Source organism: Chiloscyllium punctatum, chromosome 44 (genome assembly GCF_047496795.1).
Source record: "Chiloscyllium punctatum isolate Juve2018m chromosome 44, sChiPun1.3, whole genome shotgun sequence".
In the NCBI taxonomy this organism is placed as follows: domain Eukaryota; kingdom Metazoa; phylum Chordata; class Chondrichthyes; order Orectolobiformes; family Hemiscylliidae; genus Chiloscyllium; species Chiloscyllium punctatum.
This window is the reverse complement of record NC_092782.1, coordinates 7,312,448-7,431,411: the sequence shown is the minus strand read 5'-3', so window position 1 is coordinate 7,431,411 and position 118,964 is coordinate 7,312,448. Positions and strand designations below refer to the sequence as shown.

The window sequence follows — 118,964 nt, the reverse complement described above, 5'->3', positions numbered from 1 at the left end:
ATTTTGTGGAGTAGACCACCACAATGATTACAGAATTAGTAGAGCAATTAAATGAAATGCTTGGATTCAGATTTGGGGAGGATGCAAAGGAATGGGTTATTGCTAATGAGTGAGACTGACGATAAATTGGCTACATACTCAATACATGTGAAGTAGTGAAGTGAAGTAGCCTATTTTTAATGGCTTTGCTTTTCCATTTTTGTTACTAGTACTATCCATCAAATGTGAGAAGTGCAGATTGATTTGAATAGAGACATGCAGGCACCTATAATTCATTCTTTGATGTGCTCTGGGCTTTTACTTTAAAAGCAACAGGTGTTAATCCTACCCTTCCAATGTTCATCCAGAAAACTCTGAGAATGCCAACTGGAAGAATAATGAGCACGCATGCATTTGTCTTTCAGCTCATGCGGCGTCTTTCAAGGTTATGTACCCTTGACCTGTGTGTTTATATTAGGAGCAACAGTTGTAAGCACTACTATTCATGACAGCTGCACACAAGTGGCTTTAAAACAATATTTAGTACCTCTACACTGAGATAGGTGCCATGACAATAAACTATTTCTTTTCCTAACTCAGTGTATTTTAGTATTGATTCAATGTGAGTATACTGCATGACAGGTTTGAAACAGGCAGAATATAAAGTGTGAGGGGTGTAACGTGTGAGGGCAAACTTTTCTCCTCAGCTAGTACATCTTTATCCGAGTGATCAATGTTTTCTCAACATTTAAGAGAAGTTCCAATATGTTCATACATGTTTTGTTGCTTAATAACTGAGAGTGAATGCAATAAGCTAGGATGAAATGATTAATAAGGGATCTCGTGTAAGTCCTGACAGATTCTCTGAAGAAATCTGTTGGCAGACCACATGTGAATATTTATTCATACTTAGATCTATTTTATGTTATATTGTATTGTGTTCTGAGTTGTGTGCGAACTGACTTACAAATGTACTCAAGAACAGAACCCATGCAGAACCTGGAGATTGCCTATACAGTATTGCACTTCATTCAATGTTTTTCACATGAGCATTTTAGACCAAAATCTGACATTGAGGCACATAAGGGGTTTGATTTTCGATCCAGGGTCCAACACCAATGACCAAATTATTTCTTATCCCAAGTCTAAGCCATATCTGCAACACTGACACATTATTTTATTATGCAAAGTCTGTAACTGGGCCATTGGCATGTTTATCTCAGATTTAATAGCGCCAGGTGCTGCCTGATAGCAAAATTTAAAGGCCATGACTGTCCTGCTCGCTCCAGATTGGAGCTAGCAGGACAGCAGAGAAGCTATAGCCTCATTGTGTAGAAACTTGATCAATCACAAGCTTCTGAACCTATTCCATTCAAGTGATGGTAACTTTGTGCCACACATTGCTACTCAGTTTGAATGACCTTTTATTTCAACTTTCTAATTTAGCAGCAACATCACATTGTAGCTCATATTACATTGCTCCTCCTGGTTCTCTCTCGCCTGTTAACATTTTCAACAAACTTAATGGCTAGTTTATCAGAGGTGAGTGAGCTGCCATATCCATCCCTCCCTCTACTAACCTTTTGAAAATTGTGTTTCATTTCAATTTTCAGAACAAGTGCAGAACAACCCAACCTACTCCTTAGTCTTTTGAAAATTCTGCCCAAGGAGAGAATTCATATGAAGATCGAAAGTTTGCTCAAAGGTAGGTTTTAAGAAGTGTTTTAAAGAAGGAAAGAGAGATGGAGAGGAGGAGAGGATATAGTCAGTAAATTTCACATTTCAAGATCTTGGCAGTTGAAGGGATGACTATATCGATTGTAGCAGATCACGTAAAAGCAGTAATGTTCAATAGGTCAGGATTTAGGAAGTGCTGGGAGAGATGCTATGGAGTTACAGGTTTGGAGTGGGTAACAGAGACCAGCAGGGGAGAGGTCGTGAAGTGATTTGAGAATAAAGTGAATTCTTAAATCAAAGTGTCGCTTGACTGGAGGCTAATGTTGATTAGCTAGCAAAGGAAAGAAGGGTGAGTGAGTGGAACTCATTGTAAATAAGAACAAGGGAAAAAGTTTTGAACGACCACAAGTTTGCAAAGAGTATAATATAAACAACATAATAATACAGTTCTAAATAATAATACTTTGTAACAGTTCATCAGAGTCTGAGACATTTGGGTAGATAGCGCAGAAAGAATAGAAACAGTATGATTAGATTACTTACAGTGTGGAAACAGGCCCTTCGGCCCAACAAGTCCACACCAACCCGCCAAAGCGCAACACATCCATACCCCTACTTCTAACACTATGGGAAATTTAGCGTGGCCAATTCACCTGAGCTGCATATCTTTGGATTGTGGGAGGAAACCAGAGCACCTGGAGGAAACCCACGCAGACATGGGGAGAACGTGCAAACTCCACACAGTCAGTTGCTTGAGGCGGGAATTGAACCCAGGTCTCTGGCGCTGTGAGGCAGCAGTACTAACCACTGTGCCACGGTGCCGCCCATAGTGCTAACTACTGAGCCACCGTGCCACCCAGTATACTGGATGAAAAGTCTACTTCTTCTAATTGCAAAGACATTAGCAGCAAAGGGACACTATCTTAGACAAGAGGGATCAAGTTCATGTGAAAGTTGAGAATGAAAGGAAATTGTACCAGAACAATCATATCCATAGGTGAGAAAGATTGTAAAGGAAAAGAGTTTATGTCTAGGCATGGAGTGCCACTGCAAATCCTTCACAGGAAACTTCATTTGGTATAGTTCCTGGGACAAAAGTAATTACTTTGCTCTGTTGATGAGCTGGACCCAGAGTGGGAATGTGAGGTAGTGACATCTCACTATCAAAGTTCTGTGCTTCATTTGATGGGGGGTGCAGAAAGAAAGTCAGTCATCCAATAGCCATAACAAACTGCAAGGAGATGCAAATCCAATCTGATTTGACCAGCAACTAGAGCAGTCCTGGATGCACCAGAGCTCAGTAATGAATGCCAGTGGGACTCCAAGAATAAGCATAAGAAAATGACTGGCTGCAACAAAAAGCAACATCTTGTGCATTTTGGACAGAGAAGGATCCAAGTGTTGAGGGTCAGGGCTGTGGCAGATTTTTAGGGCATGAAAGGAAGGGGGGAGGGTTTGTCATATTGTTCAGGAGGGGGTTACCCCTGAACAATATAGGTCACCCCTCTAATGTGATGCCTCCCTTCCTTCTTACCATTTGTCATCTAAGCCATGATAAACCAGACTACCTACTCCCAGATATTTGCCTAAGGCAGCCATATTATAATATTAGCAGGGCATTATTCTAGTCAACATTGGAGTGCTGGTTCGCCCAGCTGGCTGGACGGCTGGTTTGCAACACAGGGTGATGCCAACAATGTGAGTTCAATTCCTACATTGCCTGAGGTTACCACGAAGGACTCTCTATCTCAATCTCTCCCTTTGCCTGAGGTATGGTCACTCTCAGTTTAAACTATCACCAGTTGTCTTTCTGTCTCTCCAAAAGAGAGCAGACCAATGGTCAGGTAAGACCATGGCTACTTCACCTTTATGCTAGTCAACAAACTTGGTAGATATTAAATTACTCATGGCGGGTGAAATAGATGCAACACAGTGGCTCAGTGATTTGCACTGCTGTCCCTAAGAGCCAGGGACCCCGGGTTCAATTCCAGTCTTGTCTGTGTTGAGTTTGTATATTCTCCTGTGTCAATGTGGGATTGCTCTGGTTTCCTCCCACGGTCCAAAGATGTGCAGGTTAGGTAGATTGAACATGGGGTAATGGGGATAGGATGGTAAGCTCTTTGGAGGGTCAGTACAGATTTGATGGGCTGAATAGCATCTTTCCGCACTGTAGGAATTCTATGAACTGCCAATTTGCAATCACCCACTGATTGAATTATGGGGGTTAGCTCAATAATGGGTGGGAGGTGATAGGTTAGCCAACTGATATATTCCATATTCATTATCCCTCCCCCACCGCCATATACATTCTCAAAGAGGCATGCATAATGCAGACATATTCACCTGTAATGTGTCTTCAAAATTAAATACACACAATGTGTATTCAAGCCTGATTTGACAGGCCTTAACACAAATTATATTTCGATATCTGATGAATCACTTGACTCACAATGTCCAGGACATCTAACATACCACTCACAATTTTAATTCCAGATTTAAATTGCTATAACTTAGAAAACAAAGACATGTACTCTATGGAGAGAAGGCAGAGTTAATGTTTCAAGTCCAGTGATCCTTTGAAGCACACATGCCTCCAGACCTGCTGAGATTCTCCAGCAACTTCTTTTCTTTTAAATTTACAGAATCCACAGTTCTTTTGTTAGTGGTCCCTAGACTTTTCCAGAATATTCTATGCTTCACTGCGATAATGAATACTACCCTCAAATGAGTAGTTAAATAACAGAGACAAAATACTATAAACAAGTGCCAAATGATAAACATTTGGGATATATGAAGTGTTGGCACATCTATGTTTTTGGATCAATTCCTAAATCTCTGAATCAAATGGTCGTATTTTCATAATTTGTAACTGCGTCCATGTGAGTGATTCCATTCACAGTAAATCTTTCTTTGTGGCTATAAATAATGAACAACGTGGCAAAATTATCAGTTTTTGACGTAATTGCAGTTATGAAACTGGCAGCAGTTTCTAACATCAACACATGCACAGCTAAATGTAGAAACCCAGAAACTGCTGCCAATGATTCCACACACGTCCACTGGAAGCACTGTTGAAAATCTTGTGGACGGTAATTGTTAGAAATCACTGAACGGATGAGTTTCATAGCGGTTAAGTTCAGAACTCGAGTATTGCTGAAGCAAGAGACATGCTACTGAAACTTTCCATCTTACACTTATGGGGGCAGAATCACAAGATTGTCAACTTACAAAGGGAATGACAATTTTCCTGTATATGCTCTGAGAAACAAAATGCTGATTAGTTGACAAGTGGACACTGATTAGTACTATGGTTGCTATCAAGAAAGCACAAGAGAACAATGTACCCAAATGTTTGCTTCGGTGAAAAGTTTCGATGCCTAGACAAATTCACTTTGTCTGCAGAGAATCAAACCCTGTGCAGTGCACAAATTTCAGTGCTAGGTTTGGAGGCCATATATACTGACATAGAAACATAGAAAATAGGAGCAGGAAGAGGCCATTCAGCCCTTTGATCCTGCTCAGCCATTCAATATGATCATGACAACTACTTTATCCTCTTTGGTCCCTTTAGCTCTAAGAACTATGTTTAACTTCTTCTTGAAAACCTTCAATGTTTTGACCTCAACCACTTTCTGTGGAAGAGAATTTCACAGACTCACCATCTTCTGGTTGAAGAAAGTTTTTCTCATCTCAGTGAAAAATTGTCTCTCTCATATCCTTGAACTCTGACCTCTGGTTCTGAACTTCACAATCATCAGGAACATCCTTCCCGTGTTTACCCTATCTAGTCCTGTTAGAATTTTATGGGGTTCTATCAGATTGTCCCTCATTCTTTTAAACTCCAGAGAATACAGTCCTGACTCTAGTCCTCTCTTCGTGCATCAATCCTGCCTTCCCAGGAATTAGGCTGGTAAACCTTTGCTGCAAAAATCTTTGCTCAGATAAGGAGATTAAAACTGCACACAATGCTTCAGATGTGGTCTCACCAAGGCTCTGTACAATTGCGACAAGACATCCCTGCTCCCCTACTCAAATTCTCTTGCTGTGAAGACCAATGTGCCATTTGCTTTCTTCACTACTTGTTGCCCCTGTATGGTTTCTTTCAACAATTGATGTACTAGCTCACCCAGGTCTCAGTGCACCTCCCTCTTTTCCAATCCATCACCATGCAGAAAGTAATCTGACTTCCTTTGTTTGCTACCGAAGTGGATAACCTCACATATACTTCATCCATAATAGTGACCATAATACCATGAGTTTTAAGATACTCTTGGATTGGGATAACAGCAGTCCTCGGGTGATGGTGTTAAATTGGTAGAAGGTAAACTATTATAATATTAGGCAGGAACTGGAGAATGTTGATTGGAGGCAGCTGTTTGAGGGTAAATCTACATCAGACATGGAGTATTTCAAATGGCAGTTGATAAGAGTTAAGGAGTGGTATGTTCTTGCGAGAAAAAAGGATAGGTATGGCAAATTACGCAAACCTTGGATGATTGGGGATGTTATGACCTTGGTCAAAAAGGGAAGCATATATAAAAGGGAAGATGGAAACTGACAAAGCCCTTGAAGTATATAAGGAAAGTAGGAAAACATTTAAGCAAGGAATTAGATGAGCTAAATGAGGTCATGAAAAGTCATTCACATACAGGAGCAATGAGAATCCCAAGGCTTTTTGTACACATAAAAAGCAAGAGGGTAGCCAGGGAAAGGGTTGGCCCACTCAAGGACAAAGGAGGGAATTTATGTGTGGAGCCAGAAGAGGTGGGTAAGGTCCTAAACAAATACTTTGTGTCAGTATTCACCAAAAAATTGGAATTGGTGGAGGATGATGGTGGAGGGAGTGTCAAATTTCTAGGTCAAGTTGCTATTAAAAAGGAAAGGTTTTCTGCATCTTAAAGTATTAAGATAGATAACTCCCTGGGTCCTGATGGGATCTATCTCAGAATACTGAGGTAGGCAAGAAACAAATTGCTAGAGCATTGACAAACATCTTTGTATCTTCTTTTGTCACAGGTGACGTCCCAGAGGAATGAGAATGGGCAATGTTGTCCCATTGTTTAACAAGGATAACAGGGATAATCCTGGAATTACAGGCCTGTGAGCCTTATGTCGTCAGTAGGGAAATTATTGGAAAAGATTCTCGGGGAAAATCATTGCGTTTTGTAGCAAATGAACTTACTAGTGATAGACAGCATGGTTTTGTGTGTGGGGAGGTCATTCCTCACTAACTTTATCAAGTTTTTTGAGGAGGTGATGAAGATGATTAAAGGAAAAGCAGTTGACATTGTCTACATGGATTTCAGTAAAGACTTTCACAGGATCCCTCATGGCAGACTGGTACAAAAGGTGAAGTCACATAGTATCAGGGGTGAGCTGGCAAGATGGATACAGAACTGGATTAGCCATAGGACACAGAGGGTAGCAGTGGATGGATGCTTTTTGGAGTGGATGGCTGTGACTAGTGGTGTTCCACAGAGATCAGTGCTGGGGCCTCTTTTGATTGTGGTCTACATAAATGATTTGGAGGAAAGTACAGCTGGTCTAATTAGTAAATTTGCGAATGATACAAAGATTGGTGGAATTGCGGATAATGAGGAGGATTGTCAGATGATATAGCAGGATATGAATCCATTGAAGGCATGGGCAGAAAAATGGCAGATGGAGTTTTATCTAGACAAATGTGAGATTATGCATTTTTGGAAGGTAGTAAAATAGAACATCATTGGAAGTGGCATTGAGTGTAAGGATAGGCAAATTATGCTGCAGTTTTATAGAAGTTTAGTTAGGCCACACTTGGAATACTGCATACAGTTCTGGTCACCAGGAGAAGGTGAGGACTGCAGATGCTGGAGATCAGAGTTGAAAAGGGTGGCGCTGGAAGGGCACAGTAGGTCAGGCAGCATCCAAGGAGCAGGAGAATTGATGGCTTGGGCATTAGCCCTTCATCAGGCATGTGTGGTCACCACACTATAAGAAGTATGTAAATACTTTGGAAAGGGTACAGAAAAGGTTTACCAGGATGTTGCCTGATATCAGGATTTTATTCATGAAGAATAGCCTGGATTTGTTTTCACTGGAAGACAGGAGGTTGAGGAGCAACCTGATAGAAGTTTATAAGTTTGTGAATGGCATGGATAGAGTGAAAAGTATGAGTCTTTTTACCAGATTGGAGGGGTCAATTATTAAGGGACACAAGTTCAAGGTGCAGGGGGAGGTTTAAAAGAGATTTGTGATGCAAATTTCTCACACAAAGGGTGGTGAGTACCTGGAATGCATTGCCAGAGGAGGTGATGGAAGCAGCATTCAAGAAAGACCTGGATGCATACATGAATAGGAAGGGAATAGAGAAATACAGATCATGTAAGTGAAGAGTTTTAGTCAGAAAGGGCAAAATTTGTCAGTGCAAGCTTGGAGGGCCGAAGGGCCTGTTCCTGTGCTGTATTGTTCTTTGTTTATCCATTATTTCTCGGGCAACTTCCTTCAGAAATCTAGAATATAGATTATCAGATCTTGGAGATTTATTGGCCTTATCAATTTCCCCAATACCATTTCCATACAAATACTTTTATGCTTCTATTACTCTCACTCATTAGACCATCTATCTCCCTAAATTTTTGGATTATTATTTGTGTCCTCCTTTGTGTAGATAGAGCCAAAGTATGTATTTAATTGATCTGTCATCTCTTTGTTCCCATTATAACTTTCACTGTTTCTGACTGTAGGAGACCTACATTTGTCTTCACTAATCCTTTTCTATTCACATACCTATGGGGGCTGTTATAATCAGTATGATCCCTGCAAGCTTATTCTATGTCTCCTCTCTTCATCCAATCCCTTTTTCCTTCTTTGCTTAAATCTAAGTTGCTCCCAATCTTCAGGTCTGTTGCCTCTTTTGTCTAATTTTTATGCCTCTTCCTTGGATCTAATTCTGCCCCTCATCTCCCTCATTAGCTACAGCTGCTAACATTTTCTATTTTACTTTTGTGCCAGACAGGAATAAACAATTCTTGCAGATAGTCCCTGCCCTTTTTAAATATTTGCCATTTCCCCATACACCATCATCCTTTTAAGCAACGTTCCCAATTTATCATAGCCAGTTCATGTCTCATACCATCATAATTTTCTTTATTTAGTTTTTAGACTCTAGGCTCACAATCAACTGTCACTCTTCATCTTAATGAAGAATTCTGAAGATTACTGAACAATCTGAAGTGTGCCAAGAATTAAACTAATATTCAACTTACATTTATCAGTTGGGTTTACAATGTAGCTCACTTAAGCTTGCTAAAAGCCACAAATACTTTTTTTTATTTCAAAAATATACTTTATTCATAAAATGATTTGATGGTCTGTACATTTGGTCATGCCATACATATGTCAACATTTACAAACACAGATCAGAATTTATCATTGCTATATACAGGTCTGTGCATTTCTCAATCTTATGCACATATATTTGGCTGAGGCATCAGCAGAGCCCAAAAAACGTCCGCTTGGGCCCCCTGTTCTTCTTTAGGCAGGCCGATCTTACACGGTGGTCTTTCCCCACCGCGCCTTGGCGGCAGCTGCCCCAAGCTTCAGCGCGTCCCTCAACATGTAGTCTTGGACCTTGGAATGTGCCGGTCTGCAACACTCAGTCGGGCTCAACTCCTTCAGCTGGAAGATCAACAGGTTTCGGACCGCCCAGAGAGCATCCTTCACCGAGTTGATGATCCTCCAGGCGCAGTTAATGTTTGTCTCGGTGTGAGTCCCGGGGAACAGGCCGTAGAGCACGGAGTCCCGCGTCACGGCGCTACTCGGGACGAACCTCGACAAGCACCACTGCATTCCTCTCCAGACTTCCTCTGCATAGGCACATTCCAGAAGGAGGTGTGTGACAGTCTCGTCCCCACCGCAGCCACTTCGAGGGCAGCATGCGGTGCGGGAGAGAGTCCGGGCGTGCATGAAGGATCTCACAGGCAGAGCCCTTCTCACCACCCAGCCAAGCCATGTCTTGGTGCTTGTTGGAAAGTTCTGGCGATGAGGCATTCTGCCAAATGGCTTTGACAGTCTGCTCAGGGAACCGCTCAACCGCTCGACAGGATCTGGCCTCTCCTTTTCCCGAAGGGTCTCAAGGACACTACGTGCTGACCACTTCCTGATGGACTTGTGGTCAAAGGTGTTTTTCCTCATAAATTTCTCCACGAAGGACAGGTGGTATGGAACGGTCCAACTACTTGGAGCGTTCCGCGGCAGTGAGGCCAGGTCCATCCTTCGCAACACCGGGGACAGGTAGAACCTCAGTATGTAGTGACACTTGGTGTTTGCGTACCGGGGATCCACGCACAGCTTGATGCAGCCACACACAAAGGTGGCCATCAGGGTGAGGGTGGCATTGGGCGTGTTTTTTCCCCCATTGCACCGGTCTTTGTACATTGTGTCTCTTCGGACCCGGTCCATCTTTGATCTCCAAATGAATTGAAAGATGGCCCGGGTGAGTGCGGCAGCACAGGTCCTGGGGATAGGCCAGACCTGTGCCACAAATAGCAATACTGAGAGTACCTCACACCTGATGACCAGGTTTTTTCCCGCGATGGAGAGTGACTGTTGCCCCCATCTGCCTAGTTTCTGTCTCATCTTCCTGATCCGCTCCGCCCAGGTCTTGGCACACGCCCCAGCCCCCCCGAACCAAATACCCAGCACCTTCAGGTGGTCAGTCCTGACGGTGAAGGGGATAGAGGATTGGTCGGCCCAGTTCCCGAAGAGCATGGCCTCGCTCTTGCCTCGGTTTACCTTGGCCCCCGAGGCCCGTTCGAACTGGTCACAGATGCACACGAGTCTGTGCACGGACAGCGGATCCGAGCAGAAAACAGCGACATCATCCATGTATAGGGAGGCCTTAACCTGCAGGCCCCTGCTGCCAGGAATAGTCACCCCTCTCAGGCTCGCATCCTTCCTGATGGATTCGGCAAATGGCTCTATGCAACACACAAACAAGGCAGGAGAGAGAGGGCAGCCCTGCCTGACTCCAGATCTGACTGGGAAGCTATCTGATTCCCACCCATTGATTGAGACTGCACTGACAATGTTGGTGTAGAGCAGTCTGATCCAATTTCCGATTCCCTCCCCAAAGCCCATTTTGGAGAGGACATCCTTCATATATGTATGCGATATCCTGTCAAAGGCTTTCTCCTGGTCCAGGCTGATGAGGCAGGTGTCCACCCCCCTATCCTGCACGTAGGCGATCGTATCCCTGAGGAGTGCAAGACTCTCAGAGATCTTCCTGCCCGGTACAGCACAGGTTTGGTCAGGGTGAATCACCGATCCCAGAGCAGACCTGACCCGGTTGGCGATGACCTTTGACAAGATTTTGTAGTCTGTATTTAACAGTGAGATCGGTCTCCAATTTCTAATTTCTTCCCTCTCCCCCTTCTGCTTGTAGATGAGGGTGATGATGCCTTTCCTCATGGATTCACTCATGGTACCTGCCCGAAGCATACCGACATACACCTCCAGCAGGTCCTGGCCGATCAAGTCCCAAAGAGCGGAATAAATCTCGACCGGTAAGCCATCGCTTCCGGGAGTTTTATTCTTTTCGAAGGACTCGAGGGCCTTGGTCAGCTCATCCAGAGATAGCGGCTGGTCCAGCCTCTCTCATGTTCCGTCATCTAGGACCTCCGTGATAGAGGACAGGAACGACTGGGAGGCCGCGCTGTCGGTTGGCTTCGAGTCATACAGGCTGGCATAGAAGGATTTGCTGATCCTCATGACGTCAGCCTGAGATGACGTTACCAAGCCATCTTCTTTCTTCAGGCTGCTGAGCATGGAGCTCTCTTTGTGCACCTTCTGGAAGAAGAAATGTGAGCACGTCTTGTCCTGCTCCACCAAGCAGACCCTGGACCGGAAGATTATCCTGGAGGCCTCCGAGGCAAAGAGCGAGGCTTGCTGGCCCTTCACCTCCTTGAGGTCCTCCGTGACATCGACCCCCATCGTCTGCAGCAGGAGCAGGTTCTGCATACTTTCCTGGAGCTGGGACAGTTTTCCCCGCCTCTCTCTTGCCTCCTGGACACCTTTGAGGATAAAGAACCTCTTGATGTTCCCTTTTACCGTTTCCCACCAGTCTGCTGGAGACTCAAAGAGGGGCTTCACGGTTCTCCAACCTGCGTAATCCCTCTTGAGCTCTTTGATGTTTCCTGGGGTCAACAGCTTAGTGTTCAGTTTCCACGTTCCGTTACCAGCCCGCTGCTCGTCCTGTAGGTGACAGTCGGCCAGCAGGAGGCAGTGGTCAGAGAAGAACACCGGCTTGACGTCGGTGGATCTGACCGAGAGCGTTCGGGACACAAACAGGTAATCTTTTTTTATTTCAAAATATACTTTATTCATGTAAATAAATCTCTGGTACTTGTACAATTTTCCATGTCGTTCATAGTTATATACATTGCATGTCTTAACATTACAAAGAACAAATTGAATTAATCAAATTCACAGTTATCCTATTAACAGTTACCTTTATTAACTATCCTGAAACTGTTGCGTATCTCCCTAACTGACAAGGTGAACAAATACAATACTGCTCATGCTTTGACCAGGACTGTGGTGGAGCAGGCAATAGAGCTGCTTTGACCATATAAGGAAGGGGAAGGCCATCAGTAATAGTCTGAACAGTATGTACATCCTCAAGTGATGTGCTGTGCTTTGCATAATTGAAGCAGGCAAATGGGAGATGTGCTGGATGAGAAGAAACAGGGGGAGTGGGAGGCGGTGTATTAACAGGAGGATGAGGACAGTGGGGAGGATTAAGCTCTCCTTGTCCATGACCGCTCAACTTTTTGTTTACATTCATCATGGCATATGGGCGTTGCTGGCTAGGGTAATATTTGTTGTCAATCCCTAGTTCCCCTTGAGGGGATAGTTGTGAGCGGCCTTGCAGAACTGTGTTGGGTGCTATAAACTTGAGAGAAACTGACTGACACCATGTTCCAGTAGATGGGAGCTGGGTGCAGCAAAGAAAAGTGATTGGTCATGGTGCCAGAATTTGGTTTGTGTTATAGAGTAAACTGAAGCTTGTATTAGCTTTATTTGCATTTGTTTTTGGTGCCTGTAAATAAAATCCCTCATTTGTAACAATTATTTGCCTGTTTGTGATGTTTACCCACTGAACAATGACAAGAAGTGGGTTTCCACTGGGCACTGGAAACAAAGAAGCAGTGGCCTAGAGGGTGTTTAGATGGGATGTAGCTAAGGACCATCAAACTGTGCGGTCTAATGGTTAAATAGCACAAGGGCAAGAGAATGCAGACCACAGGTGAGAGAGTGTCAGACACACCAGTAAGGTATCTGGAACAGTGTGGCTTTATGGTTGTTGTGTTAATACACTGCTAGTGAGGGCCAATACCCAAATTGTCTGTCAGGGTGTACAGTGGCCTTTGGTATAAGAGTACAAGCACAAGTAAATGCCAGATATCCAGTGAATGGTAATTTCTTCTGGGAATGGCACATAGTAAGGTTGTTAGGGTAGCATACTGCAAGTTTGGTGTTAATGAGCCACATTTGGTAAGTTACATCAAGAAAACTTTCTAGGCTTTGTGGTGAGAATTGCTCCAAAAAACTCGACACAACTCACATTTCACCAAAAAATGTAAGACTCAGCCTTACGTCTCTTTTCCAACAATACTCACGTTTTTGCGATTAACAATCTCTTAACAGCTTACCAAAGTGAAACAAAGAACCACGGTTGCTGGAAATCTGAAACTAAAGCAGAACTTGCTAGAGAAACTCAGCTGGTCTGGCAGCATCTGTAGAGAGAAGACAGAGTTAATGTGTCAAGTCCACTGATTCTTGTTCAGAACTGAACTCTGGACTCAAAGCATTATCTCCATGTTCCACAAATGTTGCCAAACCTGCTGAGTTTCTCCAGCAATTTGTTTTTCTTTCTGAAATCTTACACCTAGTTATGAAGGTAGCATTAAATGGTGTATGAGGTCATAACTACGTTGAATAAAATTATTTTATATTAATAGAATGTCTGATCTCTAAGTTATGATAAAAGCTATAAGATTTTCATTTAATAAGTTTTTTTTAATGTTACTTCTATTTCTACTGCTAATATGGATGTCTCAATTTCCATAAAATTTATCATAAGTGAATGTTAATCAGTGCAATTACTTCCTGGTTTGGTCTTTAAAATTTCTTCAATGCAGGTGCAGGCTTTACCTTACTTGATGTCTTCACTGTTCCTGGATGTCTAGAGATTTTATTGGTTTAGCATTAGGGAATCTATGCTATCATGATTGCTACACCCTGGAGGCAGCTTTCCTTGAGATGAATAGCAAGAGCTTGTTGTTTATCTGCTGGCTTCAAAATATGTGAATTTGACATTCTGTATTGGACAATAATCCTAGCACTCACTTCACCACACTACACTGCTCTCTGGCCATTATCCCTGTCTCAGGCTTGCTGCAGTACTCCAACAAGCTCAGCATAAACTGGAAGAACAACACCTAATTTTCTACTTGGGGACCCTGCAGCCTTCTGGACTCTATATAGAGTTCAATAACCTTACAGCTTAAACTGTCCTATGTCCGAGCCCTCACACCCACACACTAAGCCTTGTTATCAAACAATGTGCTTTTACACACAACCTATTGTTAGCCACTAACAGTCACCAGTTACAGCAATTCAGCCTCCTAGCCAGATTGTGATCCACTCCTTTGTCTGTCTAACTGGGTTCTCTCTGGGCTCTATCCACAACTATTGTTTACTCTTTACCCACTTCCCCCACCCTATTGCACGCATAAAAAGTGACATTTTCCTAGCTACCATCAGTTCTGAGGAAAGGTCACCAGACCCGAAACGTTAACTCTGATTTCTCTTCACAAATGCTGCCAGACAGAGCTTTTCCAGCAATGTTTGTTTTTTTTTCTGATTTACAGCATCCGCAATTCTTTCAGTTTTTAGTAATCTTAGCCCTATTTTGGAACAATATCCGGTAAGGTTTTGTGTAGATTCTTTAGGTTGAGAAAACAGATCCAAAAGATGCTAAATGGATCTGAAATAAGGAAAAGTGTCCTGTCTCTGGTAGAGACAGGTGTTAACTCCACAGAAGTGTCAAATTTTGGGCAGACATTGATGGTATGGGCCCCCTCTCTGAGGCAGTCCATATCTGAATATATAAGTGCTCAGATCTGCTTCTAACAGTCATGGTATCATTCAAACTTGTAAACAAAATAGTGATTGAGGCAGGCCTGATCTGGGTCCATTCTGCCTGGGGTTTGCCAGAATCTTCTGAAGAAGTGAAGTAGAATTGAGATTTGGTTCTACCTTTAAGGCTGAGATTTGAACAACTTACATTTTGGAATGTGAGGAGAGAGAGAGAAAACTGCTACCTGAGGATTGGGATGTTATAGCAATAAAATCTGAGACCTTTGATGGGTCAGATGTAACCGGTTAGCAGTCTCTCTCTCTCTCTTTTCTCCTGTACTTATTCCAAAAGGTTGAGCCATGGACTTCCAATGGATTGGTCCACGTTTATGGGCAAAGTACTGCAATGGTTTGCCACTGCCATCTACAGGATGCCTGACCAGAAATTTCTCCCAATTTTACTGCCTGCCACAGGGTGTGATAAAAAGATTAATGCACTGATAAGCAACATGTCTGGACACATTATGAATGCACCTTCTCTCGCCAACAACTCGTGATATGGAACTCAAACTTGGAGCTTCTGGCCCAGAAGTACAGATGCTACCACTGAAGCACAAAATCTCTCTTCTCACTGTAAAATAATGCACTATGCATTTCCTAAGAAATGCTTCTACCTTTATAAAACGTTATATCTAACTATCAATAAATTAGAGAGACCTGTATGCTAAAAAAACTGCAAAGTCAGATGAAGAACATGACCCATAAATTATTTGGTTTGGAGATCAACCAGAAAGACTGTGTGCCAAAAGTTGTGAGTAGATTTATTACACAGTTAAACAATTGTCACAGTGCAAGGAGTTTTAGATTCTGATTTTTCTACAAATCTAAACTGAAAACATATCCACCAACATTTATGAATTCCTAATTGATACAAACCCAGAAATATGCTGGAGGTGAACAGAATGGAAAAAGTTGGTTGTTAATTTAACAAGACTAAATCAAAAGTTAAACAAATATTGATAATTGTCAACAATTCATATTTCAGTTTGTTGCAGTCTTGCCTTTGAGTTGAAGACAAATTGCAGAACTGAGCCACATATGTCAAGCAGCAGTACTGAGGAATTCTTGTGTTGTCAGAATTGTTGGCAGACATTGGCATTGCCTCAGGTCAGTCATAGCAAATTTTGCCAATCAAAACTAGGTCTTAGACTTCACCTTTGGGGTGAACTGACAGCATCAGTGACAGCAGAACTGGTAGCTTACACCATTAACACAGGAAACATTGAAACACAAAATATGGGCAAGAATAAGCCATTCAGCACTTTGAGCCTGCTCCACCATTCAATATAATTATGGCTGATCATCCAATTCAGTACCGTTTCCTGCTTTTTCATCATATACCTTGATCCCTTTAGCTCTCAGAATGACATTTACCTCTTGAAAACATTCAATGTTTTGGCCTCAATCAGTTTCTGTGGCAGAGAATTCCACAGATTCACTACTTCTCATCTCAGACTTAAATGGCCTACCCCACATCCTTAAATGGTGATCCTTGGTTCTAGTCTTCAAGAACTTCCTTCTTATGTTTATGCTGTATAGTCCTGTTAGAATTATATATTAGACATTCAAATTTTGATTGCCTGCAGTTGTAGAATATGGCATTTATTCCATTCATTGGGAACATGTGTTATAGAGCGATCATGCAATATTCATCAGGCCCTTCACTAATATATTTCAGAGGTCTAACATCTGTTTCAGGCATCTGCCCAAGTTGATCCTCACACATTCAACAGAAAGATCAAGCCTATATAGGCTGGGGACATACTGTACCACTGCTAAACAGTTATGTCCTATACTTATTATGTACTTGGAAACAAATATATCTTCGTTGTCTTTCAAAACATGATATTGCAATAAGGTTCTGTCTACTTGCTTAAGCAGATATGGCACTATTGGAAGACTGGAGAGTTCTCCTGTTAAACATTCCTGGATCAAATTATGCCACAAGAAATAGGTTATCTGTTTGTTAATTCAGTTATTATTATATACAGATTGGATGTGGTATTTGCCTACATAATACCACTGATTGAATTTCAAAAATAATGAATTGATTCACTGTCGAACAGGATAACATCTATATGATGCACATGAAATGCAAAAGTCGTGCATAGTTCAACATTTGAAACAATTTTCTGGATTACTGGTGCTGGAAGAGCACAGCAGTTCAGGCAGCATCCAAGTAGCTTCGAAATCGACGTTTCGGGCAAAAGCCCTTCATCAGGAATAACTCACTTAACCATTTTCCTGGTTTACAAAGGATTTATTTTGACCTTTGTATTCCATGCCAGGATAATTGTACAGGAATTTTTAGTTTTTGCACTTGTAGGTCAAAATGTCTGCAGGATTGCCATATATGGAAGGCAGTCTGTCAAGGCTGCTTCATGAGGATGTGAAGATGACTGAATATTGTGCATTTTTTATTTTTCGATGTTTGAATACTGAGAGTAATATCATTAAAACCTTCTTCAGGACTCTAATAGGCAGATTACAGTTCATGAGAGGTGACCGGTACAGCATGTGGCCAGGTGTGACTTCCACACTTTACAATATATCCAGGGAACTTCTGGAAATGGTAGAGACTCAGTGTCAACTTTCTAGAAGTCCTGCATATCTTCCATTAGAGTTCCGATGGATGACCCTCTAGAGCAGCAGGACCCTTGCTTTTTACTGAATTTTAGTTTTGGAGCTCCAAATGACCTCCAAACGGTATAAGACTGTCATTAAATGGCTCCTACACGATAACAATTATTTCTTTATGCACCTGGTGTAAGTCAATTAACAAACTCTTCATGGTCCATTTTGCATTCCTCTCAAGAGTTTCAGACTGATATATCCAAACACATTGCATATGTTCCTGCCATGTATAGCTGAATGTAAAACACCTGCTATGACTAAAATAAACCAAATGCATGAGATATAAACAGGACACTTCCAGTTGCTACCTAAAATGGTAAAATTATATTTAGAACATTCCAAATCTATTCCGAAGTAACAAGAGGAGAAATGGGAGATTGAGCATCAAAAGCACTTTGTATATTCTCATCTATTAATGATGGGAAACCATATACCTGTTCAAAGACTTGAGATGGGGAATTGAGAATCTGCCTGGTTCTTGCAACAATTGAATTCCCAGGTTTGAAAGGAGAAAACAGGTTGAATACACCTCTATGTTACATCCATGTTTGGAAGTTAATTTCAGCATTGTTTTGAAGCAATTGTTTATAAAAGCTGATACTTTGAAGGAAACAAAATAAAAGATGGCACAAATAAATCATAAAAGTTATGCTCTTGAACTGACGTTCACAGATAATATAATCATTTGATTTATATGATAGATAATTATCGAATCAGATCTTGTCAAATACCCCACCTATATGTCCTGAGGCATATGCATGAGCAGTGGCCTCCATGGTCCTTGAAGACTCTTGGTATTCATCGCGCTACAGCACAGCTTGAATCACTGACTTCAGGAGAGAAAACCAGATGGAGAACAAACACACTGCAATTGAATTACTTCCCCAAAACAAAGGTCTCCAATGAGGGTTCATGCTGCTCCTACACTGAGCCTAGATACAAATAGATAATGTGGGAATATTGTGTCTATTCTCCCTATCAGAATGGAAAGCTGTGCTGGGAATTGCGTTATCAGTAAGATATCTATGAGCAAAGACTGGTAGATCAGGTAGGATCCAATCTGGGATGTTGATCAAAGTCAGGAAAATTCAGTAATTAATGTACTAAAACACTGAATATCTCCTGACAGGAAATCTGTGTTTCCTTTCCAAAGTAATGTTGGCCTCTAACTTTAGCAATATTAATGTGTCTGACCAAAATTATTTTGTTGTTTTGAAATTTATTGCAATGGATAATATTCTTTCATATTGCTGGAAGTTTGTTATGCTGTCCACCAATTCACTTAATGATCAGTATATAATGGGAGATTTCTCCAACCTTGTACACAGTAGTAAGATATTGCCCAGAGTCTCGTTGTTGTTTTGAGTGTCTCAATGGTGGGACTGTATAAGTGTAGGACTTCTGTTTGAGGCAGAGCATCTGGCTACATGCAATTATGGGGTGACTAGTCAATTTGATATTTGCAGACGAGGTATGCAGCCAATTAACTGGCAGAGGCAGGCAGAAAGTTGAAGACCTTTGTTGTTCCTCTGTGGGGCTGAATGGCTAGGTGCCATCTTATAGAGCAACTGAACAGGTATTCATGTCCTTGAGCCCACAGCTCCTGATAGAAACTTCTGATCAGTCTATCACTCCTCTGCCTTCTGAATATCATCAACTGTTCTCAACAAGCATTCTAGACTGATATCTTAGAGAAAACAATAAATGGCCCCATGGTTTAGTGATTTAGTGATGCAGGTTGCTTCTCCAATAGAAAATGGACATCTTATTTCCATGTAATAGCAGTGAAGGGGTCACCTCTGACCTGAGAATATTTGTCCAATGGAGAACTCTATTCTCTGCACTGGCTACACCCATGTCTGTACCAACTCCACTGTGGAAATGTCCATCTTCAACCTGTGCCCTTAAGACCTCTTTGATTCATCACTGGTATTTCCCTGAAGTGTCCCACATTGACTCCATGCATTTGGAACTTCGGTGTAAGCATGTTGATTCTGGGATAGTTCACCTTTGAAAGACTCCAAAATGTTTTAGAAAATTCAATCACACAGATGGCAAAGAAAAGATAGGCTCACTATTAGCATCGGATACAGGAGAGAAACAGCCTGTGATAGAAGAAGCAGCAAATAATGCAAAGGACAGTACAGGCAGCAAAATAGGCTGCCAGGCTGGAAGGAATGAGGCTGGTGAAGCTGGTACGGTTGGGTGGAATGAAGCTGCTGGGACAAGGAAAGGGAAAATGATAATAGTTAATTGGAACAAATAACTGACATCTGAATGGCTGATGCTTAATAAATAAAAATGAAAGTGCCAATAGCCATTTATGAGTAAATATTTTACTGTGCAATCTTGGATACAAGACAGGAAATTATTTTTAACATACCTTATTGAAGTTTATAATTCAGCGCTTTTAGTTACCAAAAGTTCAAGACAACTAATAGCTGGATGTAAAATTCAGGAGACGATTGTAACATTAAACAATTTATTAAAATATTTTATAATGCAAGAATGTGGCATGCTAAACACTGCAGAGTTGAAAGCGCTCAGCAAACATATTCACTCTCTATTTTCAAAGCAGTGGAAATAGCCCACCTGGATTACCTGCTGAAACACACAAATGAACATCCAAAAATCAATAATTATTCTCAGGTCTGAATGAAAGTAAAATTACATTTTTGATATTGAATCCAAAACATCTAATGTATCTCAAACCTGGCAATATTCACTGGGTAGTGGCAGCATCAAACATCTTCTTTCTGCCCTCCATGCCAGACTTGGCTTCCACATTCTTACGCCAGTCACTCACCTCAACATTACGCTCCTGTTGTGAGTTTGAAAATGGAACAGATTCAAAATAGATATTTACAATCAAGCTAACATGTAATGTTTAATCTGAATAAAAAAACCTTATAGGCAGAAATTCATCCCATATGATGTTGTGTTCTGCCTTACAGTTAGGATGACAGTATTACCTTAAGAGACATGGCCATACACGACAGGTTTATTCATCTTACAACTGGTGGACATGTCGGCAGTTAGTGTGGAAATACAACTTCTCAAGCTGCCCTTTTATCATAACTGGTCACATTTCTTCTGGCCATTGGAGTTATCCTGCTACCTTTTAAAAGTAATGAAGAAGGACTTCACATTGTTCTCTTCAAATTTAGGAATGTATCTAGCATAGTTAAGGGCTTTAAAGCTTGGTTCTGGAGTATCAAAATTTGGATTTTGCTTGGTGCACAGGCATCTTCCTGAGAAGCTTTCACCTGTCTAAGTTCATTTTCATTCTGTAACACTCCATTCCTGATTCTTGGAGGAGCAAAGCCCTTTCCTTACTCTCTTTCTCTTTCATAACTGAGTGTAGATATTGTGAAGTAGAAGAATCCAAGAGCCATTGCAACGGACTATTATGTACAAACATTATATCGCCTGGACACGTAAATATCAGGGCTAATATTAAGCTACTATACTGCAACATGTTTCCAAAAGAATTTCGTACTTTGAGCGATCTGAGGTAAGATGGAGGATGAGATCTTTATAGTCTCAGGTCATGTGATTTGATACATTGATGATATTAAGATCACGTCTCTTAAAAGGTATACTGATGAACACATCATGAAAGATAACAGTATGATGGTGTTAGTCAGCATGATGGTGACCACCCGGTATGTTTGTCACTTGATATAAGACTGAATTCTAATACCAAAACAGCTCAGATAAAATAGGGCGTCTAAAACTTTTGACTAAAGTACTGCAAGAATGAAGTTATTTTTTCCAAAAAGCAAATCAATAATTAACTGAATCCAGTCTATTGGTTTGATGCTTTGGAAATCTGGCAAAGAAAACCTGTTAAAACTTGTTTAAGGCTTTCTCTATTCAGAGACGACAAAACTGCAATAGGAGTTAATCCTATAACTAATCATTCTTCTGTTTATATGTCTATCTCCTTCAGAAAGACCATGACAGTACCTTGCCAATATAAGTATGACATTATTTAACAACGCATAAAATTTAACAACTTTTTGTCTAATGATTAACTAAGAATTAGGAATTTATTTTTAAACATCTCTATTTACATCACAAACGTGAACAAAACAGTTGAAGCAGATCTCAAATATAATTAAATCCTAAGAAATAGCTGAGTTGGAATGACAGAAAAGAATATGTTAATGTTACCTTTTCTGTATCATCCTTTTTGACTGACTTCAAGTTGGCTCTCAAATCCATAGAGACTTTATGTTTAGATCCCAATAAGGCACGCAACATAGCATCAGCAGAAACACGGACCCTACGCAAAGTGGGTCGCTTAAACTTCCCTCTCAGGTCAAGAATTTTCAAGGAAAGATCATGAATCTGTGGGCACAAAAATGTGTTAACTATTAAAGCTGATGTTTCCGTATTGTAATTGCTGAAGAATGCAGAGATTGAATTATGCCAATTTTGTCAATTACCTCATAGTTGTTCTTCCCAGCTTTAAACTCAAAGTCATACCTTTCTTCATCAACAATCTCAATTTTTTGGTGAAGCTCTTTGCACAAATTCTGCAACAAGAACAGTTTAGTCCTGGTCAGTATTTGTACACGTGTCAGCTAGTCTAATTCCACTTTTGTTGTCACATCCTGTACCCTTATTAAGAAATTGTCCAATTCCCTTTTAAAATATTCACTAATAATGCATAACTCAGAATGGACTTGCCTCAGGCAAAAATCAATATTAAAGTAAATAATTCGACTTTCTAACCATTCCTGCTGTTAAGGACCATTTGTCCCTTTCATGGACTCACCTCTGTCAAAAAATACCATAGAATGAATTTAATTTTCTCCACGTAGGGGAATTGAAATTAAAATTATCTGCCCATTTCCCAATGCCTACAGCCATTTTAACATAGCTATCTTGAATGGTTAAGGAGTTCAATCAATTTGGGCAAGAATCTCATCAACATTCATAAATTAAGGCCATTTGACATCTTTAGGAAGCTGATATAATTTTGATTGTTCAAGCGAAGAGTCCAACATATATTCTCTATTCACTAAAAAGTCTCTTAAAAGGTATACTGATGAACACATCATGAAAGATAACAGTATGATGGTGTTAGTCAGCATGATGGTGACCACCCGGTATGTTCGTCACTTGATATAAGACTGAATTCTAATACCAAAACAGCTCAGATAAAATAGGGCGTCTAAAAGTTTTGACTAAAGTACTGCAAGAATGAAGTTATTTTTTCCAAAAAAAATAAATCAATAATTAACTGAATCCAGTCTATTGCATTCAATTAGCATAGTTTACAACCTCTCTAAGTTCAGTACGGAGGTACAGAATCCCACAAAGAAAGCTTTGGCTGTTTCTGCCCAGACACTCCCTGCCCTCTATAAACCCTCCAAAATCTACCCATCTGCTGATTTAGGAACTGTTGCACCAATTAATTATTAAAGACACCAAGCTGTCTTTGGGCTCCCAATTTGATTAGACAGCTTATCAGTAGCATGTTAATAAGTCCTAGTTGTTAAAATGACTGGGGTGTCCAACTGCTACTCCCAAGGAGACAATCTGAATGTCCCACTGCTTTCTGACTGGTAATCAAAACTCTTCTTATAGCATCCAAGCTGAGATGATTGCACTGTTGATGGTCCAGGCTAAACGCACAGGGTCTACCAATATTAAGAAAAATTAAATAATGCTGCAAATAAGTTTCTGCTATAAATGAAAACACAAAATAAATTAGTCTTACTTGCAAGTCGGTAAGTGAAAGGCCACTGAAGTTGAGTGGAGGTACACGCTCTGCAAGGAATTTTTCCTTCTCTATATTTCGTTCAGCTATTTCTCGTTCTAGGTCTTCTTTGGCTTTGCCCAGCATTAGAATCTGCACAAATATTATTATTATTCATTCAAAGTGTTATAATAGCATAACAACAAAACTTTTAAAAATATTGTCTGAATAGTAGACTGGGAAACACAAATTTATCGTACCTTGAGATGGAGCTTGCGTGATGCTGAGATCTTACAACTTCTCTGTTATTGACAACAAAAGCAAGTAAGCCTTGGTTATTTATCAGTAATGTGCTATGTCTTTACAATATTAAAGACATGTAATGATACATTTTCAACAATGAGCTATACTTGAAGAAATTACAATTAAAAATAAAGACTACAAAACTTTAGAACCGATCTTTCAAACATACACTCCTTGCATATCCCACCACCATATCCTCTAAGCCCCCACCTCCTCCAAATCCTTAACCTTCACAGTTTAGGGCTGAGACCTATCTGGTCCTCTAGACTGATTTTTCTTCTACTTCATGGGATGTGGGTATCTCTTGCAAACCCAGCATTCCTTTTCCATTCCTAATTGTGTTTGAGAAAACAGTGGTGAATGATCAACATTTCTCTCCTGTCTGGAAACCAAGCCTGTCATCAGACTTATGTACGACTGGAGAACCTGTGAGTACATCACACACCTGCAATGGAGTGAAGACCCAACACCATGTCAGGGAACACTCTTGCAATTTAACATGTTCCCCAAATTTTGTTGCCTGGAAGTCAGCTTGCTTTGGAGAAAGGCAGACAGGCATTGTGTAAGCCAAAGCCATTATAAATAAAGAAAAATATTTTTTAAAAATGTAGGTCCTTTCTAACCCAAAATCTAGTCTGGTGTGACAATTCCACATGGGTTGAATCCTGGAGAACAAATTTCATTCAGTGTATTGTGGTCCTGTACCATTGGATAGTAGGAAAACTACAGCACATTTCTAACAAGACTGACTAGAGCAGGGTGATTTCTTCAATCAAGTGGGAAAATGTTCAGTTTATGCCATCTTAATGTTCTAAGTAGAACTTTTCTGAATAAATATGAAACATAGGCTCCTACATAACAAGTACATGTATTCATTGATTCCTTTCAACACTGCATAATAAAAATTGGGTTAAAATAGAATGTGATTGGAAATAATATAGTTAACTTAGCAAGGGAAAGCATATGGAAGCTGACAGCATACTTTAGCATTTTGAGTCGTTTGGATTCTTGAAGTTGGAGTAACTCGAGGAGGAGGTGCAGGTTTTGGTGGTTCTGGTTCAGGCTCAGGCTCAGGCTCAGGCTCAATTACTTCTTCAGTCTCTTCAGTTTCCTCAATAACTTCTTCTTCATACTGTTAAAGTATTATAGAATGAATTATAGTGTCATAGATTCATACAGCATGGAAACAGACCCCTTGGTTCAATTCATCAATACTGACCATGTTCCAAGCTAAACTAGTCCCATCTCTCTGCATTTGGCCCATATCCTTCTAAGCCTTTCCTACTCACGTACTTATCCAAATTAAACTTTGTAACTGTATCTGCATTCACCACTTCCCCTGCAGTTCATTCCACACATGAACCCACTCTGTGTAAAAATGTTGCACCTCATGTCCTTTTCAAATTTTTCTCCTCTCAACTTAAAGGTATGCCCTCTAGTTTTTAACTCTCCCACCCCAGGGAAAGGTCATTTGCTATTCACATTATCTATGCCCCTCATGATTTTATAAATCTCTATAAGATCACTCCTGAACCTCCTGTTCTCCAGTGAAAAGAGTCCCAGCCTATCCAGCTGATTTTTATAACCCAAATCCTCCATTCCTAGTAACATCCTGATAAATCTTTTCTGAACTCTCTCCAGTTTAATAACATCCTTCCTATAACATGGTGACCAGAAATGCACACAGTACTGCAGAATAGGCCTCACCAATTTCCTAAACAATCTCAACATGATGTCCTAACTCTTATACTCAAAGTTCTGAGCAATGAAAGTAAGCATGCTAAATGTGTTCTTAATCACCCGCGACACTAATTTCAAAGAATTATGTACCCGAACGCCTAGGTCTCTCTGTTCTACAATACTACCCACAGCCCTACCATCAACAATAAATTCTGTCCTTGTTTGTTTTATCAAAATGCAATACCTCACATTTATCCAAATTAAATTCCATCTGCAGCTCCTCAGCCCATTGACACAATTGATCAAGATCTCTTTGTAATCTTCTTCACTGTCCATTATATAACCAATTTTGGTGTCAACTGCAAACGTGTTAACCATGCATCCTATATTCTCATCCAAATCACTTATGTAAATGACAAACAAAAGTGGACCCAGTTTTGATTACTATCCAATACTGCTGGTCATAGGCCTCCAGTCCGAAAAACAACCCTCCACCACCACACTCTGTTTCCTACCGTAAAGCTAATTTTGTATCCAATCGGCAAGCTCACCCTGAATCCCATGTAATACTTTATGTATTACTCTACCATGTAGAACCTTATCAAAGATTTTATTAAAGTCCAAGTAAACATCTACTGCTCTGCCCGCATCAAACATTTTGATTGTTAGTGAACTTGTTCAAACAGATACAAATTTTAAATCAATAGCAACAAAATATGAACAATCAGAAATACAACTGTTTTAGAGACATATCACCAGGTCTATTAAAATGCTTACCTCTTCCCTAAAAGAGAAAGAGAAAAAGACAAATAGTATTAGATAAATAATCATAACAATTAGAAAATAGTGGCATTCCATAGATATTTTAAATTTAAAAGCAATCATATTCTCCTATATTTCTGTCGATAACTATTTATTGCTTGTCCGCATTGTAATTTGGACATTGATGGAGTAATCAATTGCTACACAGTTTTAAATGTAACTTTTTAAGGTAAGAGAAATCAATGCATTTATAGTAGGTTGGAATAACCTAGTAATATTCACTTATTGTCTTGACTCTTTTAAAAAAAAGTTGTGAATTTCTTATCTTTGTTCAAATACAGACCCATGTTGGCTACTTGAGTTCATTTTTTCTTATATTAAGCCAAAGGCTTAAAATGGCACCACTCTCAAGAAACAGTAGATTGTGGTGCTTCAGACAAAGTCACCAATATGTCTCATATATTCTGTACATGACCCATGTGCTTAGGGGGCATATAATGCACCAAAAGAACAAGGGAATTGAGGCCCAGTTTCAATAGACAGTACAATAGGAAAACAATATTCATTTGGAATGACCTTGAGTAATGGCTGAGTTAAAAGAAGAGATTTTTCTTTGTGTCAACTGTGTCTTGTAATAGTTGATACACCTCTTGCTTTTGGCCTTTAAAGAACAACTTGTGAACATTGTTCTGCCCAAAGACATTTACTTTTTAAAAAGAAAGTGCCAGTGAACAAAGTGCAATGTGCAACTCTTAAGCAGTTGCTGTTTTCTGACAACTTGACCTTGACTCTCAACACATTAAAAGGGGTGGTGGTGGGCAAGGTTGGAAGTGGGGGGAGGAGTGTGAACCACAGAAATATTTTAATATTCTTTCCATAAATTATCTGATATAATCAGTTCAGTCAAATGCATGAACACTAAGTTCTGGGGCTATATTGACTGCCAAGTTTGACAGCTTATTTTTAAACTTTAAGATAAAGAAGCAGCAGAGGAACCATAAGATATTTAGACATAAAAACAATATACACGTGATGTAATTTTTCATATTACCATTTTTGTATTTAAGGATAAAATGAACAAATATCAGCAAACATTTCACCCACAGATGCAGTGTCCCATTCATGAAAGGCAAAGCACAGAAACTAGCTTTGAATTTATAGTTTTTAAATGTATAATTTCTAGGTAACAATCTTAGAAATAAATAGAACTTCAATGTAAGAAAAAGACAAAACTTACTGATCAGACATTTTGGAATGATATGGCTTTGGATCTGTAACAGGAATGAGAGGTGCTGTTGATTAATTTTTTTTAGCAATTGATAGAAAGGTAAAAGTAAGTCATACAGTAATTCTTAAAATATATGTTTCACTTTTCAATTTCATGAGTTGGGTAAAAAAAATACTAAACATATTTGAGTAACGACCAATCTCCTGTATAAGTAGATCCTTGCTTTTTGGCAAAATATCCAAAATCTTTCCATTTAGCAGTCACTTGTCACCAAAATCAAACTTGCCCTGGTGCACACCTACTTATTCATAGAATCATAAATTACATACCATTGAAGTTTACTTGTCAGCTCTTCCTGTTTGCACATATCAATACATGCTATCGAGGTCACTGATGCATCAATCCCACCCTCCAATATGACAATATGGCATCAAGAAAAAATTGTAGAGACACAGCCCAGTTCAAACTTAAATTCAATGAGATTGCAGAGCAGACAAATAATTGTGCAATAGCTGTAGAATTGAAGATATCAGAGAAGAATGTTGGAGATGGGGGGAAACTCTAGGAAACTAAAGGAGATTCCTAAGAATAAATGTGTAAACAGAAGAAAGCCAAGTTTGTGACCATAGCTAGAATTTGCAAAATACGTCAATGAAATTTGCCAGAATGGACTCCCCATTTCTCACAAATCTATCTGAATCTTTGTCCAGAAAAAGCAAGAATGTTAGACATTGTATATTTCAAAGCCAGCCCTAGATGGTGTACCAGGTTTATGAAGAAAAATAATTTTGTATTGTGGCAGTCGATCAAGATTTCATGTTAAAGGCAAATTCAATAATAATGGAACAATAATAATAATGGAAATAATCTCTGAATAAGCAACTCTGCAACTGACAGGAGTGAGTGGATTTCAATCCCTGAAAATTTTTATTTGCAGAGAAATTGCTTCTCTACTTTTTAGCCAAAGATTTAGTTTTAGAAACTTCTTATGAATAAGTGTACATTAGTATATGCAGTAGCAAAAAGATTAAATTTTTAAACTTCAAAGATAACAACAAAGTTTCCAGTTAAGAATTCCGTGATTTTTGTGCTCATTGTTTTTCTACATCTCTCTGGTTACTGTGCTGATGCAGTTCTTCTCCCCACTTGTGTAATTGTGAAAACTACAGTCAGCATCTTTTTCCCATTCTTCTCATCTCAGAATTTTTCTGGTTATTATCTTTGTCACATTTTCCTATACTTAACTATCATGATAGATTTTGTGACAGTGCATCACTCTAAGATCGATTCACCTTTCTGACAGTCGAATGTTGTTATTTTCTCTTGCTTAAATGCATATTTTGTTTAGTTCTCATTCCTGCTCGTACCACTTTTGATTTTCCCGCCTCTCCTTAGTTTTGTTTGCATTCAACTCTGGCAGTTTTAAGGTGCTTTAATGTTACATTGATTGTTCCAGCCACCAAATCCCAACAGCTTTACTCTGAGCTGCATAACTCCTGAACTTCATAAACTTAGTAGCATTAGAGTAAATTTAATGCTGTCTAAAAGCACCTTAGATTATGACTTGTGTCTTTATGACCTTTGAGAAAGTGAGGACTGCAGATGCTGGAGATCAGAGCTGAAAAATGTGTTGCTGGAAAAGCGCAGCAGGTCGGGCAGCATCCAAGGAGCAGGAGAATCGACGTTTCGGGCATAAGCCCTTCTTCAGGAATGAGGAGGGTGTGCCAAGCAGGCTAAGATAAAAGGTAGGGAGGAGGGACTTGGGGGAGGGGCGTTGGGAATGCAATAGGTGGAAGGAGGCAACACGACGCCTGGAGGAAGAGTGCCTCATCTTCCGCCTAGGAACCCTCCAACCACAAGGGATGAATGCAGATTTCTCCAGCTTCCTCATTTCCCCTCCCCCCACCTTATCTCAGTTCCAACCCTCGGACTCAGCACCGCCTTCTTGACCTGAAATCTTCTTCCCGACCTCTCCACCCCCACCCCCTATCCGGCCTATCACCCTCATCTTAACCTCCTTCCACCTATCACATTGCCAACACCCCTCCCCTAAGTCCCTCCTCCTTACCTTTTATCTTAGCCTGCTTGGCACACCCTCCTCATTCCTGAAGAAGGGCTTATGCCCGAAACATTGATTCTCCCAGTCCTTGGATGCTGCCTGACCTGCTGCGCTTTTCCAGCAACACATTTTTCAGCTCTTTATGATCTTTGTCTAGTTACATGTTAAATCTGACCAGACTGCAATGTTGTGTGATATCCTTGCTGACATTGTCAGATTCTCCAAGTATGGGATTCATGCACATTACTCATTCTTGGGAACTTGTAACTAGGAGTATAAAAGGCATGATAAATAACTACTTTCTCTTGTTTCCTATACATGTGCAGTGGTATGTACATTAAAAGTTAAAATGTTCTAATTGTCACTAAATCCAAATATATGGTTCATTCGTGGTCGCTGAGTTCATGAAGATGCTTGAACAGTACCTTGGATGAGCATAACCATTTCCAGTCAAACCCAGGCTTTTAAAAAATTATTTTATGGGATAGCTAGCATTTGTTGCCCACCTCTAAAATGCAGACACAACTGAATTAAATGTTGATATTCAACACACTATCTGTATTTGCTCTTTAAAATACAGACAATGGAGCGAATTTATCCAATCTGATGTCTAAGTGATAATGGCATAAATTGTATAAGCTGTGAGGGAATTCATCCTCATATGCTATTATCTTGTTATTGTTCATTAGTGGGAATTATCTCAGTACTTGCTGTATCTATGTAATGCTTTTTTTAAAATCAAAACTTGAAATTCTAAGACAATAGTCACATTTTTATTTTTGGACTACAACAGCCCATATTCCTGGAACAAAATTCCCAATATCCATAGTTTTTTTTAACAAACAACACTTCCAGAAACCATTCTGCACAATTTGGAACTGCTTCAAACAATGGCATGAATGAAAAACTAAGGTTGTACCATTATTGAGTTGGAGAATGTTTTTCATGAATACTTTGGCATATTCATATTGTTCATCGGCTTTGATAGTGGAAAACTGATGGTTGTTTTTTTTTCCTTTTATGGAGATGTAACGGTTGTACTGTAGATTTTTGTCTTTGATCTCTGTTTTATTTCTTTTATGTATCCCCTCTACTGAAGACTACCGTCCAATGAACCAATGATCGATCCTGTCAGTGAAGTTCAGTGATATTTTTATGAAAATTTGTAACTCATCCTACAATGACTTCAAATGGACTTTTCCCCATTCAAAACTAATCTCCATGGCAGCATGAACCACAAGGGCCTTGCATCCAGTTAAAATATTTATTGTTTATCCTTTCCTCCCTCTGCCATCACTCCACATTCCATTTTAGCTTGGAAAACAAATGGAGAGTTTTATGCAAAGTTGAAAACACCAACACCTCCTTAGTACATAGAGACTAACAATCTAGCTACCATGAGCACAGCCTCTCTCTAAACATCTTGCAACTCCCTCCCAGTAAAATAACTTGCGTACCCCTTGAATCTTTAACAATAAAATCACACAGACTTGTTGTCAAGAGAATTTGCAACCAGTCACATTGGCTCTTTCATTCCTACATCTTACCTTAAAGACACGTGCCCCAAACATAACTACATTATAAAACCTTGCATTTGTCAAAATTTAGATTGAAAATAGCTGAGGTCCAAGCATTAAACCTGTAGTTTCCCAGCAGTTAAATCCTGCACAATCCAAGAAGCTTTTTATTTTAATATTTAAGCTTGTATCAATTTTATTCATTGATTTCATTCCTTTCCCCAAGGTCCAGAATGTGCTGACTTTTTATGCCCAGCTAAAATTACCATTCTTTACTTATGAGTCTCGATAAGAATGGCCTATCAGGCTATTGATGACATGGACATTACAGACAAGCCTAATCTTATCATTACTTGACATTAACATGCATTCCAATGAAGGTAACTGAATGGCAACTGGAAGGGAAACATTGCTATTTTTTCCCTCCTGAACCAAGAGACACCAAAGTTAACTTTTAAGGCTATTTGATGTCCTCAAAAGTGATTTGTTTAGTCAGTACTAAGCACTGAGTGAACCTGGCTGTTTGATTCAACTGAATACTAGACAGTTAAGTTGAAAGTTAAGAGCGTAAGAAATAGGAGCAGGACTAATATTTCAAAATGTTGGATCAGCATTGATGGCAAAGATACTATGGCTGTCACTGAGGGGGGGCAATTTTAACCTAAATCTGCCCATTTTGAAATAAACAGGATTGGGTGCAAAAAAAGTCCCCAAAGTACTGTGGGTGTAGGAAATTAGAAACAAAGACAGAAATTGTTGGAAAAAAACCCAGCAGGTCTGGCACCTTCTGTGGAGAGAAAGCAGAGTTAACATTTTGGGTCCAGTGACTCTTCTTCAGTACTGGATTGGGTGCAAGGTTGTTTTAATACCCTTCTTCTTTTTATCCTCTTTTGAAGTCAATGAAGAATAGTATTGACTGATGTGTAAAATAAACATTCACGATGACTGCGAGGGCTTTCTGTCTAGTAGTTAAGTTAAAATTACACTTGTCATGTCAAAAATCCAAGATTATCTTCTACCACCATCCATTAGCATTGTAATGTGATTGCTGTTTTTGCAATGTGAGAGACTGTGAAATGTCAATGTCACACATGGATCAAAACAGCGACATACATTAGATTCTACAACTGTTTTCAAAGATATGATCTTAGCTGAATGTGGCACCAAGTGTCTTAAGCTTATTATACTCAACAGAACCTCAGTCCTATCAAGCAGAAACCCCATTCATTGATTAAAAAAGTAGAGTGAAGCAAATTCAATTCATGAGGAAGAAAATACTTGGAGAAAAGTATGTTGATTCAATAATAGTAAACATTTTAACTCAAAAATGTAGTTATGCCTCTCCTCTAATTTAGATGTCTCCAGTCTTTGTGTTCTATGCAGTCTCCATGCCAGAAACAAAGTTGAAAGTTATGTTCCCATTGTTGCTGTTAACATACCTTAGTTCAGATTTAGGATTTATGCACAATTGTTGTAGTAGTGCTAAAAACTACTCTTCATTAAAAAAAACTTTTCATAAGAAACCATAAAATGAGCAATGTAAGTGTAAATGGAGTTGAGCTGCTTGGGTTAACAGGGCAGATTATAAAGATGCAGGAAGTACAGTGAATATGCTATCTTAACTGATAGCTCAGAGACAATTTGCTCACTGCCTCCAACTTTGCAGACACTTCAAAGAATTTTTAAACCTTATAAAACAAGCTGCAGTTAAAAAATGATTATAATGGTTATTTCGTAGTGAAACAATTTTAATACAGATTAGTCACTATTAAATTCTGGATTTGACATTAATTTCTGCTTTCTCTGAACTTTTTTTTCTTTTTGCTAAAATTCAATTCTCATTAGAAATGTGTGTAATTTATATTAATGTTTGAGGGATAGGTGGGTAATGTTGTACAACATTCGCTATTCTAACATGAAAAGCTTTCATTCCTAATAGCCATTGAGAACATATTATTTTTACTGTCTAATTTGAATTTGAGTGAAGTAATAAGCCAGTTGTACTTCAACAGTGCAAAACTGTAGGATGTAGAACTTTAATTTACCAAAACTTTCTCTTTTTTAGTCCATAAATTGGTATGTTATTAACATTCATATGCATTTGTAATAAATGTTTGAACTATTCTTACCTTCCTTATGACAATCAGACTTCTTTCTTAGCTGAGAAACAAAGCTAGGAATGAAAGGGGCAGATGCAGGTATTTATTATAGAACACTACATGGAACTATTCTCTGACTGGACAATAAATTTAGCTGTGACACTTGAAAACATGTCATAGTTTATTTTTAGTGACTATTCAACATCTGACACAGGCCTCAGTTAAAATCAGGAAACACTTGGTCAATTTTGTGCCCACATTCTAAATATTTTGTACTGGCAAAAAGTAAGTTTTTTTTCATTAAGAAGAATATTTGAGCTGGAAAGTTTAAACAAAGAGAAAACTGTATACATTACTATTTAAGGACTGAATGCTATCTGTTTTTGTTATAATAATTATGAAACAATATTATTAATTCCTTAGAACTAGACAGGTCAAGCCATGTATTTCTGTTGACCACTTTAGTTTTCTAATCTTTGTTCATTACTTCACTGTTTTCTGCATCAACATATTTAAGTATCTTTCAATTGATACAAGAAAAATGATCGACAACATACAATTTAGAAAACCACTTTCAGTATTGTGACAGAATATAATTTTGCCACATGAAGTGCTACATGAAGAGAGATAATAAATCCCTAAATTAAATAAGTTCATTCAGTGTTTGTAACTCGCAGCAGAATAATTGTTTATCCTACTTAGCCTGTATTTTGCTGGAATCAGGTTACAATCTGTGAAACTTTTGGTTTTTTCATATGATTCAACAAGCAACACATGTAATGAAAATATTTTTAAAAACTAGAATAATCAGTTCGCATAGGAATAAGGTAAAGCGTTCCACTTTAGAGTAAGATAAAGCTGCCATGATATCTCAAAATCAATGAAAAGCTATCATCATGGTAAATCCATTTGGGTCTATTTCCATTTATGTTATTACTGTTGAGATAAAATTACAAAAAATGATTAGTATTGTTAACATAGTGGCTGATGCTATGATTATGAACTATTTTAAGCTTTGAAATGACCATGATCTAGTCAATCAGTACAACATTTTCAATGACTTCAGATTCAAATTTTAACAAAATATCTGAAGAAATTGTAGTTTTTACAGAAAGTTTATAAGTGAGGTTTTCAAAATTTATTATTCAGAAATTCAGACTTTATGATGCTACTTTAAAAATATCTCCAACTTCACTGGTTATTTCACTTAGTCTCAAATTTGACTTTCAAAAGGTTTCAAATTAATCTAAACAAACAATTGTTTCATATGCCGAGACAATTGTTAATAAAATTCAGAATGTTTTACAAAGGATAGGATATCTTGTTTAACCATCTGATAGCCCAAGAATGCAAGGCACGCTGTAATCAGACTAGGGAATGTGAGCTTTGAATTCCTGTACATGTGACTTTTCATATTGCAACCGTCCATCCAGTAAAACTGTTTTCAACTTAACTTCTTTACTATGTAGAGAGATAATTTTGTGCACTGAATGTATAATATGAATCTTATGTGTACAGAAAATAACCTAGATTTTGCTGTGTAAAATAATTGTATGACCCAACAGTACTGATGGCCTCTTTATTATTCATATACAAATCAAGTGAGTGGGTTAAATGAAAAAGTGCAAACTGAAATGTACTGCATTTCCACAAACTACACAATATTGGCATCTTGTCATTTGGTTCCCCATTTAAGCGTATAGAACAGAAAATTAGAACTGTACATGATAAAAGTTAATTTCACAGCATGGTCAGACTTAGACGCTGCTAAACGACCTTCCTGACACTTAGTAAATTCACTTTTATAATTGAGGAGTCTCACTTCTTCAGCTTTTAATTAACATTCAAGATTTTAAAAGTAATTTATTTCATCATTTTTGTTTCCACCTCTTTTTATCTCTTCTTTAATCCAATCTTTCTTTTCCTTTTTATTTTGCCTTCAATGCTCGATTTGTATTAAGTTCATCGCTCCAACTCATGATTCATATTCTGCATTGCTTATAAAAGATTTCATCAATCTTATTGATGACACAGATATAAAATGCTTTTTTGTTCACATGGGTTCTAAACACCCTCATCAATTTCTGGCAAACAACTGGGAGCACAAAACTCCTTAAAATGTCAATGAGCAAGTTCAAGTCTACCAAACAGGTAAACTGCTGATCACTTACTGCTCATAATATGTGCCCATATAAAACGAGTAACTAACTAAAGAATAAAGATAAAAGTTAATTTTTTTCTGAGGATTATTAGAAAGTGAAATGTTTCACAACAAATGACTATTGAAGGAAAATAAAGGACGGCATTATTTAGGTAAAAATCACAATACCAGGTTATAGTCCAACAGGTTTAATTGGAAGCACTAGCTTTCAGGCCACTGCTACTTCATCAGGTAGTTGTGGAGTACATAGCTGTAAGACAGAATTTATAGCCTATAGGCTATAAATTTTATATGTTATATTATAGCCCAACACCGGCATTTCCAAATCATGGCATTTATTTAGTATTTTTTACACCCACAGAATGTTGTAATGTTCTTCACAGCCAGTCAATCACTTATGAGTTTTAGAAACTGTTGTCGTTTGGAGCCAAGCTAAGATCCTCATAACAGGAAATTAGACAAATGATCAGATAATTCATTTTGATAGTTGATCCATGATACTAGATCTACTTGGGTGGTGATTCTGGCTTAGAAATTCCTGAACTCCTCCTGCTCTACTTCTGTGAATTCATGTTACAATGAAATATAATGATAAAATACATTACTAGTCATAATTACATTCATTATTTGCTGATAAATAGTCATTGTCCACAAAAGACCATATGCATCTGTCTCCAAAAGAAAGATAATTGTTTTCTTTTAGCTTGAAGGACACCACTCTGCACTTCTGGGGCAAGGTGAGAAAATAGGTCTTCATGAATTACTACAGCTGGTATGAGGACTGAACCTGCATTGTTGGTTAAAAATCACACAACACCAGGTTATAGTCCAACAGGTTTAATTGGAAGCACACTAGCTTTCGGAGCGACGCTCCTTCATCTGGTGATAGTGGAGGGCTCGATCGTAACACGGAATTTATAGCAAAAATTTACAGTGTGATCTAACTGAAATTATACATTGAAAAATTGATTGTCTGTTAAGCCTTTCATCTGTTAGAATACAGTGATAGTTTCACTTCTTTCATGTGTAAATCACAAAACCTTTTTTTCAAAAGTTGCATTCTCGGGTTAGCTGTTAACAATGGTGATAGCTAGACAATATGTTGAAGGTGTTAGCCCCCTGTGTTCTCTGTCTATGACCTGATGTTTAGACCTGATGCTCAGAGTCTCTGAGCTCAAAAACTGCATGAATTTATGTAAAACTCTTGTTATCTCACTTTTTAGATTAGAATCAATCTAAACATCAGGTCACAGACAGAGAACACAGGGGGCTAACACCTTCAACATATTGTCTAGCTATCACCATTGTTAACAGCTAACCCGAGAATGCAACTTTTAAAAAAAAGGTTTTGTGATTTACACATGAAAGAAGTGAAACTATCACTGTATTCTGACAGATGAAAGGCTTAACAGACAATCAATTTTTCAATGTATAATTTCAGTTACATCACACTGTAAATTTTTGCTATAAATTCCGTGTTACGATCGAGCCCTCCACTATCACCTGATGAAGGAGCGTCGCTCCAAAAGCTAGTGTGCTACCAATTAAACCTGTTGGACTATAACCTGGTGTTGTGTGATTTTTAACTTTGTACACCCCAGTCCAACACCGGCATCTCCAAATCATGCATTGTTAGTGACATTTCGTATCACATTGTAGCCAACTGAACTAACTTACAACACCTCCTGTCATGTATCACACCCCCACCCCCAAAAGGAAAACAGCCAAAAAGTTTTTATTAAAGTGCTGAAAAGAGAATTGATGGGGATTCAGACAGTGATGGAATCCAATTTGCAGAGACTGGAAGTTAAATTTTAGATTGTAAGAAACTTGTTTAAATCTGCTAATTCTTCACACATCTGCATTAGTGTTGTGAGCTGGCTGTTTAAGATTTTTAAAATTGTTAGCATATTGCCAGCCATCATTTCTCTTTATATTGGGCTGAAGGCCCAGAACTAGAACAGAAGGCTCGATTTAGCTTTAGCATGGCAGAATTTCAAAGTTAGCAACAATGTTGACACATTGCAATGTGTCCTGCCCTCACCAGAACATAGTTACCATGAGACGTTTCTAGAAGGTAGGTAAAGGTCATATCTGGAACAGCTGGTGTAGTTCAGGCATTTCAGATAATACCGAATGTTATTTCGCTGATGACCTTCATTTTTTTTTATTTTATTAATCTGTGAGGTGTATTAGGACACGAGATGAGTTCTTATACGCCTTTCATATATCTATTCAATTTTATAGGGGATGGGTAGATGTTGCATTAAAACAAGTTTATTTCACAGCATATAAACATGTTGTGACCATGGAATGAAATCATGCAAATTGTATCTCATAGAAACATAGTACTGAGAGGACAGAGGAAACTCAGTTGCTGCATTCCATCTGTACTAGCTTGTCAGCTGGAACTACCTACGTCAATCTCATTTTTCTGTCTGCTCCCTATATTGAATTGATTTCAATGAATTATACAATTGCATTTTTTAAAAATTGATAATACAACCGGGAAAATTCCAGAGCTGCTTCCTTTATAAAAGCATTACTTTAACCAGAAGATTAGGACAAGACTTTTTTTAAAATTCACTTGAGGTTTGTGGGATGTGGGAGTCACTGGCTGACCCACATTTATTGCCAGTCCTTAGTTGCCCTTGGGAAGGTGGTGATGTTTACAGGAACAATGTAACTGGGGATGTAGGCGGGATGTTGTTAGTTAGCTCAGTTGGCTACAATATGATACAGAAAGTCAATAACAATGCAGGTTCAATCCTTATGCTAGCTGTGGTAGTTCATAGAGAAATGTCTCTTCGCCATGTACTATATTTGCAGAGTGGTGTCCTTCAAGGTATTAAAGAAAATTGTCTCTTTGTATTGGAGATAGCTGTCTATGGTCCATTGTAGACTCTAGCTAATTATAAGATAAACAATAAATGTAATTATAACTAGTTTGAGATGGTTTTGTCATTAAATATAATCAAAAAAAGGAGGTACCAATATTAACTGTAAACGTGTCTCAGAGTATTCTTTTGCAGTTTTTCCATTTTTGTTTCTAACTGTATGAATGTGCAAAAATTAAATATATTTATGAATTCTTATTTCCTTACCAAATAGTTATTTTATCGAAAATATAAATGGAAAATGATTTAAATATACAACACGTTTGACGATATCCATGGAGAAAGAAACAAGTTAATGTATTACAACAAGGATATTTTCTGTCATAGACAATAAGCTGATTATCTCACCACTGTCTACTGCTGATCTGATGCCTATCCTGCCACATTGGACATTGCAAATCTTGTTAACACCTCTTTTAAATACTCTCGGATGAACAGTGATCATTTGAGGGGATCCTATTACTGTACACAATTTAACAGGATTGACACACGGTATTCTGGTGAGGTGCTTCTTCTTCTGCTGAACTATTAGCTAAACGAATGTGAACTGTGTTATTGAGGAGTAATCAAAAGGTGTTGGATTTAGATGGAATGATGCTGGATTTTCCAAGAGATAGATTGGAATTTGTTGGTTTGCCAGAAGACAGTCTGCTGTCACTCATGATTGTTTTTGTTGCAGTTACCCGATCATGCAGGTCACAGTCACAGAAACTTGCATACACAAAGATAAAAGCCTTTGTTCTCCTTAAACAGAGAGAAGCAATAGAAACAAGCACTTGGTTTTGATAGTAGGATTTACAACAATGCGCACAGCCATTGAATACAGACATGTGGCTGTTTGGGTGCAATTTCTCTACAGGGAGATATACTGCAAAGCTCCTCTCCTTTAGCATGCAATTGGTATGCAATCTAACATGATTCCAGCATATACACACTGATCTAAGAGTAGAAATAATACATTCACCCCAATCAATTTGGTTTTTCTGTCACATATGAAGCATCACGATTGAAAAGATCTTGGTTGCTTAGTGATGAGGGAAACCTGTTCAGTATAACTACTCTCTGTCCCCAAAAACATCGTGCCTCTACAATGAGAGCCATTGTGCCATCAGGAAAACTACATATGTTCTAAAATGAAGGAATGCCGACCCGATCACTCAGGGGGTTACTGGATGATATTTAATGAAGCGTGTCTTTAAATTCCCGAAGTAATTTGTTTTGTACTGCGTAACCTGGTTCTCATGAGAGCTAATAGGCCTTTCATGTGTATTTCTGGAGAATGGAGAGTAAGGTAAAGAAAGCAGGAGGCTTTGTGGATACCATCCTCTGGACAGACCTTCTAAAAGTGGCTAATCACATAACATTCCTCTTGTAACACCACTATATCACAATTGCTCCACAATTCCTCACCTTTTTATCCATTTGCTATGGATCATACACCATTTTCTTGGATGAAATTGTGAAATAGAACAAAGCACAAAATTCATTCCATTATATTTATCCAGCAACACAGTGCATATTCAATATGTAAGTAATATAAAATTAAACTGTTCAGTTACTTTTCCCTCTTGAGCCTTTGCCTGACATGGGAAGCCCACACAATGCTACCCCAACGGTTGCAGTTTAGCTGATGGCAGGATTCTGCCTTTCATTAAGAAGGACTATGGATTGCCTTGAAGGATAAGCTTAAGCAGTTCTGAGCCTTCTGCCAGACCTTTGGACTCCACCACCTCAACCTAGGCAAAAGCAGTCTGAGCAGACTGGAAAGTGAAAGGGACTCTAGTGAAATGACAGTGATGGAACATAAATGTTGTCCTTCTGCAGGTTTGTGCACCGGAGAGGCACTGTCACTTTTGTGGAGAAGCACTTCTTTTACAGTGGGTCGTAAAGTAGGAATTTGAAAGGCAGAGATGTCTAGAGAGGAGAATACCGAGCTTAGTTCTGAGGCAGCTAAAACCATGGCCACCCATTGTAGAGCTACTGAAAGTAAAGATGTGCAAAATTTGAGGATTACAAAGATCCCAAATGGTTGCAACAATAAAGATATGACAGAAATAGGAAGAGGTTGAATGGGGGAAATAAGGTAATCAAGCAATTTGAAAACAAGGGAAAGAATTTCTAATTGTAGCACTGACATACCGGTTTGTGAGCCAATATAGGAGTGATGGGTGAACTGGACATCATCCATGTCAACATATAGGCACCAGGGTTTTGGATCCTTATGAAGATTGCATGTGAGGCAACTACCCTGAATGTAATTGAAACAGTTAAAAACAAAGGTAACCAACATATTCAGAAAAGGCATCAAGCTGAAGCAATAACTGTACTTTTTGCACATATGCTGCATGACCTTCTGAGTATTTCCTTATGCCTGATGTAAGACCATGTTCAAGTACACTGTTAGTACTAGGTGTTTTTACATATGGAGTGTTCTTTATTGTTTTCACAGGCATATCTCTGAATGAATACAAGATTTTCTCTGGGCCATATGTGCAACTAGTATGAATTTTTCATACTCATTATTGATAGTAGCCAAATTTTCTGTTGGCTGTGTAAAGGGGAGTCACAGGTGGATAGGATAGTGAAGAAGGCGTCTGGTATGCTCTCCTTTATTGGTCAGAGTATTAAGTACAGGGGTTGGGAGGTCATGTTGCGGCTGTACAGTACATTGGTTAGGCCACTGTTGCAATATTGTGTGCAATTCTGGTCTCCTTCCTATCAGAAAGATATTGTGAAACTTGAAAGGGTTCCGAAAATATGTACAAGGATGCTGCCAGGGTTGGAAGATTTGAGCTATAGGGGGAGGTTGAATAGCCTGTTTTCCCTGGAGCGTCGGAGGCTGAGGAGTGTCATAGAGGTTTATAAAATCATGAGGGGCATGAATAGGATAAATAGACAAAGTCTTTTCCCTGGGGTGGGGGAGTCCAGAACCAGTCCATATGTTTAGGGTGAGAGGTGAAAGATAGAAAGAAGACCTAAGGAGCAACTTTTTCATGCAGAGGATGGTATGTGTATGGAATGAGCTGCCAGAGGAAGTGGTGGAGGCTGGTACAACTCCAACATTTGAAAGGCATCTGGATGGATATATAAATAGGAAGGGTTTGGAGGGGTATGGGCTGGGTGCTGGCAGATCGGACTAAATTGGGTTGGGATATCTAGTCGGCAAGGACGAGTTGGACTGAAGGGTCTGTTTCAATGCTGTACATCTCTATGACTATATGACTCTAAAGCATGCAATTTCGACACTTTATGACTGCATACACAGTCCATATAAAAATGCAATCAGATTTATCTATTTCTGTGCATTCCAAGCAGAAATGCATCAAATACCATACTCAATGACAATCACATGACTATGTAACAAATTATCACTGAATTTTCTTTGCAGTGAAGGTGAAGCTGCAGTAAAATTCAGTCACACACGACAAAATAATTCTGAAGAAATATACCGCAGAAATGAATGGAGATGATTTGTGGTGCAGTGATTTGTATCTCTGTCTCTGAGCCCAGAGTTTTGTATTCAAGTTTTACTGCAGGGCTCATTGGCCATACTAGGTGTGTTCATAACATAGGTGAAACTGAGTACTGCAGGTGCTGGAGATTAGAGCTAAGATTGTGATGCTGGAAAAGCACAGCCAGTCAGGCAGCATCCGAGAAACAGGAAAATCGAGGTTTCGGGCAAAAGCCTGATGAAGGGCTTTTGCCAAAAACGTCAATTTTCCATGTCCATAACAAGTTGGTTATCAACCTGTAAATTCTTCTAATGGGCCAATGGTAGGTAAAATGAATGAGGGAATCTCCTGGCAGTTAAGTATTATTCATATGTAACATATATGTAATCTTTACAAGAGCAGGCAAAGTCTTTCCATTACAAAATCAGCAATTGCTAGAAAAGTTCAGCAAGTCAGGCAGCATCTGTGAGAGAAATTAGAGTTAATGTTTTGGAACAAGTGACGCTTCCTCAGAACTGGGATGTCAGAACTCCTCAGAAAAGTCTTTCCATTGGTGAGTGGAATCTTCCCAGTCCCCGAAAGATGTAGGCCTTAGAGAGAAAGTTGGGAAAACAGGGTGAGGTTGGTAGTAGGAGGTTCCCAACATGGATATCAATAAGTCCCATTAGTGAGACTAGTGTCACTAGTGAGCAGTGAGAGCTTTATTTGCACCCATTAGCAAGTATTAACACGTCATTATTTGTTAATCTTGCATCATTTATATGCATTTTCCAATTTTTCCATTTGCTAGATAGAACCTACAGGACAACAATGCCCAACAAAAGTGAATGGTTATCTCTTGACTCCTAGGAGAAAGTGAGGACTGCAGATGCTGGAGATCAGAGTCGAGAGTGTGGTGCTGGAAAAGCACAGCAGGTCAGGCAGCATCCAAGGAGCAGGAGAATTGGAGGTGGGAAGTAATTCACAAACCTGATTTTCCCAGTCGACCCATTGTCTCAACCTACTCCTGTCCCAACAAACTCATCTCTGCATACCTTGACACCATCCTGTCCCCTTAATCCAGGAACTCCCCACCGACATTCGGGATTCCACCCATGCCCTTCACCTCCTCCAAGATTTTTGTTTCCTTGGCCCCCAACGTCTCATTTTCACAATGGACATCCAGTCCCTGTACACATCGATCCGCCACGACAAAGGTCTCCAAGCCCTCCGTTCCTTTCTCTCACGCCATCCCAACCAGTTTCCTTCCACCGAGATCCTCATCCACCTTGCTGAACTGCTCCTCACCCTTAAAAAACTTCTCCTTCCAATCCTCCCACTTCCTCCAAACCACAGGGGTAGCCATGGGTGCCTGCATGGGACCAGCTATGCCTGCCTCTTTGTCGGGTGCATGGAATAGTCCATCTTCCGCAGTTACACCAGCACCACCCTCCACCTGTTCCTCTACTACATCGATATCTGTATCGACATTGCCTCGTGCTCCCGTGAGGAGGTTGAACAGTTCATCAACTTCACCAACACCTTTCACCCAACCTCAAATTCACCTGGACCATCTCTGATACTTCCCTCCCCTCTTGGACATCTTCATCTCCATCTCCGGCGACCGACTGACCATGGGCATCTACTACAAGCCCACCAACTCCCACAGCTATTGAGACTACAACTCCTTCTACCCTACCTCCTGTAAAAACGCCCAACCGCCGCATACAATGCATCATCATCCATCACTTCCGCCACCTACAAATGGATCCCACCACCAGATATATTTTTCCCTCTCCACCACAATCAGCATTCCAGAGAGACCATTCTCTCTGTGTCTCCATTGTCAGGTCCACGCCCCACCAGCCCACAACCCACTCCAGGCACCTTCCCCTGCTACTGCAGGAAATGCAAAACCTGTGCCCACACCACTCCCCTCACCTCCATCAAAGGCACCAAAGGATCCTTCCACATTCGACAAAAATGTACCTGTACCTCCACCAATGTCATCCAGTGCACCCAATGTGGTCTCCTCTACATCAGGGAGACAGAACACCTACTTGCAGATTGTTTCAGAGAACATTGCTGGGACACCCATGCCAACTCCACCACCTCCTAGCTGTACACTTCACAAATCCTTACCAACCGACACCTGGAGGAAGAATGCCTCATATTCCACCTTAGAACCTTGCAACCACACGGGATCAATGTGGATTTCAACAGTTTCCTCATTTCTCCTCCCCCCCACATTATTCCAGTCCCAAGCCTCCAAATCAGCATCACCCTCCTGACATGTCCATCAACTTGTGAAGGGCAGAAATTCAATATTTAAAGAGGAGGTATGATGAGATGATAATGCATTGGAAGACATCGGTTACTTCAGGGGGCTGGAGTGTCATCGATGGCCACCACCACCACCACCCTGACCTAAACAGGCGACAGTGCAACATAATGGTTTCCATTACTGGATTAGTGGTGCTGGAAGAGCACAGCAGTTCAGGCAGCATCCAATGAGCAGCGAAATCAACGTTTCGGGCAGAAGCCCTTCATCAGGAATCCTTTTTACCTTGTTTTTACCTATAATGGTTTCCATGCCTAGAATGAGGTGTGGCATTCAGGGTGTAAAGCTGTGAGACGAAGTTGTAAATTAGACTGATGTGTGGTAGCTCATTTAGAAACTCAGTACTGCTGGGCTCACGAATGAGTGCCAGAAAGAAAGGAATATGTAGGTTTGAGGGTTGATGACCAAGCGGAATCTGTGACTCACCATGCCAAGTGTGTTGCTTTTCATAACTCGTAAATGTGCACTGGAAATGGAAAATTATTATGACTACACCTAGAATGGGTGAAGTAAGTGTATTTCTGTCTAGTGAGCAGCATATGGTTCTAAGGGAGTGAGGGGGACGGAATTACAGTACACACTGAAGTCATCTGGGTGTAAAATGCACACACTGTACACGTAATGTACACTGTACAAGTTTGTGCAGAGGTGCAAACCCTGGACACAAGGAATCTTAATAATGTCACGGGTCATTGCAGATAGTGATCTCCTTGAAGCAGAAGCAATCACATGCAACTTTAAATGTGGCACCTGCGGCCCACAAAGTGCACAGACGATCCGAGAACTCCCAAGTCTGCACTAATACAGGCAACAGCTTCTGTTGGATGATGAAGGGCGGTGGGAGAACAAGGAATCCGTAATCCTACCACACTTAGTATGTCCTACTGGGTATTTGCGATGACATGGTTTGCGCGGCATTCTCCGGAATAACGATTTTTGCTTTATCTCCTTGATCCTGACGGAGGCCAGCCTTGGCCCTCCTTGCTGGAGTACTCCGGGTCTGGTGGAATGAGGCCACCGGCCATTCTTCTGTGATGTGAATGCCCATCGCTCACACGGCGAGGGAAAGAAAACGCTTTTACACCGACACAGGAGGTGTAGGAGCAGGTGTGTTTGTGAGAGAGAGAGAGATGTGGAGCTAACATTCCCGCCGAGAGAGGAGTCTTGGCTGTGAGTTTTAAATCTCTGTTTCCGTTGGTTGCCCTCGCGCTGTCTCTCCCGCCCTCCCCCACAATGCCGCGCGCGCCCGCCCGCCCGCTGACGGTTGTTTGAATCTCGGCGGCGCCATGACCGCCAGGCCGCTGAGGATGTGAGTGCGGCCCAGAGCCGGGGCTCGGGCCTGGGGAGGGAGAGACCGCGTGGCTAGGGACCCTGGGGGGCACCGAGGCCCGGAGAAGTGTGCGACTGGGCATGGGGCTGTATCGGAACGGGGGGGGGGGGGGGGGGGGTGCGCGAACCTGGGGACGAGGCCTGCGTTGATATCGGGGAAGCGGGAGAGCTGATTCCACACCACCCGACATTGTTTACGGTGAAGCTTGCGCCGCCTCCTCCTCCTCCTCCTCACCTCTTCTCGTCTTTGGAGCGGCTCCACCTCCCCTACCCTTTCCCTTCCCAGCCCTCCCGGACTGATGGTCGTCATCTCACCCTCTGTCCGGGTTGGAGTTCCTCCCTCTGCTCCCCACCCCCACAACAAGGCCCGAATGGGCACCTTCTCCCCGGGCAATTGGATATCGGGCAACCCAGTGAAAGCCCGGTTAAATGTCTTCTCCGGACTTGACCCGGGCAGCAGTGAGTTTGGACTGTTTGTGTCCAAACGCCTCATGGTAATTGCCATCTCTCCACCATTGCCCTGGAGTCTGAGATTCTACATTCATTTTTGCTACCTTTTTGAGAGACCCCCAAAAAAGCACGTGTTTAAAAGTTATTGTCTTGCGATATAGAATCCATTCGACATCGTATGAAAAATTGCATGGGATAAAAATATTGTTAAACAGATGGATGGTGGTCTGGTGATAAGATCCAGGAGTGCTACTTAATAATACGGCTTTTACAGATGAGGTGAAACAGTTCAGTGACAGAAGGAACTGAGCAGGGGATGTAAAATTATCGAAGGAATGAGTACACGTATGTAATTGATGCCCATCTCATTCATCCAATTTCTGGAAGCTGCTATGGCAATGGATATATTGATGTTGCTTTTGGAAACTATCAATAAAAGAAGCAAGGTTGGAGATGAAAATTAAGTGAAGTAACTTGGTCAGATATGAGAAAGAAACATCGCCAATGTACGATGAAATTAACCTTTTGCAGCCTACAAGAGAAATGGAGACTATTCAATATTGTGTAGCCTGGTGCGTACAGAGCATATGTTCTATGTTGCTATTATGTGAACTAGTGAAAATAAGTGGTATTTTCTTTCCCTCTTTTGTAGAAAGTAAAACAGGTATTTTATAATCAACCTATTCAGAGATGTTATTACACATCTTTGGAGCAGGTGGGACTTGAAACCAAGCTTTGTGGCCCAGAGGTAGGGGACACTTAGCATAGATTTTTTAAAAACCGTCTGTTCACTTACGTAATAGCGCAGATCTGGAGCAGGTGGGACTTGAACCTGGACCTTCCAGATTAGAGGTTGGAATACTAAATGACTCCATTGAATTTATTTTATCTGTGTTGCTATTTTACTTTGCTGAGCTGGAAAAAATCAGTTCTGAGTTTGACTTGAGCTCTTGTTGTTGGTTTTCTTATCGGCTGTAGTTTCAGATTATTAGGTAAGTAATCAATGAATGTAAATTTCTCCTATATAAATGAATTGCACAAATGTTCCTTGTTAGTTGAGTAGTGGAGTTGTAGCTAATACAACCCATTGATTCAGAAAGAGACCAACAGTATAATTAGTTTGGTACCTCTTTTTTGAATAAACTTCCTCACATTGAGCATTGGTATAATGTTAATTCGGGTCGGATTCAGAAATATGTTTTCATTTGTATATCTTTTGACATTGGCACATCTGTAAGAAAGTGTAAAAATGTTGAAGCTGAATTTTGCAACTTAAGGTGGTGTACAATGAGACTCGAGAGAAAGGACAGGAATAATTGCAAACTGACATGCTTATAACAGTTGCTACCATAACTTGGCAGCTAATATTTGATTTTGCAGTAGTTGGAATATTTTAGTAGATGAAAGCAGTGACTTAGTGAGAAAATTGATCTGTTTGAAGTCGTTATTCAGGATTTGGCACCTGCAACTTCTAAGGTTCATTGAATTTATGCGATCGGTTTAATAATCGTTTAACAGTGATAACCTCAAGCATAGTGTATATGGTTACTGATCCTTCATTGTCTTATCATGTATGTGGGTTAGTCAACAAGGATATTTGTTGAAAAGAGTTGTGGAAAAACTAAGATGCAGTTCAAAACTCTTAAAAATTTTCAACTTTTTGAAGCAAATGCTCTTGTTTGGCTTTTTATTCATACTAACACTTTCTATACTGCTTTCTTTTCATGTTTTCAACATAGCTTTAATATCTTGAGTGCATTTAATAGAAACACTGCCCATTTTAATCTCCTGTACTATTTGACTGCACTGGCTCTATTCAACAAAAATAATTTCAAATTATTTTACTTTTTAGATTGGCTTGTGGAGATGTTGAAGGAAAACTGGATGCATTATACAACAGAGTGCGATCAATTCAGAAGAAAAGTGGAGATTTTGATGTGAGTTTTTTGTTTATAAATGGACCTTATAAAGTGCCTTATAAATGCTACTTTTAAAAAAAACAAATGTCTGATTTTGGTGTAGGTTGAATATAAAACAACAGTGTTAAGAGCAGTTGATGGGAACTGAGAACTTTATTTTTTTTTGATCTAGAGATATATTACGATTTTTAAACTAATATATGGTTGCTTTATGCAAATGAATTTGTAATTTTATTTTGGGGACTGTACATTGACATTTTGAATCTAACAGTTAGCACCTTTTGTCCAATTTGCATCAAAATGTAATTATGGTAAAATTCAGTTCACTTTTTTGAAGGATGACAAAATTATTACTAGATTATATTTACTGCAGACAAAATTGAATTTAAAACAATATTCTTGACTTTAGTCAAGTGTTTTGATTAAGAACTTGACAAAAATGGTTCACTAATTCACTAAGCTGTTAAAATTATTAACTATTAGCCAACATTTATGGGGGCAGAGGACCAGATATATTGATTTGATATATAATTTATTCGTTTATAGTTGCTGTTGTGTGTGGGGAATTTCTTTGGAACTACAGCAGAGGCAGAGTCAGAATGGGCAGAATACAAATCTGGAGCCAAGAAGGGTAAATCATTGAGCAAAATTTCTCTTAAAACCTTGAAAATGCTTGAATGTTGCAAAGAATTTTCACGATCTGTGATGAACATCAGCATCACTATAGAATTACTAATGTGCCATTTTAGTGTTTGGATACGTCTGGTAAAGCTCAGTTGTTTGAGCTGCAGCTGTTTTATCGAATCAATTACCAGTTGCTGAGTTTGATTAATAACTATTTTAAAAGATAAATTTTGAAGTGTGCAGTATGATGGTAGGATCCCTACCTCTGGACCAGGAGGCACAGATTCAACTCCCATCTGCTCCATCCATGTGTAATAACATCTTACCAACAAGGTTGATTAGAATACATTTCCCTACCTCTGGGCAAGAAAGTCCAGTTTCAAGTCCATCAGTTCTGAAGGTCTGTCATTATCTCTTCAAACTGATCTGAAAAATTAAAAGATCCATTAGGGGTTCCTGTGAAACTGTGCTTGAGTCCCTATCTACATTTAAAAAGTATTTAAAAGCTTAATTGATTTCAGCAGACTGAGTTGCCCAGTATCTGCTCAGTAAGTTCTTTGCTGGATGCTGTATGCAAATTTGAGTTTTGTGTTGATCAATGTGAGCATTGTTTGTAATTACTAGTCGTGGTTAATTCCTAGTTACCTCATTCAATGTACTCCTCTCCTAGTTAATGCATTCTTTTACATCAAGTATAATGAATTTGAGCAAATTGTATGAATATTACAGAGTATTTTAAATTCTTGCTCATCACTATGTCTTCACTTTGGAGCTGAAACAAAAATGGAGTACTGACATCTAAATAAAGTGGAAAGGATAGATCTGAAATGGTGTGAATTGTAATGATTGAGTGTTGGAAAGATTTTCAGGCATCCTAACTAAACAGCATAAGCAATACCAGCAGAAATTTCTGAAAATATTGCATTCAAGTAAGCATGCACATTCATGCATTCTGGTCTTTTCAGTTGATCATTGCATAATATAACATGTTTATTTTGCTTTTTGAAAGTTTTTTTTGTAATAGTTCATCAAAATCATAAACTTGTTCTGTGATGAACAAAATATGGGAATAACAAAATGCAGACGCTCAGTAGATGTGAATTGTTTCTTGTGGGATTAATCAAAAATATATTATTTGGGTCATGCTTTTTTACTTTTTTTTTCAGCTCCCATACAGACATATACATTGGGAGCTAACAATCAGGAAACCACAAAATATTTCACAGATAAAGATGGATGTGAATTGGCAGAAAACATTACTCATTTAGGTATGTGTCATACTTTGTAAATTGAATTTGTCTAAATTAAGAGTATGCATTCTTTATGTTGTATTGTTTTAATTGACTTGTTTAACTGTTTTTGGTCCTTGTAGGCTTTTTCTTAAATTTTTATCTATTATATTCCTTTAGGTCGTAAAGGTGTTTTTACAGGTGCGTCAGGTTTGCAGATTGCTTACTTGAGTGGTACAGAGGCTCATCATGAACCTGCTCCTGCTTATTGCTATACATCAAAAGACATAATTGCGCTCAAGAGCTTACTAACCGCCAGTTCCAAATTCAAGGGTGTGGACATCCTGCTGACATCACAGTGGCCAAAAGGAGTGTGGCAATATGGGAATAATCTGGTCAGTTTTTGTTTAATTTTTTTTCATTTTAATTTTAATGTACAACAGCAGCTGAACAGTTTTAAATAACATTTGAATCGTGTTTATGGTGTTAAATTCTATATATTGTGTTTTTACTTCAGTTTGTACACATAGATCCAAATTCTACAATTATAATCAAAATATATTGCAAATTCATGCATCTAAACTGCAGAGTTATTTTGACTACAGAACAAAATTAAATTTTTATATTGATAGAGTTTATGTAATTGTTTAAAAAGTTTGAATAAGACATTATATACTAATTGCTTAGCAGGAAACATTTTTGATTTTTGTTTAAATATTTTTTTTCCAAAATAGTTAGAACATTTGTACAGTAAAGTCACTAAATTGAATACATTAATATGGATGTTGCTGTTTGTTCTTTGTAACCTATTAGTGAAAATTGATTTGAAAAGTATTTCACTTGATTTGACAGGAAGGTATTGATACAAAATCATGTGGTTCCATCTCTGTCTCTCACCTTGCTTTTGCCCTAAAGCCACGATATCATTTTGCTGCATTAGAAGGTGCCAATTACGAAAGATTACCTTACAGGTATCAGTATGATCATTTAAACATAAGCAGCCGTTATATCTATATGTGTTGGGGATGTGATAAATTATGCAGTGGGTGACTTGCTCATAGTGGTCCAATTTAGAGGAACCATAAGTCGCGCCACACAACCTTAAGTTATTGACTTTGTTTGTTTGTGAGCTCACAGGGAGAGACCAGTCGACTGGTCATGTGCCACTCTGACGAGATGCAGAGAGTTGCATGATTATATAGGTTATGGTCAATTAGCAAACTGTTAATTGCAGTATAATGAGCAAGTAGGCACTTTGTCTAGTCACTAGCCCCAGTTACATAGTATCTGGACAGTGCTAGTTAGTAGCTAATAAGCAAGCGTTAAAATACAATTGCTGCTTGTAAAAGAAGAATATTCACATGCTCAGAAAGAGTTCACTATCAGGTATTAGTACAACTGCATGGTCAACCACCTCACTGAGCGTGGGAAAATACAAGCTTAGCAAGCAGACACGAATGAGGTTAAAAATGGTTTCCAGGCTTTTAATATGTAACAAGATGGCTGCTTCGGATCTTAATAAATTTCCCACAATGTGTGAAGTATTTTGTTCTGTTGGAAGAAAAGATGCTATTGCAGGATAGTTTATAGAACCTGTAACTGCTTTATACAAGAAAAGAAAAGTGGGGTCTGCAGGATAGGTGCTAGAACTATCACAGTTTATGTCAGTCTTCATGTAGATCAAACAAATTAGATTGGGCAAAGGTAGCCTAGAAAATAAGGTGTACTGTGGATTCAGAACATTTTCTTAGAACAGTATGTTCTAGCATCAAACATGCAGCAGGCTACTTGTATGCAATGAGACCGGATTGTTCTGTAACCTTGTAGGTGACTGTGATCATAATGGAATAAAATTTCACCTTCGGTTTCAAGTTAAGAAATGTGGATCTGTGACCACTATTTTAAAACTCAATATGGGTAATTATAAGGAGCATAAAGTCAAAACGTTTTATCTTGGTAGTCATCAGGAATGGGACACAAACCAAAGTTTAGACAGCATGCGGTGACAATACTGATTGGTATGAAGATGCAGCAAGATCTGTTGCCTGTCCATTTTAGGTGGCTAACTAACAACAGATGAGGTTAATAGACTGATTTGTCAAGGTGTTGCTACGGGGAATGCAGCAGGGATTGGGAATTGATATGAACATAGAACTGTACAGGCCCTTTGACCCTTGATGTTGTGCTGGTCTTTTATCCTACTCTAAGATCAGACTAACCTACATACCCTTCATTGTACAAACTTCTACATGCTTATCAAAGTGCCGCTAAATATCCCTGATTAATCTGACTCTACTACCACTGCTGGCAGTGCATTCCATGCACCCACCACTGTCTAAGGAACCGACTATGATGTCTCCCCTAAACCTCCTTCAACCTACCTCTGACATCTCCCCTAAACCTTCCTCCAGTTACCTTAAAATTATGTCCCCTTTTGATAGGCATTTCTGCCATGGGAAAAGGTCTCTGGCTATCCACTCTATCTATGCCTCTCAACAACTTGTACATCTTTATCAAGTCACCTCTCATTCTTCACTCCAATGAGAAAAGTCCTAGCTCCCTCAACTTTTCTTTACAAGACTTGCCCTCCAGTCCAGGCAGCATCCTGACAACCCTTCTCTGCAAAGCTTCCACATCTTTCCTATAGTGAGGTGATCAGAACTGAACACAGTATTCCAAGTGTGGTCTAAGTAGGACTCTACAGAGCTGCAGCATAACCTCTTAAACTCAATCCTCTCATTAATGATAAATGTTTTTCAGTGAAAAGGGCACAATGTGTGCATGTAGTTCTTTTGCCTACATAAAATGAAATGCCACTAACGATATTGCATTGGTTTCTGATGCAATTCTTAGCACAGTCAAGGTTACTTAGTAATAGTTAAATTACATGTTGTACTGAAGAATGTGTTCTGATTTTTGCAAGGATGGGCTGACTGAGTGTAGTTGGGTTGCTGCCTTTTGCAGACTGGTGAAGGGAAGTGTTGTTTGATGTATTAAAAAGAAGAACTACTGATGCTCGAAACCTTAAACAGCAGAAATTGAGTGAATGTTTCAGATCTACATACCTGATACAAGCTGGCACTTGTATACCACATTACTCATTTGCATGATCGGCAGCTTGGCTTGACTGCAGCATCCTGTTTATGGAGAATGTCACTTGCTTATTTACTGCAAAATAGCAGCATGTGACAGTCAGGTATTTACCTGTTGCTCAAATCTTTGAGACACTTTCCTGTTCCTGAGTAATCCGCAATAGACTGAGCCTCTTTCAGGGCCACACATCGAGATAATAGACTTGTCATGCGTTTGTATGACATACAGCTTCAATAGACAAACACGCCATACTTGTTTGGAACATGCCGAGCCTGTAAACTTGCTCAAAAGAACATGGTTTGGCTGCAGACTTAATCATGTCATCAAATGTAATAAATCTTTCTAAGGTGTATTCTATGAAAACAACTTGCTCATAGTTTCAATTTAGGTGTGCAAGCACCCTTCATTAGGTGTAAAGAAAAATTTCTGAATTTGAACTCCTTTATTATCTGTGGATTGTAGAACAAACCAGCATTCAGCAAAGATACTGAGGCCCTGGCAACATCCTTGTAAATCTTTTCTGAACCCTTTCAAGTTTCACAACATCTTTCTGATAGGAAGGAGACCAGAATTGCACGCAGTATTCCAACAGTGGCCTAACCAATGTCCTGTACAGCCGCAACATGACCTCCCAACTCCTGTACTCTTTACTCTGACCAATAAAGGAAAGCATACCAAATGCCGCCTTCACTATCCTATCTACCTGCGACTCCACTTTCAAGGAGCTATGAACCTGCACTCCAAGGTCTCTTTGTCAAACTTATTACCGTATTATTGATTATACCCAAAATGGAAGGAAATTGGCCTAATGTTTTAAAAATAAAGTAATGTAAAAATGTGCTAATAAATCTCTGAAAGGTGAAAATTCCCATTGAGGCACAGGCCCACATGCAGCATATTGTCCATCTATAATTATCTATTTTTAAATCCAGTTGGCAAGATACTGATGAGGCAGTATAATCTTTAGCTGTTTTCTTTTTACCCTTTCGTACTTTTTGAAACTGAATTTGATTGTTCAGAGTACTTTAACTAACATCTTCTAACAACAAGTTTAAAAAAATCACGAGGGGCATGGATAGGATAAATAGGCAAAGTCTTTTCCCTGGGGTCGGGGAGTCCAGAACTAGAGGGCATAGGTTTAGGCTGAGAGGGGAAAGATATCAAAGAGACCTAAGGGGCAACTTTTTCACGCAGAGGGTGGTACGTGTATGGAATGAGCTGCCAGAGGAAGTGGTGGAGGCTGGTACAATTGCAACATTTAAGAGGCATTTGGGTAGGTATATGAATAGGAAGGGTTTGCAGGGATATGGGCCGGGTGCTGGCAGATGGGACTAGATTGGGTTGGGATATCTGGTTGGCATAGATGGGTTGGACCGAATGGTCTGTTTCCATGCTGTACATCTCTGACAGGCTGCACAGAGAGTCTAGGATAGTTTTGGGTTCAATGTACTTTGATAAAGGACCATCCTTTGCATTTAGCTGTGAAGATATAAACTTATGTAATTAAGTTGATGTCTGATGTCAAAGGAATTTTGTTTGGTTTATATAGAAACCATGTGATACTACAGGAAAGTGCACAGCATGTCAGCAGGTTCATAGCACTGGCAAACCTCAGCAATTCTAGTAAGAAAAAGGTAAGTAAGCAAAATTCAAAAATTACCAGCATGACTGTACATTGGGACAACCGTTTCAAATTTTAAATGCTAATGTAGATTTCCCTTTTGAGTTAATTTATCAAACTGTTTAACAACATTTATTTTATTTAAATCCTAATATTTCAAACATTTCAGTAATTTGTTTCTAAAATGTCTTCATAATCTGTTTTCCTTCAAAGTAGTTGAGAAGAGCATTAAACATGCACAATAAATATTTGTGTGCTACAACATCAGTTTTGGTATTCAGTCTACAATTAGTGTCACTTGAGAAATGAATGTAAAATTACTTATGATTGGTGCACTTTTTTTTCAAAATTGAAAAATATCCAAATTCTGTTATGGAATAAATGGCCACCTCTTTACACTTTTCATTGATTAGCCTTGGTTCATAACTCTAAGGACAGAGGTTCAAGTGCTTTCAGAAACACAAAGACACAATTTATATTGAGCTAGAGTCAATGGAAATCAAAACGTAAGCCATCAGCGGTTGGAGTCATACCTATCCTAAAAGAAGATGGTTATGGTGGTTGGAGGTCAGTCATCTTAGCTTGAGCACGTTGTATGGAAGGTCCTCAGTGTTGGGTCTTCGGCCCAACCGTCTTCAGTTGCTTTATCAATGATGTTTCCTCCATTGTAAAGTGCAAACTGCAGAATGTTCTGTGATTGCTCAATATTCAGCAGTATTTGTGACTCTTCAGATACTGAAATAGTCCATTTCCAAATGTCGCAAAGGCTCGGATTGATATTTGTACCATACAAGTGCCGAGCAATGACCATCTCGAACAAGAAGGAATGTAGCCACGGTCCCTTGACATTCCACAGTATTATCCTTGCTCACTCTCACACTTAACATGCTCAGGTTGCCATTGACTCGCCAAATGCATATTATAGCTTCAGCAGACCAGAGACTAGGAATTGTGGGTGTACCAAATGCTTGCAGGCAGTAATTCACCATCACCATCTTCTTCAGGGTAATTAGGGATGGATAATAAATGCTGACTCAGCAGCAATGCTCACATCTCTTGAATGAATTAAAATCTGTCTGAGGTGCTGTTGTTCAAACAGCATGTTGAACAAAGGTCTGTTTTTACCCTTTTAATACAAAAACTATTCCATGACACATCCAGAGCAGTAGTTATAGCATCCTATCTAACAGCTAGCCATCAAAAGTAAATTTCATAATTATTGCGGTTTTTGAGTTCTTGCGATGCAAAAGTTGAATAATATATTTGCCTAGTTACAGCAATTACCACACTTAAAAGTACTTCATTGGCTGTCATGTGCTTTTGCGCATTCTGAGGGCATGACCAGTGTTATAAAAATCTAAGTTCAGGCTTTTATTTTAAATAATTTTCTTTTGTTTAATATTTTTTAACTTTAATATTTTTTGTGAACCATGTACAAGCTCTTGGTTTGCAGATCTTTAATGTATAAATTAAATTAATTTTGATGTACTTCATAATTTAACATTCCTCTTTTCAGAAACTTAAAGTATAATTTTACTGAAATCTCTTCTAAATGTGAGGTCATATTATAATCTCACTTATTTCAAAAGCTGGTACTTATTCTAATTAATTCGTGAACAAAAAAAATGAATAGTTCTTTATTGCATCATCTGTCCTCATGATATTTGTGAGCTGTTTCTCCAACATTTCTTACTCAATTTTGATTTAACTGGATGGATAGGAGGTGTGTGAACATAGAGACAGGTGCAGAAGTAGGCCATTTGACCCTCTGTCCTACTCCATTATTCTGTATGATCATAGCTAATTTGCTTGTTTTGAATTCCAAATTCCTACCTACTTCTAATCTTCGGTTCCCTTGCCTAACAAGAATCTAACTACCTCTGTTTTTAAAATCTGTCGTAACCTAGCTTCCATCGCCTTCTGAAGCAGTGTTCAAAATTTGCACAGTTCTCGGAGAAACTTATTTCACCCTTAAAATAGTGTCTCAAATTCTGGACTCCAGCAAGCAGAAGAACCATCCTTTACATACATACCTTGTTAAGATCTTTCGGGATCACTTTGTATATTTCAACTGAGTCATCCATAGCTATTCTAAACTCTAGTCGAAATGAACCCAGCCTGATCTAGTACAATATCCAGCTCATTCCAGCTATCAGTCCAGTAAACAACCTCTAAGCTGCCTACTACGCATTTAGGCTTTCAATAAGGAGACCAGTACTCCACATAGTATTTGAGATGTGTCTCACCAATGCTCTGTATGTCTGATCTTTCGTGGTCAATTCTACTTGCAATGAAGGATAGCTTCTCATTAATTAGCCTTTTTGACTGTGTTGTACCTACATATTGATCTTTTGTGACTTGTGTTCTAGAATACTTAGGTCCCTATGCAATGTAGAATTCTGCAGTCATTCTCCATTAAAATAATACTCTCCATTTTTGTTCCTTCTCTCGGTGAACAATTTCACATTTTCTCTCATTCTACTCTCACCTGCCAGATCTTTGCTCATTCAAAGTCTATCTCAATGAATTAGGAGCATGAGAATGTCACATCTTTCATTGGATCTATTGTTTAAATTTTGTTAGTTTCCTAGCTTTATAATTTGCTTTTAACTGTCTCCCATAAAAATAAGACAATTATATTTTTAAAAAATGATTCTAATTTAAATGACTTAGGGTTTCACTTGATCTGTCTGATCTTTTAGTTTATGCCAACATTAACTGAACATTAATTCTTTAATTTTGTTTTTATAGTACTTGTACGCATTTAACATAATGCCCCTATGTGCAATGGATCCAACTGAACTTGTAAAACAGCCATTGGATGTAACTGAAAGTCCATATAGGAAAATGATGAAGGAATTTCAAAAGACAAAAACAGAGGAATCTGCAACAGTAAGTGTACGTAGGAAACCTTTTCTTGTAGTATTCGGTGCAAATCAAAGTAATTTGTCCTTCATAAAATTTCATGCGTGCTACTATTCTGAGTCTAAAATACATTTTGTATACCGTTGTCTAAGGACCAGAAATGTGGTGTTGGCAGTATAATATGGCATTGGAGTTTTCATATTTTTATTTCTTTTGATTTTATTTTTATGTAAACAGCACTAAACCCTAATACTTATATTTCATTATATGTCCAGATTGTAAAGGTGTACTGACATCTGTGAAATTTGAAATATTATATTTCCAGCTCTCTATCGTGGACTAAACTGCATACAGACATGAGACAGGTGTGGGTGGTGAGCCCCTCGAGCTTGCACTGCTATTTAAGAAAATCATGCGTGATCTGATTATAGCCTCAAAGCTACATTACCATCTACCCTGATAATCTTTCCTGACTTACCAATAATCTCTGCCTTAAAAATATTCAAAAGACTCTACTTCTATACTCTCTTCAGGAAGAGAGTTCCAAAGATACTCGACCCTTGTGAGGAGGAACATAAACCTCAATTCTGTTTTAAATGTGACTCCTAGTTCTAGATTCTCCCCTAAGATGAAACATTGTATCTCTATCTACATTATCAAAATCTCTCAGGAACTTGTATGTCTCAATTAAGTTACTTATTACTCTAAACTCCAGCAGGTGCAAACGTGAGAACTTTATTAAAAGTCTATAATTTAAAATTCATATCAGAAGTAATTATGAAACAGTTTATTGGATTTAATGAAATATGCAGGATGGAGGGCATTGTGCAAATCATGCTTTCTAAGCATTTTTGAAATCTAGCCAAACATGTAATGAGAGCAGGACATTTGCTAATGCTGACTACTTCTGTAATTGTGCAAAAATATTTGAGTTAAGTTTTCATAAACTTAATCCATCTTTTAGCATAATGAAATGGTTTTGCAGAAAAGTAAGAGTTGGCCATTTGGCCCTTTGACTCAAACTCCACCATTCAATAATGTAATTGCTGACCTGATTGTGGCCTCAAGTCCACATTCACAGGAATTTAATAGCCTCTGACTTTTTTTGTTAGTTGAGTATCTGTTTACTTCTCCTTAAGAATATTCAATGACTGCTCCACCAGAAGGAGGTTACAAAGACTTAAGACCCTCTGAGAGAAAAAATAACCCTCCTCAACTCTGTCTTAAATGGAAATTCCCTATTTTATCTATGCCTCCTAGGCCTGACCTCTCCCACAAGAGGAAACATCCTTTAGGCTGTTATACATTTCAATATATTCACCTTTTTATTTGTAAATGTCAGGGGATACAGGCCTAATCTGTCCAACTTTTCCTCCTAAAATAACTCAGTACCATTTATCCCAAGCATCAATCAAGTGAACTTTTCCTGAACAACTTCTGATGCATTGATATTCTTCGATAAGTAGACCAAAACAATACAATGTATTCCTGATGTGATCTTAGCAATGCCTTGTGCAACTCTGGCAAAACATCGCTACCTTTATATTCTGTTTTGCTTGCATTAACTAATGACATCCACTTGACTTCCTCATTATTTGCTGTGCCTGTGTTTCAGTTTTTTTTTAATCACTTAACCGAACACCCAGATTGTGCAATCGCTATTTAAACAAAATGTGTTTTTATTGCTGAAGTGGACAAGTCCATGTATTCCATTATTATGCTTCATCTGCTAAATCTTTGCCCACTCACTTGATCTGTGGTCTTTTGGGTATTGTTCTAGATGACTAATAATTGTATGATGGGGCAGAGCAGAAGAAACAAATTCCATTTGGATGGAATTAATATCCATTCTAATTTTTACACCATGTGCTTACGCAAGACTCACTTCTGCTCAGTCTGCATGATAACTTCCTCAGTTCCTGTGCCGCTTAGGTCAATCATTCTGCTCTGTAGAGCCTTTCCTTCACTAGTGTTTTCTTTCAGTGTAGGAGTTTTATGAACTTATAATTTACTATTAGTTGCTCCAATAGCTAATTTACTTTACAGGGAGAGAATCAGTTCTTCTTTGACTTAAGTAAAAAAGAAGGAAAGAAGAGATCGTCTGAAGGAGGAAGACCTTCACCTCATCAATCAAAGCAGCCGCGAACGATACGTAAGTGCCTGAAAATGTTTTTGTTTTGTGCGCAAAATTTCAGGTTTTTTCCTGATGCAATTGGAAAGTGACAGCATATAAATAGATTTTAAAGACTTCAGAAAACAGATTTGCAATTTTCTTTTTAGTCTTATTTTAATGCACTAACCTGAAGTTTCTCTGACGTGAAGGTAACTTGTCTTTTTCTTAACGTTTGTTGAAAAATTTGAGTCTTAAAGGAGCTTTTAAGGAAATTATTTTAGGATTCCAGTCTACTGCCTCATTATGAGCCTGTAAATTTGTGTTCTTTTTGTTTGTGCCTTGCTCCACCAGTTGTATTTAGGTCTTTACTTCTTTATTTTTTCAGCCTGCTTATATATATCTAAAAAGCAGAGGTATTTACTATACTAGTAAATTGCATTACCCATAATTAAATCATAGAAGCAACAAAATTTTGTTTTAAATCGCTAATTGCTATGCTACAATCCAGGTTGCTCACCTAAGGATGTCATTGTCAGTGAAGTACAGAAAAAATAAAAATAAAGTCCAACTGCAGAACGTGATGTCCGAAATGTCAAGCAGTTAGCAGCTTTCTTCTCCCAGTGGTGTCAATACTTTCAGACTTTAGGACAATTTTGAGTGTATCCTTACACGCTTTTCTTTGGCAGGCCTTTATGCATTGTCTAGCTAAGAGCTGGTAGAAGCCAAGTTGCTGTTGGAGACAGTTTTCAGGCATCTGGACTCAATGGCTGATCCATTGGAGTTGATTTTTCAGGAGCTGGGCTTGATGCTAGTAGATGCAGTTTGACAGTGGATGCATGTGTTATTCCAGTGACCCTCTTAATTGATCCCCATGGTCCAATGTAGGCACCACTGGTGGAAGCACTAAGGATCTTGATGTCACACTGGTGGAGAGTTCAGATTCCACTGCAGTAGAGGATGGTGGTCACCTCAACCACCACCTATAACCATGCTCTTTGTTGATTTCCAGCGACCTTGTTGTCAAAGACACATGGGAAAGTAAGGTGTTAATTGAAAACTAAGGAGATATGGTTTGGTTTGTTTGAATGGGCTGATTTTCAGCAGATGAAATAATATTTAGGAAAATGTGATAGTATCCAGTACAAATAAGAGTAGAAAAGTAATGAAGCAATTTAAAGGAAGACAGCCTACAAAATGCTATAATATAAAGAGATCCTGATGTTCTCATATACAAAACAAAGAAGCTGCTGCAAGGAAGTCAAATACAATTTCTAGAGTCACACAACACAGAAACAGGCCCTTTGGTCCAACTCATCCAGATATCCTAAACTGAACTATTCCCTTTGCTGGATGTAGGTTTGCTCACTACATGAACCTTCCAGCTCAGCAAGCAAACCTACATCCAGAACCTCAATCTGAGCTACAAATCTTCTCAACTTGCGAACATCCATGGACACAATACGCTAAAACTATTCACTTTGCTTACTTTTACCCATAATCTCGCTAAACCTTTCCTCTTCTTGTACCTGTTAAAAATGCCTTTTAAATGTTGTAATTGTACCCAACTCTACCACTACTTCTGGCAGTTTATTGCAGATACAAACCACTTCTGTGTAAAACAGTTGCCCCTCAGGTGTCTCTGAAATCTTTCCCCTGTTGCCTTTAACAATGCCCTTTTAGTTTTGGACTTCCCGATCCTTGGAAAAATATCTTGGCTATTCAACCTATCTGTGCTCCTCATGATTTTATATACCTCTATAGGGTCACCCCTCAGGCTCTGATCCTCTGAGAGAAAAGTCCCAGCCTCTCCCTCAAATACTCCAGTCCCATTTAGTTTAACAACATCTTTCCCATAGCAGGGAAACCAAAATTGTATGCAGTATTCTAAAAGTCTTGTACAGCCACAACATGATGTCCCAACTCCTATTCCATCCTCTCACCAATAAAGGCAAGCATGCCAAATGCCGCCTTCACCATCTTGTCTACCTACAATTCTACTTTCAAGGAACTATGAACATGCACCCCTCGGTCCCTTTGTTCAACAATACTTCCCAGGGCCCTACCATTTAACTGTATAAAACTTGCTCTGGTTTGCCTTACCAAAATAAAACACTTCACATTTATCTAAATTAAATACCATCTGCCATTGACCCATCTGATCAAGATCTCAATCTACTCTTGGTAACCTTCTTCGCTGTCCACTACACCTCCAATTTTGGTATCGTTGCAAACTTAGTAACCATAACTCCTATAAATGACAAACAACAGTGGACCCAGATCCAATCCTGTGGCACACTGTTGGTCATAGGCCTCCAGCCCGAATAATAACCTTCTACCATTTAAGCCAACTTTGTATCCAATGGTTGTCTCTACCAGAATCCCGTTTGATCTAGCCTTACTAACCGGTCTGTTTTATTGCAATAGGAAATAGAATGGTGGATTTAAGCATCATACAACACTGCCTTTGTATTAAACACATCAAAGTGTAAAATTTTAATCTCTGAAATTAAATGTCTTATACACATCCTTGTTTCTTCAAGAAAACCTTCATTATTATTACGTATGATTTGTAAAGCTGATTAGTGGACTTTTTTTCACTCTGTAACTCTGCACTCACATGCACACACTCACTTGTGCGCTCATTCTCCCGTAACATAGAGAAGTTTGAACCGGAAGGAATATATGCTATGCCGGAAGTAAAAAAGAGGTGTCTTGAGACATTGCAATTAAATTGCTTTCTCAAAAGTTGAGGATTATTCAAATATACTCTTAATTGTGTCTGACCATTCAGTCATTTCTGTGGATCTCTTCAGTTCTCTCATTCACCAATCTTTATTGAACATGTTTGATTCATTGAGGTGAAATTCCATTAGCAAAGCTGTTTTGTCTCATTAAGTAGCCAATTTTGTCTGTAGAATTGAGTGCTAATAAGCTGTTGCATTGACAGAATGAGAGGAGGAGGATCTCAAAACCCGTCCTATATTTGTCCCATTTCCAGAGGAAGCAATGGATAGTAGTCAGGTACAGCAATTGTAACTGCCTTTCTATGATCACTGCCTATCCAGTGTAAAAGTAGCAATACTATTCTATGGGGAAGCAGTACAGGGAAGCTTAACATGTATATACAGTTGCATACATAAATTAAGCTTTCAAATGGGCGGCATGGAGGCTCAGTGGTTAACAGTGCTATCTCACAGCACCAGGGAGCTGGGTTTCACTTCCACCTTTTTGGGTGATCCTTCAGTCTAGCTCGTTCATGCCAACCAGATATCCTAACCTAATCTAGTCCCATTTGTTTGCACTTGGCCCATATCCCTCCAAACCCTTCCTATTCATATACCCATCCAGATGCCTTTTAAATGCTGGAGTTGTACGAGCCTCCACCACATCCTCTGGCAGCGCATTCCATACACGTACCACTCTGTGTGGATAAAGTTGCCCCTTAGGTCCCAAGCTTTCCCTTCAACCTAAACCTATGCCCTCTAGCTCTGGACTCCCCATCTCAAGGAAAATACCTTGTCTATTTATCCTGTGCATGCCCTATGATTTTATAAACCTCTATAAGGTCACCCGTCAGCCTCCAACACTCCAGAGAAAACAGCCCCAGCCTATTCAACCTCTCACTATAGCTCAAATCCTCCAACCCTGGCAACGTCCATGTAAATCTTTTCTGAACCCTTCCAAGTTTCACAACGTCCTTCCGATAGAAAGGAGACCCAGAATTGTACGCAATATTCCAAAATATTGTTGAACCAGTGTTCTGTGCAGCTGCAACATGACCTCTCAACTCCTATACTCAATGCTCTGACCAACTAAAGAAGGCGTATCAAATGCCTTCTTCACTATCCTATCTTCCTGTGATTTTACTTTCAAGGAACTATGAACCTGCCCTCCAGAGTCTCTTTGTTAAGCAACACTCCCCAGGACCTTACCATTAAGTGTATTGGCTTTTCCAATAATTAACTAAATTGAACTCCAGCTGCCACTCCTCAGCCCCATTGGCCCATCTGATCAAGATCCCATTGCAATCTGAGGTAACCTTCTTCGTTGTCCACTACACCTCCAATTTTGGTGTCATCTGCAAAATTACGAAAGAGGAACCTCGATTATCCTAGCGAGGTGGGTGGGCACTATTTCGTTTGGATAATTGATTATTCAGTTAATTGATTTAAAGGCCTTTCCACTGGGGCTTGGAGTTTTTTAAGTCAGCTCTCTGATCGGGATATGAGGCAGCAGCACACCACGCACGAGTCCCGCACCCCGCCACCATCCAACACTGTCCCCCTCCACCCCTGTCCAACATCGAGGTTCCTCTGTATACCTCCTATGTTCACGCCCTAATCGTTAATATAAATGACTAAAAACAGTGGACCCAGCACCGATCCTTGTGGCACACCATTTGATCACGGGTCTCCAGTCTGAAAAGAAACCACCCACCACCACCACCTTCTGTTTTTTCCCTTTGAGCCAGTTCTGTATCCAGATGGCTAGTTCTCCCTGTATTCAATGGGTCTGTTTCTGTGATGTACATCTCTATGACTCTATGTGGTGTTTACACATTCTCCCTGTGTCTGTGTGGGTTTGCTCTGGGTGCTCCAGTTTCCCCCTCAGTCCAGAAGATGTGCAGGCAAGGTGAATTGGCCATGCTTTTAAATAGAAAATTGCCCATAGTGTTCAGGGATGCATAGGCTAGGTGGATTAGCCAAGGGAAATGCAGGGTTCTAGGGATAGGGTAGGAGTTGGCTCCGGATGGGATGCTCTTTGGAGGGAGTCGATGTGGACTCTGTGGACCAAATGGCCTGCTTTCACATTGTACGCATTCCAATAAATTTCTAAAACTCACTGAATTTACTTTATGAATTTATTTTTCATTTTCCAAATTAAAGATGCTCATTGTTCTCCGTTTATATAAAAAAAAGAGTACTTGGTGTAACGTGAAGTACACATCTGAAACTTCATGTGTTTGTTCTTGTAGCTCAGCCCACAGGTCCTTGCTGGTTCTGCCTTGCTAGTCCTGAAGTAGAAAAGCACTTGGTTATCAGTATTGGTACACATGTAAGTACTATATGTCCATTTGAGTATTTCCTTTTGGTTAGAAAGCATAAATTTCGAGCATTGGTTGCTACTAGATTACAAAAGTGCTCAAAACACTGGTTTCAATTACATAAGCAACCTTGTAGCATTTCTGGCAAGATCAGATAAAATTAATTACTAGTGCTGCATCTTGATTTGTTAACACCATTCTTGTGTACTACACCACTGGCAGTCACATTCACAAATTAAAACCTAATGAATCTATAAGGTTCAGTACTATCCACAGCTCAAGAGACACTGAAATAGTTTGTACTAATATGCTGCAAGACCTAGACATAATTCCAGCTTGGCTTGATCAGTAACAAACAAATCTCCCCTTGACATTCAATGGTACTACGAGGTCTCCAGGGAGCAGCGGAGCCCGTCAGGATATGTGAGCATATAGTTTAGTTCCAGTTTTTTTTCAGTTCGTGGACGCAATCAGAAAAGTCACGAGGTCACATATTTGGGCAGTTGCTTTACATGAAACACTACACGGGTAATGTCTCCCACCCATCCTCCACCTCTAACCAAACAAAAGTTCTGTGCATCTGTTGGTAAGGTGACAAGTGTCTTTTTTTTGTTTCATTTGTTTTTGTTTCCGGCAGTCTATTTGGGAATTTAGAATGGTGGGAACGGAGGTTAGGGCAGTTGAATGTTCTTCCTGCAATTAGTGGAGGTAAGGGTCACCTCTAGTGTCCCTGCTGACTTCATTTGTGGGATATGCATCAAATCCAGCTTCTCAAGTACCATGTTAGAGCACTGAAGCTGGATGAACTTCGGATCATTCAAGAGTCTGAGGGGGTTATTGAGTGCAGTTACAGGGAGGTAGTTACTCCACAGCCACGTGATGAAGATAGATGGGTTACCGTCAGGGGTAGGAAAGGGAACTGACAGGTATGCAAGGATCTCCTGTGGTGGTTCCCCTCAATAACAAGTATACTGTTTGGGGGTGGGGGGGGTGCGATTTACCAGGGGTAAGCAATGTGGTGCCGGTTTCTGGCACAGAGTCTGTCCCTTTGCTCAGAGTGGAAGGGGAAAGAGTACAGAGCTTTAGTCATTGGGGACTCCATAGTTAGGGGGACAGATGGGAGGTTTTGTGGGAACGAGACTCATGTTCTTTGTGTCATAATTGTTGACAGGAGTAGTGCCAGAAGACTGGAGGATGGCAAATGTTGTCCCCTTGTTTTAAGAAGGGGAGTTGGGACAACCCTGGTAAATTACAGGCCAATGAGCCTTACTTTGGTGTGGGTAAGGCGTTGGAAAAGGTTATAAGAGGTAGGATTTATAATCATTTGGAACAGAATAATTTGATTCGGGATGATCAACACGGTTTTGTGAAGGATTGGTCGTGCCTCACTAACCTTTTATTGAGTTCTTTGAGAAGGTGCCAAAACAGGTGGATGAAGGTAAGGCAGTTGGTGTGGTGTATATGGACTTCAGTAAGCCATTTGATAAGGTTCCACACGGTAGGCTATTGCACAGAGTAAGGAGTTTTGGGATTGAAGGTGATTTAGTGGTTTGAATCAGAAATTGCCTGGCTGAAAGAAGACAGAGAGTTGTGGTTGATGGGAAATGTTCATCACGGAACTCAGTTACCACTAGTGTGCCGCAAGGATCTGTTTTGGGGCCACAGCTGTTTGTAATTTTTAAAATGATCTGGAAGTGGGCGTAGAAGGCTGGGTTAGTAACTTTGCAGATGACACTAAGGTAGGCGGAGTTGTGGTTAGTGCCAAAGGATGTTGTGGGTTACAGAGGGACATAGATAAGGTGCAGAGCTGGGCTGAGAAGTGGCAAATGGAGTTTAATGCAGAAAAGTGTAAAGTAGTTCACGTCAGAAGACGTGAATGCAGGAATGCAGAGTACTGGGCTAATGGTAAAATTCTTGGCAGTATGAAAAAACAGAGAGAGATGTATGTCCAGGTGCATAAATCCCTGAAGGTTGCCAGCCAGGTCGATAGGGTTGTTAAGGCATATGGTGTGTTGGCGTTTATTGATAGCAGGATTGAGATTTGAAGCCACGAGGTCATGCTTCAGCTGTACAAGACACTGGTAAGGCCGCACTTGGAGTACTCCGTGCAGTTCTGGTCACCCCATTATAGGAAGGATGTGGAAGCTTTGGAAAGGGTTCAAAGGTGATTTACTAGGATGTTGCCTGGTATGGAAGGAAGGTCTTGCAAGGAAAGACTGAGGAAACTGCGGCTGATTTCGTTGGAGAGAAGGTTAAGAGGTGAGTTAATCGAGACGTATAAATTAGTCAGAGGATTAGATAAGAGCCATTTACCTCAAATGGTGAAGGTTAACATGACGGGACATAGCTTTAAATTGAGGGGTCATAGATTTAGGACATATATTTGGATAGTTTTTTACTTGGAGAATAGTAGGGGTGTGGAACAGCCTGCCTGCAACAGTAGTTGTCTTGCTGACGTTAAGGGTATTTAAATGGGCATTGGACATACATATGGACAATAATGAAATGCTGTAGGTTAGATGGGCATCAGATTAATTTTGCAGGTCGGCGCAACATTTAAGGCCGAAGGGCGTATACTGCACTGTAACCTTCTATGTTCTATGTCACTCGATCCCTTAGAATCGATGTCCTGGTTTGGTTATCATTGAAACGGAACAGGGCCAGTCATTAAAAGATCAGGGAATTTGTGAGATGAGTTATCTCCTGACTCAAAGCCTGTCCACACATCTACAAGGCACAAGTCAGGAAAATGATGGAACACCTTCCACCTGCCTAGATGAGGGCCCTCCACCAGCAGCTCCAACAACACACCAGTTTGATATTTATGCAGGGCTGAGCAGACCAATTGATTGATTGGTACCGAGGTGTGATGGCCCAGTGGTATTATTGCTGGACTGCTAATTCAGAGACCCCAGGTATCGTTCTGGTTGCTAGGGTTCATACTCCACCATGGTAGATCATGAAATGTGAATTCAGTAAAAAATGTGGAATTAAGAGTCTAATGATTTATTATCACAGCATTTTACAGTGAATAATACGGTAAAATACGTGAAAAGCTTTGACTGTTGCCACAGTCCAGTGGCATTTTGAATAGTTTAAGAATGAAAAGCTATAACTGAAAGTCTGTCTTTGTTCTGCTGCTTCTACCATGAGCCCTGAACCAACTCACCCACAATACCTGTGCCACCACCCCGACTACGCTATCTCACTGCCGCCTGAGTCAGACCAACCAACATAAGAGTCACCACTTTTTAGGTGCCATCTTTTTGCTAGTGGGCCCACATGGTAGAGGTTCCTGTGCGAAACCTACTCTCTCCCTGCAGCCAGGAGTCCTGGGCTCTGCTACCAGGCCAGGCAGTAACCCTTTGACGGTTAGGGCTCGGCAATAAATGTTGGCCAAGCCAGAAATGGCCTCATCGCATGAATTAATTTAAAAAATAAAAAAAGACATCCACCATTATCCAAATATTTACTCCCTCATGTGCTACTGCATGGCAGCAGGAAGATGTACTATATTAGAGCTGCATTGACAAGTAACTTGTCAAAACAACTTCAGCACATTCCAAAACCATGATTTCTAACCACCAAGAAGGGCAAGAACAGCAGAAGCGTAGGAACACAACGTGTTCCAAGGTACACACCTTCCTGATTTAGAGTTACGTCACTGTGGGACCATAAGACCATAGATACAGACGCAGAGTTAGGCCATTTACCCCGTTGAGTCTGCCCTGCCATTCAATCATGGTTGATGTGTTTCTCAATCCCATTCTCCTGCCTTCTCCACATAACCTTTAATCCCCTTGCTGATCAAGATCCTATCTGTGTGGCTTAAATCCCTGTTGCTGAAGAACGTGCTCTCCACCAAACCCCTCGTGCCTTCTCCCATCAGCTCTGTAGAGTCCCTATGCTAAATAAATTTATGGTCGTTCAAGAAGATAACTGACTGCCACCTTTTCTAAGGAAGTAGTGGATGGGAAACATCTGCAGGTTTTGTCAGTGGCACCTGCATCATATGAAAGCAGAAAAGATAATGCCTCTTAAAAATAGCCAACAATCTTTCACACAAGGGAGCTGAGCACTGAAAAATGACATGCATACTTACTGTGATTTCCTGCAGGATTACTTCATCAATATACATATAATATTTGCATTGCATAAAAGTATTTTTAGAAGATAATTTATCAGCTTAAATGATTGTAAGTTTTTTGTTTTACAGTGTTATATTGCCCTTGCAAAAGGTAGCTTAACCCCTGATCATGTACTCATTTTACCTATTGGGCACCACCAGTCAGTGGTAGAGCTTCCTTCAGAAGTCATAGAAGAAGTACAGAAGTATAAACTGGCTTTGAAAAAGTTTTACAAGAGCATTGGGAAAAGGTTTGTAATGTTTGAAAGAAACTACAGGAGTCAGCACCTACAGTTGCAGGTAATTTCTAGTCACATCAAATATTTGAGTGAAACCTTGAATTTTCAATAGACAAAGTTCCACTTTCAAAATAGCAGCATATGTTGATTTGAAACATGAATTATTTGTTCTCATCCAAGGAGCATTTAAGATTTGATGTTTACATGTGGTTGATCTTAAATTGGTTGGTTTTGGAAGTACCAGACCAGTCCTACAGTCTCCACAAACAATAATATTGAGTTGGAAACTTTGTTGTGAAAAACTATCAAGTCCTTCTGTTATTTAACACTTTCAGCTCACACAGCAAATGCTCTTTTTTTTCATTAGTTTAAGTCTGAAATAATCCCAGATGTTGTCTCATCTGGTATGATGATGAGTTTTCCTGAGGGAACCAATATCCCAATGATGTACTTTTTTTCTAATTATTTTTAGATTAATCTATAGAAAATCCAAAATATCTGACTTTTGTGTAAACTGTTTTGATGGTAACTGCAATGAGTTCTGAGTGACACTTTCCATTTTCATTCAGGTGGTTCCTGTACCTATCCAAAGTTGTACAACTGAGGACATTAAAGAAGCTTTTATTGTACAAGCAGAGGAACAGAGGATGGAGCTATTGGAGATCCCTGAACATTCTGATCTCAAACAAGTGAGTTTATTTAATGTACTTCAGTAACTCAAAAGACACAAGCAATCTTATTTTTGCCATGGAGCCATAAACAATTGATGAACAAAAAATTTCTAAGTGGTCTATCAAGGCTGCCTCTGAAAATTTTATATAAAGTAGTCAATGCTAAAGGGTTGGATAAGCTGCCTGACTTCGCATTAGATAAGTGCACTATCATGTGGTATTGTACTTTTTCAATTTCTTTGTCTGCACATTTAATTTAACTAAAAATTGAGACTCAACTGTACTTGCATTGTTTTCAAAATGCATTGTATGCACTCTTTCCATTCCCTTGGCTTCTTCTGTTTTACCTGAAGGTTATCACAATGCTGATTGCCTATTTTCATCACCAGTCACCCATTTGCCTTCAAATCCAGCTCTCTTTAAAATTTTCACCAGTGTACCTTTTCATCATGTTTTAGGCCTTTCCCATCTCTAATAGTCAACAGGGAATTGAGAAACAAATTTGTAAGGAGATTTCAGTTAGCTATAAGAAGATTATTGTAGAGGATTTTAACTTTCCAAACATAGACTGGGACTGCCAATGTGTTATGGGTTTAGATGGAGGAGAATTTAAGTGTGGACAAGAAATATTTCTGATTCAAAATGTGGATGTACCTACTAGAGATGACCTACTCTTGGGAAATAAGGCAGGGCAGATGACTGAGGTGTCAGTGGGGGTGCCGGTGACCATAGTTCTATCAATTTTAGAATAGTGATGGAAAAGGATAGACCAGATCTAAAAGTTGAAGTTCTAAATTGGAGGAAGACTAATTTTGACGGTATCAGACAAGAACTTTCAAAAGCTGATTGGGGGCAGATGTTCGCAGATAAAAAGATGGCTGGAAAATGGGAGGCCTTCAGAAATGAGATAACGAGAGTCCAGAGACAATATATTCCTGTTAGCGTGAAAGGAAAGGCTGGTAGGAGTAGGGAATGTTGGATGGCTAAAGAAATTGGGGTTTGGTTAAGAAAAGGAAGGAAGCATATTTCGGGTATAGACAAGATAGATCGAATTAATCCTTAGAGTATAAAGGCAGTAGGAGTATGCTTTGAGGGAAATCAGGAGGGCAAAAAGGGACATGGGATAGCTTTGGCAAATAGGGTTAAGGACAATTCAAAGGGAATTTACAAACACATTAAGGACAAAAGGGTAACTGGGGAGAGAAAAGGGGCACCTCAAATATCAGCAACACAGCCTTTGTGTGGAGCCGCAGGTGATGGAGGAGATACTAAGCGTGCATGGATGTTGGTTTGCTCGCTGAGCTGGAAGCTTCATTTTCAGACGTTTCATCACCATACTAGTTAACATAGAACATAGAAAAGTACAGCACAGAACAGGCCCTTTGGCCCATGATGTGCTGAGGGTTAATCCTTATGTAAAATAAAATAACCTACACACCCCTCAACTCACTCTATCCATGTGCATGTCCAGCAGTTGCTTAAATGTCCCTAATGACTCTGTTTCCACGACTACTGCTAGCAACGCATTCCATGAATTCACAACTCTGTGTAAAGAACCTTCCTCTGACGTCCCTTCTATACCTTTTTCCTAATAATTAAAACTATGACCCCACGTGCCAGTCAGTCCTGCCCTGGGGAAAAGTCTCTGATTATTGACTCTATCCATTCCTCTCATTACCTTGTATACCTCAATCAGGTCACCTCTCTTCCTCCTCCTCTCCAGAGAGAAAAGTCTGAGCTTAGTAGGACAAGCTCTCCAGTCCAGGCAGCATCCTGGTAAACCTCCTTTGCACTCTCTCCAAAGCCTCTGTCAGTTCTGGTCACCCTACTTTCGGAAAGATACAGTGTTCCAAGTGTGGTCTCACCAGGGACTTGTAGAGCTGTAGTAAAGCCTTGTGGCTGTTAAACTCCATCCCCCTGTTAATGGAAGCCAAAACACCATATGCTTTCTTAACAACCCTATCCACAACTTTGAGGGATCTATGTACTTGCACACCAAGGTTCCTCTGTTCCTCCACACTGCGAAGAATCCTGTCTTTAATCCTGTATTCAGCTTTCAAGTTCAACCTTCCAAAATGATCACTTCACATTTATCCAGGTTGAACTCCATCTGCCATTTCCCAGCCCAGCTCTGCATCCTGTTTGTCGTGCAATAGCCCTCGATATTATGGATGGCACCTCCAACCTTTGTGTCATTTGCAAATTTACTAAGCCACCCCTCAACCTCCTCATCCAAGTCATTTATAACGACTACAAAGAATAGAGACAAGAAAGAACACAGTCCTGCGGGACCCCACTCAACACTGACCTCCAGGTAGAATACTTTCCATCTATAACCACTCTTTGCCTTCTGTCAGACAACAAATTCTGAATCCAGATAACCAAATCTTCCTGTATCCCATATTTCCTGACATCATGAATGAGCCTACCATGGGGAATCTTATCAAATGACTTACTGAAGTCCATATATACCACATCCACTGCTCCACCTTCGTCGACCTGTCTTGACACCTCCTCAAAGACTCAGTGAGATTTGTGATGCATGACCTGACCCTCAAAGCCATGCTGACTGCCTTTAATCACACTGCTTTTCCAAATAGTCATAAATCCTATCCCTCAGAATTCTTTCCAGAACTTTGCTGAACACAGACTGACTGACTGATCTGTAATTGCCAGGGGTTTCCCTATTACCCTTCGTGAAAAGAGGAACAACGTTCACCTCATTCCAATCCTCCGGTACGACTCTAATGGAGAGTGAGGAGGTAAAATTCTTCACCAGTAACATCTTCAATGAGCCTCCGGAGCACTGCTGATGATTCCTGCATTCTATTTATCAACAAACACATTGACTTGCACCCCCCATTTACCACCCCCTGAGAAAAGGAACAGGAAATGACATCACCAACCCATAGAAACCCAAATGTACAAATAGAAAGCAGGAATCATCAGCAGTGCTTCGTCCGGAGGCTCACCGAAGATGTTACCTAGTATGGTGACAAAACGTCTGAACATGAATCTTCCAGCTTAGCGAGCAAACCTACATCCAGAACCTCAACCTGAACTACAAATCTTCTCAAAACTTGCTAATACTAAACGAGTATTCTGTATCAACCTTTACTGTGGAAAAGGACGTGGAAGATATATAATGTAGGGAAATAGATGGTGACATTTTGGAAAATATGTCCATATTACAGAGGAGGAAAAGCTGGATGTCTTGAAACACATAAAACTGGATAAATCCCCTGGACCTGATCGGGTGTACCCTAGAACTCTGTGGGAAGCTAGGGAAGTGATTGCTGGGCCATTTGCTGAGATATTTGTATCATCGATAGTCACAGGTGAGGTGCTGGAAGACTGGAAGTTGGCTAACTTGCTGCCACAGTTTAAGAAAGGTGGTAAGAACAAGCCAGGGAACTATAGACCATTGAGCCTGATGTCGGTGTGGGCAAGTTGTTGGAGGGTGTCCTGAGGGACAGGATGTACATGTATTTAGAAAAGCAATGACTGATTGTGGATAGTTAAATCTGACTTTGTGCATGGGAAATCCTGTCACACAAACGTGACTGAGTCTTTTTTTTTTAAAAGACATAACAAAGAGGATTGATGAGGGTAGAGTGCTGAACGTGATCCATATGGACTTCAGTAAGGTGTTTGACAAGGTTCCCCATGTGCAACTGATTAGCAAGATTAGATCTCATGGAATACAGGGAGAACTCTCCATTTGGATACAGAACTGGCTCAAAAGTAGAAGACGTGGTTGTTGTGGAGGGTTGTTTTACAGACTGGAGGCCTTTGACCAGTGGAGTGCCACAAGGATAGATACTTTTCGTCATTTTCTATAAATGATTTGGATGTGAGCATAAGAGGTATAGTCAATAAGTTTGCAGATGACACTGAAATTGGAGGTGTTGTGAACAGCGAAGAAGGTTACCTCAGATTACAATGGGATCTTGATCAGATGGGCCAATGGGCTGAGAAGTGGCATTTAGAGTTTAATTTATATAAATGCGATGTGCTGCATTTTGGGAAAGCAAATCTTAGCAGGACTTCTATACTTAATAGTAAAGTCCTCGGGAGTGTTGCTGAATAAAGAGACCTTGGAGTGCAGGTTCATAGCTCCTTGAAAGTGAAGTCGTAGGTAGATAGGATAGTGAAGAAAGCATTTGGTATGCTTACCTTTATTGGTCAGAGTATTGAGTACAGGAGTTGGGAGGTCATGTTGCAGCTGTACAGGACATTGGTTAGGCCACTTTTGGAATAATGGAATATTGCACCCTATCGCAAGGGTGTTGTGAAACTTGAAAAGATTTAGTAAATGTTTATAAGGATGTTGCCAGGGTTGGAGGATTTGAGCTGTAGGGAGAGGCTGAATAGGCTGTGGCTGTTTTCCCTGGAGCGTTGGAGGCTGAGGGGCGACATTATAGAGGTTTACAAAATCATGATGGGCACGGATAGGATAAATAGACGAAAGTCTTTTCCCTGGGGTGGGGGCGTTCAGAACTGGAAGGCATAGGTTTAGGGTGAGAGGGGAAAGATATAAAACAGACATAAGGGGCAACCTTTTGACGCAGAGGGTGGTACGTATATGGAATGAGCTGAGCTGCGAGGGGAAGTGGTGAAGGATGGTTAGAATTGCAACATTTGAAAGGCATCTGGATGGGTAGATGAATAGGGAGGGTTTGGTGGGATATGGGCTGGGTGCTGGCATGTGGGACTAGATTGGGTTGGGATATCTGGTTGGCATAGATGAGTTGGACTTCTATGACTCTTGCCCTAACTATTTCATCATTGACCTCACCAGATTTCTTCTCTGTTTAAATCTGTGATAAATGAACATTGTGGTGGAAAAAGATAGACTGGATCTAAAAGTTAACATTCTAAATTGGAGGAAGGTCAATTTTGGGGTATTAGGCAAGAGCTTTCAAAAATTGATTGGGGGCAGACGTTCACTTTATAAGGAGACGGCTGGAAAATGGGAAGCCTTCAACACTGCGATCATGAGAGTCTGGAGATAGTATGTTCCTGTTAGAGTGAAGATCAAGACTGGTGGGTGTAGGGAATGCAGGATGACTGGAGAAATGGAGGTTTTGGTTAAGAATAAGAAGGAAGCATATGTCAGGTATTGACAGCAAAGATTGAATGAATCCCTAGAAGAGTATAAAGGCAGTAGAAGTATACTTAAGAGGGAAATCGTGAGGGCAAAAAGGGAACATTAGACAGCTTTGTCAAATAGCATTAAGGAGAATCTGAAGGGATTCTATAAACCCATTTAGGACAAAAGGGGAACTAGGGAGAGAATAGGGCTGCTCAAAGATCAGCAAGGCCACCTGTATGTGGAACCACAAGAGATTGGGGGGGGGAGGGCGGTGGGGAGATACTAAATGAGTATTGTGCATCAGTTTTTACTATGGAGAAATATGTGGAAGAAAGAGAACATGGGGAAATAGTGACATCTTGAAACATGTCCATATTACTGAGGAGGTGGTGGTAGAAGTCTTGAAATGCACAAAGGTGGATAAATTCCTTGGACCTGATCAGCTATACCCTGAAACTCTGTAGGAAAATGGGGAAGAAATTGCTGGGCCCCTTGCTGAGATATTTGTATCAACGATAGCCACAGGTGAGATGCCGGAAGACTGGAAGTTGGCTAATGTAATGCCACTATTTAAGAAAAGTGGTAAGGAACAGCCAGGGAACTATATACCATAGACCCTGACATTGGTAGTGGGCAAGTTGTTGGAGGGAATCCTGAGGGACAGGATGTTCATTTATTTGAAAAGACAAGGACTGATTAGGGATAGTCAACATGGCTTTGTGTACAGGAAATGATTGAGTTTTTTGAAGAAGTAACAAAGAGCATTGAGGGCAGAGTGGTGTACATGATTTCTATGGATTTCAGTAAGGCATTTGACAAGGTTCTTCATGATGGACTTGTTAGCAAGGTTAGAGCGCATGGAATAATGGGAGAACTAGCCATTTGGGTACACAAATGGCTCAGTTGTAGAAGACAAAGGTTGGTGGTGGAGGGTTGCTGTTCTCACTGGAGGCAATGTGTCATAAGGTTCGGTGCTGGGTCCAATGCTTTTCGTCATTGATATAAATGGTTTAGATATGAACATAGGAGGTATGGTTAGTAGATTTGCAAATTACACCAAAGTTGAGGTGTAATGGACAACAGAGAAGCTTACCTCAGTACAATGGGATTTTGATCAGGTGGGCTAAGGACTGAAGAGTGGCAGATTGAGTTTCATTTAGATAAATTTGAAGTGATACATTTTGGGGCGGCAAATGAGGGCTGTACTTATAAACTTAATGGTAAGGTCCTGGGGAGTTTTGCTGAAGAGAGAGAGCTTGGATTGCAGGTTAATTGTTTCTTAAACTGGAGTCACAGGTAGGTAGGATAGTGGCAATATATGATGTGCTTGCCTTAATTGATCATTGCATTAAGTATAGACGTTGGGAGGTCATATTACGGCTGTACAGGATATTGGTTAGCCCACAATTAGAATGCTGCTCATAATTCTGGTCTCCCTGCTACAGGAAGGATGTTGTGAAATTTGAAAGGGTTCAGACAAGATTTACAAGGACGTTGCCAGAGTTTGAGCTGTAGGGAGATGCTGAATAGACTGGGTCTATTTACCCTGGAGCATCAGAGGCTGAAGGGTGACCTTAGAAGTTTACATATTCATGATGGCATGAATAGAGTAAATAGATATGGTATTTTCTCTGGGGTGGGAAGTCCAAAACTAGAGGGCATAGGTTTAATGTGAGAAGAGAAAGAATTAAAAGGGATGTAAGGGCCGATTTTTAAAGGCAGAGAGTGGTGCCAGAGGAAGTGGTGGAGGCTGGTCCAGTTATAATATTTAAAAGGCCTCTGGTTGCGTATATAAATAGGAAGGGTTTAGAGGGAAATGGGCCAAATGCTGGCAAATGGGACCTAAATTTATTTAGGTTATCTTGTTGGCGTGGACAAGTTGGACAGAAGGGTCTGTTTCCGTGTTGTATATTTCTATGACTTTATACCAATTCCAAGGCATTGAAGCTACTTTTTTTTGACCCTCCAACAATTCTCACTGATGAGAACGCTTCCTTCCCAGCCATGTGCTGGTTTCTGATCTTGTCCTTCCTTGTTATTCCACACGTCATATCAGTAACTAAGATAAAGCAAGAACTGCAGATGCTGGAGAGTCAGTCGAAAAGGGTGGTGCTGGAAAAGCATAAGCTTATGCCCAAAATGTCAACTCTCCTGTTCCTCAGATGCTGTCTAACCTGCTGTGCTTTTCCAGTGCCACCCTTTTCCGTCTCCATATCAGTGTCTGTATCTCATTGGCATCATTTCTCACTTCTTGACCCAAGAGTTTTATATTATGTAATAAGACTGGTTTCAGAGTTGTCTTGTGGATTCTTGTTTTCAAGTTCAGCAACGTTCTTTCTATCATCGTACTCTGTTCAGTTACTCCAAACAGAGCTAATCTGTTGTTGAATTTATATTTCCATTCTTCTGGTTATTGGCACCACTTGACCCCAGGTAGTTGTAACTTTCATGTTCTCCAAGATTTCTTACACTTCTTCATTTTCCACTGGGGCGGTACAATGGCTCAGTAGTTAGCACTGCTGTCTCAGCACCATGCGCTAGGGTTCGACTCCAGCCTCGGATGACTGCCTGTGTGGAGTTTGTACGTTCTCCCTGTTGTCTGCATGGTTTTCCTCTGGGTGCTCTGCTTTCCTTCCACAGTCCAAGTATGTGCATGTTAGATGAATTAGTCAGGGGGAAATGTAACAGAACGGGTCTGGGTGGGTTACTCTTCAGAGGATCATTGTGGACTTGCTAGGCCAAAGGGTCTGTTTCTACATTGTAGGGATTCTAATTCTAATTTTACAGACAAAATTTCTGCTTGACTAGGTACAAGAAACGTGACTGCAATTTGACCAAATTGATCAGTGGTAATTATCTGGTTTGGTGCTGTTAGGTTACAACTGTTTTCAAAGACAAATTTGGGAGTCTTCAAAATGATTTCACAGCTTGTTTGTTAACAAAAAAAAAATTGCTATTTCATTCAAGACTTAACCCTTTGTTTAAATCTCTTGGTATTGAAAGTTCTGAGTTTCATTTTGTTCATCAATCTGTTTAAGTGGTGCATTCAATTTATTTAAAATATTTTACTGGCACAAAGTAGCATCAGTTCCATTTATGCAATGTTCCAGATGAACAGCTTATGCTCAAAACATCACTTCTGCTCCTCGGATGCTGCCTGACTGGTTGTGCTTTTCCAGCCCCACATTTTTTGATATAATTCCATTTATGTAATGTAGTAAAATATCTTGAGGATGTCTCTTCACATGAGCATCTTTCAAATGAGGTTTGAATGCCCCACATACGTTGGTAGGGCAGATGCACAAAAAGTTTGATTTTTCCCTCCCTGGAGATGAGGAGGAAAGTGGCAAGAAGGACAAATGATTGGTTAAGATACTCCCTTGTACCCTCAACAATTAAGTACTGGGTGAGAAGGCCTATTGGCAATCTTTCTCAACTTGGCACAGGTTAAGGCCCTTCAAGTGGTCAGTTAATGGCCTGACCTCATCCCTGGTCCCATCATCTGCCTTTTCATTAAAATGTGTAAAGTGGTTTGTTCACCATTCCTAGGGGTGTGGAACTTCCATTTACCCAGTCCATGGTGGGCATTGGATGGGAAAGCAAAAGGGTAGCATGTGACAGCCAATCTCTGTCCTTGGCTTTGACAACCCTCTTCCGGCATCCCACACTCTGCAATACTTCCCAAAAATGCCCTTCTTGTTAGTTTACCCCATCATGGTTTCACAGCATGACCCTCCAGCAACAGTCTCTAGGATCCAGAAACTACTGGCTTCTGATTGGCTGGCAGCCTCGGGTGAGATGGAATTTCTGTGGGGAGACTCCATGATTGGACAAAAGAACCTGAACCTCTCAAGTTGGTGCTTAATCCTGTGAACTCCTCACTGGCAGGGGGCAGAAAGTTAGTCTCCCTGAAATCATATCCCCATGCTTTTTACAACTTTTGAGCTGAGGTGTTGTTTTGTTCAATAGGGTTTTATATGCTGCAGTTAATATCTTGCAGCAAGTCTGCTTTCCCAACCTCTCAAAACTGCAAAGGTTCTCATTTATTCAATGCCTCACTTAGAGTTATAACCTCCATGTTTAAATTCCTATTATGGTTTTGCACCCATCTTGCTTTCTGCAAAATCACGTCTACACTTCATCCAGCTTTTAGGACTTAGCCTTCATCTGTTTCTTTCCACTGATGCTGGTTACTTATGCATTCTTTCATCCAAGCATTAGTGAATATGCCTTTGCCTTTCTATTAACTCGTGGTATTAAATTCCCTATTGAAAACTTTCTACCTCCCACTTTAAAAGTCATATTTTTGGTAAGCCCTCCAAACACCTTTGGTTCAGCCACACTTCTGACACATCTTCCTTGGTTCAGTCCCTGTTTTATATCTCTTGGAAGTGCCGAGGGATTTTTCTCTATTAAAGGAGTCCTTTAAATGAAAATTATTTCATTTGTCTCTTTTTTAAATATATTGCACTGTAGGACATTTGTACAGGACGTTTTTTTTTTGTACATCTATTATTTGTGTTAATACAACTGACCAAATGCCAACACGCAATACACTACAATTGTTCTAAATGTTGCAGTACAATTTGTGAAGTTCCACAGTAGAAAATATTTTAAGTGACGAGAGGAAGGAATTTTACATTTCATTAGTCAAAGTAAGTAGTGTTTCACTTGGATTTTTGTTGAATTATCTTTTTAAATTTTTTTTGCCAGTTTAGGATTTGGTTTTCAGTAACTGAAAGTTCAGATAATAAAATGTTTTTAAAAATAGTACTCATGATAGATAACCGCTTTTGTAGAACGGTGTAAATTAGGTTTGTACGTTTGTATGTGTTGTAATGGAAAAAGTTTTAGGTTTCGATTACTGGAAGATTTCCAAGATGCTTTTCTTAGAAAGTTGCAACAAACATTGCTGCACCTGTTTCTGAATGACGCTTGTAGGCCATGTTGGTAACTATCTTGGAAAGCTGCAAACAGATTGGTGTATTTAGCAGCTAATGGACCTATGCCCATGGAAAAATAATTGTCACCCTCTATTGTGTAATATTATTGTTGTGTTTGTCACTGTAACAGATATTTCTTGAAGTTTCATGAAAATTTGATGTAGAAAGCCGTAAATAGTGTTTTTTTGGCAAACATGCATAGTGAGTGGATGTGTTTTTTAAATTTATTCAGGAGATGAGAGCAGGCTAGGCCACCCTTCCTAGTTGCCTTTGAGAAGGTGGTTGTATGCTGCCTTTCTCTGGTAATTCATACCACGCACTAACCACACTGTTTGGAAAAAATATGTCCCCTGTGTTATTTTTCAATATTTCTGTCTTGCCTTAGAATATAACTCCAAGTTTTGAATTCCCCTCACCTTAGGGAACAAAGACCTTTTCTTATTCATCTCATCCATTCCCTTGGTGATTTTTTAAACCTCTGAAGTCACCTGTCAACCTCCTGTGCTCCAGTGAAATAAATCAGCCTATGCAGCCTGTTTTTGTAACTCAAACCCTCAGTTCCCATCAACATTCTGGTAAACCTTTTCTGAACCCTTTCAAATTTAATAATATCCTCCTATCAGGGCAACCAGAAATGCACAGAGTACTCCAGAAGAGTCTTCACCAACAACCTTCAACATGATGTCCCAACTCGTATACTCAAATGTCTAAGCAATGAAGACAAGCGTGCTAAATGCTGTCGGAAAACAACCCTATCAACTTGTTTCGCAAAATTTCAAAGAATTATGTGCCTGAACCCCTAGGTTTGTCTGCTCTATAAAACCGCACAGAGCCCATCCATTAATTTTGTAAATCCTGCCTTTGTTTGTTTTGTTTTACCAAAATGCAATATCTCACACTTATTCTAATTAAACCTCATCTACCACTCCTTAGCCCATTGATCCAATTGATCAAGATCTCTTTGTAATCTTAGATTACCACCTTCGTTGTACATTATCATGCCAATTTTGGTATCATCAGCAAATTTACTAGTCCAAAGCATTTATATAATTAACAAACAAAAGTGGGCCCAACACCAATTCCAGTGCTCACAGGCCTCCAAAAACAAACCCCTCCTACTGTAAAGCCAATTTCAATTTGTGCTAATGTACATAGTCAAGCATTTTGCACAAAACCGGTTGTGAAATCTCTGCAATTCTGCTGTCTCTATGTCTCAGTAGTGGCTTGAAAAAGATGAGAATGTATGGGCTCTTTTAGGGCTATAAATTAGTTTCAACCTCCATTTTACTCGGCCGTTGCAACAAAAATCTGGGTTAGATGACTGTAGACTTCAAGGTGAAAGGTCTAGCTCACTCCCAGTTATTAAAATGCTATTTGACATTGCCTCAACTTAAAAAATGTTTGTTCCACAAATTGTTTGAAAGATGAAAAATACCGAAAAAATTACGATCCAGCTGTATGTAACTTTTAAGTAAATCCATTTTTTGTGTTTTGCAGATAATTCAACCTGGATCAGCATATTTTTATGTTGAGCTAGACAGTGGAGAAAAATTGTTGCACCGAATCAAGAAACACTTTCCTTTACAGTTTGGCAGGTAAGAGCAGGCAATCAAGTGGTCTTAGGGGTGTGTCATTCTAATGACCTTTGTGTTTTGTATTGTAGCTACCTGAATTGGATCTGAACAGTCTTCATCACAATGAATTTTACCAATCAGATAGTTCTGTGTTCAATTAGATGAAACCAACATTTAACAACTTAATGTAGTAGTTTCATGATTGAAAATAACATTCATGCTGCCTCGCAGCTCCAGGATCACAGGTTCGATTCCAGTCTCTGGCAACTTTATGGAGTATGCATGTTCTACCTGCTTCTGTTTTGGTTTCTGTCCACACTCCAAACAGATTTTTTTATGCACAGGGTGGTTCACATGTAGAATGAACTTCCTGAGAAAGTGGTGGATGTGGGTACAATTACAGCGTTTAAAAAGCATTTGGATAGATACATGAATGGGAAAGGTTTGGATGTGTATGAATATGTCTCATCAGCAGGGGCTTATCCCAAGTAGATTTCGAGCAGAATTGAATAACACTGGTTTTCTTTTTTAGAGAATGCCCTTTACAAACTGTGTCAAAGAACATTCCACATCCTCTAAAATGAGGTTTCCTCATTGAATTTAAAATGGAGAAGTAGCAGTTGGATGCTTGGTTGATAGCAGATTGCAAGAGCTTGGAAATGGTGTTGGAGATAACATTAAGCAGCATTTGGCCACAAACTCAAGTTTAGCTCTTAAGACTAATTATTTTGTGGAGAACAGCACCACCTATCTTATAGATGTGAAGTTGTGAGCTCTTGAGACAATAAACAACTGTACCCACCTTTCTTAGGCAACATGCTTTAGGATTTGGGGTGGAGAGATCGTAATCAGAAATGAATAAATATCTAATTTTGGCAACTAGAGTAAAAAGGTAGTTCTTCATATTATACATATAAGACTTCTAAAGCATTGTACAGTTGCGTGTTTGTTTGTTCTGTTTGCCCAGCAAGCTTTGTCAAGTAAATAAAGTGAGATTTATTATTTGTTGCAGCAATGTTTACTCTATGGTTTGTTAACCATGTTCTTTTATCAATTTCTTAGAGAGGTTTTGGCAAGTGAAGCTGTCCTAAATATGCCAGATAAAGCCAACTGGAGGGAATGTAAATACAGCCGAGAAGATGAAGAAGAATTTGCTAAGGTTTTCAGGAATGGTTTTCAACCATATGATTTTTCATTGCTTGACTAACTTAAGATTATATTGCATTTAAATTATTTTGAATGCTTTCAATAGCACAGGTTGATGTAATCTCAGAATTGTTTACTTTGATACAGATATATATTTTCATCTACAGAACTGCAGTTGTGAACATTCAGTGGACCTTAGAAAATAATGTATATAATTGTTTTCTGATTAAACTCACAACAAAATGAATCTGATATTTTACAAACATTTTTAAAATTTAGTCCCTCTCCTTCCACTCAATAAGAACATTTTTTTTAAAGTTGCTATTGAAATGTGGTGGCTCAATGTGATTCTGGAAATTGCAATTTTTACTTATTGGGTGATAGATGTATTTTTACTACAATTTAAATTAAATTGTATGGATTTGTTTTTTAGGAAAACGGTGTACAGTCTGTGCAGTAGATTTGTTGATATATTTTCCCAATTCATGATTCATGTGATTTTGATGAAACAATCCATTTTAGGTATTTTGTTACATGTCCAGTGCAAAGCCTTTGTAAGATATTTTAGTACACTTCATGGGATACATGTAACTGTAATGATCAGAAACATCCACTTAAGTCATTTACTTTTCTGTTCTTAATAGTGAATTAAAGCTTTAGTGAATGTGACATTATTCAACACAGTTTATAGACTCTGTCCTGCTCACTTTCCTAACTAGTTTTCGCATTCTTTTGTAAACTTTTCCTATTTTGGATATATCATAAAAATGAAAACATTTTAAATTGCAGACTTTCAATATTACAGCCAAATAGTTGAATATGTAAAATGTTGACATTAAATCATAACTATTCCAACACACAAATCATAACTATATCTCTTTGCACCACCTTTCTCGTTAACCCACGAAATAAGAAAGGCGCCATCTTTGTTCTCTGCAGTCCAGTGTGTTTTTCCTTCTGTATAATACATTCTAACTAGATTAGTTCTGATGTAGAATTAAACTCTACTTTGTGACCAGACATCCTCAAACTGTAACTATTGAAAGGAGAAAATGTTCTGTTCAAACTCTGTTTCATTTGGGATATGCAATAAAGCAGACAGACCTATTCTCTTGGGATGTTAATCAACCTAGTAGGGACTGTATTGTTCAAATAGTGGATTGAATTTAATCCCTGCCCTAAGGTTAGTTGGAGGTAGGGAGATATTTAAACAGGTAGGAAGGTGCCAGAAGCTGACTCTGTCTCTGCTCTGGGATTGGAGGTCTTGTGTATATATTGATTCTGCCCTGGTGCTAGTTGAGGCTTTTAAGTGGGCAGTGAAGGCCTTATCCTGTTGCTACTAGTTTTCAGCCTTAAGCAGACGAAGTAGATGGGTCACTGTATGGGGAGCTCTTTCATTGCCTGATCAATACGCTTGACATCAAGAAGGGCCACACACTGCCACTGCTTTATCTTATTGCAGACCCCCGTCCTATCCTTTCTTACCTGTTTTTCTTCGGTCCTTTCGTAAACCTAGACTTCCTTTGCTGTGTTGCTGACGTCTGAATCTGAGGCCAGCAGCTCCCCCAAGATTGAATTACTTAATGGCCACCCATATGTCTATATTTGGTACTTAATTCTAGCTGTCCTCACCCAAAGGAATTGTTAAGATTCCTACTGGTTCTTCAGGCTGAGGGAGAGACATTTGTCACCTCAATTAAGTATTGTCCCATATGTTTAGTTGGAAGTATATAATCCTGTCCTATTTTTCATTTAGCTCATGGTACTACTATTAGCAGTTGAGCTTATAGTGACTTCAAGAATGCTGGCTGAAGCTTATTTTCAGTGTTGAATGTGCCTTGAAGAAAATCTATATCTGTGGCAATGAATCCTGTCAGTTGTCATGTTGAGATGCATGACAGAATTAGGTATCACTATCGGCAGTCCCTTGCAGATGAGGATGACCCTCTTCCATTCTCGAGGTGAGTCCATACGTGGCTATACAGACCAATGTGGCTACCACAAGCTCTGTTACACTTGGAGCAGGTGGTGGTTATAGGAAAGGGTGGATGGGGGATTGGCAGCGTACTCCTACTCCTTTCCATGCTTTTGCCTGGCTTCCATTTTTTCCCTGACAGCATGTCTTGAGATGCTTGACATCTTTCTGGATGCTCCTGCACTTTGGATGGTCTTGGGCCAATAATTCCCAGGTGTCTGTAGGAATTCCATATTTCACCAGTGAGGCCTTGAAAGGATCACTGAAGCGCTTCCTCTGTCCTTCTGGGGTTTGCCTGCTGTTTTGAAGCTCCGATCACAAGTGAGGCAAGGATCATCTCGAAGTTCGCATCATCTCTCTCTGTCTTTTATGCTTTTCATAAGTGGCATGGTAAGGTTCACATGAGGCAGTGCATGATGCCAATTGATACACAGTTTGAACATTTTGTTAATGCCACAACTTGCCTCATTAATATTCAGACAGTCACCGTGCCAAACAAAAGATGTCAGGAAAACTCGACTGGGAAACCAGTGTGTGTATTTAGTGGAGTTAACTCTTTGCTCAGAATGACCACTGGCCACTGTCTATCTCAGGACACATCCACAGCCACCCTTTGTGAATGGACATTGGTTTCTGGAATTTGCAATTCTCCTGGCACCTCCTGTCTACCTTGGCAGGCTGCTTAAGGCACAATCGGCATCGTAGGATGCAGCAGTAACTACTATTGAGAGGTCTGCTACAAGGATGGATAATGTTTACAAATAGGTACCGAGCTTGTGGATTGGACCAGGCTACATCTCTGGGCTGCTCACTAGCCCTCTAAGCACTTGCTCATGCAGCACCTATTCACATGCATGTACCATCCATGCCTTGCTGTGTGCCATGCTACAATTGTTACCTCAGCCAGCGGCAAAGGCTCTCATTACTCAAAGGCTCCCATTTTTAGGGACTCTGGCTGAGGCGCACATCGGCTGTTGTAAGTACTGAACTGTCCTTGGATGAGTAGGGATGGAGGTATCATGATGAACAGCACACTAAGCACAATAAGCCTGCATATTAAACACACTTGATGTAACCAAAAGGCCATATCGGAAACTGGTAGAGGATTGTTCTCAGTACGATTGGGCGGGATGGGAAAGCTTGTCTGTCAGAGGGTCCTATAGTTATAGCAGTCTGCACATAGTCTAGGGCTTTGTCATTGTTTATCATCTACTTGGATGGCTGACTGTCAGGGAATCTATTCAGAGCATTTCAGGCAGCACCACATTTGGTGCTGTAGAGCTATTATATGCAGTAAGGGGATTAGTTTATCATTAATAAGAGCTATGAATACAGCAGTAAGAGATTTGGTCAATCATGTATAGGCTTTGTTAGTTGAAGTATGTTAGAGGTCTGCTATGAATACAGTCCTGAGTGTCCTCCATTGGTCTTTCAGGAGGGTTAAATTGGAAGTGGTGGGGCAAGGAGCTTTCCAGGTGGTGAGGAGGATCAAGAATAGAAAGTGCATAATAATCAAGGCTAGGGAGGAAGAAGCAGGGGCATTTAAAATAGTGGGGATAAGAATGGTGACAGTGAAACTTAAGACAATTCTGAAAGAATTGAACTTTTCTTTCCTCCTGTATTGGTGAAGTACACATGAGACAATCTGTTTTCTATATTACCTTTTGCCAAGGATATGTTTATGGGATGTTGTGATATTCAAGTTTACACAAAATACAATACACATCAACAAATATTATACCCCAGAGAAGTAGGGATACAAACATAAGGCACCCAAATCTCATTGGAATCAACAACAATATATAAAACCATACATAATTCCTATGCAGGTCACTGTTTCCCTGAAAAAGAGACCGTAATGACCTAAGTACATAGGGGCTGTTACAATTCCTTCTAAGGGCAGAATTAAACAGTGGGCAAAAGCCCAGAATATGCAGCTACAAACACCTTGCGCATCACCTGCAACCAGGCATAATGTAAAGCAGTCTACAAAACACAGCACAACCGAGAAAAGACATATAGCTGAAAACTACCCAACACGACCCAGCACGTGGTCACCCTTCAGGCTTTCCAGCTACCCCGCCTGCCCAATGGCCTGTGCCTACCTTCCATTGTGCAGACCGGCTGAGGGCCGTCCAAACCCTGGCATTGTCCAGACTGTGGAATGGGATGTTACTATACTGGAATGGATAGTTACCATATCTACCATATCTGTTAAATTTTCCAACAGTTGAATTATTCCAAGTTCTTGTTTTGTTGTATTTTAACTATAATGTTTGAATAAATTGTGTTTTTCCAAACATCAAGTAGTTTGATGAATCAAATTGTATCTGGAACACATTCATTGTTAAAATAAGAAAAGGTTAGGTTGTAGGCTCCCTTAATCTGTTGTGAGAGGGCCTGGTCTGGTTCATTACAGACAGTGTCAATTTGATGGCTAAAATTGCAGGATCCATGTTTGCTGGGCAATAGTGTGTTGTCTGAACCAAAACATGGCTCATCCATTTGCAAAGTGCAGCTATATTGGATCAGCAGTTGTTACATTGGCCATTTCACATAGATTTGGAATGAGGGCTCTTGAGCACAGTGATCGTGTCCCTCAATAAAAAGCCCACTTGCTGTAGATCATAAACTCATCTAAACAGGTTAATTAAGAAATACCTGTGCATTCAGATTGAGCAAGCTTAGAGGTCACAAGCTGATTAAAGGTGTTTTGCTGCATGCAGTTGATGCTTGCAAATTGAACTGGGCCTGTTAATAATGTTAAAGTTCAGAGTGATGACTCTACGAAAGGCCAGTGCTGGCTGAAATGAGATCACTATTAGTTGCACCTCCAAGTGTCTTGTATGAACCATACCAGTTTGAGTCCTCATCTATTTGGTCAGAGTAACAATTGTGCTGAGTGTGGTGTGAGGTTTAGTGTTTGTGGCTGTGCGGTTGAAAGGGTGGTGTTGCAGTACAGGCAGTCCGTTTTCACTGATATGGTGGTCACTCAGCCAGAGTGGCAGAGCTGGAATGTCAGTGGCCAATGGAGGCATGTCCCCTATTATCTGCATCTAGCATGTCTCACTACGGTGGTGTGCAGAGCCTTCATTTACAAGGTACACCACTAATTACTGTTCTGAGGTCGAAAAACCTGGCGCTATAAGCCAGGCAGAGCCTCAATAACACCTGCTTCCAATTGAAGAGAGCAGAGTGCAGCATACAGTCATTGACTGATATTTTGTTGCTCGTGATACCCAAAACTCGTGGTATTGTTGGGGCAAAGTTCAGACTCTATTTGCTTTATTTCTGTTTCTTTTTGCTTTCCATAAGTAAAAACTAATGTTTGTGATTGTACTTGTCTGATTGCCTGCGTGTTTGTGATGTCTGACAATGGGAAGCTACAGTGGACATTGGAGGCACAGTAATATTAACTGAGAGGGATGTAGTTGGGATAGGTACAGTGTGTGGTGTGATGGTTAAATGATGATTAGGGTGAGAGAATGGGGTTGTATATGTGATGAAGTGTCAACCATATGTGCTGTGAATAGCATAACTTTATCATTGCTGTGCTATAACATTCCTGGTAAGGGGCAATGCCAGATTGCAGTGCTCATCCAGGTGCACAATAGGCATTTAAGGATGGCTCGAGACACAAGGGATGCTGATATTTTGGTGGATATCCGACGAGTGGCAAGTTGTTCCGGGAATGATGTGCGATAAGGTAGGCTGCAGTCAGACATGAGAGAGTTCATAGGGACAGGGTGGGCAATTTAATGAGGTGAGTTTGTTAAGAAAGGGTGAGAAGTCTTGTTAGCCCTGTCAGCAAGAAATACTCCAAAAAATTCGATGTAACTCAGATCTTGCCAAAATGAAAACATAGGATTTAACTCATGGTTCCCAGAGTAAAAAGAAAAGTGATGCACAAGTGGCTGAATTCAGGAGTTGAGTAATTGGGAGTTAAAAAACTGTAGGAGATTACAGACACAAGAAGCAACTGGGCAAGTCCATACTGGATTTAAAATGTGAGGTGAGAGTCAGTCCTTATTTTTAGACCTGAAGACAGAAATCAAACATTTCAAAGATGTCCAACTTCACAGAAAGCAATGAAGAATTGATCCCTTAAGTTTGTCTGCATTTTTACTAATGAGCCATTTCTATGGGTTTGGACAAAAGGTAACAACTTATTGTTCCTTATGCCAAGTATGAAGCTAAATACCCAATGACATTACTACTGAGAAAAGGGCACAATAAGTTCATGTGAACATTGTCACCACCAAGACGCATATAATTTTAAATGCATATATTCAACCAAAACAATTAGATTGGGTAGGTAAATTATCATTAAGTTTAGAGAAAAATGGTTTCTAACTATTGCAGTTAAAACATCAGAACAAGAGCATCAGATGAATTTGAAGTACCAAATAGACACCAGTCTTCCTGTAACATTATGAGCTACCCAGAGCTATGAGATGTTACACCACATGGTAATCCAAAATGAAATCCTTGATGGTGAAGTTGGGACAGTGATGGAATGATCATATCCCCAGGAGGGCAAATTAATCTGAGAGTCCAGTGCTATGACAATATAGAATATTTGGAATTTCAGATAATAGTAACAATGCTAAAGGAGAAGCAAGACAAAAGCTCAGACTAATAAATACCAGAAAAGATTGTGATTAGCAGGCCACATCAATTGTTCAACCGATAATTAAATAGAATATGAGGGGTTTAATTGCAAGACCACAATATCAACTTAATGCCAAAGTAAAAAGAAATTAAAAGATTGCCTTTAATTGTCAGAAACGACTAATACAAGTAAGTTAAAGGGATGTCTAAGGCAACAGCATACATCAGCAGAGAAGCTTTCAAACCTGAACCAGAGGCACACAATTCTAACCAGCAAGTGTTGGAGGAAAAAAAACCGATAACCCACATCTGTACTGACACCAACAATGCACTGGCTAAAGTCAGCATGAAGGATTCTCCTTCTCAACCTTGCCCTTCACCTGAGGTGTGACGTTCTGGTTAAATCAGCTCTAGTCATCTCTGTCTAATGAGACAGCAACCCTATGCTCCTCTGGGACTATGACAACTTTTAACACAAGTACACAAACACTTTAAAGATCATGTGTGCTATGAGTATAAATAAATGAACAAGCCTGGAACCATCTAAAATAACAAAATGTTGTTAATACATGAGAACCTTTGATAGCGTAATGTGTAACCTGATAACTCAGTTACATAATGTGTTTGGAAAGTTGTTTTTCTTGTGAAAAGAAGGGTGTTTGGGCTGAAATACAAACATGTACAAATCTGTTCCTGAGTCTGTTTGCAAGTGGATTTGTACGAAGTTGGAAGAGTATACAGAACAATACAAAATAGCCATTCCTAAGTTAAGAAATGATCGTATGTTGGATATTTAAAATCACAGTCCTATATAGAATCACATTTGTAAGTATGAGTGATTGTAAGTTGAACATAAACCGGAGACCTCTGTAGTCAAGACTGTGGTCCTAGGTCACTATACAAGCATTCACAGGGCTGTTCCTTCATCAGGATTTTAAATAAACCTGTTGAACTATAACCTGGTGTCGTGTGATTTATGACTTTTTTCCACACAGGTCCAACATCTGCATCTCCACATCATGATAATCCATGGAGTCTTTGGTATGCATTTCAATTATAGATTCCAATATATTTTGGAAGGTAAATCATGCAGAACTGGAGACATGTGACTTGTGAAAGAGGTCAAATTTTCAGACAAAGTTTGGAATCATTATTTGTAATGTGTAAGATCAAAAGTAGAACATAAATGCTCAACTGAATATTTTTCCACCAGTCATGCATTTTTTCAGAAGATTCATTAAGTTTAATGCTTACGTGCAGTTAAAGAAAATTGTCAATTTATAACTTTTATGCTGATATCAGTGGACTGAAGGCCTTCATTACTTCAAATATACCCTGAGCTCTACAGAGAACTGAATGCTATTTCGTGTTTCTAATTTGTCTCACTATGACTAAACAAAAGTTTATTTTAAGGAATTAGCCACTTTGGTTAATTAATAAGATAATCAAATCCTCAAGCAACCATTCTTACAGAGTTTTTTTAGTGGCTATGTTTAATTTACATTTGTCTTTGAACACTTTAGATCCATTTTTGGAGGATGATTAATATTTTGCTTTGTTTGCATTCTTTGAAAAAGGGAATTAAACTTTGATAAAAGCAATGACAGCATGAGAAAGTATATTCTAAATTTAGAAAGTAACATCTATTCATATGTGCGTTGGGACAATTATTTGGATGATAAAAATTCTAGAACTAATTAAACCTTGGAGAATTATGTTCCATCAATAGAGATGTGTACTGATGGAGCTCAGGAGAGTTTGTGCTTTCTTTTACTGATATTGTATCTACTTAATTTGTCTTAATATTAGCTCTCAAAATATTAATCACTACATTTACTGCCTGTGTGGTAAAATGTGTTTGTTGGTGATTTTAATATAGAGATGAAGGAAAGGCAAAGCACTGCAGATGCTGGAAATCTGTAACAAACACAGAGAATATTGGAGAAACTCAGTGCGTCAGTGGCAAAAAAAAAAGTGAATGTTTCGCGTCCAGAATGACTTCAGCATTCCCTGAGTTTGTTTACTGCGATATAGCTGTTGAATCTGCATAAAGCAAAGTATTGAGGTTTAACTCCTTTGCTTTCAGTTGAAATCATTCAATTGGAATTGTGAATGTTGTAAACCATGACAGCGTTAGGAGACAGCAAAAGAAACTCGTATCTTGCTCAAGTGTGTAATGGACTCTATCACTTGACATTAGACCATTTCTGATTTTCTTTTCCAATGACATGGACCAGTTTCACCCTCAGTAACATCCATCCCTCATCCCCTATTTCTAGCTCCCTCTAATCCATGATCCACCACTAACAATAATCTTATAGATTTCCCAACATACACAAGCATAATTTCCAGTTCTTTCACACGTTGGCTCCTCAAGTAGAGCTACTGAACTGAATCCTATATTTTATTGCTTCATTGTCAGTTTCATGACGTTTCATAGAGGATTCTCTCTGCAAAACATAGTGAGATCTCTCATTATACCTTAACTAAACTCATCTCACTATCTATCTACCTAGTGCTGTGGCACACCCTCATCCAATTCTAGCCCTATCCTACCACTCTTAGCTTCCACAAAAACTCACTGGATCTCTGCTGAAAGAGGGACATCCTGGTACCTTGCACCATATTTAAAAGGCTGGTGTATACCAAGACAAACACTGGCATTTTGAGGGTGACCTACTCACTAATGGACAGTCACTCTGAAGGTGTCAGAGAATGGGTAACTGGTGCCACGATTCTCCCAACAGGGACCTGGAGGTTGTACTGAATGGAGTGGTAGAAGAGATGGGAGTCTCATTCCCAAAGCATTATCAGAGGTTTCTGTGCAAATTAGTGTGGTCACAAATGGTGTGGAGGAGCACCTAAGGGTGCTGCAAGAAATTTAATGACATCTTGGTTCTGTCAGAGTAAGTGCCACACTGTTCTTTTTGCTATCTTTCACTCTATTCCTATGAACTGCACCCACATGCCACAAAGGTTCATTTTCTACCACTCTCACCATTGCCTGCAACATCTTCTCGCACTCATTTTTACTCCCTCACATTGCGAACACTGTATGGCCTATGCAGTGCCTCCTCACTCAACGAGGACACCTCACCAACTGCACCAGCACTAACACCCATGTCACCCACTTTCTTTCCACTCAATCCATCCCTTCTACTCATTTCAGGAGAAAACAGCCAATAATGGGGTCTGTAAGGGAGGAGGGGTGCTCGACATTAGACTGCTCACCCCCACTGAAGAGATAGTCCTCATATTAGAAGACCAGGAGTACTCCTGAAGGGATACTGAGACACCCAAATCCCAGCAACCAAGCAAATACCATTCTTCATTCCACCGCAACTCCCACAATAACACCACTGTCAGGGTTATGTATCATATACCACTTCTCTAACCATTGACTGCAATGCCTTCTGTCCTTGTATCTTGCAGGTACCAGTGGGATACCATCTCTGTAGAGAAACAGGCTGTCTCATCTTTGACGTCTGAGGAAGGGAGCATGGATGAGTCTTAGGAAGTGTCAACAGCCCCAACAGCTCAATGGGAAGGTGGCATTTCAATACCTTGGAGGCATAAGCTGGTGAGCACCTCACTGCAACAGCAGCCTAGGAGGAAATGCAATATCTCACAGATACTCGGAGGACTGCCTCAGATCAGGCTCCTGCTCTTGGAAAAATGAGTGGGGAATCTGATCGAAACATATGAAATGTTAACAAAGCCGAACAGGCTAAATACAGGAAGGATATTTCCCCTGGTTGGGAAGACTAAAACCAGAGGACACAGTCTGAGGATGCTGGGTAAACTGTCACAAGACTGAGATGAGGAAACATTTCTTCACTCAAAGAACAGTGGATTTCTTGACCTCAGAATGCTATGGAGGCCAAGTAACTAGGTATGTTCAAGAAAGTGTTAAATATATCTTTAGATTAAAGGCATCATATGAAATGGGGAGTAAACAAGAATACAGCAATGAGATAAAGGGTGAGACATGATCATATTGAATGGCAGAACACGCTCAAAGGGTTGAAAGGCCTACTCCTACACCTAGTTCCTATGATAACTCCAGGCTGAAGGGGACCCTGTAGTGTTGGTATTCAGGGACTTTATCAGAATGCTCGGGGAGGAACAGGAGCAGCAGACAGCTATGCAGGAGATAATGGATCTGATTACCTAAAGGTTGCAGGAATATGGCTCCGATGTGGTGACCCAGCTGCTACAAGCATCCACTGGCATCTGTGGACAGGTTGGTGCCTTGGAGAGCCAGGGCTTGCACCCTCTGCTAGATATGTATATGTCCCTGTTTGAGTTCTTGTAATCAAAGTCTCCCTCTAATTATCAAAATAAACTATCAAATTTCAGCCATTTCAGATTAGCTAAAGGTTTTACAAAAAAAACTTTCGTGATTGTATTCAAAAATGAAAAGAACAATTTAATGCATACAATAAGTTAGGTGTATGAAACATACTTCCTCATTTTTGTTTCAAGCATTTGAACATTAGACATTTCAGTTACTGCGAAATAGGGAGACAATGATTTTTAGAAATGCAGAATAATTTGTGGAAAGAAATTGTGCCACACAATTGTGCCGCAGGGCAAAAGTGAGGACTACAGATGCTGGAAACCAGAGTCTAGAAAAGCACAGCAGGTCAGGTAGCATCCGATGAGCAGGAAAATCGACGTTTCAGGCAAAAGCCCTTCATCAGGAATGGAGGCAGGGAGCCTCACACAATAGTGACACCCCAGCAGTGGCTCTTAACATCAGAATTCTCATAACAGCTAATGGTATGAGTTACCTGTATTGAGAAAGTCATTGCGTTTTAGTGGTTCACCTCTCAATGTAGGGAAATTTTCAAACAAGTTTCAATAAAGTAAGCATGTAACAAAAGGATAAAGGTACCAGTATATTTTGAAGAGATGCTTAGCAAATGTTGAATACACTGCTTGGTCACAATTAACTTTAAAACATGATCTTACACTGTTTTTGAAATAAGTGCTAAAATATCTGGAAAATTAATACAATTAAGATGCTAATACACAGTTATGATTTCTTAATCTTGTAAAATAGGAGAATCATTGCATTTTTGTTGATAAACTCACCAGCAGGTGGCATCAGAAGTTCATGTAACTATAACTATACAACTATATGGAGGTCTAGCGTTTGGTTAGTGTATTTATCTTAGTTGCTTCATTTCAATTATATACTTTTTCCCACATTGTTTAATTCAAACTATTGGGCAATTCAGTTTTTACACAAAAATGACTTCAAATTAGCCAATAAAATCGCAAAAGAAAATACGTAAACTTTGTTGTCACACAATACGAAAGATTGATAATATTAAAAGAGCGGTAGCTGTAAGGCACTAAATCAGAGGCATGAAGTCATTCCAGAATGAGTCAGGGATGTCACTTTGGCGGTGAAATAGGAACAAAGTTGCATTGTTCTGTATGCATTACATTGGGCCATGTTCCACATGAGCCTTCTCCCACCTTCACATCACCTAATAAATTCTGCAACATTTTGTACCACTTGCCATCAAAACCAACTAATTTACCTCAATACAATCTTTTCAATACTGCCAATTTAATGTGTAACCCATATTCCCTAGATTGAGGCCTGTCTTGTTTTTCATGGTGTTTGTCAATCAAGAGTTACATCACAGGGGAGTCTCAGTACTGCCTACCGGTATAGTAATACCTTACTGTGATAAAATGTTTGAACCAGATCAATTTATTGGAGTAAGGATGAGAAGTCTTGGTCTAACAAGATGTTGATGGCTTTGCTATTAGTGTGCAACCTGAAGTACCAATGATTCAGTGATTGCAGCACAAATCCATAGTTCTTTCCATGGAAAAATGTTGAACAGAATAAAGCATCATCTCATTGGGGAAAAAATAAACTGGAAAAGACCCACTTCAGTCTGTCTCCCAAGATCAGAAAGTAAACAAGTGCTATTTTTCACGAATAACTCAGCAATTGAAACAATTTGCACATTTTTCAGGAACATTGCAAAGTTATTCACATACTGTATCCTCCAAATGCACACTGGCTTTAAGCATGTTGATGAAACTAATAGCCATTTAAGAAGTTACATTTACAACTACAGTATGCAAACATAAACATTTCCACTGGTAGGTCACTTTCTGTAACAAGCTCTTCCACCTGTTCCAATTCATTCTGCCAGACGATAGGCAGAGAATGCAGAGTGAAATATTAAGGCTATCACCTCTTTCAAGGAACTCTTTTAAAGTAACTTTGCTTTTCAGAGCAAACTTTATCGACATTTGTCTTTCTGAATTTTACTAATTAGTGCTCACATCATGTTTATACTTTTAAACAACTTAGATTAGTAATTTATACACATACAGTTAAAAAGTCTTTTCTCTCTCTTTTTACAGTATTGATTCAGGCCAGTAGCCAATTTGCATTTTGTGCTCTTCAAGTTGCCTAATGCAATTTTTAACAACCTTCACTAAAGTGTATGCAAAGTCCTGAAGTACTAAAAGGCAGTATTTAACTGCAAGTTTTATTTCTCCTGCACAACTAAATATATTGCAGTTTATGTATCAATCAAAATTCAGGCCCGTTTGAATATAACCTTTCTTCAGTATTATATTGGAGCATCACCATCGACCCATAAACCCAAAGCTTTCAAATTCTAGGTAAAAGTGTTACCACTCATTAGGACTTTGATATCTGTATGAATATATATTTTCCAAGTCTTCATTTAAACAATGAGTGTAACAATTTGTAATTACATGTCACATTCATAGTTAAATGTATATTGTCATAACAGTGGATTACAATTCTGGATTACTTAGACAGTTTGAGCATAATTGCAATGTGTGTCTATAAGAGAGGGCAAACAGCCAAAAAATGACTAGACATAAATACAGTGACTGTCTGACAAAGCCTGTCAGGAACCATGGTGTGTCGCATCTGTAAGATGCCAAGGGAATATCAACCTGCAACCCTTCAAAGGAGAGATGCAATTCAAAACAAACTGAAGTGTGCCCTTTCATGGCTACAGACAAATGAGGGAATGACTGTGCCTCTCAGGAGAAAGTCTGTGCATTATGTACCAAACTGTTGACATGTGTTTTACCCTCCCAAGAATGCTTAACAAGTGGCTTTAAATCCAATAGTATCCCCTGGTTTGTATGTGATAATGGGCTGATGTTCTAGTGTGGACTAGCTTGACATGGGTGGTGTGGTGGCTCAGTGGTTAGCATGGCTGCCTCACAGTGCTAGGGATCCAGGTTCAATTTCACCATTGGGTGACTGTTTATGTGGAGTCTGTGTGGGTCTCCTCTCACAGTCCAAAGATGTGCAGGCTAGGTGGATTTGCCATGGAGGTTACAGGGGATAGGATGGGTCTGAGTGGAAAAATCTTCAAAGGGTTGGTGTGGGTTTGATGGGCCAAGTGGCCTGCCTCCACGCTATTGCGATTCTAGGAAGTTAACATCTTGAGAGAACCTGATAGATACCCTATGCTGCAAGAAAAGAGATTTTTCTCTTGAGTACTGGAAACCAGCTAAACCGATGAAGTTACCGTTGAAGAGGAAACACTTAATTTGCAGTCAAGAATCTCAAAATCACTGGCTTCGCCATCAGCGTCAGAGTTGCCAATATCCAACTTAATGTACTCTTCATGGAACCCATTTGTATATCTTTGTTCTTTTTTCTCACTTCACATTTCTAACTTGTGTGTATGTGTGTTGCCTATGATTTTCCTTTCCCAAGTTTAATAGCTAATAAACTCCCCCTTTCACCAATTGAAGTAAACCTGATTAATTTAAACTAAATGTATTTGGAGTGGTAAAATGTGCAAAAATGATAAGGGAAGGGGTCCTTTGTAAATTAACCTTGTTGTGGTCAACTGAAAGAGGGATTTACTTCATCAGCTACAAATGCTTTGACCGCAATCTTTTCTTTTTCCTTTCTTCTTGTATTCCATTAAGGAAGTGAGATCAGGAGCAGAAATCAGGGGAAATGGGAGGCTTGTGATGTTCCACACTAATTACGTTTTCCGGTTTCCCTAGTTGAGTTGAGGTAGTACCTCGGAGCGGGAATTGTGGGGCTGCATGGCTGAATATTAATGTTGCCCTGAGAATACGACATGAAGCCTCGGCTATCTGCTTTTGCTGCCTTTTCTTCTTTCTGCTTCCTGTTTGATTTGGAGTTGGAAACCAGTGAAATATCCAGGGCATGCATCATTAAGCATTTTAATGTTTCTTAATGTTTGATGGTTTACTGTGCCTGCCACAGCACCAATGTGTATGAGCAATCAGCCTGACAAACATTTGACTGTTGCTTGAGGAGCTTAGCATATTCAGGAAACATGATAAAATTCTCCTTGTAAATGTACTATAAACAGGAGAAGACATAAAAAGTTAACACCCATTATAAAGGTTGAGACATTTTCCCACATACAAAACTCTGTGAACATTCTTTGACCTTTCATTGATGGGAATCCTGAAATGAATCATAACCTCTTCAGTTCATCAGTTACGGACACCTAGTTCCTGTTTGTGTAGAGCTTCTCTAGAAACCATTCTTTATTGTTGACTTATCATCACAATCAGGACACAGTGAATAACAACAAAGGAAAATATTCCCCAGATATTTGAGACATAAATGTGAAATTCAAATTAAGATTTTGCAAACATGTGTGCCTGGGGAACAGCTTTGGCAAATGAGGTTGATAAAAACAATAACCTGGGAAAAGAGAGGGAGGATTGTAGGCAGATTAGAACGGTAGTACTCGTGGATGACTCAATAATTCTAGGGATAGACAGTCTAGTTTGCAGATAAGGTTGCAAATCGTATATGGTCAGTTGCCTCCAGGATGCAAGGGTTCAGGACATAATGGAACCACTGGATAAACTTCTGAAAATGGGGAACAACTAGCGGTTGTGGTTCATGTGGGAAGCAATGACATAGGGAGGGACAGCTTGGAGGTCTTGCAGGATCAGCTTCAGGGATTAGAGAGGAGGTTGAAATGCAGGACCTCCATAGCACGGATTTCAGAAGTACTGAGGGAAAAAAAGGAGGAGGTGTAGCAAACTTAGTCAATGATCATATCCTAGCACTTGAATTGAGATTCAGTACCTGAATTAGAATCTGTATAGATGGAGCTGAGGATTAGGAAGGGAACAGTGAGTTGTTGCATATTTATTAGAGTGAGGAGGGGGTAGAAGAAAGCATTTGTAGGCAGATTATGGAAACCTTGAGGACAAATTGGATTGTGATAATTGATGATTTCAATTACTATAGGGTAGACTGTTAAAAGATAGAGTGTGGGGCACAGAAGGGGAAAAATTCCTGCAATATGTGCAGAAAAACATTCTGAATCTGTACATTTCCAGTCATACCAGGGAGGGAGCTGTGATGGATCTGATCCTAGGAAAAGAGACAAGTTACATGGAGAATGTCAGAGGATGGGAGCATTTGGGAAATAGTGATCACAACATAGTAACGTTCAATATTAAGTTGGAAAAGGATAAAAATCAGTCCATGATTAAGGTCCAAGACAGGAAAAGGGCAGATTTTAGGGCTATAAAAGTTGAACTGGAGCATGTCAATTGGAAATGCATTCTGGTGGATAAAACAGTGGATGAAAATGGGAAACTTTCAAAAGAGAGATGAATAGGGTGCAAGCTGGATACACACCCATGCAAATTAAATATGGAGTATCAAAGCTAGAGTATCCTGGCTTATAATGGATATTAATGAGAAAATAAGGAAGAAAAATTAGGCGTCTGTTGCATAGTGGAACAGCAAAAGGAATAGGAATCAGAAAGTGTATCTCAAATACAGAAGAGAGGCTAATACTAGAATAAGGAAGGGTAAGAGAAAGGATAACAGGCTGTGCTAAAACAAAATGCTCTTTGAACATATTAGTACATAAAGATTAGCAAAGGTAGAGAGTGGGGCCCATAAGGAACAAGCAGGATAAGATAGATCCTTCTAACTCGTTCAGAGGGAGGTTCACTCGACCCGAAACATTAACTTTAAGTTCTCTCCACAGATGCTGCCACTCCTGCTGAGCTTTTCCAGTAATTTCTGGTTTTGTTTCTGATTTATAGCATCCACAGTTCTTTCAGATTTTACTTAAGCAGGGTAAGTTGCTCACTGAAGCAAAAGCTATGGCAGAGGTGCTAAATGAGTACTTGCTTCTGTCTTTACCAAATTAGAAGATGATGACAATGACCTAGTTGAAAATGTGGGTGCTGGGCAAATGAACAGTATAGTGATAGATAAAGAAAAGGTGCTAAAAAGACAGGCAGCACTCCAGGTGGAGAAGCTACCCGGCCTGAATGGGATGCACCCTAGATTGCTGAGAGAGGCAGGAGTGGAGCTGTTAACAGAAATTTTCCAGGTCCTTCTGAACATAGAATTAGTCCTGGGGACTGGACAACTGCAAAAGTGATGCTGTTGTTTAAGAAAGGGGCAAAGGTAACCTAGGAAACTGCAGACCCTGTCAACTTGATGGCAATAGTGAGAAAACTGACAGAGGGCATAACACAGGATAAGATAAATATACATTGAGGGAAATAAGTTAATACTAGATATTCAACATGGCTTTGGCAAGGGCAGGAAATCTCTGACAAATTTAATTGAGTTTTTTGATGAAGTGACACAGGCAGTAGATATGGATAGTGCTATGGATATTATATATTTGGACTTCCAGAAAGCCTTTGATATGGTGCCACATGGCAGGTTCGTTAACAAATTAGAAATATTTGGGATTGTTAGGTACTTGGCAGCATGGATTAGAAATTGACTAAAAAATAGGTAACAGACGATAGATATGGATGAGTATTTTTCAGATTGGGGATGTGTTGAAAATGCTGTTCCCCAGGGATCAGTGTTGAGACCCTTGTTTTTTCTGTAAATGAATCATGTAAATGATTTGGAGATTATGTTGAGGAAAAAAATCTCTAAATTTGCAGATAATACAAACTTGGAAGAAAAGAGAATTGTGAGGATGACACTGAGTTACTTTAGAGGGATATCAAAAAGTTGATCAAATGGGCAGGTGCCTTGCAGATGAATTTCAATGCAGAAAAATATGAGGTAAAGCATATTGTTAGAGCAAATACAGAGAGGCAATACCGGCTCAATGGTAGAATCTGAGGGGAGAGCGGGAGCAGAGAAATCTTGGGATTTGAGTACATAATTCCTTGAAAGCTGCAAGGCAAGTTGAAACAGTTATTAAGAAGACTTATAGGTGTGTTGATTCATAAATAGAGACATGAAGTATAAAAACAAGGAAACAATGTTACACCTCTATAAATCATTAGCCAGACCACATTTGGAATATTATGCTCAGTTCAGGGCATCTTACTTAAGGAAGGAGATTAAAGCCCTGAAGAGAGAGCAAAGGAGATTTACAAGAGTGATACCAGGAATGAAGGATTATAGACACAGTTGGTTCTGCTATAACATTTGTTTCTTCAATGTGAGTTGACTTTAACACATTTGAAGAATTTAGACCATTATTTATAGAACGTGAACTTTCCTTACCTGTATTGACTATAACATGATTCTGGCCCCATTAATTTAATTGCACGATTTTCTTATAATGTGAGATCAGAATTATCGTGTTATATCAGAACTGACTGTACTAGAAAACAATTAGAGAAATTGAAGCAGAGCAGATTAAGACATGACTTTAATGAAGTGTTCAAAACTATGAATAGTTTTGACAGTGTAAACAAGGATATTCTGTTTCCAACAATTGATAAGTCAGTAACTAGAGATCATCATTTCAAGATTGTTAATGAGAGAGCTAGGAATGAGAAGAGGAGAGGAGAAAGTGAGGACTGCAGATGCTGGAGATCAGAGCTGAAAATGTGTTGCTGGAAAAGCGCAGCAGGTCAGGCAGCATCCAAGGAACAGGAGATTCTCCTGTTCCTTGGATGCTGCCTGACCTGCTGCGCATTTCCAGCAACACATTTTCAGATGAGAAGAGGAGAAGCTTCTTTACTCAGAGTTGTTAGGGTTTGGAATGTGCTGCCTGGGAGAGTGTTTTAGGTGGATTCCATAGAAGGTTTCAAAAGAGAGCTAGATATATATTTGAAAGTGATAAAATTAGAGGGCAACAGAGATAAGGCTGGAGAATGGAACTAACGAGGTAGCTCTTTCGGGAAATGATACACTGGATAGCCTCCTTCTATACTGTAAAATTCTATGATTCCGGCACAGTGGCTCAGTAGTTAGCACTGCTGCCGCACAGCACCAGGGTCCCAGGTTCAATTCCAGCCTTGGATGACTGTCTGTATGGAGTTTACACATTCTCCCTGTGTCTGTGTGGGTTTCCTCTGGTGCTCTGGTTTCCTCCCACAGTCCAAAGATATGCAGGTCAGGTGAATTGGCCGTGTTAAATTGCCCGTAGTGTTAGGTGCAGTAGTCAGAGGGAAATGGATGACTGGAACAAAAGTGTGGCTGCCAAGTTTGCTGGTGATGCAGAGATAGATAGGAAAGCAAGTTGTGAGGACGATTCAAAGATTTTCAAAGGGCTATAGACAGGTAAGTGAGTGGGCAAGACTTTGTTGAATGGAGTATAATGTGGGAACATGTAAGTGAGTCCATTTTGGCAGGAAGAATGGAAAAGCTGAATATTATTTAAATAGAGAGAGAGAGGGCCAGCATATTTGCAGTATGGAAGTGTTTGGGTGTTCTTGCACATGAATCACAAAACAATAGCACATGGGCATAGCAAGGAATTAGGAAAGCAATGAAATGTTAGCTGTTACTGCAAAGGGGTAAAAGCAGGAAAGTCTGCTGCAACTCTACAGGGCATTGGTGAGACTGCACCTGGAGTTCTGGCCTCCTTACTCGAGAAGAATTTATTTATAATATGTAACTTCATAAATAAATAAATAAACTTCATCAGGCCTATTCTTGGAACGAAGGCGTTTCCATACGAGGAAATGCTGAGCAGGTTGGATCTTTAACTCACTGAAGTTTACAAGAATAAGAGTTGAAGATATTGAAGCATATAGGATAATGACCAAGCATGACAGAGGATATCCCCCGATATGATGGGATCTCGAACCAGAGGGCCTAGTTTACAAATAAAATTAAAGACAGATGAGGAGGATATTTTTTTTTCTCTCAAGGGGTCAATCGTCTTTGGAATTATTTTCCAAAGGGAGGTGTAGAAGCTGAGTTATTGAATCTAGGCTGGATTAGACAGGTGTTTGATCACTAAAAGAATCAAGTGTTATGAGGAACAGTCTGAAAAGTGGAGCAAAGGCCCCAAACAAAATGCCATGATCTTGATAAAGGAGCAGGCTCCACTGGTGTAATGACCTACTCCTGCTGCGTTTCTTATGGTCTTAAAACCAGGCAAAGGAATGTGGTCATCCAGTGGGTCAAGGTTTGCAATTGTGAATTCAAGGTGTCTTGTTTGAAACTATGAATGGGAAATTTGACCTTTTGCTTTCACAGACTGCAGGCATGGAAGTTTCTTTAGACGCCTTTTTCTCTTCTAGAAACTAGGGCATGATCATACCATAAAAACAAACAAAGAACTGCGGATGCTGGAAATCCAAAACAAAAACAGAAAATACTGGGGAAACATAGCAAGTCTGGCAGTACCTGTGGAGAGAAAGAAGAGCTAATATTTCAGATCCAGTGAGCTTTTGTCAGAACTGATTGTAGCTAGAGAAATGTTGGTTGTTATGTTACCATAGTCACTGAGAGAGAAGTGACTGGTGGTGATTTAACCTGAGGGCCACCAGACTCGGGCCAGGGAAGAGGTTGGAAAGAATCATTCTTCATGGTAACCTCAAACCAGTGATGGGAATTGAACCCATGCTGCTCTGCAAACTGACAATCTAGCCAACTGACTTAATTATTGGCATATATGCTAAAGATGGGGTGAGGAAAGGGGATCAAAGTAAACGGCAGGTGAAGATGGAGCTCAGAGAGCGAGAGAGAGAGAGATCAGCATTTGGATGGACAAAGGGTTGGGTAATGGTCAGCCTGGGAGAATCAATAGCTGCTAATGGGGACCATTATGAGCTGATATTGGGGTGTGTGTGGTAGCAGTGCATGTGATGACAAGGCCTGTTCTGTTGGGGTTGGGATAATGACATGGGAGAAAGTGCTCTGGCCCCAAAATTATTGAACTCAATATTAAGTCCAGAAAGCGTAGCGTTCAAAAGCAGAAAACGAGGTGCTGTTCTTCCAGCTTGCACTGAGCTTCGCTGGAGCACTTCAACAAGCCTGAAGTAGAGATGTTGGCCAGGGAACAAGGTAGTGTGTTGTAGTGGAAGGCAAGTGGAAGCTCAGGGTCTTTTTAGTGGACAGAACTTGAGTCACCCAGTCTGTGCTGTGCCTCCTCAATGTAGAGTGGACTACATATTGACCAGCGGATACAGGAGATTACACCAAGTGAAGTGCTAGTAAATTGCTGCTTCCCTGGAAGGTGATGGGGAGACACCAAGGAGATTACAGGAAGGATGTGGAAGCATTGGAAAAGGTGCAGAGAGGATTTACCAGGATGTTGCCTGGTCTGGAGGGAAGATCTTATGAGGAAAGGCTGAGAGACTTGGGTCTGTTCTCATTGGAAAGAAGAAGGCTAAGGGGGGATTTGATAGAAACATACAAGATGATCAGAGAATTAGATAGGGTAGACAGTGAAAGACTTTTTCCTAGGATGATGACGTCAGCTTGTACGAGAGAGCATAACTACAAACTGAGGGGTGATAGATTTAAGACAGATGTCAGAGGCAGGTTCTTTATGCAGAGAGTGGTAAGGGCGTGGAATGCCCTACCTGCTAATGTAGTCAACTCAGCCACATTAGGGAGATTTAAACAATTCTTACATAAGCACATGGATGATTTTGGGACAGTGTAGGGGTCAAGCTGAGAATAGTTCACAGGTAGGCGCAACATCGAGGGCCGAAGGGCCTGTTCTGCGTTTTATTGTTCTATTCTATTACTCTCCAATCCAACATGACTACTCTCACTGACCCAATGACAACTCAACTATCCCTGATCCAACTACCCTCCCAACCCAACCCCATTATTTTCCAGATTATTCAATGACATACCATCTTGATTCGACATGACTGTCATCCTGATCAGCCCTCTGACCACATCTTTCCCCATCCCTACAGGCCCATAGCTACTTAACAGAGCCCCTTGTACTTTACCCTTATCCAGTTGCCCACCTAATCAGCTCACCCACTTTACCCAGGCTCAACTATCCTGCTAAAACTTACCCACACCTACCTCACAGAGCTACTATTGTACTGACTTACCTATCTACCCATGCACTCATCCATCACCCATGCATCCACCCACCCATTCAGTAACATTCAAACTAGATTTTAAAGGTTTGTGCTTTGTCTGCCCGCTCTGATGTAGTTTCCCCAATGGATGTTGTACTTCTCTGTGAAAGCCAAGCATTGGAAAATCTCAGTAGAAGCGTACGGCAGCATCACATTGATGGAAGTTGCAATGTGACAATCGTTGCAATAGTTCAGAAGATCCAAGTCGTTTCACATGGGTGCTCTCTTTGAATTGAACTAATCCCATAAGCTATGCCTTTGTCCAAAATCCAAAATGGTGGGAGCACTCAGCAGGTCAGACAGCCAGTTAATGTTTCTGGTGAGAACAGATGAGTTATTATTTCAAACCTGTTAAAATGGACAGCATTTTAAAAAGGATCAGAAGAAAGAAAAGGAAGAATGCAAAATAAACACGCAGCCCCTTCCCATCCCCACTCTTACATTTCCTCCAAATTTGACCTGTTAAAACAATAAAACATTTCGCACTCAATATCACTGCCATGGTCACCTTGACTAAAATACTCACAGTTGCACACATGGCTGCTTGCAGGCTTTTTGTCATTTGTAGAACGCCATGCTCTATTAAACACATTTATTTGATAGTTCTTCAATAGTGATTTTCAGCTGCCAAGAACATAGTGTCTTATTCATACAAATGTCCTCTTACTTTGGCACGTCTAACTGAAAAATTTAGACCTTGAAGTTACTCAAAAACGTCTCCTTGAAGACGTAATCATATTCCCTTCCTGGTTTGCAGCATTAGGTAACTTTTCTTGAACTTTTTCAAGCGTTTGATTTGTGATTTTTGTGTGGATTGGAACATTTAAAAATAAAAGGTCTGTCAGCCCCTCTTTTCTACACCTAGATCATAGAATCCCTACAGTACAGAAACAGGCCATTTGGCCCAATAAGTCCACACTGACTCTCCAAAGAGTAACTCACCCAGACCCACTCCATTACTTTAGATTCTCCCTGATGAATGCACCTAACCTATAACCCCTTGAGCATTATGGGCAAGGAAGCACAGCCAATTCACCTAACATGCACATCTTGGAGTGTGGGAGGAAACCAGAGCACACCAGGAAAATGTGCAATCTCCACGCAGACGGTCACCCAAGGCTGGAACTGAACCCATATCCCTGGTGCTGTGAAACAGCAAGACTAACCACTGGGCCACCATGCTGCCTCACTGTGGTGGTCACCAATCTAGTTGAAAGGAGAGGAGGGGTTCTAGAAAGAAAGAAGGTTAGCAGGATTTACTTGCAACATATCTGAGAAAGACCGGATTTTTGCTGGATTCATCTCGGACGACAAGATACATTTGATTCTGCCTGTCATATAATTCAATATTCTCCGTAGTGTAATTTAATTTAATCATTATCAGACATGTAGACTGTACAGCAATGTTTTTCTCAGCTGTTAATATGTGGTTGCTTTTTCTAAAAACGGGAACGAAAACAATTATTTAATTCAGAAACAAGGAACCTAACTTACAATTTTATGGCAGGAACATCGACTAAAATAGGAAATGGAAAACAATAAATTCAAATAATCAATAGCTCAAGGAACCATATTGTAGCAGGAAGCGAGAAAGGCTCTGCCAGACAATAAAACAATGGATGGATGTGTAATTTGGTGGGGCCTGCGAGTGTGGATGTCACCGTTTGTGTACAGGGTTTGGATGCAAGTGTGAAGGAACAGGTAACTGAAAGGGGCACATTCATAGGGCAAAAGCTAGCGTGTAGGATTGAGCTGGCAGAGATATCCAGGCCAAATGGCCCTATCATTTGAGAGTTGTAAGGTTGCAGGTTTGGAAGGTGCTGTCAAAGACTCCTGGGTAAGTTGTTCTTGTACAAAACCAATGAGGAATGCCCTTCAGATGGCAGTCACACTACAGCCAGGGGCTAGACAATGAATCCAGAAGCTTCAGGAACAGGAGACTGGAAGTAGGGTTTCCTTCCAAAGCTTGATGTTCCCCAAACAGAAACATTGAATTGAATTGAATTTATTGTCACGTATACTGAGTGACAGTGAAAAGCTTTGTCTTGCGAGCAATACAGGCAGATCACAGAGTTAAGTAGCATAGTTAAGTAAATAATAGGTAAACAGCGGCAAAAACAAAAACACAGGTACAGGCAAATGTTAAGAGTTTGTGAATCCATTCAGTGTTCTAACAACGGTAGGGTAGAAACTGTTTTGAAACCGACTGGTGCATGTGTTCAGGCTTCTGTACCTTCTCCCCGATGGTAGAGGTTGTAGAAAAACATTGCCAGGGTGGGATGGATCTTTGAGAATGCTGGTGGCCTTTCCTTGACAGTGCACCTAGTAGATGGATTCTATAGATGGGACGTTGGCCTTTGTGATTGTCCAGGCCAAGTTTACCACTCTCTGTAACCGTCTCCGATCTTGAATGGTATAGTTGCCAAACCAGGTAGTGATACATCCAGACAGAATGCTCTTGATGGCGCACCTATAAAGTTGGGTATTCACTGTCATTTAGCATTGTATTGTTAAACATAGTTAACATTGCATTGTTAAACTTTGAACAAAGTGATTGCTGCTGAGGCTGCACGTTTGTAGTCAGTGGTATGGAATTAACCCCCCTGCTCTTTTTCCAAATGTCACCACTGAAATTTTTATCTAAAGCACTAAAAGGGGCTTCAGTTGATCTTCGCATCTGAAAGGCTGCACCCATGATAATACACTGGAGAGGCAGTCCTGATTTGACTCTCAGCAACTTTCTGATTCAGGGGCAAAAGTGCCAAAGGAGGGGCCCAGCAATGTCCTGTTACATATTGTTTGACTAATTGACTGTTCGATTTAAACTTGACTGAAAGCTATGCCAGACAATGTTGGCTTGTGCATTATCACTTTTAAAAAAAATACACCTACCTTTGCTTGTTCAAAACTCAACTGTTTCAGCTAATCCATCCCTGTTAAGAATCCTATTAGGCCTCAGTTGTGGGTGGACTAATTGGAGCCTATCTCATACATGATAGATATGAAGACAAATGACAAAGTTAAGGCTTGACTAATCTTTGCTCATCCCTGGGCAGAGGGAGTGTATCTTAAGGACACAAATGAAATTGTCTGACCTGTGCCATCCCTGAATTTTTCGCTTCCACAGTGAAGGAAGTGAACATCCCATCATAACAAACATGAACTCCAGGCTATTGTTAAGTTCCCAATTTGTTAAACTGTGAGGAGAAGATTGTCTGACTCCCACCAGCTTACTTGGTGAAGCTGAGAGAAAGAGAGAGAGTGAGGGAGGGAGAGAGAGAGAGAGAGATTTTTGAGAAGGGTCACTTTGCTGATGGAATAATTTGTACTTACTCAATCAGCTGCCCAATAATCAGCATTCAAAATCTCAGTGCAAATTGTTGAAGCTTATAACTGATCCCAGACAATCAGGAAGGGCGGTGGTTCTGAAAGACGCAGCTTAGAAATGACAGAGTGAGCTACAGTATGATATGGGATTGAGCTTTTGCAGGGAAACTTAATGCACAACATTGTGACGTTGCAATGGTGCAAACAGAGCTAATCCAGGCTGACTCTACAGTGTAGTACTGATATGCCATCTTACTAATGAAATTTTAAATCAAGTTCTTACTTGCTCTCACTGGTCTGCCTAAAAGATCTCATGCTATAATTTGGAAAAATAAACAATGGGCTATTTTCTGCCATCATGACCAAACTTTATCCCAGAACCAATATCACTAATTTCTCATTTAACTCATTGCTATTCATCGTCTGATGCTCAGCACCAAATGATTATTGCAGAAAAATGATTATATTTTGTTGTACTCAAATGACTGTTAAATGCTTTAGGGCATCTTGAGGTCATAAAATGTGCAATTTGAATGCAAATTCGTTCTTCCAGTGCAATTGGCCAAAACGTTCTTTGTTCCCAATTGCTTCAATTTTGTTGGGCCTTGAGTTCTCTTTTCACTCTGGGAAGAAATGGAAAGGTTTTATTGACAAGGGGAGCTAACGCAACCAAGCCATTACACGGCTGACTCTTTTCTTCTCCCTCCTTATTTCTTAAAATAGACCAACATTTATTGTCCATCGCTTATTGCCCAGAGTCAATTACATTGCTATGGGTCTGGAGTCACATCTAGGTCAGACCAAGTAAGGACAGCAGTTTCCTTCCCTAAAGGACATTAATGAACCAGTTTTTACAATAATTGACAATGGTCAATTAGGCTAGCTTTTCTTTTTAAATTACAGTTTCTAAAAACAAAATTGAGTTTAAATTTTGCCATCTGCAAGATCTGTCACAGCGTCAGGGACCCGGATTCAATTCCAGCCTCGGCTGACTGTCTTTGTGGAGTTTGCACATTCTCCCCGTGTCTGTGTGGGTTTCCTCCGGGTGCTCCAGTTTCCTCCCACAGTTCAAAGATGTGCAGGTCAGGTGAATTGGCCATGCTAAATTGCCTGTAGTGTTAGGTAAGGGGTAAACGTAGGGGTATGGGTCGGTTGCGCTTCGGCGGATCGGTGTGGACTTGTTGGGCCGAAGGGCCTGTTTCCACACTGTAATGTAATGTAATCTAATCTAATCTAATCTAACCACAACCATTTTATGTGCCCCCCCGCCCCCAGAGTCTGATTCCCATTGACTCCAGCTTTGCCTTGGCTCCCTGATCCTTGGTCAAATGAAGCCTTGCTATTCAGGGCAGCTATTCTCATTTCACCTCAGGTACTAGAGGAATGTGAACCAATGAATTTGGAGAAGATTTTTAAGGAGGTGAAAGAAGAGAGAATTCCAGGAAATGACCCTGATCACTGATGGCCTGTGCCAATATTGAGGGTGGTGTAATCAACCTCTTCTGTTAGATTCAGGTGCCATGAAGGTAATTCTATACCTGGCACAGCACACATATCCTCAAAAAGAAATCTGAATGACAATAATTTTTGACATGAGGATTGAATAAAATTTGCTTGACTGAAAACAATAGACAGTATTGAAGAATACTTTCCCAAATAATAATGTAAAATAATTGCCTTGTTTGTTTGTAATTCAAGATAAGAAAATATTTAATTTCCTGCAAGTGATGAGTGATTGTGTTTTCTCCTCTGATCTGTGAACTGGAAAAAGTGAGTCAGGAATCTTCAATCTGTTCACTCTGAGATAAAAGTTTATAATAAATAGGACTGTTCCAAGGACTATTCAGTTCTAAAACACTTTCCAATATTGGGTTTAGCTAGATGAAAGATTTATTATTGTGATGTGAATGCATAAGAAGATTCCAAAAGTCCAAAGAAGTCAATTCTATTTATATACAAACATCTGAAAGTGTTGTTATTACAGATTATTGGCATTTGCTCATCTATTTCCAGTTAATCATTGACTTATATAATGGCTCAGACAGGATTTGGCACTAAGAAATATTCCAAGGTAAATAAGCTTGGTAAAGCATATCAAATGTAGCTGAGTTAAATCACATACTTACACTATTGTAATCCAGCATCTTGAGAAATATCTAAAAACCTATCTGACAAAACTCACAGGAAATAGGCCAAAGTCAGAAGAAAATGTGGTTGAAATTCAAGAAATTGCTAGTACAGACTAACTAGGGGAGGCAGTGGTGTGGTTGTGATGTCATTAGGTTAATAATCCAGAATGACCAGGTTAGTATCCATAACATGGGCTCAGATTAGATTCCCTACAGTATGGAAACAGGCCTTTCGACCCAACAAGTCCATACCGACCATCTGAAGAGTAACCCACCCAGACCCATTTCCCTCTGACCTGCACATCTTTGGACTGTGAGAGGAAACCGGAGCACCCGGAGGAAACCCACGCAGACACAGGGAGAACGTGCAAACTCCACACAGTCAGTCGCCTGAGGCGGGAATTGAACCCGGGTCTCCGGCGCTGTGAGGCAGCAGTGCTAACCACTGTGACACCATGCCACCGTGTTTGTTCTACATTGTGTTTGTGGCAGTCCTTGCACAGACGAACTTCGGAAAACAGAGAAGAACCACCTATACAACATATTCAAGAAGAACGGATACTCAAAAAAATACAGTCTGCAGATTCCTCAAGAACTAACCACAACAAGCAGAGCAAACACAGCCAGAAACCCTAACCATCTTACCATACACCAAAGAAGTTTCAGAAATGACAGCCAGACTACTAAGACCCCGCGGAATCCTAGTAGCACACAAACCCACCAACACTCTCAAACAAAAACTAACAAACTTGAAAGACCCAGTACAACCCATGGACAAAACCAACATCGTCTACAAAATTCCATGCAAGAACTGCCACAAACACTACGTAGGACAAACACGAAGAAAGTTAGCCACCAGGATACACAAACACCAGCTAGCCACAAAAGACACGACCCTCTCTCCCTCGTAGCCCTATACACGGATGAAAAAACCCACCATTTCGACTGGGACAACACATCTATCCTGGGACAGGCTAAGCAAAGACATGCCAGAGAATTTCTAGAGGCCTGGCACTCCAACCACAACGCCATAAACAAACACATAGATCTAGATGCCATCTATCAACCCCTTATAAAATGAACAGGAAATGACATCACCACAAACCCCAGGAACCCCATCCAGGACAAACATATAAATAGAAAGCAGGAGAAACAGCTTTGCTTCACTTGGAGGTCGCCACCGATGATGTTACCTAGCCAGGTATCTGGATATCAAACCTACAGCTTAGCGAGCAAACCTACACCCTAAGGCTTTGAATTTTCTTAACTACTCTTTATGGCCCAGAGAGAAAAAAATTAATTCCACATTGCTCTCCTCTTTTTATGTCAATATTAGTTTGAGCGAATCATACAAACTCAGCATTGGAAGTTTTATTCAGTACATTGTTGGTGTTGGCCTTTTGCATAAAAATGGCTGAGCAGTAAAAGAAAGAAGAATAATGGTACATTGTGGTGATTTATAATGGGACAATATTGTATCTTTAATATGGACATTGGTTCATCAGTGTACAGACTCATATCTGAGTATGAACTTAGTTCCTATAGACTATTTCTAGCTTCTCCAGTGCAACCCAATGTGGTTATTATGGTGAATTGGGATTGAGAGAAACAAAAACAGACCAAGGGAAGTGGAAATGAATAAAAAGTTGCAGCCAAATCACAATCCCTGGTAAGAGGTCAGGAAGCAATTCTTCACAAAAAGAGTAATAATTGCTGGTGACGCTCTTTAATTGTGAGCTCTTAATAGCTCAATAGTGTTTTATTTTCAGTAAAGTGGGTGGCTCTTAATTGTTCTTTGTAGTTGCTGAACAAACAACTCAAATTCAGAAAGTTAGCTTAACATCAACTTGACAAGGACAACTGGAGATGGGCAATAAATTGCTTGTGATGCCCACATCCTGAGATTGAACATAAAAACAGTATCAAGGAATATGGACTAAGGTAAGTAAATGGAATTGAGATTTTAAAACAAAGCATCAGCAATAATGTTATTGAATGGTGGAGCAGCCAAGGGGGGATTACCTGCTTCTATTCCTATATTTCTTTCAAGCTGAGGCAGAAATTCTGCAGTTCTACAAGGAGGCAGTTGGAAGCTATTTCTGTGAAAAGTGAGCTGGATAGATTGTATCCTTCACCTGTGTGGAAATGTTGTCACCATTCAGAAAGAGGTATTCTCTTTCAACACCCAGATCCAAGATCTTTGCAGTCAAGTTGAAAGATTGGATTCTTCTTGTTCTGTTCCTCTTTAAAACAAGGTCTCTCATTATGTCAATTACAACACATAAACCACTGCAGCAGACACTGACTTTTTAAAACATCAGTCACTATTTTCCTCCCTTTCTGAATGGAAGAAGTTTTAGTTTGACCTACGTAAGCAGCACTGTGTGGTTTTAATGGCACTGCATGTAATTTAGAACAGTTCTTAATTAAATCCAATAAAGCACCTTTAACACAGCTTGGTGTTTGGTTTTCAGGTGACCGGTGTGTAATATTCTGTCTCACTCAAAAGTTTTATTTTGCAAACAACAGGCTGGATTTTGTCAAGGTAGCAGAAAGGGGTAAGATGTCAGTCTCGCATTGCTGGAAAAACTATTGGCAGTTAAGTCAGTACTGGGAAATGACAAAATGAAAACCTTATCGGTTGGACACAGAATCCTCCTTGATGTGCTTAATTGACCACTTGCATGTAATTTTACTGTAATTTTAGATGATTTAATCTTACTTCTTTCATACTTTTCATAAACTTACCTGTAGCTTCCTGGTCTCACTGTGAGGGTGAGGAAATATAGAAACTTGGAGCAAGAGGAGTAGGCTACTTGACCGCTGCTCTGCCATTCAATAAGATCATGACTGATTCTCTATCTCAACTCCATATTCGCATTTTCTCTCCATACCCCTTGATGCCTTTGACATCTAAAAATTTGTCAATCTCCTTCCTGAATACACTCCATGACCCGGCCTCTACAGCTTTCTGTGATAATGGATTCCACAGGTTGACCACTGAAGAAATGTTTCCTCATCTCAGTCCCAAATGGCCTGCTCCACGTTTTGGGACTGTCCCCTGATTCTAGACTCCCAAATAACAGAAAAAACATTCCCTCTGCCTCTAGTCTGTCCAAGCCTGTTAGAATTTTATGTGTTTCAATCAGATCCCCTCTCATCCAGATAATTTCATGAAAACTGTCCCATTCAAACCTATTTCTCCTCATATGACAGCCTTGCCATCTCCCCAATGTCAGAGCTGAAAATGTGTTGCTGGAAAAGCGCAGCAGGTCAGGCAGCATCCAAGGAGCAGGAGAATCGACGTTTCAGGAATTACTGAAGAAGGGCTCATGCCCGAAACGTCGATTCTCCTGCTCCTTGGATGCTGCCTGACCTGCTGCGCTTTTCTAGCAACACATTTTCAGCTCTGATCTCCAGCATCTGCAGTCCTCACTTCCTCCATCCCCAGTATCAGCCTAGTGAACATTTGCAGCACTCCCTCAATGACTAATATATTTTCTTTTTGCTAGTGAGACTACACAATATTCCAGGTGCAATCTCACCAGATCCCTGTATAATTGCCTATTTGCCTAGCATACCTACTTCTGAACTCAAATTCCCTGCAATCAAGCCCAATATACCCTGTGTCTTCCTAATTGCTTGCTGTACTTGGCTGCTTATATGCATTGACTGCTATAAAAGAACACTCAGATCCTTTTGTTCATCTGCAATTCCTAATATATCATCATTTAAATAATACTCTGCTTTTTTTTCTCACACTGAAGTGCGTATTTGCACGTTTAGCCACATCATACTGCATCTACCATGTGTTTGCCCACACACTGAACTTGTCTCGGCCGATCCTGAAGTCTCCTTGCATGCTCCTCACAATTCCAAATCCCACCCAGGTTTGGACTTCCAGGAGACTGCCATGGGGCACTGGAATGACCTTGGATTTTATCTGTGTCAAATATTGCTGAGCTGATACTCTGAGGCGCAGAACCTGAGGCAAGAAATCCACATACTGAAGTTCCTTTGTTCAAACTCAAAAGGCAATGGACAACTGTGGTTTGGAGGGAACATCCCTTAAAGTGGAATCACGGATCTGAGACCCTAAGGCAGTTCAGGTTTAGGAAGTTGCTTGCAATGAAAGGAAATGACAGTACCGTTTGGAAATAATCCACGCCTTTAAAGTAGCTCTGCAGGCGATCCACTGGCTGGACCGTGACACCTCAGAGCACTGCTGATGCCACCAATCAATCCTTTCACTGGACTCTGGGACATCTCGTATGTGTGAGAGCAACAAAAATTTAGATGCTGGAGGTTTAATTGGCAGAGCTTTCTTCAAAAGCCTGGTTTCTGTCTCTAACACAGGGCTAGTTGTGCTTTAAATAAGGCAACATTACTTGTATGGCCAATAGGTATAGGGGCTTCCCTCGTCAGTGCACCAACTCCCCCCACCCCGCACACTCGCACACAAATACAAATGCAGAACACAATGTAGCAGCAAGTCCATGCAATTAACATACATAAGTTACCATCAACCAATTGGGTACAGTTGTTCGCAACAGACTTATGCCAGATCCTCAGTCACTTCCGGGCCCGTTGGCCAGTTGTCTTGGTATATATAGGCACCAATGATATAAGTAGAAAACGAGATGAGGTCCTGAAAGAAGAATTCAGGGAGCTAGGAGAGAAGCTAAAGAGGAGGACCTCAGAGGTAGTGATCTCGGGATTACTACCAGTGCCACATGCTAGCCAGTGTAGAAATGAAAAACAAAAAGGCAAGATGAACACGTGGCTTGAGAGATGGTGAAGGAGGGAAGGGTTCAGATTTGTTGGAAATTGGGACAGGTTCTGGGGAAGGTGGGACTATTACAAAATGGACGGTGTACATCTGAACCACACCAGAACCAAAGTCCTTGAGGGAGGTTTTGCTACTACTGTTGGGGAGGTTTTAAACTAATGTGGCAGGGGACCGGGAACCAGAAGAGAAAACAAGTAGGCAGTGAGGTGGAGACTGGAGACTGTAAGAATCGTGAAGATAGCATGAATAAAGGGAAGAGTAGGCAGGGAGCAGATGAGCACAAAAGAACTGGTGGCCTGAAATGCATCTACTTTAACGCAAGGAGCATAGCATGTAAGGCAGATGAACTTAGGGCTTGGATTGATGCCTGGGAGTATGAAGTTATTGCAATCACAGAGATTTGGTTGAAGGAAGGGCATGATGATTGGCAACTAAATGTTCCAGAATATAGATGCTTCAGACAGGACAGGGAGGTTAGGGATGATATCACGACTGTGCTAAAGGAGGACACTATGGAGGTCTTGGGTAGTGAGGCATTATATGTGGAGTTGAGAAATAAGGGTGCAGTTACATTGTTGAGGCTGTATTCCAGGCCTCACAACAGTGAGCATGAGGTAGAAGTACAAATAGGTAAACAGATGTAGAGGCAATAGGGTAATGGTGATGGGAGATTTTAATTTTCCCAACATTGACTGGGATAACTTAGTGTCAGAGGTCTAGATGGGGTAGAATTTGTAAGAAGGGTCCAGGAGAGTTTTCTAGAGCAGTATGTCAATAGTCCGACAAGAGAAGGGGCCGTGTTGGACCCGGTACTGGGGAACGAGCCAGGACAGGTGGTAGAAGTTGCGGTGGGGGATTTCTTTGGGAACTGTGACCACAATTCTGTAAGCTTTAGAATACTTATAGATAAAGATGAGAGTGGTCCTAAGGGAAGAGTACTAAACTGGGCCAAGGCCAATTATATCAAAATTAGGCAGGAGCTCGGAAATGTGGATTGGACACAGCTATTTAAAGGGAAGTCCACATTTGATATGTGGGAGGCTTTCAAAGATAGTGCAGGATAGGCATGGCCCAATGAAGACAAATGATAGGAAGGGCAAGATTCGTGAACCATGGATGACAGGAGAAATTATATGACTAGCCAAGAGGAAAAGGGAAGTGTACATAAGGTCTAGGCAGCTAAGAACAGAAAAGGCCCTGGAAGAATATCGGAAGAGTAGGACAAGTTTTAAACGAGGAATTAAGCGGGCTAAAAGGGGTCATGAAATAGCTTTTGCAAGCGGAATTAAGGAGAATCCCAAAGTATTTTATGCTTATATAAGAAGCAAGCAAGTAACTTGCTTGGTGGGCGGCACGGTGGCACAGTGGTTAGCACTGCTGCCTCACAGCGCCTGAGACCCGGGTTCAATTCCCGCCTCAGGCGACTGACTGTGTGGAGTTTGCACGTTCTCCCTGTGTCTGCGTGGGTTTCCTCCGGGTGCTCCGGTTTCCTCCCACAGTCCAAAGATGTGCAGGCCAGGTGAATTGGCCATGCTAAATTGCCCATAGTGTTAGGTAAGGGGTAAATGTAGATGTAGGGGTATGGGTGGGTTACGCTTCGGCGGGGCGGTGTGGACTTGTTGGGCCGAAGGGCCTGTTTCCACACTGTAAGTAATCTAATCTAAACTAGAGAAAGGATTGGTCTACTAAAGGATAATGAAGGAAGGCTGTGTGTTGAACCTGAGAGAATGGGTGAGATTCTGAATGATTACTTTGTATCAGTGTTCACTGAGGAGAGGAACATGATGAATCTTGAGATTAGAGATAGAAGTTTGATAAGTCTGGATCATGTTGACATAAGTAAGGAAGATGTGTTGGGTAGGTTAGAGGTTATTAAGGTGGACAAATCCCCAGGACCGGATGGGATCTATCCCAGGTTGCTGAGGGAGGCAAGAGAGGAAATAGCTCGGGCCCTGACAGATATCTTTGTGGCTTCCTTAAATACAGGTGAGGTGCCGGAGGACTGGAGGGTTGCTCATGTTGTCCCCTTGTACAAGAAGGGTAGGAGGTATATACCATTCCTGATGAAGAGCTTTTGCCTGAAATGTCGATTTTCCTGCTCCTTGGATACTGCCTGACCTGCTGTGCTTTTCCAGCACCACTCTGATCTAAACCCTATATTCTGGGTAACTACAGACCAGTGAGACTGATGTCAGTGGTGGGAAAATTGCTAGAGAGGGTACTGAGGGATAGGATTTATTTATACTTAGAAAAGCATGGGCTTATCAGTGATAGGTAACTTGGTTTTGTGCAGGGGAGATCGTGCCTTACCAACTTAATAGAGTTCTTCGAGGAAGTGACCAAGTTGATAGATGAAGGAAGGGCTGTTGATGTCACATACATGGACTTTAGTACGACGTTTAATAAGGTTCCCTATGGTAGACTAATGGAGAAGGTGAGTCACATGGTATGCAGAGTGTTCTAGCTAGGTGGATAAAGAATGGTTGGGCAACAGGAGACAGAGAGTAGTAGTTGAAGGGAATTTCTTGAAATGGAGAAAGGTGACCAGTGGTGTTCCACAGGGGTCAGTGTTGGGGCCACTGTTGTTTGTAACATACATAAATGATCTGGAAGAGGGCACTGTTGGTATGATCAGCAAGTTTGCAGATGACATGAAGATTCATGGGGTAGCAGAAAACATAAGAGACTGTCAGAGAATACAGGAGGATATAGATAGACTGGAGAGTTGGGCAGAAAAGTGGCTGATGGATTTCAATCCAGACAAATGTGAGGTGATGCATTTAGGCAAGACTAATTCTAGAGCGAATTATACAATGAATGGAAGATCCTTGGGAAAAGTTGATGGGCAGAGAGAGATCTGGGAGTGCAGGTTCATTGTACCCTGAAAGTTGCCGCACCAGTGGATAGAGTGGTCAAGAAGGCATTTGGTATGCTTGCCTTCATTGGACGGGATATTGAGTATAAGAACTGGCAAGTCATGTTAAAATTGTACAAGACATTAGTTCAGCAGCATTTAGAATACTGTGTGCAGTTCTAGTCGCCACATTCCCAAAAGGATGTGGATGCTTTGGAGAGGGTGCAGAGAAGGTTTACTGGGATGTTACCTGGTATGGAAGGTGCTAGCTATGAAGAGAGGTTGAGTAGATTAGGTTTGTTTACATTAGAAAAAAGGAGGTTGAGGGGGACCTGACTGAGGTTTACAAAGTCATGAAGAGTATAGACAGGATGGATAGAGACAAGCTTTTTCCCAGGGTGAAAGATTCAATAACGAGAGATCACGCTTTCAAGGTGAGAGGTGGGAAGTTTAAGGGGGATACATGCGGCAAATACTTCACACAGAGGGTGGTGGGCATCTGGAACGCGTTGCCAGCAGAGTTGGTAGAGGCAGGCATGGTAGATTCATTTAAGATGCGTCTGGACAGATGCATGAGTAGGTGGGGAGCAGAGGGATACAGATGCTTAGGAATTGACCAACAGGTTTAGACAGTACATTTGGAATACCTCAGGCTTGGAGGGCCGAAGGGCCTGTTCCTGGGCTGTAAATTTTCTTTGTTCTTTGTTCCATACCATTAGCATAGGATTAAATCAGCCCGATGTGCATATTCCAATTTCTTTCCTGTTGTCATTCAAGTTACACAATGAGCTAACAAAACTATTTGGAAAGGGATCTGAATGCATGATCTAATCTAGGTCTTTATTTTTATCGGAATCTGTACTTTGTAGATATGAGTGAAAATTCCTAGAGCAATAACATCTAATAATTCCATTCCTTGGATAGACCTTATCAAAACAGCGATGCGATTACAATCATTGAACGTTCAAATATTGCTGTTCCTTTGGTGACACTGTACGATTGTTCAGGAGTATGTTCTGAAATTTTTCCACTGCAGACAAAGTTATGATTGGTGCCAAAACTTGAATTTATTTACAGAACACTCCACCTTTATTATTAAACTCTTTGAGAGCCAAGCACATTTTATTGTGTTATGAGAAAGTGTGGACTATTCAGACCGCACAATAATATAAAAAATAATATCATTGTGATGCGTAAACTCCCGAACAAATCCTGGAGAATGGGAAAGATTGGGTACTGTGCACTCTTCTTTCATCTTCCTTTGGCTGTTGGTGCACGAGGCAGACAATGCATGTGCTTATGTAGGTTTCCATCGCAATGTTTTCCTGGTCACTAGCCTCTCTCTGGAGCTTGAGGGAAACCACTTCACTTTAAGCGTGGCTGAACCTCCTGCTCTTAAGTACCCTTGGATTTTTGGAAGGATTTATACTTTGGTAATCAGCCTGTTTGACCACATTATGAACACACCTCCCCTGGCCTTTAAGTTCTGATGAGGAGCTTGATCCTAGAACCACTGAATCAGAGGTTTAGACATTACCCAGTGCACCTCAAAACATCATCCTTTGTGTTACACATGATAAGCTACGTGATCAGATTTTGTTTCTCCCCTGACGTCTAATTAAAAAAGAACAATGAATGTTATTCTCCGTTCAAAAGCTTATTTCTTGTGCTGGGGTTTGTTATACCAGACCTAAAGCAGGCCCTAAGCTTTAGGCTGTTCTAATTCCCAAACTAGTATTATTCAGTTCTAATTGGTTGTTTTCAATATTTACTGTTCCATTTCAGAGCTCCTGCATGTTACTCTATTCTTTGGGCCTGTTTTGCTTTTTTTTCACTGGGAAAGGAATGCTGTGTTCATGACTCATCATTATTAATGTGCCAATCAGGCAGCATGTTTATAGGATCAAGAGATAAGTTGCCAATCTTCAGTATAGTTATATCCTGCCATCAGTTGATTTGCACACAGGGTATATCTTATCCTTTGCTGTTCCAATACTTTAAAGAGCTTGTTGGATTCGAACATCATTTGCCCAATAGGTTTGGTCCAGAAATTTGCTTTTGTAGTGTGGAAATTACACGTTGATAGCAATATAAAAATATCAGTGATGAAGGAGGCAGGCTGTGATGTCCACCAATGTTCTATATGCCCCACTACCTTTGCTCACACTTTCGTTAACACACATTAGCATTTCATCAGGTAGAAAATCATGCTGCAAAATGGTGCACTTAAAC

General features: G+C 40.0%; 2 protein-coding genes across 5 annotated transcripts; one reads left to right on the top strand and one right to left on the bottom strand.

Annotated features, from left to right (window-relative positions):
• Positions 1-19,792: 19,792 nt before the first annotated feature.
• LOC140466693 (troponin I, slow skeletal muscle-like) lies at positions 19,793-24,616 on the bottom strand. Of its 2 annotated transcripts, none has more exons than XM_072562159.1 (7): positions 24,468-24,616; positions 23,443-23,484; positions 23,204-23,335; positions 21,924-22,013; positions 21,649-21,825; positions 20,185-20,293; positions 19,793-20,076 (listed from the first exon to the last, which is right to left on the bottom strand). In XM_072562159.1, exons 3-6 carry the CDS (start codon positions 23,327-23,329, stop codon positions 20,195-20,197), a joined length of 492 nt encoding a protein of 163 aa, XP_072418260.1. In that variant the 5' UTR covers positions 23,330-23,335; positions 23,443-23,484; positions 24,468-24,616; the 3' UTR covers positions 19,793-20,076; positions 20,185-20,194. The 2 variants fall into 2 exon arrangements, with proteins under 2 accessions (XP_072418260.1, XP_072418261.1); XM_072562160.1 differs by having other exon boundaries at positions 19,793-20,073; positions 24,468-24,611.
• A 20,266-nt stretch (positions 24,617-44,882) lies between these two features.
• cwf19l1 (CWF19 like cell cycle control factor 1) lies at positions 44,883-86,022 on the top strand. Of its 3 annotated transcripts, none has more exons than XM_072562157.1 (14): positions 44,883-44,969; positions 47,292-47,376; positions 47,905-47,989; positions 49,149-49,250; positions 49,392-49,606; positions 50,127-50,182; positions 53,854-53,938; positions 56,677-56,823; positions 58,837-58,942; positions 63,879-63,958; positions 68,164-68,373; positions 68,882-69,001; positions 80,519-80,616; positions 81,658-86,022. In XM_072562157.1, exons 1-14 carry the CDS (start codon positions 44,947-44,949, stop codon positions 81,800-81,802), a joined length of 1,557 nt encoding a protein of 518 aa, XP_072418258.1. In that variant the 5' UTR covers positions 44,883-44,946; the 3' UTR covers positions 81,803-86,022. The 3 variants fall into 3 exon arrangements, with proteins under 3 accessions (XP_072418258.1, XP_072418257.1, XP_072418256.1); XM_072562156.1 differs by having other exon boundaries at positions 50,064-50,182; positions 56,677-56,817; XM_072562155.1 differs by having other exon boundaries at positions 50,064-50,182.
• Positions 86,023-118,964: the final 32,942 nt, after the last annotated feature.

Bases quoted from the DNA above. Each gene is read 5' to 3' on its own strand.
- LOC140466693 (XM_072562159.1), bottom strand. From the start codon at position 23,329: ATGCTGGGCAAAGCCAAAGAAGACCTAGAACGAGAAATAGCTGAACGA. The intron at 21,826-21,923 runs GTAATTGACAAA...TTGTGCCCACAG, and splicing joins CTGGGAAGAACAACTATGAG to ATTCATGATCTTTCCTTGAA. The intron at 20,294-21,648 runs GTAACATTAACA...AACTCACAACAG, and splicing joins AAAAGGATGATACAGAAAAG to GAGCGTAATGTTGAGGTGAG.
- cwf19l1 (XM_072562155.1), top strand. From the start codon at position 44,947: ATGACCGCCAGGCCGCTGAGGAT. The intron at 49,251-49,391 runs GTATGTGTCATA...ATATTCCTTTAG, and splicing joins AGAAAACATTACTCATTTAG to GTCGTAAAGGTGTTTTTACA. The intron at 50,183-53,853 runs GTATCAGTATGA...TGGTTTATATAG, and splicing joins TACGAAAGATTACCTTACAG to AAACCATGTGATACTACAGG.